This window comes from Microcebus murinus, chromosome 17 (genome assembly GCF_040939455.1).
Source record: "Microcebus murinus isolate Inina chromosome 17, M.murinus_Inina_mat1.0, whole genome shotgun sequence".
Taxonomy (NCBI): domain Eukaryota; kingdom Metazoa; phylum Chordata; class Mammalia; order Primates; family Cheirogaleidae; genus Microcebus; species Microcebus murinus.
This window is the reverse complement of record NC_134120.1, coordinates 8,546-151,974: the sequence shown is the minus strand read 5'-3', so window position 1 is coordinate 151,974 and position 143,429 is coordinate 8,546. Positions and strand designations below refer to the sequence as shown.

Sequence of the window (143,429 nt, the reverse complement as noted above, 5' to 3'; positions counted from 1 at the left end):
ATGGTTTTTTATAATGGTAACATTTGAGTCTTTTCCTTGTGTGTTTGTTCTACCAGGGGTTTTTATATTTTCATCCATTGTCATGAAATACTGCATGAAAACAGCAGATACTGTTCTTTTGTTTCTGGATGTAGGACTCCCTTAAGCGTTTTTTGTAGGGTCAGTCTAGTTGTGATGAATTCCTTCAGCTTGTGTGGGCTGGGAAATACTTTATTTCTCCTTCATTTATGAAGGATAATTGTGCTGGGTATAGTATTCTTAGCTGACAGGGTTTTTTTCTTTCAGCTTTTGAATACATCATCCCATTGTCTCCTAGCCTGTAAGATTTCTGCTTAGAAGTCTGCTGTTGTTCTGATGGAGTAACTAAATGCTTTTCTCTTGCTGTTTTTAGAATTCTGCCTTTGACTTTTGACAGTTTTGCTATAATGTGCTATGGAGAAGACCTTGAATAGTATCTGTTTGGGGATCTTTGAGCCTCCTGCATCTAGATGTCTAACTCTCTGGCTAGATTTGGGAAGTTTTCATTGATTATTTCATTAAATATATTTCCCACCGCTTTTATCTTTGCCTGTTGGGACTCTAAAAATTCAAAGATTACATTTGGTTGCTTTCTGGTATCCCATATGTCATGTCATGTAGGCTTTGCTCATTCTTTTTTATTCCTTTTTTTAATTTTTGTCTGGGATATTTCAAAAGGCCTGTTTTCAAGTTTTGAGACCCTTTCTTATGCATGATCTAGTCTACTGTTGAGGTTTTCAAATGTATTTTGTATTTCATTTAGTGAATTCTTCAGTTCTAGAATTTCTGTTTAGTTCTTTTTTATGATACTATCTCTTTGGTAAATTTCACATTCATATCCTGAATTGTTTTTCTCATTCTTTGTATTGTTTTTCAGTATTCTCTTGTATCTCACTAAGCTTCTTTAAAATATGTTGTTGTCCCAGCTACTCGAGAAGCTGAAGACGATGGATTGCTTTAGCCTAGGAATTTGAGGCCAGGCTGGACAATGTAGTAAGAACCATTTCTAAAAATATATATGTATATTTTTTCTCTAATTCTTTTTGTGGGATTTTGTAAATTTGTTTTTGATTGGGATCTATTGCTGGAGAATTACTATTTTCATTTGGAAGTATATTTCCTTTTTCATTTTTCCTGTATCCTTATGTTGATATCTGAGCATCTAATGTGACAGTTGCTTCTTCCTGTTTTTTGTAGGAGAGGGCTTTTTTCTGAAGATATATTTATGCCATTGGTTAGGGAGGGTACGTTGACTTTGATTTTGGGTGTGTGCTGTAGTTTAGTCTTGGTACAATTAATTAAGCTATAAAAAGTGTCAGTGGTATCTGTAATTTCCTTGGTGGCTTAGGGTATGGCTATTAATAGAGACTGTGGTAAAGTTTTGCTGGGGACTTAGGAGGCCAGGTGGGCCAGTCTTTGGGCCAGCAGTGGTGAGCTCAGCATGCTTGTCCTTTGGCCTCAGAACAGCATTCTCTGGCATTGGTGTCAGCAGGTCTAGGTAGGCTGATTATTGGGCCTCCATGTGGCTTGCTTAGATGTTGGTGGAGGCAGTGGTTGGCCAGATGGGTGGGCAGCCAGTGTGGCATGAGTGATGGCAGTGGAGAAATGACCCTCTGCATCCTAAGCAATGTGTGCTGGTGTTGGTAGTGGCTGCAATGGGCCAGGCAGGCCAGTCTCCAGGGCCATAAGTGGCATGTAGGTAGGTGCCAGCTTTAATGTTACTGGCAGTATGGGTAGGCTCAACCCCAGGCCCCAGGAGTGCTCAGGTGCCATTGGTGGACATTTGGGCTAGTCAATCCCCAGGCCCCTGGACCGTGTGCTCTGGCATGGGGGCAAAAGTCCAGCTGGGCAAGCTTGTCCTCAGACCCCCAATGGTGTGTGCAGGTGCCTGTCATGGTAGGCAAGGGCAGGGCAAGCCCTAGGCCCCTAGAACAGTGCTGGGGGGTGGGGCAGCAGTGGCTGAGTAGCAGACCTGCCACCAGAGAGGGTAAGGCTACCTTCAGTGGTGGCAGCCTAGGCTAGTAGGTGGGGGACATGTGCTCCACTTGTTCCTCAGCCCTGATGGCAGCATCCCATGCCTCGCTCGCACCTCTGACCAAGTGCTGCTGGGCCTCAGGGGAGTACACAGTCTGTTGTGGGCTGGGCTCTCAAAATAGCACCTTACCACAGCTATTTAGCACTTGGGAGGAGTGTGGAACAGTGCCGTTGTGTGGTCTCCAGGTAGTTCCCTGTGTTAGTTTCAGGGCTTGCAGGAGCTCTCCCATGGTGGGAATGGGGTTCACTGGAGGACTCTCACTCACCCTTTCCCTGCACTGGGGAGTCTCTTCTGGCTCCCAGCAGGTTGTCTTGCTTCTCTTTCCTTGCTTTAGGTGTTTCCTGTCACTTTTCTGTTGAATTCCAGTGTTCTCTCTTGGATGACCTATTCAAAGTGTGATTATCTACTCACTATTTTGGTGCTTCTTAGTAGAGGAAGTGAGTATGAGATGTCTCTAGTCTTTCTATTTTTAACAGAGACCTTCATTTTATTGTATGGCTTTAGATTTCCATCTAGGTTCCTTTCATTTCCCCCCAAACTCCCTTTAGGATTTCTTGTAGCTAAGATCTGCTAGTGATGAATTCCCTTAGCTTTGGTCTATCTGGGAATGTCTTAAGTTCTCCTTCAGTCGTTCTTTTTTTTTTTTTTTGGAGGCAGAGTCTCTCTCTCTCTCTGTTGCCCAGGCTAGAGTGCCATGCATCAGCCTAGCTCACAGCAACCTTAAACTCCTGGGCTTAAGCAATTCTTCTGCCTCAGCCTCCCGAGTAGCTGGGACTACAGGCATGCATCACCATGCCTGGCTAATTTTTTCTATACATTTTTAGTCGTCCGACTAATTTCTTTCTATTTTTAGTAGAGATGGGGTCTCACTCCTGCTCAGGCTGGTGTTGAACTCCTGACCTTGAGCAATCCTCCCACTTCGGCCTTCCAGAGTGCTAGGATTACAGGCATGAGCCAGCACACCTGGCCTCTCTTTCAGTCTTGAAGGATAATTTTGCCAGATATGAAATTTCTATTAATACTTGATAATTTTTTCTTTCACTAATTTAAATATATTGTCCCAATGCTTTCTAGCCTTCATTATTTCCGATTAGAAAATGGGTGTTAATCTTGTCAAGGATTACTTGTTACAAGTTGCTTCTCTCTTGCTGCTTTCAGGATTATCTTTGGCTTTTGATAGTTTGATTATAATATGTCTCACTGTAGATCTCTTTGAGTTTATCCTGCTTGGAGTTTATTGAGCCTGTTGAATGTATAGATTCATGTCTTTCATCAAACTTGGGAAATATTTGGTCATTATTTCTAATATTTTATGCCCCTTTTATCTCCCTTCTGCTGCTGCTGCAACTTCTTTAATGTGTATATTGGCACACTCGGTAGTGTTCTGTAGATTCTTTAGACTTTGTTCATTTTTATTCTTTTTTCTTACTGCTTCTTAGATTGGGTAACTTCAATTGCCCTGTATTCAAGTTTGCTGATCGTTTCTTCTGCTTGCTTAAATCTGCCGCTTGACCTCCCCATTGAATTTTTCATTTCAGCTATTGTACTTTTCGACTTTAGAATTTCTGTTTGGTTCTTTTTTATTATTTCTGTCTCTTTATTGATATTCCCTACATTTCATACAAAATTGTCCTGATTGCCATTAGTGCTTTGTCCATGGTTTCCTTTAGCATCTTGAGCACAGTGAGGACACCTGAATTTAAAGTCTTTGTCTAGTAAGTCCAATGTCTTGTTTTCACAGGGATGTTTATGGTTGATTGTTTTGCCCCTGTGAATGAGCCACACTTTTCACGTTTATAGGTTTTATAAATTTATGTTGAAAACTAGAAATTTTAAATATTACAATGTGGTAATTCTGAAAATCAGATTCTCTTCTTTTCTCAGTAATTGCTGATGTTTCTTGTTGAAGGGTACACTTGTCCATGTAGAGACTATTTCAAGGATAGACCATATGGTAAGCCATAAAACAATTTTCAATATATCTTAAAAAATTGAAATCATACAAAGTATTTCCTTCAACAGTAGAATGAAGCTAGAAATGAATAACATTTTTCCTGAAAAATTCACAAATATATGAAAGTTAAACAAACACTCCTAAACAACCAATGGGTCAAAGAGAACAGATCACTAAGTAAATTAGAGAATACTTTGGTATAAATGACAACAAAACCACAGCACACCAAAACTTATGGGATGCAGTAAAAGTAATGCTCAAAAGGAAATGTTTTGCTATAAATGGTACATTAAAAAAAGAAAGATCTCATATCAGCAACTTAATTTTATACCTTAGGCAGTAGAGACAGGAGCAAACTAAATGCAAAGTCAACATGAGAAAGTACTGAAGTTTAGAGCATAGATAAAGAGAATAAAGAAACAATAGAATCAACAAAACAAAAGTTGTTTTTTTGAGAAGATCAACAAAATTGACAAACTTTTAGCTTTTAGTGTGGCTCATTCACAGGGGCAAAACAATCAACTGTAAACATCCCTGTGAAAACAGGACATTGGATGTACTAGACAAAGATTTTAAATTAAGTGTCCTCACTGTGCTCAAGATGCTAAAGGAAACCATGGAAAAAGCACTAATGGCAAACAGGACAGTTTTGTATGAAATGTAGGGAATATCAATAAAGAGACAGAAATAATAAAAAGGAACCAAACAGAAATTCTAAAGTTGAAAAGTACAACTTTTCAAAAGTACAACTAAAGAGAGAAGGCATGACTAAATCAGAAATTAAAGAGAGGACATTAAAAGGATTAGAAGAGAATACTATGAACAATTATATGCCAACACATTAGATAATCTAGATGAAATTGACAGATTCAAAGTCAAGGTGTTGGCAGGGCTATGCTTCCTCAGAAGACTGCAGAGGAAACCTTCCTTACCTGTTCCTAGCTTCTGGTAGTTTACCAAAAATCTTTTGGTATTCTTTGGCTCACTCTGCATGACTCCAGTTTCTGACTTCATCTTCACATAATGGTCTCCCTGTGTGTCTCTGTCTCCATATGGCTATCCTCTTATCAGGACACTAGTTATATTGGATTAGGGGCTCACCCAACTATATTATGACCTCATCTTAATTATATCTGCAATGACTGTATTTCCAAATAAGGTCACATTCTCAAGTACCTGGGATTAGGGTTTCAACACCTTTTTTTGGAGGGACATGATTCACTTCATAACATATAGATTCGAAAATCCTCAACAAAATGGCTAGCAATCTAAATACATAAAAGCACATTAAAAGATTATACCCCATGACCAAGTGAGATTTATCTCAGTCATGTGAGAGTTGTTCATATAAGAAAATCAATGTAATACAGTATATTAATAAATTGAAGAGGATAAACCACACATGATTATCTCAACATATGCAGATATATTGCCAAAAAGCATTTGGCAAAATTCAATACCGTTTCATGATTAAAAAAAAAAATCTCACCAAACTAGAAATAGAAGATAACTTCCTTGACTTCATAAAGGACATTTATGAAAATCCCACACTTAATATCATACACAAAGGTGAAAGTCTGAAAGCTTTCCCCTAAGAATCAGAAATAAACCAAAGATACTGACTTTCACTACTGCTATTCAACATTGTACTGGAAGTTCTAGCCAGAGCACTCAGGCAGGAAAAACAAATAAAAAGTATCCAAATTGCAAAGAAAGAAATAAAACTATCTTTATACTTAAACTACAAAACATTGCTGAAGAATATGAAGAAGAGCTAAATAAATGGAAAGGTATCTCATGTTCATGGACTGGAATACAATGTTTTAAAGATGGTAATGCTCCCATCTCTATATTCAATACACTCTATCAACATTCCAGTGATCTTTTTTGCAGAAATGGAAAAGCGATACTTAAATTTATATAAAATTGCAAGGGGCTCCAAATATCCAAAACAATATTGAAAAGAAAACAAAATTGGAAGGCCCACTCTTCTCAATTTCAAAACTTACTACAAACTTCATAATCAAAACAATGTACTGGCATAAGGATAGACATATGGACCAATGGAATAGAATTGGGAGTCCAGAAATAAACCTATATATTTATGGCCAATTGATTTTTGACAGGAGTACCAAAACCATTCAATGTGAGAGCAATGTCTTCAACAAGTGGTACTGAGCTGCGTGTTGTGGCTCACACCTATAATCCTAGCACTTTGGGAAGCCAAGGCAGGAGGGTCGTTTGAGCCCAGGAATTTAATGTTACGGTGAGCTATGATGAGGTCACTGCACTCCAACCTGGATGACAGAGCAAGACTCTGTCACACACACCCCCACACACAGATGATGCTGGGACAACTGGATATCCACATGCAAAAGAATAAAGTTGGATCCCTATGTCACTCAATATATGGAAATTAACTCAAAATGGATCAATGACCTAAATATAAGACTAGAAGCAGACAACTCGTAGAAGTAAACATAGTGGTAAATCTCTATGACCTTGGATTTGGGAATAGATTTTTAGAGATCTGACACTAAAAGATGAGCAGCAAAGAACAAATAAATTGGGCTTCATTAAATTAGAAACTTTTGTGCATCAAAGACATTATCAAGAAAGTAAAAAGAAAACCAGCAGAATGGAAGAAATATTTGCAAATTATATGCTGATAAGCATTGAGAATCCTGAATATGTAAAGAACTCTTACAACTCAACAACAAAAAGAAAACCCAATTTAAAAACAGGCAAAGGATCTGAACAGACATTTCTCCAAAGATATATAAATGACCAATAAGTACATGAAAAGATGTTCAACATCCCTGGTCATTAAAGAAATGCAAATCAAAACCACAATGGGATACCACTTGACACCCATTAGGATGGTAATAATGATAATGAAAAATAGCAAGTATTGTCCAGGATGTGGGTAAATAGGCTCCCCAGCCTGCCCTGGAGTCTGCCAGATGCAGTGACGGTGGCCAGCTCCCTTGCCAGAGCCAGCTCTGCACAGACAGCCTCTGTCTGTCCTCGCTGGTGGGTCTCCACTCACATCTAGTGTCGTGACGCAGCCGGGCCCCTTCCAGAGCGGTGCTCGGGGTGCCTCGTGCCACCCCAGGTCTGAGTCTGAGCGCCTCTCCTCACGCCGATCGGTTCCCATTTGTTTGTCACCGCTGGTGGATCAGGTCATTTCTTTTCATCCCTTTTGCCATCCCCTGTGTTCCTCTTCTACAACCGCTAGTCATGGCAGGGAGACTCTCGAGGGGGAGGCGGGCGCAGCCCCAGGGGCTTGTTGCTGAGCAGCTCGCAGACCAGAGTCCCCGGGCCACCCGGCCAGCGTCCCCGTCGGTGGACCTCGCTGTGGACCAGCCAGGAAACTGGGTGAGGTTCCTTCCCGCTCTACTTCTTGTCCTGAGAGCTTTGCTCTTAGAGTGTTCTCTCCAACTTCCTGCCTGCCCGGCGGGGCGGGTCTGTGGCTGGAGGCGGCACCAGCTTGTTGCTCCTGTCACTGGCGCTCACAAGCATCCAAGCCTGCACCCTCCCCCTTCCAGAAGACACTCCTCACAAGTCCCCTCTACGGATGGCATGGGCCGTGGATGGGAGCTCTGGGAACGTCGGGCTTGAAAAAATTGTTCCTTTGAGGTTCTATAGAAAAGAAAATGAATAAGATTTCTCAGGCCCAAATAGGCAGCAGTTTTTAATTAGTATGCAGGGGCCCAAAGGAAATTCTGAATAAAAACATCATCTTACTAAGAGATTGTTGGACCAAAGCTAGTGAGCAAACCTGAGAACCTTGAGCAACTCCCAGCCTCCTCCTGCACATGGCACTTCTCCATGTCCCTTCCCACTTTCTCCTTCCTCTCCTCCATCTGCTTTGCCTTCCTCTTCCCTTCTACTATCCTACAACCCCAAAATGTATTGCCTGTAAATATATTTTTCTTCCATATGCCAGGTGTATACTGTAGGCAACTACAGAATGTCAACCTTGCACCTGAGCTGAATTAAGATCTATAATCAAGGATTTCCCTACACCCAAATCAGAGAAGCAGCTCTCCGTGGAAAAAGTTAGAATTCTTTTCTATCCATATGACCCAGTGTTACCTGACTTATATGGATTTGTGCCCACGTTGGTCCGAGCCTCAGATGCTACCTCCTGGATGCAGAAGCTGCCTGGCTGACCTGGAAAGGGACAGACTCGATCCTCCTTCCACAATAAGCCTGATGGTCAAAGAAGGCCAGAAACGCTGGCCAATATCTCCTAAAAGCCATGCCTAAAGCATTTCCAGTAACAATCAACTGGACTGTAATTCATCATGCAAACAATCAAAAAAGACAATATTCTACAGGAAACTTGGGGATAGACTAGGAAGTACTGAGTTCCGACAACACTCAGGAGTTGAAGAGGGTGCTGAGGTGGCAGCGGCCCTCTCATCTCATCTCCTTTCCTCAGTGCATGTGAGTCTGAAATTGGACGCTGGAGGAAATGCAAGTTTCCGACGGCACAAAGAGGAACGCTGCTGTGCGGGGTGGGAGGGCTCAAGTGCGGCCCCTCCCCGTCAGCGGGCCGCACTTATGGATCCGAAGGACCACATGTGGCCCCAAGGCCACCGCTTCCACACCCCTGGACCCAGCACAAGAGCTGTGTGGCACTTCCTTTTTGTTTTTTTGAGACAAAGTCTCGCACTGTCGCTCCCACTGGAGGGCAGTGGCTCACACTCTGCCTCGCTCACAGCAACCTCAAACTCCCGGGCCCAAAGGATCCTCCTGCCTCAGCCTCCTAAGTAGCTGGGACTACAGGCATGCACCACCATGCCCAGCTGATTTTTTCTATTTTTGGTAGAGATGGAGTCTCACTCTTCCTCAGGCTGGTCTCCAACTCTTGACCTCGAGCGATCCTCCCGCCTCAGCCTCCCAAAGTGCTAGGATTACAGGCGTGAGCCACCGTGCCTGGCCTGGAGGGTGGTTTTTCTAAGCTGTACTGTCCTGGAATTGTCCCCCAAAAGATGCCTACTTCACAAACAAATTAGAATGAGAAACGGCCCCTTTAGCTGGTAGAACATTTTGAAAGGACTTTACCTGAGACGGAACCCAATGTAAACTTGGGGCCACACAGCTGGGTGGCACACTCCCCACCTGCCCCTACTGACAAGGTAGGTATTAGAAGGACAGACGGAAATAAGTCAGCTCTGCTCCCACGCACCTAGCTAACAGGTGCCTGCGGAGCTCTGAACATCTCAAAGGAGCCCAGCAGACAAAAGGAAATACAATGTTTTTTGCAGTGCTAGACCTGTTAACTAAAACTGCCTTCGAGCATCTGTTTCTGCAGCCTGGAGTAGTTCCTGAGAAGCTCCTGGGGGACAGTGTGGGGACAGTCTCCAGCCGTGTCTTGAGGGCAAGGTCCCTCTATCCCTAAAGCGAAGGGGATGGACGCAGCATCTCCGCACAGCAGGCTCCATCACCTGCTTGCAGTTAAGAAGAAGAGGAGGAGCAGATGGGGCAATTCACAACAATTTACGACTTTTCTCTTCATCTCCATAAAAGCAGCGAGCGAGCGAGCCCTGTGGCCCAGCTGCCAGTGTCTCCCTTCTCTTTCCTTGGGAAGCCTCGCCATTGATACCTGCCCTCCCCTCTCTCGCCCTCTCCCCTAAGAAGACAAACTTTGTTTGCTTTTATATCTTAATTCCTGCGCTAGAAATCTTTCTCCACCCACGCCATGAGCACCTGCTAGGTTTCCCGCCCTAGCAGATACTGCCGACAGAGAAGCGTTCCATCGCTGTGAAGGCTGCAAGGGGGTTCGGTAGGTCCAGCTGCTTGTCACACAAAGAGCCAACTGTTGAGACGAAGATGATTGCTGAGGAAGAAAAGAATCTTTAAGATGGTGGACATCTTGTCTGAAGACGCCCCAGACCTGTCTCCAAGTGAGGTCCGGGGCTTTTAATGGAGGTTCTGGTGTAACTGACCAGCGGCTACTGTGATTCCTGGCACCAGGAATCTTGCTCAGGAATCTTCGAAATCTCAGCTCCTTTGTCTTACAGAAAATCCACCATTTCTGAGAAGCAAGTCAAAAGGTCAAGCAGTTATTTAAGGGAGAGGATTATATAGGGGTCATTGAAATTTGTTTAATGGGGTGCTGGTTATACCTAATCTTACCAAAGAAAAACCAAAACAAGGAAAAATCCCCCAATTTAGATCAGTGAGCATGCCGCAGGGAAGGACAAAGTGCCAATATCCTGCCAGACCCTGAAACACTCAAGGCAAATTAATTAACATCACTCAAGGTGAGCATCAATCTCACAGGTTCCAGGTGGAGACCCTCCCTGCCACCTTTGGTTCAACCTCATACCACACAGGTGGGAGGTATTCGAATAATCCACAGGTTTTCCCTGTCTCCAGCCCATATTTGTAACCCACCTTGCTTGTGGATTTGTAAAACAAAACGCACACCAGAGGGGCCTTCCCTGGTCCAGAGACGTCTGTAGGAGCTCTGGATGTGTATCTCCTTGACCCCAGACACAGATCTTGACACTGTGCCTGATACGTATGGGCTAAAATGCCACTGACACAGGAGGAGAACCTGTAAATGTTCAGGCAGCCTACCAATCCGTAACCTACGCTCGCCCGATATTCCTGGACGCCAGAAGCCACAGGCTCACACCCACAGTCGAAGGCCTCACCCTCACACTCCTCCTGTGCCCCCACTGGCCTTTGTCACACTCCCACCCTGCCAGCGAAGACACCAAATGGACGAGGATCTTGATTCGCTCAAGCTCACAGGGCCACCCGCAAAACTGCTGCCCTTCCCAGGGCACCCACCCCACAGCTGCCACCGCCCCCCCGAAGCCACCCGCAAAACTGCTGCCCTTCCCAGGGCACCCGCCCCACAGCTGCCACCGCCCCCCGAAGCCACCCGCAAAACTGCTGCCCCTCGCTTCCCAGGGCACCCGCCCCACAGCTGCCACCGCCCCCCGAAGCCACCCGCAAAACTGCTGCCCTTCGCTTCCCAGGGCACCCGCCCCACAGCTGCCACCGCCCCCCGAAGCCACCCGCAAAACTGCTGCCCCTCGCTTCCCAGGGCACCCGCCCCACAGCTGCCACCGCCCCCCGAAGCCACCCGCAAAACTGCTGCCCCTCTCTTCCCAGGGCACCCGCCCCACAGCTGCCACCGCCCCCCGAAGCCACCCGCAAAACTGCTGCCCTTCGCTTCCCAGGGCACCCGCCCCACAGCTGCCACCGCCCCCCGAAGCCACCCGCAAAACTGCTGCCCTTCGCTTCCCAGGGCACCCGCCCCACAGCTGCCACCGCCCCCCGAAGCCACCCGCAAAACTGCTGCCCTTCGCTTCCCAGGGCACCCGCCCCACAGCTGCCACCGCCCCCCGAAGCCACCCGCAAAACTGCTGCCCCTCGCTTCCCAGGGCACCCGCCCCACAGCTGCCACCGCCCCCCGAAGCCACCCGCAAAACTGCTGCCCTTCGCTTCCCAGGGCACCCGCCCCACAGCTGCCACCGCCCCCCGAAGCCACCTGCACTCACCGCAGTGATGCTGCCTGCCTGTGTCAGGACGCCTGGATTGACACACTCACCTGAGGAGCAACAGTTCACCCCGACAGGCATAGTGAACCCCTGTTTTTTCAGGTTCTTGGTTAAGACTAAACTTCCTTGTGATTCTGATGCGGGATGCAGAAGATCTCCCACTTTGCTCAGAGAACAAGCCCACAAAGAGGATTCCACTTGCCTTCTCTGAGCCTTGGCACAAGACAGACATGAAGTTTCAAAAGGTAGATTCCCAACTTGCCAACCTACAGTCCCTCATTTAGGGCAGGCCCTGTCTAAGGAGGAAATAGCAGACTCTCCAGGTTTATCCCAGACATCTTACAGGACTAAGTGGACAGGATTTCTAGGTTTAACTGCATGTTGCAGACAATGAATGCTAAATTTTTCTGAAATTGCAACACTTCTTTTTTTTTTTTTTTTTTGAGACAGCGTCTCACTTTGTTGCCCAGGCTAGAGTGAGTGCCATGGCGTCAGCCTAGCTCACAGCAACCTCAAACTCCTGGGCTCAAGCAATCCTGCTGCCTCAGCCTCCCAAGTAGCTGGGACTACAGGCATGTGCCACCATGCCCAGCTAATTTTTTACATATATATATCAGTTGGCCAATTAATTTCTTTCTATTTATAGTAGAGACGGGGTCTCGCTCTTGCTCAGGCTGGTTTTGAACTCCTGACCTTGAGCAATCCGCCCGCCTCGGCCTCCCAAGAGCTAGGATTACAGGCGTGAGCCACTGCGCCCGGCCTTGCAACACTTCTTTATGACCAAGTCCTCAGATAGAGAACCTTTGCTGTGAGAGTCCAAACCCAGCAGCCTCTGGAACCTGTAGGCTCTCACTGGGCCTCCCCAACCACAAGACTTGCGTTGTCTATTTTCAGGAGCAATCTGCACGTGCTCTCAGGGTCTACCTCAACCGTTGGACCGTAGCTCACCGTAGCCTCTGCTTCCATCCAGGTGCAAAGGTGCATCCTCCGGGCTTAGGACCATGGCCGACTCTGGAAACTCCCCATCCCTGCTGCAGCACAGACCTCGCTGCCCACTAGGATGACGTGGCTCCGTGGCCAGTCAGCCCCTGCAGGGCTCTGTCAGTCTCTCCCCCTCGAGTTCCTGCAGCACCTCCTCCTGCCACTCTCGGCGGGGCCTCCCGATTGTGCTACTGTGGTTAGGGAACTTTCTGGATCTTGCTTAAATTTATCAGAGACTCCTGCTGAGAACCCTGACCTACCGTGTTTCCTCGAAAATAAGTCCTGCCCATAAAATAACCCCTACCCCAAAAATAAGCCCTAGTCATGGGCGTGGCTGCGCAGCGCATCTGCACAACCCATGCATTTCATCGCAAAGCGGTAAAGAAGACGAGCAGCCCTTCTCACCTGCCCCATCGTGACAGTGACTATCCCAGAGGTGACCGGAAAGGTGCGGGCAGCCCCACCAAGGTTGGCTCCCCCTGTCAGGTCCCGGCCTTCCTGTGCGTGCTGCACGCTGAGGCTTTGAGGGGAAAATAACACATCCCTTGAAAATAAGCCCTAGGATGTCTTCTTGAGGAAAAATAAATATAAGACCCTGTCTGATTTTCGGGGAAACAGGGTAATACTATTTGTTGATGGATAATACCTCCAGACCAAAACTGGAAGCTTCAAGCAGAACATGCTGTCGCCTCAAAGTCCTGGGCTCCCGCGATCCTTCCACCTCAGCCCCTGGTAGCTGGACCACAGGCTGCCATGCCCACCTCCCCCCTGACGTTCTCCCTTAAGGCATAATCCTCTCGCTGAGGCAAACTCAGCCCAGATGGCAGAACCGACTGCACTGGGCAGAGCCTGGCAACCGGTCAAAGTCCAGAGGTCAACACACACAGGGGGCAGAGGGGCCTTTGGAGAGGCAGGTGACTTTGGGATGCTTTGGAAACAAAGGCAGTTTCTCACTCCACTGGGACCTCCATCCAAGATGGCCAAGCTCAGTGGCTGTCAGCCCACCCTACTTCCTAGCAGGGTGGCCGTTGTGAACACGGAAGCCTACGCAAGAAGAGAAAGTGGGGGAGCTGAAGGAAGCACTCTAGGAGGCCATCACTGCACAGGTCTTAACAGAGGCTGTGATCCTAACTTGCCCATAACGAATAAATCCCTGGAGGGATTCAAACCAAAGAGGCCATTGCAAGATATCCACCTTTGGCTCCTGATTTTGTTTTTGATTTTGTGTTTGTTTTTGGTTTTTTTGAGACAGGATCTTGCTCTGTCATCCAGGTTGGAGTGCAGTGGCATCATCACAGCTCACTGCTCACAGCTCACTGCCTCCAACTCCTGGGTTTGAGCCATCCTTCTGCCTCAGCCTCCCGAGTAGCTGGGACCACAGGTGTGTGCCACCACACTGGGCTGATTTTTAAATTCTTTTGTAGTTATGGGATCTGGCTATGTTGCCCAGGCTGGTTTTGAACTCCTGGACTCAAGGGTCCTCCCAACTTGGCCTCCCAAAGTGCTAGGATTCAGGCATGAGCCACCACGCCTGGCCAAACCCCTGATTTTGAATAAGAAGAATGGAAAAAGTCTAGTTGTACCTTTCACTCAGATGCTTTCTGGTACTTCCAACAAGGCTGCTTGGTTGCACCAGATGATTGCAAATGAATATTGGCTAAATATCCCAATGAAGCTACTAATCATGGTCTAGACAAATTGGCTACTATCAATACCTTAAATCAACATTGGTGAGAAAACTTTAAAAAGACAATTGTAGTTATTGTCAGGTCATGTGGCATGTCATGATCCGTCAACAGTATAATCATGGAAAAGTCTGCAAAGATGGAACATGGCCATGGAACCAAAGTCTCAAGGGCTCATTGACTATCTGCAACTGGATTTTCTCTGGCTTATGTCTTGCCTGGTATTCAGACATGTTTTAGTTATTGTATGTCTATTTTCAGGGTGGGTTAAAGCACTTCCTCATCAAAAAGCCACAGCCTTTACAGTTGCTAAAATGCTGCTTGTTTTTGTATTTCCAACCTGGGGCATCCCAATTTTTGCATCAAGTGATCAAGGCACACACTTTATGAAACCATGATAGAAGAACTCTTTAAAATGTTACATCTTGGCTGGGCGTGGTGGCTCACGCCTGTAATCCTAGCACTCTGGGAGGCCAAGGCGGGAGGATCGCTCGAGGTCAAGAGTTTGAGACCAGCCTGAGAAAGGGCGAGACCCCATCTCTACTAAAAATAGAAAGAAATTAGCTGGACAACTAAAAAATATATATATATATACATAAATTAGCTGGGCATGGTGGCACATGCCTGTAGTCTCAGCTACTCAGGAGACTGAGGCAGAAGGATCGCTTAAGCCCAGGAGTTTGAGGTTGCTGTGAGCTAGGCTAATGCCAAGGCACTCTAGCTGGAGTGACAGACTGTCTCAATAAAATAAAATAAAATAAAATAAAATAAAATAAAATAAAATGTTATATCATATAAAAAACCATACTACCTTTACCACCCACGATATTCTAAACAGGTTGAAAGAACCAATGACATCCTTAAATTAAAAGTAGGGAAATTATCAGCAAGCCTGGCACTCCTTTGGCGGAAGGCACTCTCACTAGCCCTTCTGCCATATGTTATCCTACAAACTGCTGCGATAGACTGAATGTTTATGCCTCACCAAAATGCATATGTCAAAATCCTAATGCCAATATGATTATGTATTAAGGAGTGGGGCTTTGGGGGATGATTAGGTGATGGGGGTGGAGCCTTCATAAATGGCTTTGGTGCCTTTATAAAAGATGTCCAATGGCCAGGTGCAGTGGTTCACGCCTGTAATCGCAGCATTTCAGGAGGCTGAGGCTAGAGGATCACTTGAGCCCAGGAGTTCAAGTTCAAGACAAGTCTGAGCAACATAGTAAGACCATCGCTACAAAAAAAAAGTATATATATATATATATATAGCCAGACATGGTGTTGCACACCTGTAGTCCCAGCTACTTAGGAGGCTGGGGTGGGAGGGGAGGCCCTTGAGCCCAGGAGTTTGAGGTCGCAGTGAGCTATGATGATGCCAGTGTATTCCAACCTGGGCAACACGTGAGGTACGAGAGACTCCCTTGCCTGTTTCACCGTGTAGGTTTACAATGAGAAGAAGACCACCTGTGAGGCAGTGGGATCCAGCAGACACTGAACCTGCCACACCTTGATCTTGGACTTCCTAGCCTCCTGAACTATAAGAAATAAGTTTCTGCTGTTTTCAAGCCACCCAGTCTATGGTATTTTGTTTTAGCAGCCTGAATGGACTAAGACAATTTGTAATGAATTTAAGGATTTCGCCTCTGATACTAGATTCTGCCCTGCTGCACACAGACACAGCAAAATACTGCAAAGGACTCGTGCATTATACCCGATCCTGTCACCAGAGGTGACTTCTGCTGTCCCACAACATCTTCCTAAAAGCTTCTGCATGATCTTCAATCTGGAGATTTTGTCTATTAGAAGAGACATCTGAGAAAACTGCTCCTTAAACTTTATTGGAAGGGACTTACCATCTACTGTTAACAACAAATACAGCAGTGAGACTCCAGAGAGTTACATTTTACAGCTGGGGTTTGTGATTTGCAACTACAGATGCGATCCAGAATCCCGCACGATGGGGAGAAGACTATTCCAACAGGGGACCTTGAACTTTGGAGAGTCCCTATAGGAGCAGCTGACTCGGACCAGGTGATTCCTTTTCTCCTGGTTTCCATGCACCCCTCCCGGTGCTACTTTCTTTGGGTCCAGGACATCTGGTGCTGTTTTTTCCCATGCTCTTTAGAAATAGTATTCTGAGACTTGTCTGCACACAGAGACTAATTCTGGAAATCATCAGGGCTGGAAATCCAGCTCTGACATGAGCTCCCAAATGAGGCACCCTTGATTATTTGGGCACTTTGCCTGGAGAAATTACTCACTCATCGTTTATGCAAACAACCTGAGCAATGTTCCCAGAGGTAGAAATGACATAAATAGAGAAGACTTTAAGAAAGCTACTACTGATTTTGGCGGACATTGTGAACACCACCACAGCTTTCTGTGTGGACTGGGAATCAGCCTCAACTCGCTGGCACGCCCAGTGACAGACAGTCACACGCTCCAGGTTTCTGGCTGGCAGTCAGGGCAGCCTGCGCCACTGTAACACCTCCTGCTGTACTTGGATGAGTGAAGCGGGCAAAGTAGAAGAGACTAAGCAATGCCTTAAGGGAAAAATTGTCTCTTTAAGGTTGGTCCTCATGGCCTGTGGGATTTGTTGACTTGGCCTTGGTTGGGCAACTAGGGTTCCGGGGTCTGCAGCATCCTACAAGGACGATTAATAGGTCTTGCTTTTGTCATGGTGGTCGTGAATCTGGTCTGTTGCATCTGTCCAGGGGCTGACATGCTGCTGTGCGGTTGCTGTCTCGTCAGATGATCTCTATGATGATACAGAAACAAAAAGAAAAAACTCTTATGCTGTGACTGACTATGGAGATGAGTGGAGCGTCCACAAGCTGTGAAGACCTGGGTCTCTAGCTTCCCTGAGTTGGTCGGCCACTCACAAGTGAGAGAATGACCAAAAAGGGAAGGGGACTGAGAGACTGAATATATTATACAAATAGAGAATGGTCAGACTATATATGACAGTCTCTGACCCATGGTCTCTGCAGCAATCAGCCCAGAATGGTCAGGACTTGGTCCATGACTGCCAGTTTCCATATTTTTTTGTTCCTACTTCCAACACAGAACCAACCAGAGAAAGCCAAATATATTCCCTATACTCAGATGCTCTGCAAACATAAGCTGCCCGGCTCTAGGTCACCTGCCCCCCAGTGTCCCCCTGCCAACAGCCTCAGGCCCACTTCACCTCCAACCCGCTCTCTAGGCTGGCCCTTCTCCCCATCTTTCCTGCTACTGCCCGAATCTCAGCTCCCAGCTCTCACCATCTTCCACCTGGACCACCCCAGTGGTCTCCTAGCACAGAAGCCCAAACCTGCCATTGCCCAGTGGCCTCCGTTCCTCCGCTGGACAGCCCCACCGTGCTTTCCAAGAGCAGAGCTGAATCTGCACACCACCCCTGAAAACCCTTCACTGACCTCTCACAGCCTGGCCCCCTGGCTCCCTGGCGACACTTCTCCCCTCGCGGTCTGGGCTGCGTGCTCTCCGGCTGGCTGTGCTGTGCTCCTCAGGCAGAGGCTCCGCAGGGGCTGTTCCCTGGGCCCAGGGAGCTCCCCCCCACTCTCACGGCTTTGGTCAGCCAATGTCAGCTTGTCCTTCTGATGGCAGGCGTTGCTGGTTTGCATCAAGTTTCTGGGTCGCGGACATGTATGGAGAGAGCTCTCCTCTCTCAGGACCATGACCGTGGTTTCTAACTGTACTTTCATCGTGCGGTCATTTCACGGCTGCCTGTCTCCCCCCTAGATGCTAAGCTCCAGGAGAGCAGAGATGGAGTCGCTGTATCCTGGCCGCCTGGTGGCCACACACAAGGCGTATGTAGAAAAGAGGAGAGAGGGAGTACATATAAGTTGTTTCCAAAGGTCTCCTTTTTTTGTAGAAATTTCACTGGTTTTTGGCTTAACTTTAGCAATTTAATTGTTGTGATGAGCATGTGCACAGCTGTCTGTGTGCACTCAACCACGGCTGCTGAGCAGTGTTGTGCCTCACATGTGCGAGGGGCGGCGCTGAGGGGAAGAGGGAGCCGAAATCAACCTCCCTCCTTCACACAGGCCTGTGCTCAGTGTGGGGCCAGGGGACAGTGTGGGGCAGGCAGTGTACACAGGCACTTTCACCTTGACACGCCAGGGCCCTGAGGGTGGCGCCTGCCCTGAAGGCCCCCACTTTTCTAATTTGCACGAAGGTGCCTGTGGCTGGCACTGCCAGGCTCTGCCACCGGGTTCAGACTCCTCTCAGTTCTGTGGCCAGACAGACGGCTCCCTTTCTTCTGGACAGTCGCCTTGCAAATGCTGGTGCTGGCCGTATGTGCCAGAGGAGAGCTGGGCAGCCTCGGCACAGAGCAGAGTCGGCTTTTCTGCCAACTGAACAACTGACACCAAACTGTCTGCCCACAGAACAAGCAGAATACACCATGTGTGGGGGGACTTGCCCAGCAATTAAATCCTTAAGTCTACCTTGTGTCTTTGGTTTGATGACTTCACTGTCATGCACTTTCCTAAGTCTTTGAAAATAATCTGGTCAAGCCCCCAGGTCAGGTTGCCGATTCCTTCTGTGGGGAGGGACAGTCTCCAGATCTCAAAGCTGCACACAGAGGGTTTACTTCACTAGCATCCGTGCTGAAGTGTTTAGGGACGATGTGTATCAATACCTGCAATTTTCCTTGCACAAAAAAAGATGGGTCAAGTGATGCCTATTTGAATAGATATGTGATAAAGCAAATAAAACAGAATGTTACTTGTGAGAGCTAGCTGAGATGTCCACTGAACAATGATTTCAACTTTTCAGTATGTTCAAAATTTTCATAGGATGCTGGGGAAAAACTTCATTCAACACTTATTAAAATTTTATTATATTTATATTTATGAGAATACTTATTTATGCTATATTTATTAAAGTAAGCTAGCTTTGGGGATACAATGCTGAATCAGACATGGTCCCTGTGGGTTTGGCACTGCCCGGAGAGATAGACTGTTAGCAGACGATGATAACACAATATGGTGAGGGCCGTGATAGCCACACAGAATGTTCTGGGAATGCCAAGAAGGACTACCACAGTTTGGCATGTTTATGTGTGTGTGGTCAGACTTGTTTGTGTGTGTGGTGGTCAGGCATGTGTGTGTGTGGTCATATGTGTGTGTGGTAGTCAGGCATGTGTGTGGTGGTCAGGCATGTGTGTGTGGTCAGTTGTGTGTGTGGTAGTCAGGCGTGTGTGTGTGGTCAGGCGTGTGTGTGTGTGGTCAGGCGTGTGTGTGTGTGGTTAGTTGTGTGTGTGGTCAGGTGTGTGTGTGGTCAGATGTGTGTGTGTGGTGGTCCGGTGTGTGTGTGTGGTCAGGTATGTGTGTGTGGTCAGGCGTGTGTGTGGTAGTCAAGCATGTGTGTGTGGTGGTCAGGCATGTGTGTGTGTGGTCAGTTGTGTGTGTCGTAGTCAGGCATGTGTGTGTGTGGTCATGTGTGTGTGTGGTCATGTGTGTGTGTGGTCATGTGTGTGTGTGGTCAGGTGTGTGTGTGGTCAGTTGTGTGTGTGGTAGCCAGGTGTGCGTGTGTGTGTGTGTGGTCAGGTGTGTGTGTGTGGTCAGGTGTGTGTGTGGTAGTCAGGCATGTGTGTATGGTGGTCAGGGACATGAGTGCAGCCTTGAATGGCGACAGCGATGAGCTAGCAATGAAGTTAGTTCAGGTAGCCGGGCAAGGATTCCATGAACGAACCCCATGTGGGGTGTGCAGGAGCCAGAGGTAGGGCCAGGAGCAGTCGCTCTGCGGAACGCCTGAGCCACGCTGGTCAGCAGGGCCGCTCCTGCGGGGCTGGCGCGTCACGGCAGGAGGGACAGCACGGGCGGTTTGCTCTGGGCTGGCGGGGATGCAGCTCCAGCTGGCTCTCCGGCAGGGGCGGCTGGGTGCGCACGAGGGCGCAGCCCTGAGGAATGTTTGCCGCGTGAGACTGGAGACCTGTGGGGAGACGAAGGACAGGGAAGCACGGTGCTCACCACAGGAGAGGCCGTGGCCTGTGGGACACGAGGTAGAGCTGCGCAGTTGGCAGCCAGAAACAAAAACTGAAATTTAGGACAGAGGTGGAGATGCGAGCTTGGGACGGCAATGGCCGGGTTTGAACCTGAGGAAGGGAAGGGGGTTGGAGAAGACCGGAGGATTGGAGAAGCTGAGCTGCCTGAGGACGGCAGGCCGGAGAGAGGAGGACCACGCGCCGCCCAGGCTTGGGCAGGCCCTGGGGAAGCCTGGCGGCCTAGTGCATACAGATCCGGAACCTCTTCCAAAGCTCCTACTCCGTGTTTTCACCCATTTTGAGAAGTATGCTATTCATTGCTACACAATTTTTTAAAAATCTGGGCAAAAGTGGACTTTTAGGTCATTAAGAGTTTATGCAAATATATGCTCTTAACTCTCTCCCCACTCGACATGGAGTAGATCTAACTTATAAATCAGAATTTTCAAGAAAAGGTGTAACAATTTTCTTCGGAAAAGAATTATGAAGTTAGGAGACCCAGTCCAAGAAGTGTTCACCAACATGTGTCAATCAAGGCCACCCTTGTCCCAGTTGTGATAGCCAAAGTTCTACCCTCCAATGGCAGCGCAGCATTCTCACAGCTGGCTTTCTATTGGCTCTGAGATGTGGGCGGGGCTTCCACTCCTGAAGCTGCCACTAGCTCCACCCCATTCCATGCAAATGAAGTCAAAGCTCTCGTGAGCCCACGTGACTGGTCACGTGGTTGATGGCACTCTTCCCACCCCTTTAGCGACGTCACCACCCACTCAAACTCTCACGAGAGTTTACCAGAGGGTAAGAGGCTGGATAGTTCTCTGTGCTAGGAGCCGGTTCAGGGGAGGGGGCTCCACAGGGGACCCCTCACTTCCATCCTTGAGCCTCGAACCCAACTTTGCCCAGGGGCCCAGAGGGCCTGTGGGGGGGGTGCCTAGGGGCCCCATGCACACTCCACTCCCATTGGCTGGCAGTGCCGGCATGCAAATGAGGCCCAACGTCACTTCCTGCGCCCACTCGAGCGCCATCTTCTCTTTCTGGCCGCGCGGGAGGAGGGACGGGTGGTGCCGGGGGGTGGGCTCGCGCTGAGGCGGGGTCCCGCCGCGCGGGGCGGAGGCGCGGGGGGCGCGGGCGGCCCCGCGGGACGCGGCAGCTCTCGGCGGAGGACGCGGCGGCGCTGCGAGAGGCGGCGGCGGGGACGCGGCGCTTCCCGGGCGCCGAGCGGTAGGTACGGCCCTGGCCCCGGCCCCCGCCCGGCCCCTCCCGGCCACGCCCACGCCCGCGCCCGCGCCCGCCCAGGCTCTGCCCGCGCCCGCCTCGGCAGTCCCGGGACGTTCTCAGGGCGCGGGGTTCGCGGCCCGAGCGGCGCCCGCGGTCCCTGACGCGCCGCGGCCCGCCCCTCCCCGCCGGTCACGTGGGAGCGGGGCTGTCCCGGGAGGGCGGGGAGAGAGGGAGGGGAAAAGGGCGACGGGGGAAAGAGTAGGGGGCAGGAAGGAGAGGGGAGGACGGCGGGGGGAGGGGAGGAAGGGGCAGGCCGAGGGAGGGGGCACAGGGGAAAGGGGCGCACGGGAGAGCGGGGAGGCTGTCTGACGGGGTAGAGAGGGGCACCGCGGTGGGTAGAGGGGTGCAGCAGGTAGGGGGAGCGGAGGAGGAGGGTTGCTGGAGATCCAGCCCCTGGAGGGAGCACCGAAGCACCCCAGGCCAGGCTCCCCTGGAGCTCTCTCGGCTGGCGTGTAGAAAGATGGCAAAGCAAATGTGGGACAGGGACCGACCGTCGCACCTAAATCTGCCTGGTTTTTTCCCACAGGGACGATAGGAAATCCCTGTTTCTTCACTGTTGAGCTTTTGATGAGAATATCGACAGTTGATACGCAGATGTTGACTTTAAAATTTTAGCTTTTCATTTGCCATTGCTGATTTCGACCAAATAGATTGTGTTTACAAAATTTCTACCAACATTTGGAGTATTGTAACTGCCCTTCTAAATGTATTGCAGTTGCAGAATGATTAAATATATGAAGTATTTTTCTTTGAATTTGAACAGAAGGCTTGTCTGAATGCTTAAAACTTACTATTTTTGAATAGAAGGGGTAATCATTTCTTCTTGAGATCTTGAGGAATCTACTGGCTGGTGGTGGGGAGAGGAAGCTGACTGGTGGGTGAACAGATATCTTACACTGCAGATTGGCAAATGCTATAACACTGAACTGCTGTGGGCATCACTGGAGCATTTTTGAAGGAACGCCCAGCTTTCATCAAATGAGGGACTTGGAGTCTGGGTAGCATTTGGCAGGTGAAGAGCGTTTGTGGGAGAGAGGACCAAGTGTAAGAACGTAGGAGTTGTGAAAAGTTCATGTTCATCTGTGGTTGAAAGTCAAGTAACTTATTCGGAGATGTTACTTATTTGGCCAGGTAGTGAGTGTGCTGGCACTGCACCCACAGCATTGGGCCAGTGGTCTTTAAGTATGGCAGTGACAGATCTGTGTTCAGAAAGCATGGACAGGAGTAAGGAGGAGACAAGAGGCTGTCCTTCCAGCGGTCTAGATGAGAGGGTAAGAATGTGTGGCCTGCAGTAGTGCATGTATGACAGGAGTTGATCCCTGGTTAAGGGGGATGATGACAGTGATGGCAAGATTTTTAGCCGAAGAAATTCTGGGATTTTTGGCAGCACCTTTTTGATTTGAATCCAAGTTTGCAATTGCCAGCACTGTGAGGAGGTAAATGAGGCCTGCTCTTCACTCTTTGCTTGTCACAGACCTGTTAGGGCAGCGTGTTACATGGGAGGAAACTGGGAGGTTGTTGAAGGCCACAAGGCTAGGAGGGGATCTGGTGATTCGAATCCAGACCTTCTGAATATATGGCATAAATATTCTGTGTTTTAAGTTGCTTTGTAAAGAAAGCCCTGTATTCCAATAGTTGGGACATTTCATTTAGGTTTTTTGCTTATGTGCCAAATGCCCTACACGTATTAACTCATGCGTCCTTGAAGCTGCTCTGTAAATGAGATTGCACTCTCCCGTTTTACAGATGAAGCAGCCAAGGCACAGAGAGATTAAGTGGCTTGCCCAGGATTACACAGCTAGTGGGTGGAGGAGTTGATTTAAACCCAGCACACAGCCCCAGAATCCTTGCTGGTGACCATTGTGCTGTGCTGCCTCAAGTGAAAATCTTTTTAGAATTTAGATTTCACAGGAACTAAAAAGAAAGTTCTGTGGATTAAGAAGAAATATTGTTTATTACCTGAATGACTTAATTTTTTATAGTTTACTTTTTTCATAATAAAATTTCCTTAAGTAATTATGATACTGAAAAACAGCAAAAATAACCCTTTAAATACCCCTTTAGGAAATAATATTTTCTTATGCACATCAGTGAAATTTTATAGTAGTTGCATGTCTACCACAAACGTTGAGAACTGAGATTCATTGTGAACTGAGGTTAATTAGTGCATGGATATGAAAACAGTCGGCTGCCCAGCCTGCCATTTTCTAATGGTGAAAATACAGATTTTACAGAGTACTAAGAATACATGGAGAACAGTATCTGTAGAAGATCTATAAATATGAAAATGTTGGACCATTTCTTTCCTAGTTGTTAATCCATTGGGCATTTTGTATGGACTTTTATCCTTAGAATGGATAAATTATGATAAAAAATGGATCTAAGAATGACTAAATTATGTTATCTTAGAATGAATAAATTATGAATAATAGCTTCCCTTTCCCAGAGTGATTGGCAACAATTATGAAACTTCTGTAATTTACCTATATCTTATTTTTTATCCTCAGTTGGTTTCCTTAAAGCAGTTAGCAAACTGCTAGAGAAATTGCTAGAGGAAGGAAACTTTTTCTCTCTTTTTTTAAAACAAGATCTGTGTGCTTGTTTTTTGTGAACCACAGTAACGATGAGGGAATGGGGCACTTACATTTGAGAATAAAAAGTTCCTATTCTTCAAATTCCGAAAGAAAAAAGATTGACAGTTTTTTGGCTCTAGTCCCAAGCCTTGAACAAGTAACTACAGAACCCTCCCTAGTTAATGACAGCCCCATTTCAATAACGCCCTCTGAGAGTGAGCCAGTCTGCAGTAGCCTCCAGTATCCATGCTTGTGCGAATCAGCCAGTCCCTAAACACCACTGACTGCTTCTGGGAGTCCACTGGTTCTTGTAGTCCATGCTTCTCAGAACCCCATCATGAGGCCAACTCTTGCTGTGTCAGCTGAGACTGTTCCTTGCAAGCAGTAAATTTAGCTTCCCTGTTTAAGATACATGTGGATGATGGACAGTACTTTAGACTGTCCTGTTTAACAGCTTTTGGAGAATGAAGAATCCCAGGGGATAGAGAGGATAGTGGAACCTTATGGAGGAAATGAAAGCAAGTCTGATAGAGCGAATGGAAAGCATCTAACAGAGTTTTCATTGAGCCTTGCTCTGGCCAGAGTGTCTGGGCTTGAAAGTGACTTTGTGCTTAGCATGTAGAAATGCATCCTGAACACTTGACAGCTTTTCTCTGAGAGTATAAGCTTTTGAAGGCAGCCCAGTTCAGTGCATTATATTTTTTAAAATTTTACTATTTCCTATGATTTTTATAGCCCCCAATTCTACAATGGTAATGGTCCTTAAATCTCTCCTTTTGCTGAGACCTACGTACACTTTTCATGTAGATAAGTTGTTTAAAAAGAAGCTTACCCACTCTCCAAAGCCTATCCCTCGTTTGAACATTCATAGCACTTTCTGCATCTTATGGTTCTTACCCTGCTTTGTTTTATGTCTTTTGTTCATTTAATGAACATTTGCTGTGTACTGTGCTTTGTGATGGGCCCCAAACAAGCAAATACAACATGATTCCTGCTCTGAAGAAGTTCAGTCCAGTGGGGGAAATAGATACATAGGCAGATAATTGCAGGATAGTGAGGTGAGTGCGATGGAAATGTATCAGCTGGTTACTGTGCTAAGTTCTAGGAGGGCTCACTGAACCTGTTCTTGGGTAGCAAGTAGAGGAGAGGGATATAGAGGTAGAATAGCTATCTTGGGAGATACTGCCAAATTGCCCTCTAATGTGTAGAAATTAGGATTTTTCCACTTAGTCTCACTACCACTGGATATTATCAATCTTAAAAGTTACTGCTTTGATAGTAAAAAATTGATATTTATTATTTTAAATGTCATTTAATTATTAATAAAGTTGAGTTACAAAAATGTTTGTCACTTGAATTTGGCTAATAGCTTTTTTAGCTTCTATAGCTTACACATTTAAAAAAATTTTTGAAATAGTTGCAGATTTATGGAAAAGTTACAAATACAGTACAAAAAACTTATTTTCCCAGAATTATTTTGAGAGTAAGTTGCTGAAAAAGGGGCCACATTACCACCAATATGATTTCCTACAAACAAGAACATTCTCATGCATGTCCAATAACAAAGCCATCAAAATCAGTACATTATTGCCGTCTAATTTCAGACCCCTTTGAGGTTTTTCAAGGTGTTCCAATAGCATCATTTGTATTAATAATAAAATAGTTTACAATTGTATAGTATCTTTAGTCTCCTTTAATCTGGGGTATTTCCTTAGTTTTTTTCTTCCATGATATGTTTTTTTAAGTGTATAATTCATTGGTTTTTTTTTTTTTAAGTAACTTCACAAAACAGTGCCACAATCTAATATTAGAACATTTCCAGCATCCCACCAGAAAGTGTGTCAATTTACTTACTTGTTCCCATTTCTAGCCAACTGCTAATCTACCTTCTGGCTCTATAGATTGTCTTCTCTGGGCATTTCATATAAATGGAAACAGATAATATGAGGACTTTTTTGCATCTGGATTCTTTGACTTAGGATAACGTGTAGTTTTGTTTTTGGGATAGTCTTGCTCTGTCATCTCAGCTAGAGTATAGTGGTATTATCTCAGCTCACTCCAGCGTCAGACTCCTGGGCTCAAGTGATCCTCCTGCCTCAGCCTCCTGAGTAGCTGGGATTACAGGTGTGCACCACTGCACCTGGCTAATTTTTCCATTTTTTGTAGAGATGGGGTCTTGCTGTTGGTCAGGCTGGCCTCAAACTCCTGACTTCAAGCCATCCTCTCACCATGCCATCCCAGAGTGCCAGAATTACAGGTGTGAGCTACCATGCCTGGCCTGTTTTTGAGATCCATGTTATAGCATGTATGAGTACCTAGTTTTTATTGCCAAATAGTATTCCACTGTGTGGATATGCTGCACTTTGTTTATCCATTCACCATTTGATGGACATTTGGATGATTGCCATGTTTTCACTTTTGGGCTATTACGAACAGTGCTACCTTTTATGATCTTGATACTTTTGAATATTACAGGCTATTTATTTTGCATGCTGTCTCTTAATTTGGGCTTGTTTGCCAGAGTTCTGTGAAATTATTCTTTCCCTTGGTTATTAATAAGTATTTTGTGGGGAGGTACTTAGAAATCATGTATATACCCCATTCTTCATCAGACTTTTGGTTTAAGTATATTAGTATGAACTTTAAGTTTACATTATAGTGGGCTATAGCCTATTACTGTATACCAAACTACCCCAAAACTTAGTTGAGTAACACATTTTATTTAAAAAGCTCGTTCTGAGCATCAGGAATTCTGACTGGGACGCGAGATGATGGCTGTTTCTGCTCCAGAGGGGCCTCATCTGGGAAGAATCAAAGGTGATGTGACTTGCCGACAACTGGGGTTGTCCCCTGAGGCATCTGTGCTCACTTGCTGGTGGCTGATGTGCAGTTCTGCTAAGGGTCAAGAGGAGTAGGTGTGCCAACTTTTGGGAGAGTGTCAGTTATATTGTAAGAGCATGTGGGAAGGGGGGGTATTGGTGGATCTTTGGAAACTTTAGTTGCTCCAGGTTACAATCAGTTACTTCATATATGCCCAAATTATCCCATGGGTTGAGCAAGCTGCTTCAAGCTGGTTTCTTTTCTGTACTTTTGATTTATCTGTCAAATCATTGAGCAAATGGTCTTGTTTTCTGGCACAAGGTGTCCTGGGCTCATCTTTACTGTGCTTCAGCCCTAGAATCAGCCATTTTTCCAAGGAGCCTGGTTCTTTTAATGGAAAGTGGTATTTAGAGATTAAAATTTGGGTCCCACTGCTGCTGGGGTAACTGCTTCCAGGTTCTCAGTGGACAGAGCTGTGGAGCTTGTGTATGAATGTATGCACACTCTCCGACAACATTTGTCTTTATCTTGAAAACAATGAGGTCATTTAAGTGCCCTGTAGTCTGGTCAAGTGCCACAGTGTTTATTTTAATTTTATGCCTTTTCAGATATTGTTTAAACAGCTTTATTGAGATATATAATTTACATGCTATACAATTCATCCATTAAACTGCACGGTTTAGTGACTGTGAGCACATTCACAGAGCTTGTGCGTGTCTCCACATTTGATCTCAGGTCATTTCAGTGCCCTGTAGTCTGGTCAAGTGCCACAGTGTTTATTTTAATTTTATGCCTTTTCAGATATTGTTTAAACAGCTTTATTGAGATATATAATTTACATGCTATACAATTCATCCATTAAACTGCACGGTTTAGTGACTGTGAGCACATTCACAGAGCTTGTGCGTGTCTCCACATTTGATCTCAGAACATTGTTGTTATTCCAAAAAGAAGTTCTGTTATCCTTAGCCATCAGCTCTTGGTTTTCTCAGCCCTGGCAACCACTGTTGTGCTTTCTGTCTGTGGATTTGTCTGTTCTGGACACTTGGTATAAATGGAGTCATACAATATGTGGTCATTGTGTCTAGCTTCTTTCATTTGGGTTTCCAGGGTTCATCTGCATTGTAGCATGTATCAGTTTCATTTCTTTTTATAGCCAAATGATATTCCATTGAATGGATATACCACATATTACTTATCCAGTCATCAGTTTTTAGACATTTGGGTTGATCGCACTTTTTGGTAATTGAATAATGCTGCTGTGAACATCCTTGTTTAAGTTTTTGTGTGGGCCGGGCACGGTGGCTCACGCCTGTAATCTCACCACTCTGGGAGGCCATGGCTGGAGGACCACCTGAGGTCAGGAGTTTGAGACCAGCCTGAGCAAGAGTGAGATCCCGTTTCTACTAAAAATAGAAAAATTAGCCGGGTGCAGTGGTGTATACCTGTAGTCTCAGCTACTCGGGAGGCTGAGGCAGGAGGATCATTAAGCCCAGGAGTTTGAGGTTGTTGTGAGCTAGGCTGGTGCCACGGCACTCTAGCCCGGGCAACAGAGTGAGACTGTCTCTAAAAAAAAGAAAAAGTGTTTCTGCGGATGTTATTTTTTCATTTGTCTTGGGTGCGATTGCTGGTTCATGTGGTATGTATAGTTTAATCTTTTGAGGGAATTCTAGACTTTTCCAAACTGGCTGCACTATTTTACATTACTATTAGCAACATATGAGAGTTTTAATTTCTCTACATCCTTACTAACACATGCGATTTTCCTTTTTTTTTTTTTAAAAAAATTACAGACTTCCTAGTAGATGTAATATCTTATTGTGGTTTTGATTTGCATTTCCCCAAATACCATAGCTAATGATGTTGAGCATCTTTTCATGTGCTTTTCTTAATGGCTATTTGTATATCTTCTTTGAAGAAGTGTCTATTTAGATCCTTTGCCCATTTTTAAATGGGGTTATTTCTCTTTTGATTATTGAATTATAAGAGTTCTTTATATAGTCTGGAATTATACTCTATTCCTAGTGTTTACCAACCTTGTTAAAAAATATTTTTTATGTATATACTTATTACAGTTTTGTTTTCTTTTTAAGGAAAATTTCAAAAATGTTTCAAATTCCCGTGGAAAATCTTGACAACATCAGAAAGGTGCGAAAAAAGGTGAAAGGCATTCTTGTGGATATTGGGCTTGACAGTTGCAAGGAGTTACTGAAGGTAAGAAGATATAAATCACAGATGGAAAGGAGACGATAATATTGGAGGTGCTAGGGTTGGCTTTATGGAGGTGAGATTTGAACTGGTAGTTTTTGAAGAGTGGGTAAGATTCCATAGAATGGAAATTGCTAATATTTTCGATGCCTGTATGAAAGCATCATTAGTCCTTATTTATGTCTTTCTGATTTAAAATGAGCTATTTAAGTTTTTGAGTCACTTTAAAGAGGGAGTTTTTATAGTCATTAGTTATTTTAAGTATTTGTTTTTGATGTTTGAGGGGAATCTGTTGAATTACCTCTTATTTTAGCAAAAGAAGACTCTAACTTAATTTCCCAGTATTATTAGAGTGATCAAAAAATAGGCATGCATACACGAAATGATAGTTTATTTTTTTCTTTTTTTGTCCTAATTCATGAATTTATCTATATGCAGTCCTAGAAAAGTTTAAAAATTAAGGTCATAGTCACATACTTTATTGATAGTTTTGTTTTCCTATAATTTTACTCATTCTTATAAATTGAGAACATGTAGCTATCATATATAATTTTTTTTTTTTTTTTTTTTGAGACAGAGTCTCGCTTATTGACCAGGCTAGAGTGAGTGCCGTGGCGTCAGCCTAGCTCACAGCAACCTCAAACTCCTGGGCTCAAGCAATCCTTCTGCCTCAGCCTCCCGAGTAGCTGGGACTACAGGCATGCGCCACCATGCCTGGCTAATTTTATATATATATTAGTTGGCCAATTAATTTCTTTCTATTTATAGTAGAGACGGGGTCTCGCTCTTGCTCAGGCTGGTTTCGAACTCCTGACCTCGAGCAATCCGCCCGCCTCAGCCTCCCAGAGTGCTAGGATTACAGGCGTGAGCCACCGCGCCCAGCTTATATATAATTTTTAAAAATGTTAAATAAGGGTTGCTGGCCAGGCGTGGTGGCTCACGCCTATAATCCTAGCACTCTGGGAGGCCGAGGTGGGCGGATTGCTTGAGGTCAGGAGTTTGAAACCAGCCTGAGCAAGAGCGAGACCCTGTCTCTACTAAAAATAGAAAGAAATTAATTGGCCAACTAATATATATAGAAAAAATTAGCTGGGCATGGTGGCGCATGCCTGTAGTCCCAGCTACTCAGGAGGCTGAGGCAAGAGGATTGTTTGAGCCCAGGAGTTTGAGGTTGCTGTGAGCTAGGCTGACACCATGGCACTCACTCTAGCCTGGGCAACAAAGCAAGACTGTCTCAAAAAAAAAATAAGGGTTGCTGTTTATCCTTAAATTGATAATTTCATGCATATTTTATTCATAACTGTAGAAATAGGGACAGTATATGCTTTAAATTTTTGAAACTTGTAAAGAGTTTGGTTTCTTTAACCACTTCAGAATGGCGCTCACCGGCCGCGAGACCTTGCCCACAATCGGCACTCATAGTTTGCACGGTATTTTGCGCTGTGTATTGACAACAAATCCGTTTTGCTCTTGTGTGATGAGGAAAGCTTTAAAGCACTGAAAGCTTGTTTTACTTTACAGGCAGCTTTAGGAAAATAACTATAATAACTCCTACTAAGGACTTGTTAAAAGGTCACAGATTTGTAGAAACTTAATAGCTGAATGTACACACCGCAACTGCAGAGATAAAAGCTATAAAAGTAAAAGCTTTTGGCTGTCGACGCTCGACTGTGTGCCTTCATATCACGGCTATCGGCTGAAGTCGATGCTCGGCTGTGTGTGTGTCATCTGTGGCCATCGACTATAGTCGATGCTTGTACCGAAGTGGTTAAAACTGGGTATAGTTTTAAAGACTCCACTCTGATAGAGAACTGGGAAAAGTTCAGTTTCTTAACTTTCAAATCTCAGACTTTCAACCAGATTTTTATTTATAAATACACAGTTAAATACTGGAAGAGTAATAATTACCAGGATTTGCATTAGTGGTCAGAATTTGTCTTTGCTCTCAAGTAGACAAATAGAGTTAATTCCTGAAGGACCCCAGGTAGGTCTCTGCTCACTCTTCACCTTGTCAGAGGTATCTTCGCCCTGCAGTGCTGCCCTTTCCCACTTCATTCTCTTACCCTGTTCTATTTTTCTTCAAAACTTACACTCCCTGACCTGTCTCCCTCATTGATTTGTTATCCACTATTCTAGCTGTAACCAGAACAGTATCTGGCACATAGATTCTTAACAAATATGTTTTAAATGAATGAATGAAAGTAAAGTTCAAATAGAGAAATACTTTAATAACAGATTGTGACTGAAAGTCCATTTGTAAGTATAAGGAGAGGAGAGTGGAAGCTCCTAGGTAGATCCTATTGCCCAGGAACAGTCTTAAAATCAGAAAACTTCAGACTTCTTGGCAGCTCTGCCTGTAAGTCCCATTTTACACATGAGGAAGAGAAGCAGGGTAATTATGTGCAGATAAGATTGAGAGTATTTGCTAAGTAGGTTGAACGTAGACACAGTAGATAACATATTGATAGTTCATTAATAATGTTGACATATGTGACTTTAAGTAGTATTTGCAGCCAATGTAAAAATGAGTAACTAACACATATGTTTATAATAAGAAAATTTCAAATGGTAATATATAAGAGTTCTTAGAATGGTGCTTGGCATGAGGGAGATGCTTCAAAAACAAACGCTGAAGGTATACTAGTATCTTTAGTAAACAGACTGAATATATTCTTTTGATCTTCAGATGGTTAAACAGAAGCTTTTGGTTTAATCCTGGCCATTAATTAATAGTATGACCTTGGGAAGTCAGTTGTTCTCTGGGCCTCAATATCCTCAACATTACAGTGAAGGAAGGTGAGAATTTAAGTCAATATACTTGCCCCTTTTAGGGAGTTGACAACAGAGCTGGAGCTGAAACATGTACTGGGAGCATTCACAGTGCAGAACAGGCAGGCTGGTGTGACCTATGTGTTAGTTAAGATTTGAACTGCTTTTGTGTAAAGTTTGTGTTTTTAAAGAATAGGTGGGATTCTCCAATGGAAAGAATTGGAGAAGGTGTTTCAGGAACATGAAATTTAGAACTATGTCCAGATTGACTAAGCCCCATCAAACCAGGCTGAGCAAATTCAGTTTTTAAAAGTCATATTTGGAAAAAATGATTCAATGCTATAGAAAAGTTACAACAATCAGGAGAGTACAAAGAACACTCATTATTTTTTACCCATATTTACCAATTAACATGTGGTCCTGTTGGTGTTAACATTTCCTCACTCTTGCTCACAGAGGGTCTCTGCATTACTGCAGGGTGGTTATCAGCGTGAGCATATGTAGCATTGGATGAGGATTTTGTCTGATCTAATCATTTGTAGCATTGTTTTCCCTTCAGTAATGGATCCAGTCTAGGAGCAGGTATTCATTTGGTCATCATGTCTCATTAGTTTCCTTGTAATGTGAATTCAGTTTTTAAAAGTGTAATTCTGTTATGAAATTGGTTTTATTTTTAGATAAAATGTCAGTAATAGCTGAAGGTTTTCATCCTTGAGTCCTTTGTTTTTCACTTGAGTAGAACTGCACATTCCTCATGAACTTCAGTCAACGTAAGAATGTTTACTCATCTGAATTTGTTCAAGACTGTTTATTTCCTTTTAAGACTTTACTGACACAGATACATAAATACTTCACAGGGGAAAATTAGGGAATTTGAATGGCTTAAAACTATTAAGTTAGTTTAGATTATCTGTTGGGTTAAATAGTACTAATTTTCTTGGGTATGAATTTTTATTTTTAGTAATTTGTAATTAGGCCTATATTTTATGAAATAGACACAGAAACATAAAGAAAATCAAGACTCCTTGTAAACTATTACCCTGAAATAGCCATTGTTAACATTGTTATATATCTTTATAGATTTTTTAAAAGTGGGATACATTCACATTTTTTTTCCTTACAAGGATATGGTCCAGCTGTATAAGACATTATACTAGCTTTGTTTCTTTTCACTGAACCTCATATTAAGAACCTTTTTCTGTGTCAAATGCATTTATTTTTAATCCACCATGGTAGTTAAGAGTTCTTTGGTTTCATAAAACAGAAATCAAACGGACCAACTTCTGCAAACGGAAATTTATTAGAAGGCTGTTGGGGGCTTATAGAATCCAAGCTGACTGGAGAATGGCACAGGAAAAAGAAGGGACCGAGGAAGCACCCATCTGGCCCTCATGGATGCCCTGTGCTGCATTTTAGACTTCACAATGGAGTATCACAAAGCACATGTGACTTTATTCTTCTAGCAAGAATAGGGCATCAGATAGGAGGCTGTGTGGTTGTCAGCTGCCTGGCCGAGAAGAGTGAGCCTTGGGGAAAATATACTCTTCTAAGAACCTTATCTTCTTTTTCTTTTCTTACTTTTCTTGAGGTAGAGTCTTGCTCTGTCCCCAGGCTAGAACACAGTGGCATCATCCTAGCTTGCTGCAACCTCAAACTCCTGGGCTTAATCAGTCCTCCTGACTTAGCTCCCCAGTAACTGGGACTATGGGCATGCGCCACCATACATAGCTAATTTTTCTATTTTTATAGAGCTGGGGGTCTCTCTTGCTAAGGCTGGTCTTGAACTCCTGGCCTCAAGCAATCCTCCTGCTTCCAAGAGTGCTAGGATTACAGGGGTGAGCCACTGTGTCTGGCCATGATTACATTCAGAGTTCCCTGTATAAAATCTGACAAGAATTTTCTTTTTAGAACTAGTGCCAGGAAAGTACCTGGCATATCTGAGCGTACTGGAACCACAGTGTGGATCAGTCCTGACCACCAATTCTGATGTTTAGCCCAGTTAAGCGGGTCCATCCCTTGAATAATGACTGTGTTTTAACTATTAAAATATAAAAGAAACCAGTATTTATTTGCTCAATAACCAAAACTCACAAATATCATAAACTTGAAAGTGAAAGATATGTGTTCTTTCTGTGTATGCCTGTGTACACTGCCCAAAATAGAGGTTTCTAATATATGCTGGGTACCACAGAGGAATTGTGATGTTATTTGGAAATTATAGTTTCTTTGGTAGGCTGAGAATTCATAAGTAAGTGAAGCATTATCTGAGGATTGAATGGGTACTCCACCCATTAAGTTACTGTTATATTTCATATGTTAGTACATATTGATGTGGTAAATATTAATAATATCCAGAGTTATTTAAAAGTATAACTGTTCCTGGAAGCTTTGGTGATTATGTGTGTTCGAAATTAAAAACTATTAGAGGTACAGATACTATCACAGTGGAGGCCAGGAAAAATCTTGATGTTGATGTTAAAAATTTAAAAGGTGGTAGGGGAGAATAAAAAGAGTTTTTTTAAAAAGGTCTCTGGTTAGAGTTTCAAGTACAGGCATACCTTGGAGATATTTCGGGTCTGTTTCCAGACTACCATATTAAAGCAAATATCACAATAAAGTGAGTCACGTGAATATTTTGGTTTCCTCTTACACATAAAAGTTATGTTTAGGCCAGGTACAGTGGCTGATACCTATAATCCTAGCACTTTGGGAGGCCTAGGCAGGAGGATCACTTGAGGCCAGGAGTTTGAGACCAGCCTGACCCAAGAGTGAGACCTCGTCTCTACAAAAAAACAAAACAAAACAGAAAAATTTGCTTGGTGCAGTGGTGTATGCCTGTAGTCCCAGCTATTGGGGAGGCTAAGGCAGGAGAATTGCTAGACCCAGGAATTTGAAGTTGCAGTGAGCTGTGATGATGCCACTGCACTCTACACAGGTGACAAAGTGAGACCCTGTCTCAAAAAAAAAGTTATGTTTACATTATATTGTAGTCTCTTAAGTGTGAAAGAGCATTATGTCTAAAACAGTGTACATGCCTTAGTTAAAAATACTTTATTGCTAAGTAATGCTAACGATTGTCTGAACTTTCAGTAGTCTTAATCATTTTGCTGGTGGAGGGTCTTCCTCTGTGTTGATGGTGCTGACTGATCACAGTGGTGGTTGCTGAAGGTGGGGGTGGCTGTGGCAATTTCTTAAAATAAGACAACAGTGAAGTTTGCTGCATTGATAGACTCTTCCTTTTATGAAAGCTTTCTCTGTAGCATGTGATGCTGTTTGAGAGCATTTTACCCACAGTAGCATTTCTTTCAAAATCGGAGTCAGTCCTCTCAAACCCTGCTGCTGCTTTACCAACTAAGTTTATGGAATATTCTAAATCCTTTGTTGTCATTTCAACAGTGTTCACAGCATCTTCACCAGGAATAGATTCCATCTCAAGAAACCACTTTGTTTGTTCATCCATAAGAAGCAACTCCTCATCCATTCAAGTTTTATCCGGAGATTGCAGCAATTCAGTCACATCTTCAGGCTCCACTCCTAATTTAAGTTCTTTTGCTATTTCTACCACATCTGCAGTTCTTACACTGAAGTCTTCTACCTCTAAAAGTCATCCATGAGGGTTGTAATCAACTTCTTCCAAACTCTTGTGAATGTTGATATTTTGACCTCTTCCCATGAATCACAAATGTTCTTAATGGGATCTAGAATGGTGCATCCTTTCCTGGTTTTCAGTTTACTTTTCTCAGATCCATCATAGTAGTTCTAACTTTATGAAATGTATTTCTGAAATAATTAAGACTTGAAAGTTGAAATTAGTCTTGATTCACGGGCTGTAGAATGGGTGCCAGCAGACATCAAAACAACATTAATCTCCTTGCACCGCTCCACAAGAGCTCTTGGGTGACCAGGTGCATTGTTAATGAGCAGTAATACTTTGAAAGGAATCTTTTTTTTCTGAGCAGTAGGTCTTAGCAGTGGGCTTAGAATATTCAGCAAACCATACTGTAACAGATTTGCTGTCTCTAGGCTTTGTTCTTCCATCTATAGAGCACAGGCAGAGTAGATTTAGCATAGTTCTTAAGGGCTCTAGGACTTTCAGAATGGTAAGTGAGCACTGGCTTCCACTTAAAGTCATAGCTGCATTAGCCCCTAACAATGGATTTAGCCTGTTCTCTAAAGCTTTAAAGCCAGTCATACTGACTTGTCTCTAGCTATGAAAGTCACAGATGGCATTTTCTTCTATTAGAAGGCTGTTTCATCTACATTGAAAATCTCTTGTTTAGTGTAACCACCTTCAGCGGTGATCTCAGCTAGATCTGGATAACTTGCTGCAGCTTCTCCATCAGTGCTTAGTGCTTCACCTTGCACTTTTATGTTATGGAGATGGCTTTTTTCCCATAAACCTCATGAACCAACCTCTGCAGCTTCTCACCTCTGTCAGCCTTCATAGAATTAAGTCGGGGCCTTGCTCTGGATTAGGCTTTGGCTTAAGGGAATGTTGTGACTGGTTTGATCTTCTGTCCAGACCAGTAAATGTTTCTTCATATCAGCAATACGACTGTTTCACTTTCTTACCATTCACGTACGTAGGTTATATGCAGATGCTACACTATTTTATGTCAGGGACTTGAGCATCTGTGGGTTTGGTATCTGCAGAGGGTCCTGGAACCCATCCCCCATGGATATGGGCGAACAACTATATTTTCATTTCTCTTTTCTCATGTAGGTTTCTTAGGTGCCACATACTTGCCAGGTTCTAATGAAATAATTCTTTATCTTCTGAATTTGCATAATGATGTCTTTTTTTTCTTCTTTTTGAAAAGGACCTTAAAGGCTTCGATCCAGGGGAGAAGTACTTTTATAACACATCGTGGGGAGATGTTTCTCTCTGGGAACCGTCTGGAAAGAAAGTGGTATGTATTTTCTGTATTTGGTTTTCACATTTCTTCAAAAGGGGTGAGTGTGAATTTAGTCTGAGGAACATCACATGTATTGGGGTTGCTGGTGGATGAGTGGGGAGGAGGCCCACTGAAGCCATTTAGGGAGATAGAAAACAAAGTTCATTGTTGGGCAAGGTTATGGATGCTTTGAGAGTCGTCTTTGAATGTAGTTGACACAGTGATGCAGGGAAACTATTTGTCCTTGATTATAAATGCCACTGGTGTAAAACAGACCTTTGATTTAATAACTGTTCTTAGTAAAACAAAATGCTTTGAATTAAGTGTATGCAATGAATGTAACAGCAATGTTGCTGTTGTCAGCTGCCCTCCTGAGTCCTTGTTTTAGTCTCTGACCCTCTATGGCCCAACATCCCCTCTCTAGCATCTGATGTGATCCTTGAATCCACCGTGACGTGGCTGTTCTGTAGCACAGCTCATGGCTGTCGAAATGAGCCTCATTTAGCAGATCTTGACTTCATGAACCTTAAGCTTCATTGATTTTTCTCGTCTGAATTCTTACAATATCCTATAATGTAGCTTGCAGTACATATAAAAATAACATTTTTCATTAAGCATTTTTGAAATTATGCCACAAGGCAGGTAACAGTTTTTGGTGCCCAGTCTAAAGAGGTAAAAGTTAAGGTTCTTTTCCTCAAGGAGTTTGTTTTTGTTGAGTGAGTAGGCGTAAACATAAAATGTTATTTAGGTTATTAAGTATGAAATGTCCGTTTTCCTTAAGTACTCAGTTTGACAGTTGATATCTCTGACATTTCACCTTTGACGTTTGTTATATTTTTATCATGAAGGTGCATCCTCAGTCTTTCAAACGCATGTTTTGCCTTGTAATTATCTTTCAAAGATTTTTAAGAGCAATTTTTGTGAAACCATGGGTAAGTAAAAAATTTGTTTTATTTTCAAATATGCTTTCTATTGTGGAACCAATGCAGCGCAGACAGCTTGAAATATCAAGTGTTTGGGGAAGGAAGTGGCTAATGAATATATAGTACGTCAGTGGTTTGAGAAGTTCTGTTTTGGTGAATTTCATTTTGAAAATCAGCCACATGGGCGACTTGAGCAAGGTGGATAATGATGAGCTGCTGAAAGCTGTAGTGGAAGTGAATCCATCTCAACCTGTACATGAACTAGCAGCAAGGTTTGATGTTACTATTCCAACAATATTGGACCATTTGTAACAAATGGGCAAGGTAAAGAAGCTGGATAGATGGTTCCGCGTGAATTAAACCGGCATCAGAAGAAAAATCATCTCGAAGCTTGTGCCTTTCTTTGCTGTCACAACATAAAGGTGACCATTTCTACAACCTATTGTTATGTGTGATGAAAAATGGATTCTTTTTGACAATTTCAAGCATTTGTTGGATAAAGATGAAGTGCTAAAACACAGTCCAAAACTGAATATTCATCAAGAAAAAGCTAATGGTGTCTTTTTGGTGGTCCAGCACTGGTATCCACTACAGCTTCATGAAATGAAACCTGGTCAGTCCATTACAGTAGATGTCTACTGCAACCAACTGGATGAAATGATGAGGATGCTTGTGATTAAGCAGCCGAGACTGGAATCCTCTTGCAAGACAATGCTTGACCACATGTCACACAAACAACGCTACTCAAACTACAGCAGCTGGACTTGGAAACTCTCTGTCATCTGCTGTATTCACCAGACTTTGCACCAAGTGACTACTACTTCTTCCAGGCTTTGGACCACTTCTTGCAAGGAAAAATATTCAATTCTCAACAAGCTGTGGAAAACATCTTTGGAAATTTCATTGCTCCTCGATCTTCAGGCTTCTTTCCTGCTGGCATAAACAAGCTACTGTTAAGATGGCAAAACTGTGTCAATAGTTTAGGCCCATACTTTGATTAATTGTACTGCTTCTTGTTTGAAGCAGTACACTTTTGATTCAAAATTTGGATGTTTCATATTTAATGACCTAATAATTTGAAATAATAGAGATTGAATGTTATTAGATACCATATTCAGATAAAAGTAAAATCACCATTGCCTGGAGTGAGAAAGACTGATGTCTGCTAATATCAGTGACTTTGTTCCTAAGGTGGTCTTCCTTCTCTAGTTTGTTCCTGGGAACACAGGATTTAGGGACAGTTTGGGGAGAACTAGAGGGTAAGTTGCATAATTGTGGTGGATTGTGTGGCTCGTGCCTCCAGGGCTGAGAGAAACACATGAGACTCTCTCAGGGCGAGGAGGACAGAGAGGCTTACTGAGGTGGTCTGAGGCGGTGGAGCTTGAGTCTTGGGGTCTTGAGGAAGCAAAGTTAAGGTGTGATGGGAAGATGGTGCCTGGTCTGGATTTGGTCCTTCTGGCAGCACACAGTGCCGCTCCTTCACTTCCGTCATTGTTTGTTCTTCCTCTGTTACCAGTGAGCTGATGTTCATACTCCAGTTTTTATGGTTGGTCACTGGCCTGGAACTTTTGCAGGTTTTTGTGTGAATATGTGCCTTCATTTCTCTCAGGTAAATGACTTGGAATGGGATCTGTGGGCTATATGGTATGTAAATACGTATTTGTCTTTATAAGAAACTGCCACACTGTTTTCAAATCGGTTGTACTAGTTGGCTTTCCCTCAGCAGTGTGAGCGTTCTAGCTCTTCTGCATCCTTGCCCGGTTTGATACTATATTGTATTTATTGGCTTAAATACTGATTTCCTATTTTAAGATGTGTAATGGTATCTCCTTTGATATTAATTTGCATTTCACTAGTGACTGATGATGTTGAGCATGTTTTCATGTGTTTATTTTACATCCAGATATCTTCTTTGGTAAAAGTGTTCAAATCTTTTGAGCATTTAAAAAAAATTGGATCATTTGTTTCCTTACTGAGATTGAATATGTCCACAACGTGTATTCTAGAGGAGAATTGTGCATTAGATAGGTGGTTTGCAAATATTGTCTCTTAGCCTATGACTTGTCTTTTCGTTTTTTAAACAGTGTCTTTAAAAGAGCAGAAGCTTTTTAATTCTCATGAAGTTCAATTTATCATTTTTTTCTTTTATAGATCATGTTTATGGTGTCATATTAAAGGAATATTTGCCTAACCCAAAGATTTATTCAACACTAACAGATATTAACAGGCATTTGTTAGTAAGTTCTATCAGTTCTTTCATTGAGTATAATTTTCTTTGAGTATACAGTTTCTCAATACTTTTTCATTGAGTATAATACACCATTTTTAATGAATCACTAATAAAACTAAAATGATATTTCACTTAAATTGTGTTGCAATATGAACTTTTGGTTGTGAGGTATATACAGATTTCAGAGAGTTAAAATATGAAAAAATATGTGTCTCTTAGAATTAGGGAAATAGGTTTTTATTTTAGTGTCTGGTCTGAGGTAGTGGCTTTGCCCTAGGTTTATTATAGATTCTACCAGAAATATTAGAACCTGAGATTTTTCCAACTGCTGAGAAGATAGTAACACAATGTTGAATGTGTATAGATAATTTTTCTGACCTGTGACCCAAGAGGAAAAACGACATGAATAGGAGAGAGATAAGATGACAAAGTCTTGAGGAAGGGAAATGTGTGTGTGTGTGTGTGTGTGTGTGTGTGTGTGTGTGTGAGAGAGAGAGAGAGAGAGAGAGAGAGAGAGAGAGAGAGAGAGAGAGAGAGAGAGAGAGAGAGAGAGAGAGATCGTGAGAACACAGATTAGGAGAAGAGTGGTAATTAACCCTTGGTCACTGTGATAATGCCACTGCCAACTCCAGGGCCTCGGACAAGATGTTCGATCTGTCCAGGCTCTGCTTACTGGCTTGTGGGACTAGGGGTAGGTGTTTTATGGTTCACCAGCTCTAGGGTCTTAAGAGTTACCATGAGACCAAAGACTTAAGTGTGCTCTTGGATCGTCACAAACCTGCAAGTTTTATTGATGTTGGAGCAGATTGCACTCCTCATTTGGCCAGCAGTTATATAAATGTCTGTTTTTAGACCCCGAGGTGGTTGATTCCCCCTAATGTGCCTTAAATAGAAAATCCATATGGTCAGTATTGTGTTCTGTTGCCTCAGGCTTCTTCATAGTGTGGGTTTAGGCACACTTGCTGTTTAGATTAGTTTATTGGGTGCCTACATGTGCGAAGCACTATCCATTCGACTCTTCGCTAGGAGTGGGGAGACTAAAAGGATAATGATGATGGTTTAGCAATCTGAAAGCTGGGTTAGTTGTAGATAAATTTCAGAGGTTTTAGAATTTGGAGTAAAAACAACACTGGAACTAAGAAAAATAGGATGAGGGGGAGAAAATAATTTTCTCTTGCAGAAAACTTAACCAAGTTTATTGTTAATTAATGCAGTTGAAGTACAGGACTAAGTGATGAGATTTGTGGTTTTAGTGGATAGCTCAGAGCAGGGGTCAGCAAACTTGCAAGCTGTGGGCAAATCCTGTAACTAGGGACTGCAGTCAGCTCCAACATCCAGCAAAACTTGCAGGTTTCTGATTTGACCATTTGCACAACCAATGAGCTAAGATTGATTGTTGGGTTTTTAAATATTTAAGAAGAAAAGACGACAAGAGTACATGTGAAAGTATATAAAATTTGAATTGGTGTTCATAAATATTTATTGGAACATAGCTGTGCCCATAAATTACATATTATTTGTGGGTACTTTTGCACTACAGTGGTGATGCTGAGTAGCTGCCACAGAGACTGTGTTGTATGGCCCACAAGCCTAAAATATTTACTATCTGGCTCTTTATGGAAAAAGCTTGCCAACCTTGGGTTAGAAAAAACTGTTCCTTGGGGAGGGACAGTGTGAATGTATGTAGCACATTATAAGGAGAGTCATGGATTCCTGGACTAGGGAAAGCAGAACATCTTCTGTATAGTTTATCTTAAAGTATGCCTGAAATTTTTTTCTTTTAACAGAGATACCGAACAAAGCCATACTGTTGTGGCCTCTGTAAATACTCTACAAAAGTGCTTTCATCATTCAAAAATCATTTACATCGTTACCATGAAGATGAGATTGACCAAGAGCTGGTGATTCCTTGCCCGAACTGTGTGTTTGCATCTCAACCCAAAGTCGTGGGGAGGCACTTCAGAATGTTCCATGCTCCTGTTCGGAAAGTCCAGAACTACACAGTGAATATTTTGGGCGAAACTAAATCGCCGAGGAGTGATGTGATAAGCTTTACCTGTTTAAAATGCAACTTTTCAAACACTTTGTACTATAGCATGAAGAAGCATGTGCTGGTAGCCCATTTTCACTACTTAATTAACTCCTACTTTGGCCTGCGAACTGAGGACGGTGAGCAGCTGAAAACTAATGAGACTCCTATGGAGAAGATCCCACCATCTGACAAATATTATTGTAAAAAATGCAGTGCCAATGCCAGTAGCCAGGATGCATTAATGTATCACATTTTGACATCGGATATACACAGGGATTTGGAAAATAAGCTTAGATCTGTGATTTCAGAACATATTAAGAGGACTGGACTTTTGAAGCAAATGCATATTGCCCCCAAACCAGCAGCACGTTTGGTCGTACCAACGAGCAGCAGTGCTCCGAGCATCCCGGCCCCGCCTCCACGTTTCCACCTGGCCTTGCCGCAGAGCAGTCCGAGCCCAGCCACAGTGCAACCAGTGACTGTGGCCCCGGGCGCTCCTGGGAGCCTCACCCATTCCCCACCGGCTGCTGCCCAGTCCCACGTGACTCTGGTCTCCAGCCCTCTGCCCGTGGGTCAGAACAGCCTCACCCTACAGTCCTCAGCACCTCAGCCCGTCTTTCTTTCTCATGGGGTTCCACTTCACCAGCCTGTAAACCCCCCCGTATTGCCCTTGAGTCAGCCCGTTGGACCCATAAATAAGTCTGTTGGAACTAGTGTCCTCCCCTTAAGTCCGCCTGTCCGCCCTGGGGTTTTACCCCTCACCCAGCCTGTGGGGCCCATAAGACCTGGTGTCCTTCCTGTTAATCCCTCTGTCACCCCCGGGGTTCTTCAGGCTGTCTCACCAGGGGTGATTTCTGTGAGCCGTGCTGTCCCAGCAGGGGTCCTTCCTGCAGGCCAGATGACCCCTGCTGGGGTTATCCCTGGACAGACGGCAACCTCTGGGGTTCTTCCCACTGGTCAGATGGTCCAGTCAGGGGTGCTCCCTGTTGGCCAGACGGCCCCGTCACGGGTTCTCCCTGCGGGCCAGGTGGTCCCATCCGGGCTGCTTTCCTCCAACCAGACGGTCTCCTCAGGTGGTGTCCCTGTGACCCAGGGTGTGAATTCTGGTGTTCTTCAGCTCAATCAGTCTGTCATGCCAGGAGTTCTCCCTGTGGGCCAGCCCGCGAGGCCTGGGGTTCTACAACTCAGCCAGCCAGTCAGCACCAACATTCTGCCTGTGAGTCAGCCGTTCAGACCCGGCACTTCACAGAACACCACCTTCCTCACCTCAGGCTCTATTCTTAGACAGCTCATCCCTACGGGGAAGCAAGTGAACGGGATTCCAACCTACACGCTGGCCCCAGTGTCTGTCACTTTGCCGGTTCCCCCTGGGGGCATGGCAACAGTGGCCCCACCACAGGTGCCCATCCAGCTGCTGCCATCGGGCACAGCAGCCCCGATGGCTGGCTCCCTGCCCGGCATTCCCTCGCCGTCAGTGCTGGTGAACACTTCCCAGAGCGTGTTCATTCAGGCCGCTTCTTCTGCGGCAGACACCAACCAGGCGCTCAAGCAGGCCAAACAGTGGAAAACCTGCCCTGTTTGCAATGAGCTCTTCCCCTCCAACGTCTACCAGGTCCACATGGAGGTGGCCCATAAGCACAGCGAATGCAGGGCTGGGGACAAGCTCGAGCCGGAGAAACTGGCGGCGTGTGCGCCATTTCTAAAGTGGATGAGAGAGAAGACGGTTCGCTGTCTCTCCTGTAAATGCCTGGTCTCCGAGGAGGAGCTCATACATCACTTACTGATGCATGGCCTGGGCTGCTTGTTCTGTCCACGTACGTTCCATGATATCCGAGGTCTTTCAGAGCACAGCAGGACCATGCACCTGGGGAAGAAGAAGTTACCTGTGGATTACAGTAACAAGGGCTTTCAGTTGGATATTGATGCTAATGGCAACCTGCTGTTCCCTCATCTTGACTTCATTACCGTATTGCCAAAGGAGGAGCTTGGGGAGCGGGAAGTCTACCTGGCCATACTTGCTGGGATACACTCCAAGTCCCTCGTGCCTGTGTATGTGAAGGTGCGGCCTCTGGCCGAGGGCACGTCTGGCAGCCCCAGCAAGCAGGTCTCTACCTGCCCCTTTTGCTTCGGCACCTTTGTGGCGCCGGAAGCATATGAGCTGCACCTGAAGGAGAGGCACCACATCATGCCCACAGTGCACACAATTCTGAAGTCTCCTGCCTTCAAGTGCATCCACTGCTGTGGGGTCTACACTGGGAACATGACACTGGCTGCCATTGCCGTCCACCTGCTGCGCTGCAGGAGTGCCCCCAAGGACAGCGGCTCAGACCTGCAGGGCCAGCCTGACGCCGCGGAGAACAGCGAGCTGCTCTTGGTCAACGGCGAGGTGGTCCATGATGCCCCCTTCTCTGTGAAGAGAAAGCTGCCTGATGCCCACGTGGGGGCAGAAGACCAGAGGGCTGGGGAGGAGCCGCCTCTCATCCTGAATGTGGATGCGGCCCCAGGTCCAGAGAAAGGGACGAGTGTTGTGCCTTGTAAAAGACAAAGGAATGAAACCAGGACAGAGGGGCCGGTCGTCAGCGAAGATGCTCTTCAGATTTTAGCATTAGATCCTAAAAAATATGAAGACCGGTCTTATGAAGAAAAAAAGCAATTTCTTAGAGATTATTTCCATAAGAGACCATATCCTAGTAAAAAGGAACTAGAACTTTTATCCTCACTCTTATGGGTGTGGAAAATTGATGTGGCTTCATTTTTTGGAAAAAGAAGATATATTTGCATGAAAGCAATAAAAAGTCATAAGCCTTCTGTACTTTTAGGCTTTGACATGTCTGAACTTAAAAATGTTAAACACAGATTGAACTTTGAGTGTGAACCACAAAACTTGTAAAAAAAAAAATTAGTAGAGCTAAGTACTAGGTAATAGTTTTTCAATTGAGACTTTTAAAAACGTTTTCACTGCGTTGAATTAATCCCAGTGGTCTTTATGCTGCTCTTTAGACATATTTCAGGTGCTCAGAAAGGCTTCTATGTAAGGAAGTGAATAGTTCTTTCAGATTTATTGTAACAATTATTTTCATTTTTTCCCTCTGTCCTGTAAATTAAATTTTTTGATATTTCATGCACGCCTTGTTTTCCCAGCAGTGTCAGTTGTCATATGATAAAAAACCTGAAATCTACAAATACTTGTTTTTTTCATTTAAGGAAGTTTCAGCCTGTTTCAGAATACTTGATTAACTGCAAGCTGGAGAATCGATCTCCCTCAGCTTTGCGGCAGCAGCCGGCGACGTAGGGACTGTTGAGACTGGGTGCCGGTCCAGTGGGCGCAGCTCCCTGAGGGCTGCCTGCATCAGCTCTTGCTGATTCCTTCTTTGAAGTTATTCACTTACTAGATTATAATTTTGATCTACATTTTTTCAGGTTTGTCCTAACAGCGTTTTTTTTTTTGTTTGTTTGTTTTTTGTTTTTTTTTTAAATCATAACTCAAGTGTTTTTGTTAAAAATATACTGGATCTGAGGTCTGGCAGGTAGCTCATAAATCAAGAGTTATTTTTACAAATAAAGTAATTCTGTAGGTGCAGAAATCAGTTTTCAGTGTAGACTTTCCCCCTTTTTTGATACGCTGATAAGTCATTTCTCCATTCAAAGGTAAGAAAATAAATCTATAGTGCCTTTAGAATAAACATTAAAAACACACCCAAAAACTCTTCTCTTAACCTAACTGCTGATAAACTAGTGAAAGGGAAGGACTGCAATGCTCAGGAATAAAGTCACTGCACCTGAGTGTGGACATGAACTTAAATCTCAACGCAGGTTTTCAGGGGACAGGGTGGAACCAGTGGACGGGTCTACGTCTCCGAGGTTGGTGTGTTCGGGCTCCGTAGTACGTCCTGGAGGCCAGGTCTAGGGGAGACCAGCTTTCCTCTGGCCCGGCTGTCTGGGTGGATGGGAGGTGTGTTGCTAAAGAGTCTCCTTTGTGTCCTTTGGATGTTAAATCTCCTTTTTTTCCATCTGATGCAAAGTAAAGCGCCAGAACCAGTGAGGGAGACCAGTTTGGGCCGTAAGTCACGTGCCGGCGATGCACAGCGGAGGGACCTGTCTGACATGCCTTTAGGTAGGAACGTTTGGAGGAGGTGGTAGCCTCTTATAATAATGTTACTATATGAATTTTAAAAGTACAATACTTGCATGTAATTGCTATAATGTGCATTTTTGAGGCAATTGTGAAACTGGTCTGTGATTGTTGGTGTACTCTGTTATAAATTCAAAAAGAGCTTGTTGAACCTATTATTTTTTTTTACCTATTGTTTTCAGAGTGTCTATTTTGAATTAAAATTTGTTACACCACTGCAAATAGAACTGTTTAATTCTTTTCACAGTTAAAACATTACTATGCATGTCTTTTAGGAATAATCTAAATGTGGAAGTAGATGCCACATTTGTTTTCTAAAGAACGTTACTTGTCAACGTGTGAAAATAAGCATAACTGGAAAAGGCTAATCACCAGGGTCACAAGATGGATTTGGCAGAGATTTGTGGTATTTCAATAGTGGTGGTCCCCACAGTGCCAGGGCAGGTTATAACAAGGTGTCAGCACTGTGGCATTTGCTGTTACCTGGCCATGCTTAGTGGTGCCAGTGGGGACGGGCAGTCTGCCACCAGCTGTGGCTTCATCCTGGCCTTTCTCCAGTCACGTGCACGAGGTTTCCCATCCTTGGCCCTGCCCGAATTTTGGGCCTGATGGTTCCTTGCTATGGGTGGCAGACCTGTGCACCGTAGGATGAGCAGTGTCCCTGGCTACCACCCACCAAATGCCCCCACACTGCCTTGCCCTCGCCCTAGTTGTGGCCACCAAAGCCGTCATTGCCAAGCGGTCCCTGCAGAGCAGAATCACCCCACGAAAGCCACTCTGATGAAGGTGCTCGAGGTCCAGGTGTGTTTTAGCTGCGGCACACCCTTTGGTGCTGGGCCTTTTATTGTGCTAGCTGCTGGCTATTCAATGTTTAGGCTTACAGGTCAAAATAGGATAGAAGATCCATTTCAAAACACTTCAGAAAGCACGTGGGAGTTCTTGCAAATGTAAAAAAATAATTTATTTGAAATTGAAAAAATGTAGATTATTAATAGTTTAGTGAAGATATTTTAAACTGTCATTAAAAAAATTCAGAAGGAAGGAGATAGTTTTTTATACAATGATTAAAAAGTTGTGCACTTTTAAAAATATTTTATCTGGTGTGGCAGCAGCAACTTTACAATGCTACATATTAGAAGTCTGTCGAGTGCAGGGTGCTATTTTAGTGTCTGGATTTTTTGCCCTTTTTAAACAGTGTGATGATTGTTGTGCAGTTATTTCTTAGAGTTCACTAAAGAAAGCAACCTTTAACCCTCACTAATTAAGAAAACTCAGCACCAAAACTCTAACCTCGTTTTTACATTAGTTTTTAAGGTCTTTTTTAGTAAATAATAAGCATTTATCAACTGCTTAGATTGATAGGAAATGGGCAGAATAGTTTGATAATAGTCATCGTTGGTGCTGCTTGTGTTCTCCACATTGTCGTCAGTGTGTGCTGCATTAAGCATTTCTACGAGTAAAACACCTACTCTCAAAGGGGCTTATGCTCCATCAGGAACACCAGCGAATCCGACTCCCACAAAAGATTGTTACTGCACAGACTCAGGTCAGTCGAGAGACATCTGTTTGCGTCATCTCTGCACAGTGTTGGCTGCACATGGGAAGCCCACTGCCATAGTCAGTATGGCTGGAAACCAAGGAGCCAGAGAAGGAAATCACCTGCTTTGGAGCTCTCGGAACCAGTTGAACAGAAATCTGTTGGCATCAGTGTCCTGTACCAAAAGATTTGGGAACAGAAATCCAAATTTTTGTTTCCTGCACATATGATGCTATGATCTTTGAGACAACCTGTGATGGCATTAAAAGCATCTGTAAGAGGATGACAGGATCAGAGTTTGAGGGAATGAAGCCCAAGAAAAATGACATCTGGGAAGACTGAGCAGTACCTCTGTTATTGCTGAATTCAATTCGGCAAACAATGCATATTATGTGAAATCGTTGTAAGGCCTGTTCTGTGCTCCTGAATATTCCTCCCCTTCATCTTCCTATGGTCCCGTATTAACTTGTTTTCATGGAGCAGTTATTCAGAATTGGCAGGTTCTATTTAATTGAACCAAACTGGGCCAGGCGAGGTGGTGGCTCACGCCTGTAATCCTAGTACTCTGGGAGGCCAAGGCGGGCGGATCACTCAAGGTCAGGAGTTCAAAACCAGCCTGAGCAAGAGCGAGATCCCCGTCTCTACTAAAAATAGAAAGAAATTAATTGGCCAACTATAAATATATAGAAAAAATTAGCCAGGCATGGTGGTGCATGCCTGTAGTCCAAGCTACTCGGGAGGCTGAGGCAGGAGGATTGCTTGAGCCCAGGAGTTTGAGGTTTCTGTGAGCTAGGCTGACACCACGGCACTCTAAGCTAGCCAGGGCAACAGAGTGAGACTCTGTCTTAAAAAAAAAAGGAAAAAAAATTTAACCAAACTGGCTTTTTTTTAGTGAAGGATTAGTTTTAAATACTGTGATACGGATATGGAGAACTGAGATAATATTTGTATATTTTTACCAGTGTATCCTTTGTGGTCAAGGTGCTGGATCTGAACGATTTTTGTGCCATCTGTCCTCTTGATGTTAAGGAGATTCTAAACTGAATATTCCATGGTTTGTGGCAGCATCCTTAAGTTTTCCCTGTAACTTTGTATTTTTTGTTATGTGAAGTATTGTGGCAGGGCCCAAATAGCATCGCTACAGTTTGGTTTATGTGGGCTCAAAATTCTAACCAAACTCCAGACTCCAGGAGTCATCTGGAAAAAGTGGTGTTTTACCCTAACAACGTTGATGAGAGGAAGGGGCCTGTGACAGCACAGCCGAAAGGCAGACGTGTCTTCTGCATCGCAGGCCTGGCTGCTCAGAGGACCAAGCGGTGGGGCAGCATTGGGGGGGCCTCCCTTTCTGGCTCACAGTGGCTCCAGGCCGTTGCTGTGCAGAACAAAGCCAGGCGCTGGGGCTGGGCTGGGGAATGGGTTTGTGCACAAGAGTTAAGGCATGGAGGGCAGGTAGCTGGCTGAGGGGCACAGGGCTGGGGCGCACCTGGTGGCCTGGCTTCATGCTCTCCATTGGCGTGTGCTGCCTGTCCCTGCAAACCTCGCACTAATCCCACCACATGGGTGTCACTGCGCTGTGCAGAGGGAGGAACCAAGGGACCAGCTGTCCCAGATTGCTCCGAACGTGAGGGTTTCTCTGGATTTTCAGTGCTGAAGCTGGGAACGTCCCAGCAGACGCCCAGTGTGTCTCCACTCAAATGCCAGCTGACTTGCATAGGGTGGGCTGTCACTCGAGAGCTGTGCGGAGCCCCTAGGACGCAGACGTGTCGGGCATCCTGATCATGGACACCCTTTCCCTGGTGATGACAGCACAGCCGGCTACGCAAGTACTTTCCGTGTGCTGGCTACCGTGGAGCGCTTTGTGCGGTAAACTCGATATGCTGTTGACAAAGAATGAAAGGAGGGAAGTCCTGGGTGAGCTTGTGAGAACAGCAATAAAAAAATGGACCAGATTTGCTATTTACACTCCCTGCTGAACTTTTTTTTGCTAAGGAATAAATTTCCATCTATGAAGTACTGCTAGAAGGTTTCTTTTAGCTTTCAAAACTTACACTGAATTTCATTATCTTATTGGTCACACTAAATAGTTCCCTCAAAATAATCTGTTTTCATGGGTGGTAAAAGTAAATAAGTGTTACACCTTTCTAATTATAAAGGTTCACTTTGTAACACACCTGGCAATTGGCTTCTGCAATTTAGGTTTTCTGTTATGCAGATATTAAATCAAAGCTTTAGAAGTCTAATTTTTGACAATTTGTCCTAATTATTACTTAGTCTTTAATATTAATACATTTAAAATCATGTTGGGAATGTAGCTATTCTCATATTCTGTGAATGTGCCCTTAGAACATATTACTTACAGCAGTCCCAGTTAATTTTTTTTCAGACTCTAAACTCTGGAGTTTCTTAATTTGTGATCCATGAGCCCCCTGAGTAAACAGTGTAAATGTGTGACTTAGAAGGTTGGAAAAACATTAAAATCTAAAGTTCCAGAGTTTTCATAATACACAGCTAAAATGAGATTTCACCGGTCAACCTCAAAGACCGTTACTGATTTGGGAACTCCTCTCTAGGAGGCCGCCTTACAAAACAGACTGACACGGAGCCAGAGCCTGTTGTATCTGAGAGGATCTCTGAGCCCGTGCTCTGCGTGTGTGGATAGCACATGTGTGCGATGCCCATCTTCTCTCCTTCCACCCAGTGCTAGGCTGCGTGGCAGTCGCTGGCAGAGGCAGGTCTAAGTGGGGGTTGCAGATTTTGTTCCTAGCATGTGCTACCTCATAATGAAGACAAGTCCTTTTTAAAAAATGTTTTGGCTGTGTGGTAACAGCCTCCGTGAGAAAGAAACGGGTGCCCTGGAGAGCTCCCTGGTGGTGCAGGCTGGAAAGAGAGTGGTAGGTAGGGGATGGCCGGAACAGGCAGGCGTGAGAACGCCATAGCTACTCTTAGCACAGGAGTAAAGCCGGTGGGCGGGCTACAGAAATTAGGCAGAGATTCAGCTTGTGTTTGGCTTCCCTGTTCTCTAAGATACTGTAGGAGAAAAAGTCAAAACAGTAAGGCGAGTAAGAAAGAAGTCACTTCGCAGTGGAGGCAACCTTGAAGCCCAGCTGAATCACCAAGCAGTGTGAAAGCTGTTGCAAGTGTGACTGCAGAAGCCCACCTGTAACCCTGGCCTCGAGTCTGAGGACTTCAGTTCTCAGGTGCACTGGCCTCAGCCACGCCTGCTTTCACACCTGTGTCACTTAAGAAGCACTCAGCGTTCAAAGCCATGGCAACATTAGCCCCTCCCCTCCCCCAGCCCCTCCCCCAGCCGTAGACAACCCGGCAGGGGGAGAGGAGCGGCCAGTGGCGGAGCAGGCAGGGAGCCCTCGTGGTGGCTGGTGCACCTTTCCTGAGATGCTAAGATAGGAGCTGACACTTCCGTTGTCCCTGTACCAGCTGGGTTTGTTTCTCTGCACCTCTAGAGCAGAAGTGGCACGTAGCATTGTTCTGTGCTTTTCCTTTGGGCAGAGAGTTTCGTGTCCCGTTAGAAAACACCACATTCAAGTTCTTGCTTGTCACCCAAACCTTACTGCCTTTACCTTTCCCGTTGGAACACTCCAGATCGTGTTTAAAGCCGTTGTTTTTGTTGTTTTCAACTAAGAACCAGCCTGATAGATTTGTCGAGAAATTACTGTACTCTGAGTGTGGTCAGCAGATCATGTGGTCTTTAAGGCCCATTCAAACAAGGACCCTCAGAACAATTTATGGTTCCGTGTGTTCTGGTCCTAAGGTGTTCTCAGACCACAGGTAAATGGCAGTGTGTATGGAAGGGGGCATTGGGCACAAGCAGCTCCAAAAGAGGACTTGCTCGAGGAACATGCTTGCTCTGACTGCTCTAGTGACCTGCTGTCCTCCACCCCTCCCCCTCCTCGGGCCTCCCTGTCCCATGAGACACAGCAGTATTGAAGTCAGGCCAGTAAATAACCCTACAGTGGCCTCTAACTGTCCAAGTGAGAGGAAGTCATACGTCCCTCACTTTAAATCAGAAGCTAGAAATGATTAAGCTCAGTGAGGAGGGAATATTGAAAACCAAGATAGGCTGAAAGCTAAACCTCTTGTGCCAAATAGCCAAGTTGTGAAGGCAAGGGAAAAGTTGCATGTTGTCAAAGTACCTCCCTAGGAAATACTTAATAATTACAAAGGGAAAAGAATACTTTTTGGTGGGGAAGCCACGCAGACACCGCCTTAACGTGGCCAAAGTGAACGTCATTATTAATGGGACGGACTGAAATGACACACCACCTGCTTGAATGCACGAGGAGCCAGAGGTGCGCTACCACGAGGCATTGTCAGGCAGAACCAGATTGAGAGACACACTACAAAATAACCGGCCTGTATTCTTTTTTTTTTTTTTTTTTTGAGACAGAGTCTCACTCTGTTGCCTCTCACTCTGTTGCCTGGGCATCAGCCCAGCTCACAGCAACCTCAAACTCCTGGGCTCAGGCAATCCTCCTGCCTCAGCCTCCCAAGTAGCTGGGACTACAGGCATGTGCCACCATGCCCGGCTAATTTTTTCCATATATTTTTAGTTGGCCAATTAATTTCTTTATATTTTTAGTAGACATGGGGTCTCACTCTTGATCAGGCTGGTCTCGAACTCCTTAGCGCAAATGATCCGCCTACCTCGGCCTCCCAGAGTGCTGGGATCACAGGCGTGAGCCGCCGCGCCGGCCTGGCCTATATTCTTTAAGTGCCGAGCTCATGGAAGTCCAGGGAGGACTGAGGAACTGTCTCAGATTGAAGGGGATTAGAAACGACCCATTACGACGAGGGACTCTGAGCAGGGCTGTGCTGTGTTCCTGAGGCAGCAGCGCCTCGCAGCTCGCCCCCAACGTGGTCGGGGAGCTTGCTCTTTAGCTCTTACTCTGTGCTTGCAACTTCTCTGTGAGACCACTTCTAACGGAAAAAAAATGAGAGCTTCAAAAAGGTTCACACCTTTGATCAAGTAATTGCACTTCTAAGAATCTATGCTTAAAGAAATATTGGCAAGCTAAGCATAGCTTCCCACCACTGCGTGCTTTGTGATATGAAAGCCGGAAATAACCCACTGTCAAGAGGAAAACAGTAAACTTAGGTATATGCATATATTGCAGCCACTGGAGAAACAGTTTTGGGAGTTTTCATTGCAGTGGGAAATTTTTATGTTACATGGGAAAGTAAGATGTGCAATTCTGTGTATAATAATATTCAATTATTTAGGATCAGGTTGTCTGATGACTTCTAAAGAAATATGGAAACATCGACAGCAGCAGCTGTCTTTAGATTTACTGTGGACTTTTTCTCTTTATACACTTGATAGTTTTCAGATTTTTTCAAAGTGACCATATAATATTTTTATAATCAGAGAAAACGTAACATTAAAAAAGCACCCAAGAAGCCCTGTTGTCTCCCAGGTTTCAAAGAAGCAAGGCCTCCTTGGTCTTGTGACCACACAGCAGGCACTGCAGCATACGGTGTGTCTCTATTACCTTCACTTTCCCCATTTCCTGCTTTTTTCTTGGATGGAAGAATCTACTGACAAAATTGATTGTGTGCATTTTTCTGGAAAATTCCAAGACGTAGGAAGGAAAAGTCCCCATTATTTCACCCCCCAGAGACAACCACTGCCTGGGCTCAGGTCCCCTTATGCTCTTCTGTAGGCGGGAGCTTTGAGCCACATCATGCCCAGCTGTCTGGACACCCACGGGGGTCCGATTCCCGTTTTCTGAAGCACTTCATGGTGGTTTGGGTTGGAACGTTTGAACACAATGGGGCAAGAAAAGTCTATGTGGGTAGAAATTTCAGTGTAGGATACGAAGATGCCCAATGTGAGCTCACATGCGTGGTTCAGATTTTTGTGGCACTTCGGGACTCCAGCCTGAACCCGGAAGAGCCCCCAGTGCTGGACTAGGGCAGGAATGTGAACCCTGGGGTCAGGAAACCGCGGCCTTGTCTCTGGCTGCCACGGGAGCTGAGTGGCCTTGACTCCTTCACGCTTTGAGTTTTCTCAGCCCTGAAACAAGGGCGATGTCTCCACACTTCTCAGAGTTGTTGGGAGGGTTAACCGAGACGTGTGAGTGTGTGAAAACTACCTTGTCGACATTATTTTATTCATAATAGTGAGTTATTACTATGAATAAAAAAGCAGCATGCACAGAGAGGAGAACACAGCTGCAGTTGGAAAGCAAAGGCTTCTAAATGGAGATTACAGACAATCCCCAGCCAGGTGCCTGGGATGGAGCGGCAGGCTGGTTTTTCTCTGCCTCCCCAGCCCGTGGGCGCCGTGGCCACTCTGTGGGCCTGGTGGACTGCGGGCCCCTGGGCAGCTGTTGGCTGCACCCCCACCCCATGCACGTTGACACGCCCCTCAGGGTCCAGGCAGGAAGACAGCGCACAGGTGTTTCAGATACTCAGTGCAGGGCGCAGGTACATTGGCTTTGGAATCCTGAGGCGGATGAAGACTGACAGCGGCTGCGCCAGGGCTGGTGGAGCACGGCAGAGGTGGCACCTGGTCAGAGCCTGAGCGGAGGGAGGCAGCCTGGCAGGGCAGGGAGGGCTGTGCCCAGGCCATGGGGTGCCAGGGCTGCTTGGGTACTGAAGGTTCTGGGGGTTCCGGGTGCTTGGGATACCGAGGGTGCCAGGGCAGTGACGGCTCCTATGAGGGTGGCAATGCTGAGGCACAGATGGAGCGAGAAAAGAGCACTCCCCTCCCCCCCTGCAGAGCCCAGAGGCAGCGGCGTCTGGGGTTCAGAGCCTGTGGCTGGCGCACTCCCCAGGCATGGCGCAGGGACACGGTGTTCTGACCCCCACGCGTGGCACTGCCACACACAGGCTCGGTCCGGCTCCGCTTGCCATCAAGGCCTGGTGGTGCAGCCGGAGCCCCCAGCCCAGGGAGCAGTGATTCCACACCTGGGGCTGGTCTACTCACCCCGGCTGTGGACTCCCCTGCCTGGCGACCTGGTTCTGGCCCATGAGATGAGGGATGAAGTCGGGCTGAGGGATCGGAGAGGTCGTGAAAATTTTTCTTTTTTGAGACAGAGTCTTGCTCTGTCGCCCGGGCTAGAGTGCTGTGGCGTCAGGCTCGCTCACAGCAACCTCAAACCTCCTGGGCTCAAGGGATCCTCCTGCCTCAGCCTCCTGAGTAGCTGGGACTACAGGCATATGCCACCGTGCCCGGCTAATTTTTTCTATATATTTTTAGTTGGCCAATTATTTTCTTTCTATTTTTAGTAGAGGCGGGATCTCACTCTTGCTCAGGCTGGTTTCAAACTCCTGACCTTGAGGGATCTGCCCACCTCAGTCTCCCAGAGTGCTGGGATTACAGGTGTGAGCCGCCGCACCCGGCCTCGTGAAAAGTTTTCAAGCCTGAGGTGACACCAGAAATGATGGGAGCCCCTCAGTGTGGATGTTGCTGGTCTTGGCGTGGTGCTTAGGGTGTCCTTCCCAGTCCCGGCCTCCCTCTGGTTGCCTGTGCAAGGTGACACCTACCTGGCCAGGTGCAGTCACTTTTCTTGCCAGCTCTTGCTCAGCCCTTAGGGATGCATGTTCTTCCCTCCACTGCGCAGATGCCCCTTGTTCCTCTGACTTAGCAGCCAGGGGTGCACAGGTGGCACTCCTGGGGGACGGGGACGGGTCGGGGGAGAAGCTGGCACGGGGGTGTGTGCAGCAGAGCCAGGCTGGGTCGAGGCAAGGTGGTCACCGGGGCTATGACTGTGGGTGCCATTCCTACTTGTCGATGGAAGAGCGAAGTCACTCACACCGATGACAGGGTCATCAGTGCTGTTGGCTAGAATGGACGGTCTGGGCTCACGCCAGGAGTCGGGTTGGGGGTGGGCAGCATTTTTCCTTGGCCTGAATTGTGGCTAAACTTGAGTTTCTGAAAGCAGGGAGATGAGACGTGCAGTGGAAGTCAGAACCTACGGGGGCGAATCGTGGCCCTGAGAATTATTTGTGTGACACTAGAAATATGAGTCTGCTTTCATCTCATCTGAAAAATGGTAAAAAATTATAATATCCTCCTCCTGTTTTTTCTTCTTATTAGTTATTGACAGATGAATTGCAATATATCCTGTCATTTGCTTATTTCTTGTTTCTAAAGTATAAGATCCTGGGCTGGGCGTGGTGGGTCACACGTGTAATCCCAGCACTCTACGAGGCTGAGGAGGACGGATTGTTTGAGCTCAGGAGTTGGAGACCAGTCTGAGCAAGAGCAAGACCCTGTCTTTACTAAAAAATTAGAAAGAAATAGGCCGGGTGTGGTGGCTCACGCCTGTAATCCTAGCACTCTAGGAGGCTGAGGTAGGCAGATTGCTCGAGATCAAGAGTTCCAAACCAGCCTGAGCGAGACCCCATCTCTACTAAAAATAGAAATTAATTGACCAACTAAAAATATATATATAAAAAATTAGCCAGGCATTGTGGCCCATGCCTGTAGTCCCAGCAACTTGGGAGGCTGAGGCAGGAGAATCGCTTGAGCCCAGGAGATTGAGGTTGCTGTGAGCTAGGCTGACGCCACGGCCCTCACTCTAGCCTGGGCAACAAAGTGAGACTCTGTCTCCAAAAAAAAAGAGAAAGAAATTAGCTGGACAAAAAGTATGTATATAAAAATCAGCCAGGCATGGTGGCGCATGCCTGTAGTCCCAGCTACTCGGGAGGCTGAGGCAGAAAAATCACTTGAGCCCAGGAGTTTGAGGTTGCTGTGAGCTAGGCTGACGCCACGGCACTCTAGCCCAGGCAACAGAGTGAGACTCTGTCTCAAAAAAGAAAGAGTATAAGATCCCTGGAAACATCTGTATACGCATACGCACGACATAAAATCATTAATACCTGAACGTCAGAGCAGGAGAGTGGCGCCTCCGAATAGAAAGCTTACTCGGCGTAGGAGACAACACATCAAGCCAGAAGGACAAGCGTAGGTCTGCATGTTCCCGGCGTGGCCTTTACCATCACTCCTGGTATCCCGTCGGCGTGTGGCGTCCTCTGCAACCTGGCTCTGTGCCAGTAGCAGTTACCTGACGTTAACGTGCCTGTGCCACCTCAGAGGAAGGTCCTACATGCTTGTTGGACGGGCCCTTGATCATCAAGTCCCAGCACACAGGCAAATCCTACTACTTTCCTGACAACCATTTTCAAGGGGTGAATTAGCCAATGGTCCTCAAAATGCAATTTCCGGGCCACCAGCAGTGGCAGCACCTGGGGACCTTGTTAGAAACGAAAATTCTCAAGCTCCACCCAAGATCTCCAGATCAGACACTCGGGCGGGCTGGGCACTGTCTCAACAAGTCCTTGAGCTCACAATGACCAGCTCACCTCTTCAGAAAGTCAGCTAAGTGGGTTCACGTTACAGTAGAAACAGTGCACATTAGACGTTTTCATGCATTTAGGGACTGACTGTTCAGCCACATGTCACTGTAGTAACTTAGACTGTTCACCGTGAGACTGATTGTGCTGCCATAAAAAGCCTCACAGTAGTTTATTCCTGGTATGGGGAGTTTTTTTGTTTTTTTGTTTTTTTTTTTAAGAAAACAATCTGTCATCCATTGTAATACCTATTATTTTCATGCAAGGATTAAAAGGGGACATTTTTATCACCCTGGGTTCATATTTGCATCCTTTTAAAACATTCGACAGAGGTGAAGGCGTGGCTTTCTGTCGGAACATTTCTCAGGTTCTGTAACAATCATGTGGCTGTCCGTGTGCCTTTGTGACTTGCCACAACTTAAGACTGCACACATTCCCTGTCTGATCATCTCGTGCAAAACCGTAAGACACTAAATAACCTCATCGATTCTCAGACAGAGTCTCACTATCGGCTGGAAGTCCGGCTCCTCCCAGCAGCTCCAGGCTCGGGGGGCTGGGACGTGGAAGGCCAGGTCAGGGAACCCTGCAGCCAGGTGTGTGGCCCGTGCTCACACACGAGCACGGCTGTGAAACCTGACAGTTTCCAAGGTGCCTGATTCCTCCCTGTCAGCTCCATCTCACCAGGCTCTGGGGGCAACTGTCCAGCTGTGTGAGTTCCTCAACTGCAGACTGAAAAAGGCCACACACAGGTCTGTCATGAGGATCCAGTGGGTGAGGAGAACTTGTTAAGCTACTGGTGCTCACTGCTAATCTCAGTATTTGTACTTTGTTGAGTAAGTGAATTGTTTTTTTTTTTTTTGGAGATAAAGTCTCACTCTGTCACCTGGGCTAATGTGCAGTGGCATCACCATAGCTCACAGCAACCTCAAACTCCTGGCCCCAATCGATCTTCCTGCCTCAGCCTCCCAAAGTGCTAGGATTACAGGCGTGCGCCACTGAGTGGATCTTGATGGCTGTGCGTTATACATTCAGTAATGTCAGCATGGTGCTGTTAATGAAAACTCGGCAAACTAGGGTATATTTAGAAAATATTCAGAAAAGCGTTTTCAACAGGACTTCAGAAGACGGTTCTGGACTGTCATCTTTCTATCTGAGCTTGGGCCCATTTTTTCGTCTATAAAATAACTCGCCTCGTGGAGAACCTGTGAGGATTAAGCACAACAGGCACTTGATAAACGTGCCATTTCCTTTTGAGTGGTTATCTGTTGTCAGCGCCGACCTCCTCCCCTCCTTAGAACACAACCAAAATATGTCATTAATGCATTTTAACTCAAAAGCCAAAAAAGTTTTTATTCTCTGATATATAAAACCAAGAAAACTTTAATACATAATACAACAGTTTGTTTTTTTTTTTTAAAGAAGACAATGGCACAAGTACAGACCTGGGTAGAAAAATACACTCAAGCAGCTGTTTCAAGCAATTTGTAATTCCTAAAATTATGAGTAACAGCATCCAAATCTCAGAGCCTTTCTTTCCTTTAAAAAATTATTCACATTTGCTTAACAACTTAAAACGTGGTAAGCAATATAACTTTCCTTCTTGGTAGCAGACGGTTACTTAACAGATATTCAATAACCAGCAATAACTTAGAAAAAGAATATTTCCTTTGTGAGAGTAACTTAGCCTTAGAATTTTGGTTTTATAACACTTGTGTGATATCCCGGCAGTGAGGAGTGTTTCCACTACGACAAGATGCTTGCGTAGTCCATCAGAGCCCGTAGCTGGGGAACTGGACCCTCACCCAAGACTCTGGGTGTCCCTGGCTTCCTCATGCTTAGGGACAAAGGGTCAGGAGCCATTGCATACAAATAAAAACTCAAACATAGCTGCAGAAAGACGCAAATACTTAGAAAAAGCTTTCTGTCCATTAATAGGTTTCAAAAGGAAAAGAATGTACTTTTCACTTAATATTCAGGAAAAATGAAAATGTTAAAATGCACCATTTTCCATCATGTCAGCTCAACATCATGAAGTCAGGACAGTTCTGCCGCCGACCAGCAGGTGGTGCTGGTCCGCAGGAGCCGCTCAGGCTTTGCCAACCCAGGAAAGGATTTACCTGTAGTTATGGGAAAGATTTATTTGGTCAAACTTTAGTTCCCAAAGCATAAACGTAACATTTCCTCCCCAACATTGTATTCAAACAGAAAACGTATTTAATATAAAATTTTATTGGATCAGACATGAATAAACCTTTAAAATTACTAGATATGTAAATGCTACTAGAGCAAAGTAAAGTGACGTGAGTTTGATACCTGTTGGATCGCTAAGTTCCAAGTGACTTGTGACAGTTACAACGCCAGAACACTGCCAGGCCATCTCTTCCAGAAACGAAAATGTGCATGTATTAATTGTGACTTATAAAAAGAAATGGCTGTTTTGGAAAAACAAGGATAACAGAACTCGTACATCCCTGCGATTGTGCTTCCAAAGTCCCGCCAGAGGTGTGCAGGGCTCACCCGTCCTCTCTGCTGGCTTTGGATCCAGGTGAGGGTGCTGCTGCCTCTGCTGGTCACCACGGCAGCCCAGGGATGTCTGGAAGCCCAACACCATCTGGCTTTTTGAAACATGACTATAAACAACGTGAATATTTGAAATTCATATTCTATCGCTGTACCCATTACAGGTTTGGGTGAATTTGTGCTTAAGAACCTGGCTCGTCATATGCGGGCCATTAGCACACCAGCCTCACCTGCGAGTCAGCAGAAAGCACGGTGAAAATACTGTGCTGAAGTCTCAGGGTATTTTTTGCATGGGTTAAGTTAAAAACATGATTTTGACTATTTAAAAATAATTTAAAGCTTTATATAAAAATTATTTCTAAAATTTAGAAATGAAGCATTTTTTGCACTTGGTCAGGTGTTTTCTATGACTCTAGAGAGGAGGGGGCACATGTGTGTTTTAAGTTTGGTTGAGAAATTCTATAAAAAGAGTATTTTCTATCCAGAAGGTGAAATAAAGAGCAGGGTTATGGGAGCAAAAGAGGGGATGAAGTATACAATTATTTTTCTTCCTTTGGAACCAGATACAGGTTAAGGAGCAGTCTCCCCATGCGGGGTTAGGGGGACCCGCGCGGCTAGAGCGTGAGCGCCGGCCCGTGCTCCTCCACCGTGCGCCCCGCGGGGTTAGGGGGGCCGTGCTCCTCCACCGTGCGCCCCGCGGGGTTAGGGGGACCCGCGCGGCTAGAGCGTGAGCGTGAGCGCCGGCCCGTGCTCCTCCACCGTGCGCCCCGCGGGGTTTGGGGGGGCCGTGCTCCTCCACCGTGCGCCCCGCGGGGTTAGGGGGGCCCGCGCGGCTAGAGCGTGAGCGCCGGCCCGTGCTCCTCCACGCCGCCACGCGGGAGCACCAGGCTGTGGCGCGGGTCGGGCTGCAGCGTGCTGAGCAGTCTGTGGATGCTGCCCTCGCGTCCCGAGCTGTCCAGGGGCGCGTCCCGCGGCCGGCGGGGCACCAGGCTGGTGCCGTTGGCGCGGGCGAGGCCGCCCGGGGGCGCGCCCCTGGTGGGGGCGGGAGGCGCCACGGCCCCCTCGATGACGATGTCTGCATCCTCGTCGCTCTCCGCCTCGTAGGGGTGGAAGTTCTGCAGGACGTGCGGGGCCGGCGGGCCTGCGCCCTCCGAGGACGGGCACGCGCTGCCGGGCGCGCGGCCGCCGCGCACCACGTTGTTCCTCTGGTTGGCGGGCTTGACGGTGACGATGAGGTTGTGGCTGTTGGCGATCATCATGTCCGTGACCTGGTCCAGCGTCTTCCCTGCCACCTCGATGCCGTTCACCTCCAGGACCTCGTCGTTCACGGCCAGCAGCCCGGTGCTCTCCGCCAGCCCGCCCGGCACCATGCGCGAGATGAAGATGCCCGGCACCTTCTCCAGCCCGTGCGGCGTCACCCGCATGCTGACGCCGTCGCGGATGTAGAAGCCCAGCGGCTTCTCGCAGCCGTGCCGGTACAGCCTCACGCGGCGGTGCGTCTCGGGCAGGATGTCCACGTCGATGACGGAGGACACCGGGCGGAAGTCGTGCGGCATGCTGATGTCCAGGTGCGCGCGCCGGCGCAGGCCCTCGTCCCGCAGCGCCACCAGCACCTTCTTCTTCCTCGACAGGGTGCCCGCCCCGAAGTTGTAGTGGTCGGCCTCTTCTGCAGTGGGGCAGAGAGGGAGGGGCGGTTAGGGCGCACGTCACAGCCCACAGAAGCAGAACTGAACAGGTACTGCCAGCAGCTGGGAAGCCGTGGCTGCCTGCCCGCCAGTCACCTGCAACAGCGTCTCTGATTTGTGTATGAGGCCTGGCAGAAACCTGGTGTATTAACTACTGCAATGGATTTTAATTTTTATTTTTGAGACAGAGTCTCTCTGTCACTCCAGCTAGAGTGCCGTGGCATCAGCCTAGCTCACAGCAACCTCAAACTCCTGGGCTCAAGCAATCCTTCTGCCTCAGCTTCCCGAGTAGCTGGGACTACAGGCATGCGCCACCATGCCCGGCTAATTTTTTCTATTTTTGGTAGAGACTGGTCTTGCTCAGGTAGGCCTTGAACTCCTGACCTCAAGTGATCCTCCCACTTTGGCTTCCCAGAGTGCTGGGATTATAGGCGTGAGCCACTGCGCCCAGCCTGCACTAAATTCTTTACAGTTGAGTATTCAATGGATTTGATACACACACTGGCGTCACCTACACATTGTTTCACCCAGCTCTTGCCACCCACAACCCCAGGCTCAGCTGGTCCAAACAGAGAGCACCAGGCAAACATTTGAGGCCAAGTCAATTGCAATCACCTCCCTTAAATCAATTCTGTCCTGCGTGAGGATGGAGGCCAGAGTGGGAGGGCCACTTGGTCTTCCTTGGTGGCCCCTTTCCCAGCCTCCCCAGAGTGGGCTCCTGCCCCTAACGCCGCACGTCTACTGCAAGCGTGGAGGGCGGTGCCATGGCGACTCGGGTTCAGACCGACAGTGTGGGCTTCCACGCGATCCATTTCTCTGATCTCTTTTTAAATATAAACGATTGCATATGGACTTTATTAGTCAGAAATTCCAAACCATCTTAAAATTTGTTCTAAAGAATGCCCCATTCCTAAAATACCAGACTTTGGTTCCTAAAATACCTTTTTACAGGAGCAAAATCGTCATTGCTTCTTTCTCAAGCAACATGTTAAATCTTATATTTTCCACAAAATAAGCAATTCAGGGAGATACATTTTTTAGGCAAATTTCTACCAACCTCCCCATATCCTGTTTTCAGGATACAATACTCAAATTGTATTTTCTTCTCCCATTTCTATTTCAAGACATCCTCAACAAGAGGGGAAATATAAGTCTGATCCTATGAAGCTCCAAGATTTTCTAAGTAATATTTTCTTACAAAACACCCCTTCTCATCGTGTATGTCCTGATGAGCATGAAAAGCGGCCCTGACTCCCCACGAGGAGGCCGGGACGCTGGTCAAACCACGTCTCCGGAAGGTCGGGGCCGCCCTCCCCCAGTGCCGTGGGACAGGCCAAGCCGGCTTCCCGCTCGGGCGGCTCTTGGCACAAAGGCCTTCCTCACTCTCCGTCAGCCACTCCAGAAGGGCCAGATGTACACCAGGCTCCGTTTCGCCTTCTTGCTCGTGCCGTGGCTACAGATGGGAGACCCGAGAGAAGCTGCTCACTGGTGCCATTTGTGACGGTCCGTGGCAGCCAGGGCAGCCCTGCGGCAGCTCGTCAGGCCCCGGGCGGCCCCTGCCCACGCGCCGCTGCCGAGGACCGTGCTGGCAGGCCCCCTCCCAGTGCAGTCACCTCAACCACCTCAGCCTCCGGCGCCTGGGGACCCTAAGCTGTGTCGTGCAGCGACACACCCAGGACAGTGAGGTCACACCGGACTCGCTGGGGCACCTGCTCCTTTGGGCAAGCCATTCCCGAGTGGCTGGGGCGGCTCCGGGCCAGGGCGCATCTCTGGGCACCGCCCCCACCTCAACACAGACGAGGTGCGCAGGGTCCTCCTCTGCTCCTATGCCCCACACCTGGCGAGCTTGCGTGAGTTAAATACAACTCACACGGCAGTTAATGTGTCAAACACATTAACGCAGCCAAACACAGGAGGCAGCAGCTGGCCAGCTGCTCGTTCCAGCACAGCCAGAGCCTCTGCCCCCAACTCAGGACCCAAAGTGCCTATGGCTAATCAGCTTCATGCTTGTCCAGATTCAAACCGGCCGACAGCCACCCGCCAGGAAGAAGTTTCACCAGAGTCGCCCAGGTGGAGAAAAGTCACATGCATGGAGAGGTCTAAGAATTCCCAATGAAAAGGTTGAAACATTTCAGTTTTAACTGGCAGAGAAACAGACCACTGTTCTTTTCGCAGTTCGCTGTCACGGGAACGTCATGACAGACAGAAAGTGCTCGCAGGCAGCGATCCAATCTGCCCACTGTCCTGCCAACAAAAGCACAACCTCCACCGTTTGCTCAGTTCTCCTGCAGATCAGGCAGCCCAGCCCTGCCACAGCGTCCCCTCAGGCCTCGGCCGGAAGCAGAAGTGGGGGGGTCGTCCTGGTCCTCGTCTGTGCCACTGGACACAGCAGCTGGTGAGGCCAGCGATGCAGACGGGAGGGACCCTGCCCATCTGGGGGCCCGGAGGGTTCTGGGGGCCAGAGAGCACTGGGAAGACAGAGCAGCTGGGATGGAGCTTGGGGCAGCTCCTCTGGGAGGCCTGTCCAGGTGTGGGGACGCGGAAGTCACAGCACCTCTGAGGTCAGGGCATGGGGCGGGGCAGGGCATGGGGGAGGGGAGCGTGAGAGGGTCTTGACCCTGCAGCAGTTTGCTGCGAATCACAAAATCTCCTGTTTCAGAGCGAAAATAATGTTTAAAGACACTGTGTTTTACGGGAATGGCCAAAAAGTCACCTCCTTTTCTGTGGGAAGATTTTCCCACCACGAGGAAGACTCTAGCTTACTCAGCCATAAAAAATTATTCAGTTTAAAAATGATGACAGACTTCAAATTAAACAGTGACCAAGAAAACTAACCTTGGGAAATACACAAAGTTACTTTATAAGTGAATTAAAATTATTTAAATTTGAAGTTTAGAATCTCGTGGAACATCCACGGTTATTTCCCACATGAATTTGTGGTTGTAGATATTCACCTTCATGGATACTACTTCTTGACAAATCACTGGAACCCTGATATTAAATTTAAAAGTTAAAAAACTCATTTAAAATGTTTTTACTTGAGAAAACTACTAAAAATGATTTAAAAACACTTGCAAAAATCTCAGACATCATAAAAATTATTAGCACCCCTCCCCTAAAACTCCATAATTATGAAGAATGGGGCAAAAAATGCCTGGAAGCATAAAAGAATAGAAGTCGTTACATGGTGCATGTACCAAATTCTTCCCTTAGTATGACCAACCGTTTTCTTTAAAAGTTAAGGAGGCATGAATGGTTAAAAAGTTGTGTAACCAGCTAGAAGAAATATTGCTTTTCAACTAATTGGAGTTTCCAGAACGTGTGGCTCTGAACCACCAGCCCTGTTGGCTTGGTCGCTGGGCCAGGCAGGTGTTCCAGGCATAGGTGCCCCAGGTGGGGTGTCGGGGAGCCAGGCACTCAGGCTTCCCAGGGCCTTGGTGGGCTGTGAGGCCTGACCCCAGGCTGATGAGACCATGGCTTGATGCGGAGGCCAGCGGCCGGGATGGTCAGGCCCTCAGGCACCACCTGCCCAGAGACGTGACCAGGACAGACAAACCCTGCTTCGTGGAGCCTGCAGTGGCAGGCAGGGTCTGGGGAGGCAGGTCTGAGGTGCCAGGAGCAGCCCCCGTGGGGGGTGACTGGGAAGGCAGCGCGGGGGGGGGGGGACATGGGAATGAGGCAGAGCTGCCCCGGACTCCCCTACAGCACAGGGCCGGCTTGTCTGTCCAGCTGTGCACGCACAGGTCACTGTAAACACGTCCTCATCAGCATCACCTGTTACGTTCCTTCGCATGGGCTTAGATGGTCATTGCACAGTTTGCAAGGATGGGAGTTGCTGGGGAGGTCAAGGAAAGTCTGGACTTTCAGAGTGGAGCCACCGCTCGCTGAGTTGGTGTGGAAAGGTCCAAAGCTGGCAGCTCACAACTGAGCCACTTGCCACGGGCCTGGCCACCCATCGGCTCGGCCCCGTATGTGTTTAGCATCTGTGCAGCTCGACACACGGGAAACTGGCGCCTGCTCTCAGGAGCGCACGGTCTGTCGGGGGAACAGGCCCCACCCAAGCAGACGCGTGCAGCTCCTGCCCCGCGGAGCCGGGCCCACAGACGACGGACCCCAGAGGGATCACGCCCGAGCACGGACTGGAAGAGAACAGCCAAGGGCCTGGCCCCTTGTTCTGGAACATGGACGTCTATGTCAAGGGAAGGACAGGGTAAAAGGACTGTGGTGCTCACAGGTCTGAACTCTGAGCCCTGACGCTTGTTCAAGATGACGCAGGGGCTGAAGGCAGAGCAGGGCCCAGCAGGGGCAGCCTCTTCTGGGGGCCTTGGGAGCAGGCGGCGGCTGGGGAAGCGCAACGACCTGCATGCCTGGGTCCGGCACGCCTGGGTCTGGTGAGTCACGCTTTGACGATCTCAGAAAATCTCCACTTCCTCGCGGAGGTCAGTCCCGGCGCCCAGGGGGACAGGGTCTCACTTCCTCCTCCCCGAGCTGGTCCCCACTCCTGCCGAGGTGCCGGGCCTCCTTTCCACAGAAGCCTGGTCCCCCGAGACTCCGGCCCCCACCCCCACCCCAGAGTGGCGAGGAGAGGCGCAGGCCTGCAGTCCTTCCAGGCGCCCTCATCCTGGGGACACCTCGGTCGAGCCACGTCCCAGCTCTGGGTCCCCCGCCACGGTCTCACCACATGGCTCCTGCGGGGAAGGGGGGCTCGCCGAGTTGGGGGAGCACCACCCGCACTGGCACTCTGTCTACACGGCGCGCTGCGGAATGCAGGGTCGGCCGTGTGAGCAGGGCGCTGAGGCTGGAGGAGGACGCTGCTCTGGGGCTCAGGCCCGCGGCAGGGTCTGCACGAGACCAGGCAGGTCTCTGGTCCTTCCCCCCACGTGGGGCCGGGGCAACCCCAAGGCAGCCGGAGGCTCCTCTGCCTGGGAGCGGGAGCACAGGCCTACGGGGCGAGGAGACGCCCGTGGGGCACACCCTGCAGGGCCCAGGGACAGGCGCTGACCAGCACCCCGCTTCCCACTTCCCACATATTTTCAAAGCCCACGGAATGGAACAGTCACAAGCGCCTACAAAGACCCCCCACCTCCCAGGCCGCTGCAAGCAGGGCCACAGCCAGGCCGGGGCGCTGTGGCCCCTGCCGCCTCCACAGGAAGGGCCTGCGGTTGGCTGCAGCTGTGTTTTTAACTAGGGGGAACGGTTTTTGCTCAGCAATGCCCTGGAGCTGGCTGAGGTCACCCAGGTGAGTCCTGTGACGCAAGCCTGGCACTCTGCCAGGCCGCGGGAGGGTGAGCTCACCCGGCAGGCGGACCCGCAGGCCGCGAGCTGCAGTGACATGCCCTCCGCCCACACCGTTCCCTCGCCGGGCGTGTCCTGCCCTCAGCCCGTCACTGGCCCAAACCTCGCAGACAGGCTGACGGGAGAGGGGAGCCCCACGCCATGCCGCTGCTGTAGAATCTCCCCTCCTCCGGGGCCGACCACACCCGCCGTTCCCTGCACAGACGAGTCCACAGGGACACGTGGCGAGACGCCACGAGCGCAGCTTCTGCGGTGGGTGTGGGCTCCTCGCTGTGGCCCAGGCGCCGTTCAGGGGCGTCACCTCCTCCTCGGTGAAGCGAGCACAGTGACAAATGTCCGGGCCATGGGCTACGGGTCAGGGTTGGGGTGGCCACCGCTTCCCACAAGCTACAGAGTGAGAAATTTGCCAGGACGCTTATTTATCAGAGCAAGCGGCTTGGGTAACGCAAAACCCAACGTGACCCTGAAGCTGCTCATGTTTTGGTCTAAGAACTGCTGACGCTGCACAAGGCTCAGCTCCCCGGGGCTGCGCGATGGCTCCAGCTCCCAGAGCTGCGCAGCAGCCTCTGTCTAGGGAAGCAGCCGCGCGGTGCCCCGGCAGTACCGAGAGCTCAGGGTGCCACAGGGTGAAGGGAGAGGAAAGGTGAGTGCCCGTGGGAAAGCCACGCAGGCGCCTGGCTGGGCACCCCGGGCCGGGATGGGATGGCCGTGGTGTCGGGGCTGTGGGCTCATCCCGGCAGCCCAGGGGGCTGAGGGGGCACGGACCGAAGCTCCTGCCAAGGGAGTTCCCGGCCGCAGGCCAGGCTGGGCGCACACCCAGGAGCGGCAGCACCCGGGGAAGCACCTCCCTCCTCCTGGGGGGTCTGGCCTCACGCAGGCTCCCAGGCTGCGGGAAGACCCTCCCATCTGTGGTCCGTGCTCCAGGCATTGTGGGGCCTCTGCAAACTGGTCTGCAGCCTCTGGGGCTCTTGCCCTCTGCTCGCTGGGCACGAAGCTGCCTTGGATGCTTCTAGAAGGACGATCTTACGTTCAAATGTATCTGTCTCTGTCACACCATGAAGCCACTGAGGTGTCACGGGGATCTCGCACTCTGCAGGTTGCAGGCCTGACCCCAGCTCCTGCCAGGGACTCTGCACACTCCCACCCAGCACTGAGCCCGCAGGGACACCCGAATCACCACGCGGTGGGTGGGCCGGACCCTCAGCTGCAGCCCCCCACCACACAGAGCCTGCCCGACACAGCAACGCTCAGACATACCCCCTGCCTCTCCCCAGGGACACGTGGTGAGATCCGGAGACATTGCAGTTGTCACACCGGAGGCGATGCTGCTGGCACCAGGAGGTGCAGGCCGGGGCACTGACCAACAGCAAGGAATGGCCCAGCCCAGATGTCAGCAGTGCTAGGGGCAAGAACCCGTCTCACTCGCAGGTCCAGCAGGCGGGAAGGTGGTCCCCGTGGAACCTGGCTATTCGGAGGCCTGCCTGATACCTCGTGCACAGTCTCTTCATGAAAACATGGGCTGTAACTTGATGGCCAGGCGTGGTGGCTCACGCCTGTAATCCCAGCTACTTGGGAGACCGAGGCGGGAGGACTGCTTGAGCTCAGGAGCTTTTTACCAGCCTGAGCAAGAGCAAGAGCAAGACCCCGTCTCTACTAAAAATAGAAAAATTAGCCAGGTATGGTGGCGCCTGTAGTCCCAGCTCCTGGGGAGACTGAGGCAGGAGGATCCCTTGAGCCCAGGAGTCCGAGGCTGCACTGAGCTGTGATGATGCCACGGCACTCTACCCAGGAACAGGGACCGACTCTGTCACAACACAGCACACAGGGTCTAACCTGGGGACCAGCCTGGGTGGGCGAAGGCACGTGGTCCGGAGGTTCCTCGTGAGGGACCATGATGCCTGAGGACCAGCCCTGGGTGCCCTGACCACAGACCCGAGTTTGTGCCAAGCACACCAGCGGTTCCAGTTAGACACCCCAGGGGATGGGAGAGGTGGCATCTGTCCCCAGCCCTTTGGCCGTGTCACCTAATGCCCCGGCTGGGATGACTGTGGAGGCCGTGGTCCTGACACCACGCTGGCTGGGGTGGGCGCCAGGTACCCAGTGTGCCAGGCGTGTGTGTTACACGCTCAGCCACCAGGCGAGCATGAGAGGCCGCTGCGGCACCAGGAGAGCCCCCCACAGAACGCTGCAGCCAGCTGGTGACACGGACCGGTCCCCGGGGAGGGAAGTGGAGATCCTCTGTCTCTGCCCCACAGACTCAGCAAGACCTGGACTGACTATCCTCCCTGGCATGGAGGTGTCCCCTCCTCACCTCTCGTCAGCAGGCTGTGCCCGCCTGCTGGCCCCACCAGGAGCCGGGACCTTCTCTTCCCTGGGGGGCCTGACTGCTCCCCTAGGTGTGGGGCAGGCACCGGGAGGGGCCCTCAGAGCTCCGCTGCCCAGGCTGGCCCGAGTGTGGGACACGCAGAATCAGCCCAGCCCCCCCAACAGAATCTGTGTTTTAGCAGGACCCCACACACGCTCCAGGTGGAGAAGCGGAGTCTCTTTTGTTAGAAGGGAAACTGAGGCAGAAAGCAGCGAAGCTGGGAAGGGCCCAAGCAGGGTCTCCCCCCAGCTCCTAGACCCTCCCACAACTGTGACATCATCTTTGACCTTGAACTTCTGTCCCTACTCCTGAAATGCCTGTGATTACCTGGGCTGCCTCTGATCCGAACTCTAACCCAGAGACACAGCACCCCCAGGCCAGCCCCACCCCGGACCCCCTTGCCCTGAGGGCAGCCCCAATCCAGGACCCCAAGGAGAGGCAGGCAAACACTCGGCAGCAGCCATGGCATGCCAGCTGGAAGAACAGGGTCCACCTGAGATGCTTGCGACTACCCTTGGAGAACTGTTAGCTTTTGCCAGTGAAAACATATGTACATTTATCTGTCTGCTTGTTGATGCTGAGGCAGCAATCTTCCCATATTGTGACACCTCGACTCTGAATTTATTTCCAATAATATCTGAAAATGCACACTAAAAAAAAATTTAAGGTGGTATTTTTAGCCCAATTGTTCTGAGAACAAATACAAAACTGCATAAAAATAGCTTTCATAGGGAAAAAAGGTGCCATTCCACACTCTTCAGTCACCTAGAAGCCACCTGGGAGGTGAAAACCTTAAACCCAAACCCCTGCACCACAGTTCTATGTGCAAGGTACACTGCAGGGCTTCTCAAGGTTCAGGTTTAGCGTTTAAAAAATTAAAACTTCTTACTTTGGGCAGAACAAATGTTTCTAGAAACCTTTTAAATCTGATGTTACAATTTTATTTATATATCTTCTAAGAAAGGGTCTCGCTCTGTTGCCCGGGCTGGAGTGCAGTGACAGCTCACTGCAACCTCCAACTCCTGGGCTCCAGCAATCCTCCTGCCTCAGGCACTCGCCACCACATCTGGTTAATTTTTCTGTTTTTGTAGAGACGAGGTCTCACTGTTGCTCAGACTGGCCTCAAGCGATCCTGCCGCCGCAGCCTCCGAAAGTGAGGAGGCATGAGCCACTACACCCAGCGCAGTTTGATTTTTCAGCTCTGGGTATGGGGCTGGGTGTTTGGCTGAAGCTACATGTGCCGAAAAGCAGCAGGCAACGCGTGTGCCGGCCAGAAGCCTCTCCGCCATCTCTCTCACGTGGCTCCTGGTCTCACAAGGGCCACGGCCCGTCCTCTACCACAGCCCCGCTGACTAACAAAGAGGACGCGAGCCCGGAAGCCGGAGTCCCAGTCTCAGCGCTCGGGGACAGTCAGGGCAGACCAGACGGGCAGCCTGGCAGCGTGAGAGCCAGCGGGAGACAAAGCCACAGAGAGGGTTTCTGCACACGAGCTGCAGACGAGACGGTGAGGAGCCACATGCAGTCGAACGGCCCGTGTCTTCCTGGGGGCTCCGAGCCACCACGGGGCCGCTGTCTTCCTGCGCAGCCGACGACCCCTTGGCTGAGCGGGCTTCAGGCAGAGCTGGCTTCCCGAGGCCGCGCACCAGCCGGAGCGGTGGCACCGGGCGTGGGCAGGGACGCCTGTTTTCTCTCCAATGCCATCTCGCCAGCAATCGCGCCAGCTCGTCTGGCCCGAGGCTGGAGCCGCCCTCCGGTCCCGCAGACATTCCTCTGGCCTCACACTCGCTTCGCCCAACCACAAAGGTACGGATTTAGCAGAAGCACCCGCAGGGATCTCTCCATCAAAACCAGCCTCAGCGATTTTCATGCAACTTTTGAATAAAAAAGAACCGAGAATACAATAAACACGCCCTCTGCATCAAGCTGTGCTATGAGGTTTAAATTCCCGAGTCAGGAGTCGGTTTGGACGTCCCAGTCTGGGCTGAGCACGAGGCGACGCCGAAACCACAGGGACAGACACAAACCAAAATGACAGCTCAGGGCACGCGGCGGGTGACGCGCTGCTGAAGAACTTTAACTCCTTTCCACAAACCTCCCTGGGTAGGGCTGGGCGGCCCTGCTTTCCCTGGTCCTTGTTTCCCAAACCAGCTGAAGTCAAGACCCAGTCCCAGATGCATCTGCCGAGGAGAAACAAACGCTAGGCTCCAGCCAGACACAGGGCAGCACGAAACGCCGCGGCCAAGGGGCACTCAGCGGCGTGAGGCAGGGCGGGACGCCTGCCGAGGTCATGCCGGGGTCACGCCAGCGGTGAGGCGCTGGACACCCCCAGGCCAGGGACAAGACGGAGGTGTCCGCTCTCCCCCCCACCCCAGGCGGTCGGAGAAGGGACAGTCGCCGGGCAGGGACCCTCCAGGAGGGGCACTGCCGGCCCTGTGGCGACCTCTGCGTGACCTCTCGAGGCCCTCCCGGACTGAACACCAGGGCCTGGCGTGAGCGTTCGCAGCAGCGCCGTCACGGGAGCCCGGAGCTGGGACAGCCCGTGTGCCCCGTGACGCTGGTGATGGGGCACACCTCGGTCCCGAGGAGGCTGACGCTCTGACACGCCACCGTGAGGACGGACCCTGGTGACGCCGCGCGGCGTGGAAGGCGCCAGGAGCTGAGACCGCGTGTCCTACGACTCCATCTGCGCACGCGACAAGAACTGGGAGATCGGTACCGAGAAGGCGAGTGAGGGGCTCCCTGGGCTGGAGATGAGGCAGCAGGGAGAGACCACTTGGCGCTGCAGAGATTTCTTTTTGGGGTGACAAGAATGTTCCAGAGCTGATGGCTGCACAACTCTGCTAACCTACTAACAACACGGGATTGGACACTTTCAATGGCCAGACACTGAATTACGTCTCAATAAAGCTTTTTTATCGGAGACAGGCTGAAGTGCAGTGGCATCATCACAGCTCACTGTGACCTCGAACTCCTGGACTCAAGTGATCCTCCTGCCTCAGCCTCCTGAGTGGCTGGGACTATAGGCATGCGCCACCATGCCCGGATAATCTTTTCTATATATTTTTAGTTGGCCAATTAAATTTCTTTCTATTTTTAGGAGAGACGGGGTCTCGCCCTTGCTTAGGCTGGTCTCGAGCTCCTGCTCCTGGACATCCACGCTGCCTGCCGACCGCACGACTCCTGCCCCTGCCCGCAGCGAGGTGGGCCGCAGGCCTCGCTGGGCCCGGGAGCCGTCAGAGCAGGCGTGGCCCCCAGCAGCTCAGGGGCGCGTCGAAGTCACCCGAGGGTCTGGCAGTGGAAAGAGGCTACAGCCACTGGGACCCCAAAAGCCAGAGAGTCAAGGCTAGACGACTCTGCTGGGTGCGTCCACTTTCTCAGGCTGCCTGCGCCTGGGGCTGCCAGCGGGCACCAGAGGGCAGCTCAGACCAACAGGACACCTGCCACCTGCACCCACCGCAGGGTCTGCCTCGGCCGTGTGCAGGCCAGCCGAGGACAGCTGCTCTTTCTGGAATAGCATCAGGGATCACACCGCCTGCAATTAACTAAACCCTCTCACAGCCTTCAGGCTCGGGCCTGAGCACCTTCTAGCCAGCGCCGGGCGGCCGCCCTCAAGGAACAGGAGCCTCCGGTACGGCACGCTTTGCTGAGGCGGGCGGGTGTCGCTGGGCCACAGGCACCACACGCACGGCGTCTCTCTCCCGAAAACTCATTCCGAGAGGCCAAACACATCCTCAGAGGGTGACCTGATTTTCAATGTATTAAGAGATGACTTTAAAGTTAATTTTAATGAAACTAATTCTCATTGTCCCTCCAGCCAAACTCTCAGCCAGTACTGCCCCTCCATTGCTTTAAAAGTAACACCAAATTTTTACTGTCAGTCCCTAAAATCTGCTTCTTGACCGTCTTCTCATCTTGCCTGGTCTTCAGAACCACCTAAGCAACCAAGGAAGAACCCGGAGAGAGCTGCTCTGCCTGACGGGCCCCACACCTGGGGCTTCCCCACTCCTGGATACGGGGCTGCCATCCTGCCCTGTCCGGCCCAGTGAGAACTGCACTTGGAACACGGCTTCACCGCTTTGAGCTCTGCTTCCGAGCGGGCAGCTGTGCCCACAGGCTGGGCCCCGAGGCGCGTGGCACGAGAAGGCCCTGCCCACTGCGCACTCACCTGTGCGAGGACACGCAGCCTCCTCAGCGCACCTCAGCCGGCTCAGCGCTACGGAGCGTGCATCCATGGGCCCTCTATGACTCAGCCACCGTGGGAGCCAAAGGCAACAGAGAGACCCCAGCCCCTTCCTCTGGCGCACAGGACCCCCCGTCCTGAAAGGGGATCCACCACTTCTGTGCCCATGCGTGCCCACACTTGCTTCCCCACGTTCCCCAGGCGACACATGAACACGGAGCAATGTCAGGTGTGAGCGGAGGCCTCACTGTGTCAAAGGCTGCGGTGCAGCATTAACCGACCTGGCCACCTGTCACCTCCTCGTTCCGCGCTGTCCACGTGTCGTTCCCGCCCCAGACCTGCCTCCATGGCCCGGCTGTGATACAGCCTGCATTTACATGAGACTACACTGGTTACCAGAGTGCAGAACTGTAATCGAAACAGCCAAAAATAACCGTTGGCAGAAAAGCCTGTGTTTAGAGCAGACCTCCTGGAGCAGCTCCCACGGCCGGCATTCAAACCCGGCCTCTGCCAACACACCAAACCAACCGCTGTCTTCTCTCCCTCAAAGGAGCTCACAGCAGCCCCACCAAGGAGCCCGGGGGACGCCAGCCAGGGCCCCCCTGGACTGGAGTCAGCCAGGGCCACTGCCCGCCCGCCCCCGCGTGGGACCGGATCTCTGCACGGCAACCGAGTCCAACGCAAACACGACGGGAGCCCTTCCTGACAGAGGACGCCGGCACGTGCTTCCGCAGCTCCCCGAGAGGCCGGCGTGGAATGCTGGTGGCGAAACACCCCTTTCCTCCCAGTCCGCGGGGACCATGACCCGCCGTCCTCACTTCCTCCGCTCGCACTCGTGGGCAGCCCACGGGGTCGGCCTCCCTGCCAGCTCTCAGGCCCCAGGAAACGGCTCTGTGGGTGCTCCCCGGGCACCCAGCACTCACGGGGCCCTCCTCTCCTCTCCCAGCAGGGGTGAAGCCCAGGAGGGTTAAGCTCAACCAGCTTACACGGCAACTGCTGTGGCGAGCGTATTGGGGTTGCCCCGGGGCCTCAGGGAGCAAAAGCTGCGCAAAGCCCTGCGGTTGGTTCCTGAAAATCTTACCTGTTGATGTTCGTACTGTTACAATTAATGCTGACAATTTAATTCTAAAAATGTGGATTCAACAAATAGAAGGCAATAAATTTCGCTTTTCTATGTGTTTACCTTTAAATGACACTTAAGCCTGACAAGAAACAAACTTTACCCTTGTGAACTATTTTCGAGTCTTCACATTACTTTTTACAGTACTAATTTTCAAGTTTTTATGTTACTTTTTAGTGAAAAAGCACAGAAAACAATATAAAGTAACACATTTTTCATTAGATAGGATTGTTTTGTTTTCAAATTTTTATTCTACTCTCATGACAAAACGCCGTGGCCCCAAGGAAAACTTTTGCCGGGTGCGGCAGCTGGTGTGTTACGTGGCTGCAGGGAGGCTCAAAGCCAACGAGACTGTTGGAAAGACTTTAAGCAGCTGGACTGAGATGTCACGGGGTACGTGGTTTATCTGCCACAGAGCTCACACATCTAGTGTGCTCACAGAGTCCTGCGACCATCACCACTGCCCAGTTCCAGAACATTTTCATTACCCCTTCGGATCTCCAAAACCACGACCAGCCACTCCCTTCCTCACGGCCCAGCCCAAGGCTGTGACTCCCGCTAGGTCCCTGGGCCACTCCAGAGTCTGTGCAACACAAGCTGATGTGAGGACAGACTTTTACTCTCTCCTGTCACTACGCGGTAATGTCACATGTGCCCATTCAGCACCGTGTTTTCCGCGTTCCGCCCTGGGAGCCTGGGTGTCATCTTCCTGCCACTGCTGAGGAGCTGCCAGGGTGCCGGTGAGGGTCCAGACTCGAGTGAGCGAGTCCACGGGAGGCCGGGAAGAGGCCGGGAAGGGGCCGGGTGGCAGAGGCTCCTCCGAGGGGCAAACGCTGGGCCGGAAGCTACTGTGTGTGTCTCCCACCAGATTCTGTCACTGGCAATCCAAGGACACTTCAGAAGTTTCCCTTTAGGCATCTACCTTGCACAAGTGCCCAGGACTTACCGACCTCTTGCAGAGCCTCGACACACACGTCCTCCTTTGTCTGCAACTCCAGCCGTGGGCAGAAGAGCAGCAGCAGGCCCTGGCACGCGTCCTAGTCTGTCCCCTGACAGCCGCGTGGCTCTGAAAAGTTACACAGCCTCTCTGGGACTCCGTTTTGTCCTTTGTAAAAGGGGCAGCCACTGCTACCTCTTAGAGCAGCTGTACGGGTAGGTGACTGGATTCGAGGAGGGCAGGTGGCTGGCTGCTGGTGGAGGATGTGCCTGGGAAGAGGCGCCGGTCCCCCGCGAGGCCCCGGTCCCCCGCGAGGCGCCGGTCCCCCGCGAGGCGCCGGTCCCCCGAGAGGCCCCGGTCCCCCGAGAGGCCCTGCGGCCCTTGGAACTCGGCCTTGGTCTCTGGGCAACACAACACCACCATCCACGAGCAGGAAACAAAGCTCATCACACCCACACCTGAAACAACAGACCCAGAAACTACACGCCTGATTCTCTGAAACGTGCAGGATTCCCGCCGCTGCCTCCACCTCCAGCCCTGGGAACGACCCACCAGGTGCCAGAGTGTCCTGGAGGCTTTTTCGTGCCTTTCCCCGGCCACGGGGACCCCACAGCAGCCTCAGGGCGGGAGAGACTAACTTGCTGCGCACACCAGGTAGCCGAGGGTTGCTGGTTAAAAGCAACAAAGGCAAAGATGACGCAATGTAATTTCAGAAATGCCTGGCAATAGGCAGGAAGGTCAGTGAAGGCTCATTTCGAGGCGTCGTCAGCAAACCCCCCGTGACTCTAGAGGATCCAGAACCAAATGCATCTCTTAACCTCCTCACGTCAAACCGCCCCTCCCTGACACTTGCAGAAGAAAATGCCGGGGAGTTAGGGCAAGGACACCTGGCCACGGCACAGGCCTGCTGGAGCTGCACAAGAGGATGCTTCCGGAACTATCTTCCTGTAACAGGGGTGTGCACGTGCACGGCCACAGTGACTCTGACAAACACGGGCAGAAAACCGCCTTCACAAAACCACTGGACTTGGATACAAGACGGTCGATCGCACGTCACAGCGCAGCCTGGGCGTCCCCTGAAGACTCTGCCACAAGCTTTAACCAGCTTCCTGCAGCTCGGTGGAGTTTTCTTCTTTCTTTCTCCTCCCCTCTACGTGGTTCCTGGGCTTTGCCAACCTGGAGGAAGACCCTGTTCAGATGGGGAGGATGAGGAAGGAGTCATGACTCAAACACACGAGTGCCGGTCACAGCCTCACGGCAGCCACGAACTCCACACATGCCTAAGCTCCGGGGGACAGACCCGACCTGGCGGCCACAGGGCGGCTCAGACACAGGAATCCTACTGGCTCTTCTCTGCTCTCAAGTGAGCTGCTTGAAAAACACTCGAGCCATTTAGGTTTTAGTCTGCAAGAAAAGCAAGTCTGCAGAGGCTTTAACAGTAAGAATATGTGGTCACAGGCCCAAGGGGAAGCCGCAGACTTAGCCTGGGTGGTTCTTCCTTCCCAGACTGCAGACACGAAAGCTGGCTGAGGTGGTCTTTGAGGTCCCTTCAGTTCAGGTCCCTACACTCTGACACAGCAGGAGACTCCCTGCTGTTAACTGAATACGGTCAGACATACACTCGATGCCAGGCGTAGCCAGAGAGTCATTTGTCAGAGAAACTGCTCAGGTGGGGAGACCTGCTCCCAGATGGAAACCCGTTTCCTGGCGCTGACAAACCAGCCTCCTAAAGCTCAAATCAAAGTTGGTCGAACTCCTCCCTGATGACTCTGAACATGGAAACTGCCCATTTTCACGTTTTCAGCGTGCAAGAAGGCCGGTGCTAGCTGCAGGAGTATTTCCATTCCATTAGACGTCCCGGGAGGTGTCAGGGCCCAGAGGCGGAGATGGCGTGTCCCGCAGGAGACTGGCTCATTCCCGAGAGGGGGCGCACCAACAACACGCTCTCCGCTGGTGGTCGTGGAGTCTGCCCCCCGAGTGGTGCGAGGCGTGGCGTGGCGTGGCAGGGGGCCGTTTGGCCTCAGCCTCCTGCCCGGTGGGGCCTTGTTCAACTGGCATTTGGGGGCAGGTCTGAATCCCCGGGTGAGGGGAGAGCAGATCCCAGAGTGGGGGCCAGAGCCCCCAAGTGCCCAGCCAGCTCTGGGTCCTGCGTGGGCTGTCGCGGCACACTGGAGGGGGCACCACGCTTCCTAAACCACGTGGTCTGGTCCACACTCCAAAGACAAGGTGGGAAGGAGGCAGGAAGGATGAGAAAAGCACACCTGGCCTGAGGAGAGGGGAGCCAGCCCCGTCTGCCAGTCCCCCGTTAACTCTCTGGCGCACCGCCCTCCCTGCGGGCGGGAGGCAGGTGTCTGCGGGCAGCGGTGCGGCGTTTTCCGGTGGCTGCGACACCAGAGCTGTCAGGGTGCTCCGGCCGCCGCGCCCCAGGGACGGGCAGCACCAGGACTGCAACCTCAGAGAATCGCTCCCGCCAGGATTCCAGCCCAGAGAGGCCCACTCGGGTGGAGGGCGGGTGGCTGCACCCTCTGGGCAGTGCTCCCCCGGGGTAGCTCAGACGCCCGCAGTGCACAGCCCTCCTCAGCGCCTGCATCCGCACCCGAAATTCCCATCAGAGCCACAGACACCCCCACTCCAGCGCCTTCTCCGCCTGGGTCCTGCCCCTGGTCCGGGGTGTGGGCAGCACACAGGAACCAGCAGCCACGGACACGGCCCAGCAGCTCCGCAGGGCTCGGTGACGCCACCAGCAGGCGGCAGTTATCTCTTACGTGATTTGCATTTTGGAAAAGTATAATTCTTCATCCTTTGATTGAAACTTCTAGCAAAACCACAGACATATTGGTTATAGACATGCCCCATGGGCGTTTTATAGGAATCTATATTTAAAGATATGGAGGTACGTTTTGAAGTTTGACTCCAATGTACCAAAAATACAAAATGCTTTAATGAGCACAGAGTTTCGGTTTGGGAAGATTAACAAGTTCTGAAGACGGATGATGGTGATGGCTGTACAATGTAATTAATGTACTCAATGCTACTAAATGATTAATATATACCTAAAAATCGTTACAGTGGTGAACTACGTTACATACGTTTTTTTTCCAGTATAAAAAATAAATAATTAGTCTTTATCATTGGCATCAACACTCTCCTTCACATCTGGATGCAGCCGGCACCTCCGCCCGGCCCAGCTCCCCGAGTGCTCCGTGCCCGGGAGTGCCCGGCAGGCCCAGGCGGGACACCGGGACCCCCCACGACCACACGGGAGCGACAGCCCCAAACCCAACTGCAAGTCCCCCAGCTCGTGTCCCGTGCCGCAGCACAGCTCCCAGCCCCAGCACAGCCCCGAGCGCGCCCCAGCACAGCCCCGCGCCTTGGGGCACAGGTGGGCCGTCCTGCGGGTGACAAGCTCCGTGACGGGTCATTTTCCAGCAGGAAAGGACGGAAAGTACAGAGACAAAGGCAAAAACAGGAAAAGAATTGCCGCGCAAGAGGAAATCCAAATCTTGCTTACGTATCTGGAAAATAAAAAAGTTCACAGTGGAAACTTTTCTGTCTCTGGACTGAAACCAGTGCAGGTAAAGCACTTCCACAGCGACCACTTTATACTAGTGCACCATGCGAGAAGGGTCCTCCCAGCCACGGAAAGACGACATGGCCCTGCTGTGACGCCGGGCCACGGGACCAGTTCTGGGCTCTGCGCGTGAGTAAAACACAGCTCCTCGCCAGAGAGCGGGCACCCCGGGTGCCGCTGCCTCCGCGCCCCACCTCAGGGCGGCGAGCAGGCCCAACTCCGGCACACCTTGGGTGAATCCCAAACTGGGCTGGAGAACCGAATCTACAGTGTGTGACTTTTCTTGAAGCTCAGTTTCCTCATGTGCAAAATGAGGATTATACGACTTAGTTGCTGTGAGGGTCACATGACAATTTAAAAAATCTTTGGTTAACTGTGAAATACTGAGCAACGTTTCTATGTGTTCTCAGGCTCACTGACCTCAGTGTGCACAGGTGGGAGGGGCTCAGCCCTGACCCCACCCCGGCGGCCCCAGCTCTGTGGTCTGGGTGAGCACTTGCACCCTATGCCACCACCCACCCCAAAATGCCTGGGGTGCAGGAGGCCCCCAGCCACGTGGGGATTATTTCTAAGGGTCCCTGCAGTAAAAATGGTATCAAAGGCGAATTTTAGGAAGCAGTGGATGTGAAAGGCAAAGAAATGGATATAACTGAGCAGGAGAACGAGACAAGCAGGGACAGAAAAACCAAAATGTGAGCTGCAGGCATCGGAGAGGCGGCGAGAGTGCGATTGGATGCCCTTCCCGGGCCACTGCAGGAGAGCCGAGGCACTGCTGTGGGGACCAGTGGCCGGCAGGAGAGAGACACAGCAGCAGCAGGAGGGGACAGGAGGCAGGAAACTGATTCAGCCCAGCAGGCCCCAGGGCTGCTCCGGGAGCGGCAGCACAGCAGGGCAGGCCGGCAAGACACGGAGAGCCGTAGACGGTGCTGGAAGACAGGCTGGTGTTTGGGAATTAAGAGAAAGAAAAGCGAAAAAGGGAGAAAGAAGCGCGCACCTTCAGAGCTGCAAGCCCCAGGGCAGGGACGGAGGTGGCCCCAGGGCCGCGGCAGCTGCCGTCTGACCTGCGTCTGCTCTGCTCTCAGGGCCTCCTGCGAGGCCCCGTCTCCTCGACTCCCAGTCTCCACACCTGCCCTCTGGGCAAAGGAGCCCTGACTCCGGAACTGTCAGCCCTTGAGCAGAGCGGACGCTGCAGACAGACGCGGGACTGTGTCTGGGGCAGCTCCCCTCCTTCGAGATTTCCTTCGAATGGAGCAGCATTTAATTGGATTCAAGATTATTAGAGATCTGGAATGTAGCGTCCTGAGCGTAGAAACCCTGAAGCTGCACTTCAGGTGCAGATTAAATGCGATGATGGCCTTTGGCTCAGAGGCCAGGACTTTATTGCCTTGTTGCTTTCTTCTAGCAAAGACGCCTCAGATGCAAAGTGCTTACTGGACACCATTTAAGACCAACAGCCATCGATTATCTCTTACCTGCACAGCGACGTTCGGCATCCACACATGCCAGAGTATCTCAGCTCCAGGTGATTCCAGCTCAGCCCTCCCACGGACGTGCACTGGTCCACCCTCCCAACCTGCTGGGAGCTGCTTCTGCGCTCCCCGCCCCGCAGGCCTCCTGGGGAGGATCCTGCGAGCACCTGCCGCCCCAACAGTGTCCTCCGGGGGCTTCTCAACTTATTCACCAGCTTCTCTGTGAACACCTGCTGTCTGCAGGCAAGGACACGACTGCCAGGCTCTCAGGGAGCCGCCAGCTCTGACCCTCACCCTGCTGTCCCTCACCTCTTCCCGGTGTACACCTCACGCTTGCGCCGCCCACCAAGGGCCCACCTGTGGTTTCCCTCTGAGACCCCACGCTCGCTTCTCGGACTGCCCTGAAGGCCCTCGGCCCCTTACAGCCTAGTCCCCACGCTTAGCCCTGGGACCACCTCCTCGCACAGCCCCGTGGACCCTCCATCCAAGCAGACGCTTTCTGCCCAGGCGCCACAGCACCTGCCACGTGTGATGGGGCTGCGTCTTCCCAGGAGATGCACACATGGGGTTGCAGGGCCCTGGAGGGAAGGAGCCATGACCTAGCCTTGTGTCCCCAGAGTACAGCCGAGTGCTGGGCACACAGCAGGTGCCTAATAAATGAGGCCGCCCAGTAAGTGGCAGCCTGAATGCTCCTCAGAGTTTGGGGTGTTGGCCAGAGGGGTCCCAGCACCACACACACACCGGGAGGAGCCTACGACAGACCACATGGGACGAGTGGACATGCTCCAGAGAAGTGGCAATTCTATGACGATCACCAACAATGACCTACAAGCTGAGTTTTTAGCACAGGCCTCTTATTCTCTGGTGCATAATTACGGCTGGCTGACCTAGGTAGGAACATCCAGGTCAAAGGGGAACAAGATGAAAACCTGCCTTCTGGGAGGTGCCAGAGGCCAGGTAACCCCTCCAAAATCTCTGGGCTGAACATAGGTGAGCCCAGCTGGCCCTGTGGCCACCTACCCCCAGCAAGGCCTGGGAAGCTCAAACATGACCCCTCCCCTCGGAGGCTGAGGCACTTCTCTTTCCCAGCCTTTGTCGACAAGCAGAAAAACACTACCAGGTCTTCACTGCATCCCCCCGACATGGACTGTGGCTTGACAGAGGTGGGCGAGGCGTGGCCCGGCCTCCCGGAGCATCACATGTGGCCGTGGCAGGCACAGGAAGGTGGGAGAGCCCTCGAATGTCTCGGTAACCTGCAGCTTCAGGCTCGAGGAAGCTCAGAGAATGCCCACCCGCCCAGCGACCTGGTGCACCTCTGCCGCCCATGGAGCCCGCCAGATCCTCCCACGGGCCCCTTGGACTGAGCGCGGCCCCTGGCGCCTGTGGGACTGGCCGCCCAGCCCTGCCCCCAGGCCCTGGGTCTGCGGCATCGCGGCAGGCTAGAACCTCCATCGCCCTTCCCGCCCCTGAAATCACGCTGTGCGTTTTCGTCTACTCAGCGGTGTGCTCCCCAGCGGGAAGCTGCACTCAGGCTGAGCGGCCTGTCTGTTTGCCCCAGCACCGGCGGGAGCCTCACACGCACCTGGCGAGCCCAGGACCCGTGCCCAGCCCGCAGGCCTGCAGGGCTGGGTGGGCTCCGGGGCTCTGCCGTGGTGCACACGTGCGGGGAGCAGGGCTTCCCTCCCTGTAACGTACACAGCAGCACACGACCCTCACCGGCCCTGGGAACACAGAAACCAGCCTGGTTATGCTACCTGAGGAGTGTGCTGTTTTTTGTTTAAAAAGATGCGTTTCAGAGACAAATCCTGCTAGCACACGCAGCCTGGAAACCAATCACTTTGGCGTGGGGTCGTCATCGGTTTAAATCTGAAAAGAGAACCCCAAACTGCGCCTCTAAGCCTGGCCTCATTTCCCATTGAACGCAGATATACAACTGTGTTAATCTCCACACAGCGAGACACAGGACGCAAACAACAAAACAACAATTTTAGCCACACGGCACTTTGGCTACGGTGACAGGTGCGATCTGCGCCCACGCAGCGCCGTCCACTTTGACTTTGCTGAACGTCGACTGGACAGACCCACAGCGCCTCGCCCACGGGCCAGCCCGGGAGGGGCGTCCACTCACGCAGAGCACCAGGTGCTCGGGGCAGCGGGAATCTGGCGGGTCCCTCCTGCCCCAAGGCTGTGTGTCCCAGCAGGAAGGCGGCCAGACTCTGCCGGCTTTCACTGCAGCATCCAAGTGGGAAAATTCAGAGACCGTGAGTTTCCACACCACACAGTAACAGTCTTCAAAGATGCATTTTCTTTCAAGTGACAAAGAACCAAGTCAAATGTTACTCTCATGCCCTAATAAGGAGAGGTCCACTGGCAATATATATTTGAGTTCAAAAGACACATATCTTTGCACTCAGCAAGACCATTTCTACTATTTTACCCAAGAGATACAACTTGGCAAGTACCTAAAAATGCTCAACAGTTTATAACAATGAGAAATTGGAACAATTTAAATAAATATCAACTCATAAAGGATTGATAACACTTTGTTAAACCCATATAACTGAAATGTCTGTCCTAAAAGGATAATGCCTATCTGCATACATCTACAAAAAGACAAAAAAATAATTCTGGGTTAAAATAACCTCAATGGCATGTACATCATGACGCTGTCTATGTAGAACCACATTCAACTAATCACATCACAGGGAGAGGCCTATAGTGGCTTCCCCAAAATGTCAATAGTCATTGCCTTTGGGTGGCAGGATTGTTTCTAGGTCCTCTGAATGTTTGTTTGTTTCACTACTATGTCATAAACAGAAAAGACTTCCTAAAAGCAAAAAAAGTTTTACAAAGAGTTTAGTGACAGGATGTGTTTATCATACATCAAGTTTTTTAAAAGGATCCAAATGATAAATAAGCTACGGGTTTGAATAATGTAAAAAAAAGACCAGAATCCAATTCAATCAGCACTAACTCTCACACTTATAGAGAAGGTGCTTTGCTGGGACTGCCAGAGAGCGCGTCGAGTCGTCTCTGCTTCCCTGTGCATGAGCACGGAGGGCGCTAGGCTGCAGGCAGAGCGCCGTGGAGCGGGCAGGACCGCCCCCGACCGTGAGCGCAGCCTCCGCGTGGGCACCGAGGACAGCCTGATTCCTCCGGACGGGGCCTGTGCTTCTTCCTCTGCCACGGCTGGTCAGCACATTCTCTCCCCTGCACGCCCACTCCAGGACCAGCATGGCTCTGGCACTGCGCTTTCTCCACGTTCCCACAACAGAGTGGTGGGAGACTTTCTGCTTTTTTAAATTAAAAACAAAAAACAAAAAAAACACAAAATTCTTCAAATACACAGACTCTCAGGAACCCATGGCAATTAAAGATACAGACTCGTCTCATGGCAAAGCTCCCACACTGGGGCGTAAATCCCATGTTCTATGTTCCTACAAGCACAGGGACCAATTGAGGCCAATTTCGCAAAAACACACCTCTCCCCTGCCCCCAGCACATATGGCCCCCAAACCCTAGACATCTGAGGAAAGAGAATAAAATGGGGAAGGGAGTACAGAAATTAAATTCTGACAGCTTGACTGAGTGCTTCCTGCTGAGCAGTGAACCCCCAATTCAAAAACCAAACACACCTCTAGGTACTTACATAAGAACCAAGAAAAGGCCTGTGATCCTAGCACTTTGGGAGGCCGAGGCCAGAGGATCGCTTGAGGTCAGGAGTTCAAGACTAAGCTGAGCACAAGCGAAACCCTGTCTCTACCAAAAATAGAAAAACTAGCCAGGTGTGGTGCCTGTAGTCCCAGCTACTCAGGAGGCTGAGGCAGGAGGTTCGCTTGAGCCCAGGAGTTTGAGGTTGCTGTGAGGTGAGACAATGCCACTGCACTCTACCCCAGGTGCTGAGCGAGACCCTGTCTCACACATACCAAAAAAGAACCAACAACAAAAAAACCAACTAGAAAATCAATTATAAGCAGCATAGATGCACTTGATACTCTAAGATCCTCCCAGAGTCCACAACCAAACTCGCAACCATTCTGAGTTTTACTTTGAAGAATGTCCCTTTTCTAGCAACTCACTGAGTGAATCACAGAAAACATACCCCTTTGTGCAACTTCTGATAAATCAAAAAGTTGACAAATGTGTTCTCCTCATCCTATTAATAGGAGCCCAAAGGATGTCCAGAATGCCAAGAACAGTTAACGGACACATGCAAATGTGCAATGTTTATGTTTACTTTAAAAGTACACAGTTCAGAATAGCCTAATTGTGCTGAAAGTCTTTCAGTGTGGTTAAGCCTTCACACTTCCCCATGGGAGGCCGCACGGGCCTTCCTCACGTTCCTGCCTGGCTGGAGGTAAGTAACAAGCCTACGGGTATGCTGGTATTTGAAGGATTTATTTGAGGGATAAGTGGTGAAAAATTCCTGTTTGCATTTCCTGTTTATTCTGCTAAAAATAAAAAGAGATACTCTGCGCATCTTTTGCTGGTCTTGGTTATTTGTTCTCTGGCTAGGGCTGGTTTCCCAAGGCATTCCTGCACCCCAGGAGGGCAGGGGACAGAGAAGTGAGTCCTTAACACTCTCGGGGTCTGCAACGTGAGTCCATGTTCTCCTGCTCTTCCCACCACTCAGTAAATGCAGGAAAGGGCCGAGCGATAAAATCACCAGAGTGAGGAGCACTGCCCCTGGGGGAAATGCAGGACTAGGTTCCTGCAAGCCCCTGGTCACAGCATTTCATCGACACAGAACCTCGAGCAATGGGAGTGACCACGGAATCACGGCACAGCGGGAGAGCTCCCGCGCCTGGCCTCTCGGCAGTGTTTCTGAGGCTCACCAGCGGCAGCACATATCGATCGGCATTTCTTTTCACGGCAAATCAAACCCCATCGTGAACGTGCGCTCCTCATCCCCGGCCAGCGGGAGGGCTCCTGGAGCTCCCCCCTCTGGCTGCTGTGAACGTGTGTGCACGTCTTCGCGTGGGTGCATTTTTCCACGTGCAGGTGTTTTCTGAGGGGCTTTACACCTACGTTCATCGGGAAAGCTGCCTGCAGTTTTGCTGCCACGTCCTTATGTGGTTTGGGGGAAGAGATTATTTCAAATGACAGATTAATTTTGTTAACACAGTCGTGGGTTTATTTCAACATGTATTAGAAGAATGCTGACTTTTCATTTGTGATGGCAATAGTTTCCTCTTAAAATATATTTAGCTATGCCAGTGCTCAGGAGTTACTAAGTGACAGAGTAGGTGTGGCTGCTATAGAATCACGGGAACGGCACGACAGTGACCCGCAGCTCCAAACCGCTGCTGCGGCAAGAAGGCCGTGGGACTGTGAGCGTCGACTCCAGGGTTGGGGCTCACTTCTACCTCCACAACGGACACCTGGCTAGGAGGGACCCTCACTTGTCACACAGATCAAGGTCTGTCCTAGACACTGGGCACCCGACTGTCCATGGCTACACAGCTGCCCCGACACTCCCAGCTCAGCTGTCACCACCCTAACAGGCAGAACCCACCGAGGACAGTGCATGCGTGACCAGCCGTCAGAATGTCTTCCCATGTAACCGTCACGACAGCCGCAGAGGCAGGTGCTGCTGTCCCGCTCTGCAGACCAGGACACTGGCGCTTAGCAGGGGAAGCAGGGGTGCCTGCTGGGGTCTCCCTGCTCCTCGCGGGGACGTGACAGAAAAAAAGTGGCGGCTGCTGGCAACACACTCATGCTGAAAACACAAAATTCAGAAAACCCAAACCAGCTAGTTAAATTCTAGGCCACTCCTCTGAGGAAGAGGAAGAAGGAAAAATGAATGATATGGACAGGATGCGGGGCCTCAGCTGTGAGGCAGAAAGACGGGGTCTGTCGGGGCTGCCGGGTGGGCAGTGCACTCCCGCGAGCAACACACGGACCCATGTTCCTGACTCAGCTCAGCCTCGGTGGTCAACGCTGGGACTGCCAAGCCCACCTGGGCCGGCATCCAGAGGGCAGAGTGCCTTCTGCCGGCCTTCACACCCAGCTCTATGGCCATCGGGAGAGCAAAGCTTGCTCCCTGCACGGTGGGTCACAAAGCTGTGTGCACATCTGCAATTTACACGCTGCTGCCCGCCCTGCACCTGTGGCGAGTGCCATGGCCACCGGCGAGAGCCGGTGCCATGACCCGGGTCGCCGAGCACGGCCAGGAGCGAGCACGGCTGGGAATGAGCCCCACTGTGCTCCTGGCTAGGTGGAGATGGACAGCAAACTAGCCCTGAGGACAGTGAATGAGACTCAGAGAAGGCAGACTGCAGGGACGGAGCACGGAGCAGCGGGAAACACCACGAGCTCGCCAGATGGAGCGTCTGAGACCAGGCCTTTCTGCCGAGCGGCTGTGGGCAGGTATAGGCACCTGAGTAGTGTGATGGGCACAGAGCTGCAGGCGGGGGCAGGGGGTGCAGGCCTCCATGCCAGGACCAGCCAGGCGGCAGGAGGAGAGAAGCAGGAGAACACAGAGGGTGGACACGCTGGAGGCCATGCAGAGCCGTGCCCTGATCCCCCAGCAGTCCAGGGGCTAGCAAAGAAGCTAAGCTCAGCCCGTTGCCTCAGGCCACTGCGAGGGAGTGATGCTGTGTTGGCTTCTTGGCACCGTCGGAAGGACACCCAGGGCCAGCAAGAACCACACGCAGACGTCTGATCTGTAGAAGGTCAGTCTGAGAGAGGCTGGCAGGTGCCCTGCCGTTCCCGTCCATCCTCACCGACAGAAAGCAGCAATGGCTGGTGTCTGCAGGGCACAGAGCGTAGCCGGCACTCGGGGCAACCTGACGGGCTGGTGCCGTCAGCGCCCCGTTGTGCAGGAGGCAGGGCACTGAGGTGGGGGCCCGGTCTGCGGATGGGAACTGGGCAGCTGGGCCCCACCTCTCGCCAGGGCTCGGCTGCTCCTTCCTCCAGCCTCTGCTCAGGCCTGCCTCCGCTCCCCGGAGACTCCTGTGCTGGCAGCACGTGCGCTGAGCAGCTGTGAGGCATGCAGCCTTCTGTGCCGCCGCCTGCCCCAGCTGAGGCAGTCAGTGCTCGCCAGCGCACAGTAGGTCCTCTCAAGGAAGGAGGGAATCGTCCGCAGATCAATTATGAAAATCATGACTATGATTTCCCAATATCAAGCCTCCCCTGCAGGTGGGTCTTTCCTTCAGCGTATTATTTTGAAACAACAAGGTTCTCCCGATTCTAGACATGGAGAAAGATCCCAAACACAGTTCTGAGACGTGAGTGGCGTGAGGTCCCACAGTGGGTCCGCAGCAGGGCACACCCACCCTTCTAGCCATTAAGCTGTGTCAGTGATTCATTCTGACATAAAACGATATTGCTATTACTTACTGCAAAGCGAGGCCTTCAAAGTTAAAAGTTAGCCAAAGTTATAATTTAAAGCTAACATTTTTTCCCAGCCCTAAAAAGACAGTGGAAGATATATACTAGTGACCCTGTGTTTCATTCCTAGGCCACTGACTGATGCCTCCATCGCTTAATTCACTTGCTTCCAGTTAAAATACCAAAAGTATCAATATTATTTTTTCCTCAGTATTTAAAAGTCAGAAGTCAACATTATTTAAGGTGGAAAATGCAGTCAGTTTAAATATTTTAAGTGTTTCTAATAAATAAATGTTGACCCAAACCATTTTATTTTCCTTAATCTCTCACTACAAGCTGGAAAACAGAATCACATGGTCCTGTGATTATATAACTATTTTAAAAATATTATAAATTAAATATTATTCATACTTTATATTACTAAATATAATATATACTCTAATATGATTAAATATAATATTGGCTATTATAAATATGATAACACAATTAAATTACATAATTATTTTTTTAAATAATCGCTAAACAAGAGTAGCAGGCCGGCCTGCCGGTACCTCTTTTCTGGATGAAGACCCTGAGCAGGGGGTTTGCACTGGAGACCGCCTTGCAGAAGTTGTCATCGTTGTTGATGGGCAGGAGGTCGCCGTGCACGTCTGCGTAGCCAATGGTCACGTCACTGCTGGAGATGCGGTGGGTGTGCACAACCAGCTTGTAGAAATCCTCAAACTTCCCAGGCTTGTGACGGTCCAAGGAGAACCTTCGGAATTCCGCCCCAAACTAGAGTGCAAGAGAGCAGAGTAAATAAAGACCAGAAAGAGAGAGCCAGAGGTAAGTGTGAGTTTACTTATAAACAAGTGTTTGCTGAGCTCCAGGAGGCCCTGCGGGTGTAGTGACAATGTCTCTGCTTTCACAGTGAGGGAACAAGGAATTTTCACTGAGGAAGAGGAACCTTAGAAATTAAAACTGTGGTGACCACGGTACAGCTCCTTCACCCACACTGACCCAGGACAGCTCCTTCACGCACGTCCAGAGGACAGGACAGGACAGGCATGGTGTGCAGGTCGCAGGAAAAGCAATGCCAAAGTTAATATAAATATGACCGGTAACATGAAACAGGAGTCCATGCTTAGGGGCTTAGAAAACTCAGAGGCAAGAGAGGGCCTGATGAAACCTCAGGACTTTTTCCTAAGGGCAAGGAAAGCCCTTAAGGGTTTTAATTTTAAGCTAGGAAGTGTCTTGATTTGATTTGTATTTTACTAGGATCAAATGGCTACATTTCAAGAGAATCAGAAACGGAAGTAAAACTCAAAGAATGAAGGACCCTGGTAAAACACTGTGCTTCACGAAGCCACAGGAGACAAGAGGGTAGGTTCTGGGACTTGCAAGATGACAGAGAGGGTCTCTCTTCAAAAGACAGCGTGGACACCCCGCTTTGGATCTGTAATTAGATGGCCCGACTTGGGAGATACTTAGGGACCAGCCTCCTTCCCAGCAGCACCTGGCCTTGCCCGATGCCCACAGAGCAGCTTCCTGGGCTCCAGGCCACCCTCCAGGAGAGGCCCCAGGGTTGGGGCTAAGGACCGCTGCTCCTTCACCTGGCACGAGGGACCTCTGTTCACCAGGTGGTGCAGACTCTGTGCTCTCCAAGGTAGCTGAAAACTAAGTATGTCGGATGGAATACGCAGGCAGTCCCTGGGTGACAGATGGGATACATTCCTGAGAACATCTGCAGGTCAGATTTGTATGTAGCTCAGATCCCTGGTGACCATATGTGGTATCAACAATAACAACAACAACACTGTCATGGCTCCTAAGTGGTAATCATAGTACAGTGCAATACTGTGACATCAATACTAACATCCCTGAACTGTGATAAGTTACAGAGACTATTGTGCTTTTTAATTCAAACAAACATAAAAACAAACTCATATATAATGTGTAGACAGGAGATAGGAGAAAATTAAAAAAAAAATTATTAGGTAATTAAGTATGAAGTGTCCGACGTCCTTAAGTACTAAGTTAGTTAGACAGTTGATTTCTCTGATATTTCACTTTGACACTTTCTGTTTTATTTTTATTGTGAAGGTACATCCTCAGTCTTTCAAACATATGGTTTGGCTTGTGATTATTCTTCTAATTATTTTAGAGCAATTTTTGTGAAAACATGGATAAGTCAAAAATTTGTGTTATTTTCGAATGAGTTTTGTTGCAGAACCAGAGCAGCACAGGCACCTCAAAATATCAGTGAAGTGTTTGGAAAGGATATGGCTACTGAACACACGGTACACTGATGGTTTGCAAAGTTTTGTTCTGGTGATTTTCATCTTGAAAATGAGCCATATGGGTGACCTGAGACCAAGGTGGACAATGCTGAGCTGAAAGCTGTGGTGGAAGCGAATCCATCTCAACCCACGCACGAATTAGCAGCAAAGTTTGACGTTGTTATTCCAACAATATTGGACCATTTGAAACAAAGGGGTAAGGTAGGGAAGCTGGATAGATGGTTCTGCGTGAATTAAACAAGAGTCAGAAGAGAAATAATCGTCTCGAAGCTTGTCTTTCTTTGTTGTCACAACATAAAGGTGAACAATTTCTACAACATATTGTTACATGTGATGAAAAATGGACTCTTTGACTATCGCAAGCACTCGGCATGATGGTTGGATAAAGATGAAGTGCTGGAACATAGTCCAAAACTGAATATTCATCAAGAAAAAGTTAATGGTGCTCTGTTGGTGGTCCAGCGTTGGTATTATCCACTACAGGTTCATGAAACCAGGTCAGCTGATCAGGTTTCTGGTAAAAGGAGATCAGGTCAGCTGATCAGGATCAGCTGATCCTGCAACCAACTGGATGAAATGATGAGGACGCTTGTGATTAAGCAGCTGAGACTGGTCAACAGAGACAGGCCAATCCTCTTGCCAGACAACGCTGGACCATGTGTCGCACAAACAAGGCTGCTCAAACTACAGAAGCTGTATCTGTCACCCACTGTATTCACCAGACTTTGCACCAACTGACTCCCACTTCTTCCAGACTTGGACCACTTCTTGCAAGGAAAAATATTCAATCCTCAACAAGCCGTGGAAAACACCTTTTGTGATTTCATCGCCACTCGCTCTCCAGGCTTCTTCGCTGCTGGCATGAACAAGCCACTGTTAACATAGGAAAACTGTCGATCGTTTAGGTGCATACTTTAACTGTATTGTTTCCTGTTTGAGATATAATAAACTGCACTTTTGATTCAAAATCAGACATTTCATATTTAATGACCTAATATTAAAGGTTAACCCTCACCTAACGTTCTATCAAGGCTAGGCTAATAGGAATGTTACACTTATTTTGATCTTCGAACGAAACCAATAATAAACTCTCCATTTCAGCAATTAATCCACTGTGCTGCTTAGTAAATGATTGATGCTTTCACTGGAGCACTGCCCTGCACACATTCCGTTATTCTCACTTTATCCTTTATAATTGTTCCGATACTGGAGCGACTGAAGCCTGATGTTTTTCCCCATGAATAGCGGCGTCTGGCCTTCTCCAATGCTTAATTATTTCTACTTTCGTTTCCACTGTAATCACCTTCCTCTCCACTTAAGGCTCACCTGGACTTGCTGTGGACTTCGCTTTGCAGGCCTGGTCACCAGGGTAAACAACAGACTCAAAAAATCAAATTTAAAAGTTAAGATCAAAGCGATGCTGTGCGTAAGCGACTGTGTAAGCAGAGACAGGCGCTGGTGCAGAGACGCTGGGCCAGTGAGCTGCTCACAACGTGTGGCGTGTTTACGTGCATGGAAGAAAGTAGTTCCCCAATCAGTAATTTAATTATTTAATTATAAATTATCCTATCGGGAGCCTCGGGAGACCGTTCATAAGTTCAGAAAGCCATTAAGTTGGGTCGTCAGTAATTGGGGACTGCCTGTATAGAAAAATTAAGTGTCTACTGTTTACACAAAACTAGTCACTGTATCATCAGGACACCACTGTCCATGAGTCAGGAGTAAATTCTCTAAAGTCATACATGTTTGCATCAGAATCCCCTGGAGGGTCACCGGAGTGCTGCTCTGGGGTGTGGCCCAAGAATCTGCATTTCTGACAAGCTCCCAGAAGCTGATGCCATTGCTCTGGTGACCACACACACAGAACCACTGGTTTTAAGGGAATCAGCTGCCAGACCTGACATTTGGCAGATTCTCTTAAGGAAACTGACTTGCCTGAGAATAAATCTCCTTTTACCAAAAGCAAAACAAATCTGTCACTCACCCTGCACAGCCTCCAGGAATAAAAAAACCTCCGGGGCACACAACAATGGGACAGTTCAGAATACTGGTCTGGGAAAAGCCACATTCAATGACTATCAACACTCCTCAAGCTGCTTTGCACTTATGCAGTGAAGAAGCCTGACCCCAGACCTGGTGTCTGGCCAAAATCACACCTGAGTGCAGCTGTGCCTAAAAGGGGCGGAGGGAGCAGCTCCCCTCCGCCCCTGCTGTTGTCAGAGGGTCTGCTGCAGACCTGACACCCTCCCCTGTTATTCTGTGAACTAAAATAAAATTTTAAGGCTCACCCCCTCACCAGCTGACTGAATGGACCCCCTCCTGGCCAAAGGAATATCCTAAAACTAAATTGCCTGCCTGGAGGAGGGAGGTCAGACATGCCTCATCATGTCCCCCTCCCTTCTTGGGGACATCCTTTGTAACCCATTAACAGGCCTAAGGGTATGCAAGACAGACCTGCAGGTTCTCATAGTGGATTACCTCTGATAAACAGCTTCTTATATTAAAACATTCCAAGCCTTTAAAGAAAGCTTCATGTCTTTAACCAATTATAAGTCAAAGAATCTTTAAACCCACCTATAACCTGTAAGCCCCCCCCCTTCAAGAAGGTCCACCTTTTTGGGCCAAACCAACGTATGCCTCCCATGAATTGATTTATGACTTTATCTGTAGACCCTGAAATGTATAAAACCAAACTGTAACCCAACCACAGCGAGTCCACTTGCTCAAGGCTTCTTGGGTGTGGCTCCGGGTCATGGTCCTCAAATTTGACTCAGAATAAATCTCTTTAAAATTATTTCACAGGTTTTGGCTTTTTTTCTATTAATAATTGGATGTGCTCCAAAGTTCTGACAAAAAAGAGATGTGAAATGCGATATGATAAAAACATCCTATTTAAAAATCATATTGGTAAGGAGTACTAAGTTAATATTTTTATTTCCCCATTGTATCAGATGAAACAAGGGGCCTCCAAATGAAAGAATTAGCAAGTGTAATTCATTGTCACATAACTCTTGACAAAGTTCTGTTTTAGTATACTTAACGGAAATTGAAAAAATGAATAGCTCTAATGACCAGGCAATATATCTTACAAGTCAAATAGTTTCCAATTCTTTGCTTTTTACAAAATTGAAAGTTGTCCTAATTGAATTGTCAGCTAATTATCAAAATAATTTAAATCATTGACCACTATGATTATTTATTTTGGGCACATGCCCTGGTGAGAGCTCAAAGATCTCCACCGGCCCAGACAGCCTTTCCGTCCCACCCAGCCATTTGCATCACATAAACAAAGTGCCACAGCACTGACATCACAGCGGTGAGAAGCAGCAAAAGAACTGATGCCCCTTGTCTCATTTGGCAATGAACACTTTTCATTAAAGGAAGTATTTTTAAATGGTTTACTTTGGATGTCCAATAATTATTTATCAAGTTTCACAACTATGTTCCAATCATAATTTGATGATAATTGTCATAACTCAATCTAGAAACTTTTTTACTGTAAAGATCTGTTTATTTATTTTATAATTGTGATATAGATAACATAAAATTTACTGTCTTAGCCATTTTTAAGTTTACAGTACAGGAGTGTTAATTACATTAACATTGCGGTGGACCCACTTTCTAGAACTCTTTTCATCTCACAAACTAAAACTCTACACCATTAAACAACAACTTAGAAATATTTTTAACAAATATAGCCTATGGCCACAAGAAAAAAAACTTTAACTTCAATTTATATAAACAATTTTGTTGCAGAGAAGACAGAGTAATTAAGCATAAGATTTTTAGGATAAAATATTAGGACAAAATCTCTTGGGGGAGTAATGGAAAGAGGAAATCAAAGAGAAAAAGGAACAATGTAGAATTTCTGATTATTAAAAAGAGCTACTAGCATATCTAGGGTTAAAAAAAGGAGCATTCATCCTATTTTAAAATGCATGATGGTAATATCAAATCATAGCATTTAGATTTCATCGGCTATATTTAAAAGATCATGTGCTAAAAGCTTTATTTTTAAGTGAAATATTTACAGCATGTTGGAAATTATATCCTTTGCAACTATTTATATTCATTACAAAAAATTTAGGTGCCAACTTTAAAAATATTATCCCCTTTATAGTGGTAGTTTTTCAAAATTCTTTTAGAGGGTCTGTGACTTTTGAAGATCACTGTATCAGAGCCCAGGGGTCGCCATGGCAATGCCTAAGCTACACTCAAGGTCAGCAAGAGATTCGGCAACCCCAACATCTTCACTGTCCCTGGTGTGGCGATTTTCCTACAGAGAGCTCACAGTAGGGCGGCTGCTTCAGCTTCAGCTGGGCTATATTCATTCGCATTCTCTTCACTCCAAACCAGTAATCGACTTCAATCAGAGATTAAGAAACAAGATCAAATTTGCTAAGAAGAGCTTGCACTGCTGTGACTGGCCTACTCGGCAAGTTAGCAGACAACCGCACCAAAAGGTCCACCTCTCCCACCAGCAACCTGCTTATGGGCTATATTGTTTCCCCTTAAAAGGACCCAGGGTTCCTAGGCAAATGGCTAATTGTAGGTATATGGCAAATTAACATGGTCTGTGAATCTCATCTTTCTTTTTAAAGAGTAAGAGCATTTGTCGTTGGGAAATTCACAGATGTGCAAGTCCTTATTCTGCAAAGCTTTCAACTAAATGAACTGCCATTCCATTATTATCTTGGTAATACATATTCTACTTTGCAGTTGACCCCAACTTTTATTACTACACCAGGATAGTACATGGTGTAGACACGGGGGGATTTCACCTTTTAAAGTAATTAAAAATGGTCTCAAATACAAAATGCCAAGATCAATAAACAAAAGCATATTGGCCTCTACATGAAAATCATTGTTATTCCCTTTAAAATGTATTCAACAATGTGATCATTGCACTATAATTAGAAAACGATATCCATCTATCACCTCCATCCGTCCGTCATGTCATGTCTATGACTCTGTCTCTATCACGTATCTATCTGTCCTCTTTCTAGTTTCTCACCATAGTTTTTGACTCTTTCCCTCCAGGAATATGGGGCAGCTCTGAGAAGTGTTTGTTCAGTGATCAACAACTACAGGTCAGTAGCTGCAAAAGCAGTGCACCCTTGAGTAAACTATGTTACCGATAGAGTTCGAGAACAAAAAGCTGGCAGAAACCCAAGACAGCTAAGAGTTTGGGAAGTGTGGCAGGAAATCACCAGGGTAAGAGTTAATCTCCAAGCACTTCCAGAACAGACGGTTAGGGACCTGGAACACTCTGCTCATCCCTGGCAAAAACTGTCAAAATCAACTTTTGGACAACTATGGATTGCAATTTTTTCTTGTTGTTTTGAGACAGTCTTATTCTGTCACTGCTGCTAGAGTGCAGTGGCGTAATCACAGTTCAATGCAACCTCAAACTCCTGGGCCTCAAGTGATCCTCCTGCCTCAGCCTCCGCCCCTCCCCAATAGCTGGGACTTCAGAAGGGGCCACCACACCCCGCTAATTCTCTATTTTTAGTAGAGATGGGGTCTCTCTCTTGCTAAGCTTAGTGTTGAACTCCCGAGCTCAAGCAATATTCCTGCCGCGGCCTCCCAGAGTGCTGGGATTACAGGCATGAGCCACCAATCCGGCCTAGAACTGTGGAAATTAAGCAACAGATTGTCACACTCCAAGGAGAGTTTACTCTAGAGCAGCGGCTGAATCTCAGTAACAACAGCAAGCTCTGTGATGCTTTAATTTCCCTATGCCCCCTTCTTCGGCTGAGAGAACTAGCAGCCTCACAGCCTGGGAGGAGGCAGAGCCAGTCTGGTGTCCCCAACCCCCACACTCACTCACGGGACTGTCACACACAGAGCAGTCTGGTGTCCCCAACCCCCACACTCACTCACAGGACTGTCACTGCCACACATGGAATCAGTCTGATGTCCCCAACCCCCAGACTCACTCACAGGACTGTCACTGCCACACATAGAATCAGTCTGATGTCCCCAACACCCTAGACTCACTCACAGGACTGTCACTGCCACACACAGAGCAGTGTGGTGTCCCCAACACCCCACACTCACTCACAGGACTGTCACTGCCACACATGGAATCAGTCTGGTGTCCCCAACCCCCACACTCACTCACAGGACTGTCACTGCCACACAAAGAATCAGTCTGATGTCCCCAACCCCCACACTCACTCACAGGACTGTCACTGCCACACACAGAGCAGTCTGGTGTCCCCAACACCCCATACTCACTCACAGGACTGTCACTGCCACACACAAAGAAGTCTGGTGTCCCCAACACCCCACACTCACTCACAGGACTGTCACTGCCACACACAGAGCAGTCTGGTGTCCCCAACACCCCACACTCACTCACGGGACTGTCACACACAGAGCCAGTCTGGTGTCTCCAACACCCCACACTCACTCACAGGACTGTCACTGCCACACATAGAGCAGTCTGGTGTCCCCAACACCCCATACTCACTCATAGGACTGTCACTGCCACACACAGAACAGTGTGGTGTCTCCAACACCCCACACTCACTCACAGGACTGTCACTGCCACACATGGAGCCGGTCTAGTGTCCCCAAAGTGTAATGTGCCTAAAACCACTGAAAGTGGGGATACTTTCAAGGCAGCTTCTTAGCTGATCTGATTAACCAGATCTCCCCACCCTCAGCCAACCTACAGGTGCTACCACTCATTCTTTTGAGTTAATGCCCTGATGGCCTCTGTTAAAATTAAATTATCTTCTAATAGACAAATGAAGCTATTAACATTTAGCTCAAATTAGTTGATTGGATTCCTTAACCACTTAGTAAGGTCCTTTGTGAAAGAAGCTCAGAAGCAGTTGAGATTTTTTAAAAGCTGTCTATATTTTTAAGTTTATTTTTAAATGAAATTTTCACAACATGCTGGAAATTATATCCTTTGCAACTATTTATATTTCTTATGAGGAAATTTAGACACCAATCTAAAAATACATCCTTCCCTTTATATTGTAGTTATGAGAACCCTTTAGGGGTATGTGATGCTTGGAGACTGCTGCACTAGGGCCTCGGCGCCCCTGCAGGGTGCCTGTGGCCTGGTCACCACTGGGGCAAACGAGCCAGACAAACACATTTACAGAAATGCTGGAGACTCGCTCCCATTAGCACAGCTCCTGTCAAAACAACAGAAAGTAACAAGTGTTGGTGAGGATGTGGGTATTGTGCACTGTTGGTGGGAATGCATAACCCAGCACCTGCTGTGAAGAACAGTATTGCAGTTCCTCAACAAATTAGAAACAGAATTACCATATGACCCAGCAATTCCATTCCTGGGTATATACCTAAAACAACTGAAAGCAGGATCTCAAAGAGATATTTGTCCACCCATGTTCACAGCATCCTCATTTACAATTGTTAAAATGTGGAAGCAACTCAAGTGTCCATCAATGGCTGAATGAATAAGCAAAATGTGCCACATACACACAAGGGAATGTTATTCAGCCTTAGAAAGGAAGGATGTTCTGACACATGCTACAACACGGATAGACCTTGAGGACACTATGTGGAATGAAACAAGCCAGTCACAGAAAGACAAACACTGTATGTTTCCACTCACATATGAAGACTCAAAGTCAGGGATGGAAGTGCACGGTGGGTGCCAGGGGCTGGGGGAGGAGAAATGGGCATTATTGTTGAATGGGCACAGAGTTTCAGCTTTGCCAGATGAAGAGTTCTGGAGATGGATGGTGGTAATGGTTGCACAACTATGTGAATACAGACCAGGTCCCTGAATAATGTTTTATTCAATGTCGTTTTGTTATAACATTGATAAGAAGGAAAAAAAAAAGATTTCTGGCCAGGGCCACTGTCTGTGTGGAGTTTTTGTGTGAATGTTCTCTGGGTACTGCAGTTTCCTCCCACAGATGTGCACGCTAGGCTAACTGGCACGTCTATGCTGTCCCAGGGTAAGTGAGCATGGGTAGTGTGAGTCTGCCCCACAGTGGGGGGCATTCTGCCCAGACTGGTTCCCACCTTGATCCCTGAGCTGCTGGGGTGTGCTCCGGCTACCCACCACCCTGAACTGGAATAAGTGGGTTGGGAAATGAATGAATGAATAAAAATTACTTTAAAATAAATTCTGTAAAGTATACGATAATCATACAAATGCACAAGAATAACGCCATACAAAAATGCTCCACAAGCTGTCATGCTTGCTACTGTGTTCGAACTGCACAGTGGGAGGAGGCACTCCTTACAATTTTTACTTTGCAAAGTTATTCCTTGATTCAACCACCACTACAACCGCTGTCACTTACTGATGCACCAAATACTGGGTAAGTGTTTTATTTGTGTTTGTTAGTCTTTCTTAAATGTATGTATAGCTCACATTTATTTCAGTGTTAAATATTAGAGGTATTTGGGGTCTTTATTTAGAAGTTTGGTGATGTTTTTGTGACCAGAAATGCACTGCACAAACTTAACTCTTGCTCATATCAGCGTATGGTAAAATTGCTTTCATAGTGGTTTCACTTAAAGTCACAATTTCCAAGAACCTATTGACCATGTTAAGTGAGGAATTACTGTACTTAATACTGAACTGTAATACTTAAAAATCATTAGGATGGTAAACTTTATATTATGTTTATTTTGCAAGATTACCAAATTTGAAAAAAACGAAATGCTGAGGAACGACATGCCCAAAGGAGGTTTTGAAAAGCTCCACTATATTGCTGGAGAACTAGACAGCCACACATGTGCACGGCTGTGTGCATGGCCATTAAAGACTGAGATGGCTGTAGTCTTTCACATCTCGCTGACTCTGAGGCTCTATGTAACCAGAAAGTGAAGGCTAAAGCAGACCTGGGAGGCCAGTGTGTTGAAGATGTGCCCCAACACACACAGAGCTCCTGAGCAAAGGCTGGAAGACTTATTGGTTCAAGGCATTTAAGGAAATTTATGTCCAATCATTAGCTGGTTGCTTAGCTCACTGAGCAGAGACCAACGGTCATGCCTGACTAAGAATACAGACTTTACAGAATCAGTCCAGAAGTCACTAAACAATCTAACAGCAACAAGAATAACACCTTGAAAGGAAGGGGTCCACAGTTACCTCATTATGTAAAATGTTCAGTTTTGAACAAAATTATGAGACACGCAAAGAAACAGAGGGAAAAGGCTTATGTAGAGGAAAACAAAGCAGTCAATGGAAACTGTCCATGAGGGGTCCCAGATGTTACACCTGCTAGACAAAGATTTTAGATTAGCAATTACAAATATGTTCAAAGAATGAAAGGAAACCACTTCTAAAGAACTAAAGGAATGTATGAGAATGAGGTCTCACCAAAGAGAGAATATCAATGAAGAGATTAACAAAAAAGAACCAAAGAGAAATTCTAGAGTTGAAAATTACAACAACTGAAATGACAAATTCACTAGAGAGGCACTCAACAGCAGAGTAGAGGTAGCAGAAGAAAGAATCAGCAAACTTGAAGATACGTAAATTGAGGCACAAAAATAAACAAGAAAAATGAACAGAGCCTCAGAGATGTGTGGGATACCATCCAACATATCTGGACATCCCAGAGAAGAGAAGAGAGAAAAAATAGGCAGAAGGGATGTTTGAAGAAATAATAGCCAAAATTTCCATTAAACTTTTTATTTGATTAAAAGTTTAATTTATATATTCAAAACTACAAGTGGGATAAACTCAAAGAAGTCCATATCTAGAAACATCATAGTTAAACTGCCAAAAAAAAAAAAGAGAGAGAGAGAGAGAGAATCCTGAAAGCAGCAAGAGAAAAACAATTCATTGTTTACAAGGAATCATCAATAAGATCAACAGTTAACTTCTTACCAGAAACCATGGAGACAAAAAGGCTGTGGAATGACATACTTCAAGTCTTTGGAGGGGTGGGGAGGTTAATGTCAACCAAGAATTCTATATCCAGAAAAACTATCCTTTAAAAAGGAGGATTACAATTAAAATTAAAAATTAAATGTTCTCAAATTTAAAACAAACAAAGAAAACACTAAGAAAGTTGTCATTAGCAGACCTGCCTTACAAGTACATATAATGTGTTCTTTCCAAAGACTACAGTATAAAAATAGGAAAGAAAGAACAACTCTGCAGTGGAGAAACCTAGCAAACATTCTTAGCCGGGTGATCAAAGTCAACATCAATGGTGGTAAGTCATGTTGACAGTGTGTACCCTTGATCTGATGTGATAAAAATGGTACTTTACCACTGTGGTCTTCCTCCCCCAAACCTATAATCCCATTCTAATAATGAGGAACACAACAGATAAATCCCAATTGAGAGATATTCTACAAAATGTCTTACCTTTTCTTTTCTTTTATTCTTTTGAGAAAAAGTCCTAGCATTATGTCTACAAAATATCTTAATAGTACTCTTCAAAACTATCAAAGTCACCTGAAACAAGGAAAGTCTAAGAAATTATCACAGCCACAAGGAATCTAAGGAGACAGACAACTAGATGCAAGGTGCTATCCTGCATAAGATCTGGGAACATAAGATTAAAAGGACATTGGGTAAAACTAAAGAAATCTGAATAAAGTATGATTTCAGTTAATATTAATGTTTCAGTATTGGTTCTTTCATGATAACAATGTGCCAGATTAAGATTAGATGTTAATAAAAGAGGAAACTGGGTGTGGTATATATGGGAAATCTCTGTACTATATTTGTAATTTTTCTGTAGAACTAAAACTGTTCTAAAACAAAATTTTATGGAAAAAGGAATTATAAAGGCATACTATGAATAACTGTATGCCAACAAACTGGATAACCTAGATGAGATGGACACATTTCTAGAAAGACATAAACTACCAAAACTGATTTAAAAAGAAACAGAAAATCAAAATAAACTTTTAACAAGAGATTGTATTAGTAATTTTCTAAATTCCCATACAAAAAAATTCCAGGACCAGATGACTGATGAGTTCTGCCAGACGTTTACAGAATTAATATCAATCCTTCACAAACTCTTCCAAAAGAAACAAGAGGAGGGAATACTTCCCAACTTACTCTATGAAGTAAGCTTTAACATGACACCAAACCAGAAAAAGATATCATAAATAAAAGTACAAACCACTATGAATAGAGAAACAAAGATCCTCAACAAAAATACTAGCAAACCACATCAAGCAACATATAAAATGGAGTATACACCGTGACCAGTGAGATTTATCACAGGAATGCAAGGTTGGTTCAACATCCAAAAATCAGTCAATATCCTCTGAAAGATAGGAAGTAAAGAAAAAAAAACAAAACAAAACAAAAAAAAACAAAAATCAGTCAATGTAATATATGATAGTAACACATTGACTGCCATACTAGAAAAAATATTTTTTTCCTTGGGTCCATGGTGTTTTATTATGAAAATAGAATCAAACCTTCAAAAACAAAATAATCGTTTATAATTTAATGAAAAATGTGTGTTTTTTTATTGTTTTCTGTGCGTGAATTATATCAAACTTGAAAACTAGTTCTCATGGTTCCCACTGTAGAGACATGTGAGTTACATATGCTTCATGAAGCTCCCGGTCCAAACTAGCATGAATTAAATACAACTGATGTGGCAGTTAATGTGTTAAAAGGACAAAAGCCATGTGATCATCTCAACAGGTGCAAAAAGCATTTGACAAAAATCTAATAACACCCTTTTATGATTAAAAATACTCAACAGCCGGGCGCGGTGGCTCACGCCTGTAATCCTAGCACTCTGGGAGGCTGAGGCGGGCGGATTGCTCAAGGTCAGGAGTTCAAAACCAGCCTGAGCGAGACCCCGTCTCTACCATAAAAATAGAAAGAAATTAATTGGCCAACTAATATATATAATATAAAAATCAGCCGGGCATGGTGGCTCGTGCCTGTAGTCCCAGCTACTCGGGAGGCTGAGGCAGGAGGATCACTTGAGCCCAGGAGTTTGAGGTTGCTGTGAGCTAGGCTGATGCCACGGCACTCACTCTAGCCTAGGCAAGAAAGCGAGACTCTGTCTCAAAAAAAAAAAAAAAAAAAATCCTCAACAAACTAGAATAGAAGGAAACTTCCTCATTCTAAGAAAGCATCTATGAAAACTCACAGCTAACATCATACTTAATGGTTAAGACAGAATGATTTCCCCCTGAGATCAAGAACAAAATAAGAATGTCCACTTTCACCATCTTCTATTTAACACTGCAAAAGAGGTTCTACCCGGGACAGTTAGGCAAGAAAATAAAAGGCATCAAATTGGTAAGGAAGGATTTAAAGTATCTCTTTAAATACTTCACAGGCATGCACTTATATGTAGAAAATCGTATGGAATTCACAGAAAATCCTTATTAGAGTTAATAAATGAGTTCAGCATGGTTACAGGATACAATACCAATATACAAAAATAAATTGCTTTTCTATATAGTAGCAAGAAACAAACTGAAAATTAATTTAAGAAAACAATTTCATTATCAATAGTATTATAAAGATAAAATATTTAGAAATAAATTTAACAAAAGTGAAAGACTAACCCTTTGGAAACTATAGAACATTGTTGAAAAAAAGATCTAAATGACTGGAAGGACATTCCATGTTCATGGATTGGAAGACAATATTGTTAAGATGGCAATACTCCCCAAATTGATCTCCAGATTCAATACAACTCCTATCAAAATCTTAGCTTCCTTTTGTGCACTAATTGGCAAGTTTATTCTAAATTTATATGGAAATGCAAAGGACTCATTATATCCAAAATAATCTTAACAAGGAAGAACAGAGCTGGAAAACTCACACTTCCCAATTTCATGGAGTATGTCTAGTGCTAACACAGAGATAGACACAAAGATAATCAAGAGAACAGAATTGAGAAACCAGGTAAAAAAAAATTCTTACATTTGTGATCAATTTATTTTTGACAAGAATGTCAAGGCAATTCAATGGGAGAAAGAAATAGTTTTTCAACAAATGGTGGGACAACTGTATATCCCTATGGAAAACAATGCACTCCTGTCTCATACAACACATAAAAATTAACAGAAGTTGGATCACAGACTAAATGTAAGAGCTAAAATTATACACAGGATTAAATTTTCATTACTGGGGTTGGGCAATGATTTCTTAAATACAATGGCAAAAGCATAAGCAACAAAAGAAAAACATAAATTGGAATTCATTAAAATTAAAAACTTTTGGCCGGGCACGGTAGCTCACACCTTTAATCTTAGCACTTGGGAGGGAAAGGCAGGTGGTTCGTTTGAGCTCAGGAGTTTGAGACCAGCCTGAGCAAGAGCAAGACCTGTCTCTACTATAAATAGAAAGAAATTAGCCAAACAACTAAAAATAGAAAAAATTAGCCAGGCCAGGTGGTGTGTGCCTGTAGTCCCAGCTACTCAGGAGGCTGAGGCAGGAGGATTGCTTGAGCCCAGGAGTTTGAGATTGCTGGGAGCTAGGCTGACGCCACAGCACTCTAGCCCAGGCAACAGAGTAAGACTCTGTCTCAAAAAAAAAAAAAAAAAATTAAAAACTTCTGTGTTTAAAAACCATCCAGAAAATGAAGTGATAATGTATAAAATGGGTGAAAATATGTGCAAATCAGATACCTGATAAGGAACTTGCACCAAAAATATATTTAAAAACTCAACAACAAAAAGACAAGCAATCTCATTTAAAAATGGGCAAAGAACTTGAATAGACTTTCTCCGAAGAAGATGTACAAATGGCCAATAAACACATAAAAAGATGCTCAGTATCATTACGGAAATGCAAATCAAAACCATAATTAAATACCATTTCAAACTCACTAGGATGGCTATAACAAAAAAGATAACAACATGTTGGTAAGAATGTAAAGGAATCTGAATCCTCATAAATTTCTAGTAGGAATGTGACATGGTGCAACTGATTTGGTAAATAAACTGATTTGGCAGTTCTTTAAAATGTTAAACATAGTTACATATAACCCAGCAATTTTATACGTCGAAGGAATATATGTCCACCCAAAAACTTGTACGTCAATGTTCATAGCAGCATTTTTCACAACAGCCAAAAAGGGGAAACAATCCAAATGTCCATCAACTGATGAGTGGAGAAACAAACGTGGCACATCCACACAACCGAATATTATTTGGCCATAGAAAGAAATGCAATACTGACCCATGCTACAACAAGGATCGACCTTGAAAATGTTATGCTAAGTGAAAGACACCAGACACAAAGGACCATATATGTGTGATTACAGTTATAAATAGTGGTTGCCGGAGGATAGAATTGAGAATGGCTGCTAATGGATGTGGGGTTTCTTTGGGGGGGGGGGTGAAGAAAAAGTTCTAAAGTTAGATAGCGGTAATGATTACACAATTTTCTAAATATACTAAAAACCAGTGAATTTTACACTTTAAAGATATACATTTTTATTTCATGATAACTATAGCTTACAGAACTGCTCTTTTTTTTAAAGGTCACCTCAAAAATTAATTTTTTTAAAACAATCAACTGAAGGCCGTTCAGAAGCCTGAAAACCCCGGGGTGGCGCTGGCAGGTGCCAGGTGGGGCCTCTGCTTTTACTCCAGGGACCAAGGGAGCCAGGTCTGCTGCTGCACACCACCCACCTAGAAGGTGAGGAGCTAAGACCCAGGGAAGCCCTGCCTCATCGCCACCAGTCGTCCAACAGAGGCACAGGATGCGAGACTCAGTCCAACCCACTGGCAGGGCAGGCTTTTCCAGTCTGAATGGGTCCAACAGGGCTGAATTGGTAAGGAGGACAGAGGGCAGGCACCCGAACAGGGTAGAACTTGCCTTCTCTCACACACCTGTCTCCACCCTGACCCCAAACTGCAGAGTCAGTCCTTCTCCAATTCAGAACTAAAGCTTTATGTGAATGATATTTCTGAAGTCACTGGGCTCTGGCAATACTAATCTATTTTCATTGTTCATCGTCTATCCTCAAGGATAATTCATTACCATGATTATATCTTATTTTCCAAGTTAAAAGACATTAAAACACATTACATTTTCCTTTCCTTGATATTTAAGAGGGCCTATCTAACTTACCATATGTTTAATGAAATCCATTCTGTGTAGAGCATGGATTAATCAGAGCATGAATGGCTCTAGAAGGTATAAAACACTTTCTGTCTAAAACAGAATTCCAAAATACTTATGGCCTAAGATCTTTATAGTCCTGATGCAGTAAGTGCTGGACAAACCTCCTCTTTGTATGTGGTTCTCTCCCTAGTGGCACCAACAGGGCTCACGTGTGGTAGATGGTGTCTTCATGCCCTGAATTAAATCGAAAGCCTCCCAATGGGAAGTAGCCTTCCAAGCTCCCATGTTGCTGGCTCAGGGAGGGTAAGAGACCTGCCCAAGTCCACAGCGAGACTTGATTCCAGGCTTGAAACTGTGGTCCAGCGCCGTCCGCAACGCCAGGCTGCCACCCTGCCAAGTCAGCCATGTGCACCTCCTCCTTACCACTGAAAACAGGGCTCCCAGGTTGCATCTTGAACTCACTCAGCTACTATTTATTAATATTTACTTAAAAATTTAAAAATGTCATGTTTTTGCTGAGTAAGGTGCACATATGGCTCAACAGCAGCCCCAGAGGAACCATGGCACCATTTCTCAGTCTGTGCATGACGCAGCTGCCACCCTCTGTCGCGCTAACGTCTGCACTGCCTTCGCAAAGATTCAAGGAAACGAGAATTGTAAACAGTGTTTTCTTCTCACCTAGGTCCTTTCACATCACTGTCTTTCTAACTTAGGGTTTGGGCCTGTGTGATGTCCTTCGATGACCCAAAAGGAGGGAAGGCCTGGCTGTTCCCATCACTGAGGCAAAGGCCCCTCGGGGGTGTGAGGTGCACAGACGCCACTTCCAGTCCCTTTGCAGAGGCAGCTGAGATTTCGAGGCCGAGTGTCCATCACAGCTACTCTGCTGACTTCGGCCAGTGCCTGACTCAACCCGTCCCCAGCTCACCTCCCCTTTAGGCTGGTTTTCACAAAAAAGCCAATTTAAATGTAAAAGGCAACAGTTTTTGACTCTGAATTTCTATCCTCGTCATTTCCTCAAAAATCTTCTGCTGGTCTTTTAAAAGCATCATGTCCTCTTCTGCACACAACTGAAGGCAGTGTTGCCTTTGATGGTCAGAGAAGCTGAGCACACGTGCTTGTAAACACGGCTACTCTGGGGAAACCAGCAGAAACTAGAAGACATCCCTGCAAAGGTGGAAAATCAAGGGCTGGTGCCTGGTATGATGCCCAAGGTGCTGTCTGGAGAGGAGAGATGCACACAGTGTAATCCCACGCTGGCCTGGGGCCAGCTCAGGAGAACTCCACAGTGACATCCACAACAACTTTTGAAAAAATTAGGATCACACACTGGTACATTTTTCTTTATGGTTTGAATAGGGATATATAACCACATAGCTCAAAATTCAAAAGGTATTCAGTGACTTTCCAGCCACCCAGCCTCCTCCCCACAGGCAACAAATGATTTCATTTTGGGTTTTTTTTCTGTAAACTTTACAGAGAAGCATGATTTTAGTCTTTAATGTACCCTTCCAATGATACTTTATACATATGAATGCAAACATAAATTGTACCTATCTTTCCATCTTTTCTAAATAATGGTAGCATACTCCTCACTCTGGTCTACTCCATGCTTCTTTCACTTAATTGATGTATTTTGCAAAGATCCTTTTGCTGGCTGCTCACAGTTCTATGGGGGAGGTACCCTGATTCACAGATGTTGCTGAACTTGAGAAAGATTAAGTCTCTTTGCCAACTGTTACAGGTTTCCTCCGAGACGCAACAAGCTCTCATCACACTGGCCAGCAAAGGTCTCCTGAATAATCAGGCATTAATGAAGTTTTTACCAGTCATAATCTGCTGAGGAACCAAGTAAAGTCCCAAACCCCAAACAGCCACAAGCTTAAAAATTTGAATTGCCATGTTACTAGTGTAGGAAACTGCCATAGCTTACCACTGACTATAAGCACACAGTAAGCACCTGAATTTCCACTGAATTAATGAATTAAACCTGTTGAACAGCTACAAGATAAAATCCTAGAACTTTATTAATTTGACATTGACTGACATTATAACAAAATAGGAAGACAGGACAAGATTCAGGCACAAGGTCATGAAATATGTTCCATCTAAATTTGACTGGCTTTAAAAAAAAAAAAAAAGAAAAAAAAAGAAATATGTTCCAGTCTCTTAAAGGGCAATGGGTCCCACCAAACTGGCCCTGAGTAGTCTACTTGCCATAACCTCCAGCCATCTGGAGCCAAACACCAGCCCACGTGTCAGTAGACAAGTGAAGATGCTTTCAAACAACAAAAACAAGGAGGCAATGTTTCAAAGAATACATGCAAATAGGTGAAAAGAAACAAGGCCATGTTTTCTTGAAAATAAGGCCATGTTTCCAAATTCCCCAAGGAGGATATAGAGCATCACTCTGACCACCCTACTTTCTGCTTCTGGCCATACCTGAATGGGGCCCTGGGTCTCTGTCATCATGTTCTCCACACCTTTTCTGCGGGCAGGTGGACTGTCCCCGAGTCTCTGAGGACTTCCCACCCACTCCCCGCCTTGTACCCTTCCCTTCAGCAGAATAAACCCTCGAAAGGGAAGTTCTGGAAACTCCACTCACACGAAGGCAACTGCATGAACCACCAAACCACCAGGGCTTATTTGGGTGGCATGCATCTCTTTACTTGAACTCACGCCTTCAAGCCGCCACGCAGGAATTGCTCCTTGAACCCACGCGCCTGCTGCCACAAAACTCATATCCCGGTGAGAAGACAGGCGACAAGCGTGTGACAGGCAGTGACAGCCATGGGGAAAGGAGAAGGCGCAGAGCTCGAGGAGGTCGGTCCATCGCGCCCTCCGCCCCCATCCTCTGAGCCCCACCCAGCCCCGCCCACCAGTGTCCCGCCCCCAGCCCCGGGCCGGCCCCCAGGCCCTGTAGGCTGTGCCTCCCCAGGCCCTGCCGCAGGCCCCGCCCCGCCCCGCCCCGCCGGGGCCCCGCCCCGCCCCCGGCTCCATAAGCTGTGCCTCTCCAGGCCCCGCCCTAGGCCCCGCCCCCCGGGCCCCGCCCCCGGCTCCATCAGCTGTGCCCCCCGAGGCCCCGCCCAGGCCCCGCCCCACCGGGGCCCCGCCCCCCGGCTCCATAAGCTGTGCCTCCCCAGGCCCCGCCCCACTTGGGCCCCGCCCCCCGGCTCCATAAGCTGTGCCTCCCCAGGCCCCGCCCCGCTTGGGCCCCGCCCCCCGGCTCCATAAGCTGCGCCCCCCGAGGCCCCTCCCCCAGCCGGAGGCGAGAACACATAGGTTTTCAGAAACGGGGACAGATTCGCACGGAATATGCTTGACAAAATATTTATGACTGTGACAAATGGAAACTGCAAGAGCACAAACACACAAAAGCACATTCCTGGACCAAAATATGATGAAGTGAAGTTTTAAAAAGGGTTTAAGGACTCAAGGAAGACTGTTGATGTTAAGTGAAAAAACAGAACGAACAGTGGCACGTGCACTGTGAGCCCGACCAGGCTGGAAATTACCTTGGCTCGGCACGCCTTGGCTCGACTCGGCACGCCTTGGCTCGACTCGGCACGACAGGGCTCGGCACGACACGGCTCGGCTCGGCACGACACGGCTCGGCACGACACGGCTCGGCACGACACGGCTCGGCTCGGCACGACACGGCTCGGCTCGGCACGACACGGCTCGGCACGACACGGCTCGGCACGACACGGCTCGGCACGACACGGCTCGGCACGACACGGCTCAGCACGACACGGCTCGGCTCGGCACGACACGGCTCGGCTCGGCACGGCTCGGCTCGGCACGACACGGCTCGGCACGACACGGCTCGGCACGACACGGCTCGGCTCGGCACGACACGGCTCGGCACGACACGGCTCGGCTCGGCACGACACGGCTCGGCACGACACGGCTCGGCTCGGCACGACACGGCTCGGCTCGGCACGACACGGCTCGGCACGACAGGGCTCGGCACGACTTGGCTCGGCACGACACGGCTCGGCTCGGCACGACACGGCTCGGCACGACACGGCTCGGCACGACACGGCTCGGCACGACACGGCTCGGCACGACACGGCTCGGCACGACACGGCTCGGCTCGGCACGACACAGCGGGGCACGCACCGCTTGGCTCGGCTGGGCACGACTCGGCACGCATGGCTCGGCTCCGCACGCACGGCAGGGCATAGCTCAGCACGCACGGCACGGCACGCGCCGCTCGGCACGCACGGCACGGCACGCACAGCATGGCACGGCACGCACGGCAGGGCACAGCTCAGCACGCACAGCTCCACACGGCATCACGCCGCGGGGCACGCACTGCTTGGCACGCACGGCACGCACCGCTCGGCTCAGCACGGCACGCATGGTTGGGCACGCACGGCACGGCTCAGCACGCACGGCTCCGCATGGCACCACGCCGCGCGGCATGCCAGGCGGGGAATCCTGTCTGAGCCAGCAGCCCCTCGGACGAAGGAGGTCAGGAAGTTCCAGATCCTGCTCCTCCTGGAACCATCAGCAGCACCCTCTGGAGCCAGCTGAAGATAGGACCTCGGCCCCAGACCACGGAATAGATTCCTCATTCTCACGAGGTTCAGGGCTCACGTGCACTTTAAGGGTGAAAAAGAGGGTGTTAACAGCCCACTAAGCATCTTGCTAGTCACAGCTATAGGCTTTTTTTCAGTATTCGTTCATTCCTCAAAATGCCAGCGACGCCCAGCCCTGAACTGGTATTGAGCACGTGGTGCTGAACAAATGCGTGGAAGTTAAACAGTAATCACACATGCAAATATGTAATTTCAAATACAAGAAATGCAAATGGGGAGACTAGAACACAGGCCCTAATTTAAACACGGTGTATAAGGGATGGAAATAATCAATGAAGAGTGAGGACAGAGGGTTCCATGCCATGGCACAAGTCAGGAGCTGGGGCTAGGAGGGCAGCCTGGGTGGCCAGACATGCAGAACCTGGCGTGTCCGATGCTCTGGGGAAACACTGGCATGGGGAGGCAGCTCCAGCACGTGGGTCCCTCAGGTGGCTGTAACATTCCCGCTGTGCATCAAGGTGGGCCCTGGGGTCACAAGGACACCACTCAGGAAGACGACCCTAGTGTCTCTTTGCCAGGGCGGGTCACATGCTCATCTCTAAACCAGTCACTAGCAGGGCATGAGACTCACCTGAGACTGTTAGAGCCCCCGGCTTAGAGCAGGGTCTGTCAGGAAGTAGTGATGGATGTTGGACCACCAGCTAAGCCCGACACATCCTGACTGTAAAAGATACCACATGAGTGAGTGTGCGTGGTAAACCCGAGCCGCCTCAGACTTGTGAGCTAGGGAGCATGTATGTGTGCACGCCCAGGCCCTGTAGAAAACTATGGAAAGAACACTACATGAGAAAAGATAACGCTACAGGTCTAAAAAGCAGCAGACTGTCATCCTAATGAGGTACCTGTCAGAGCATGGGACTCGGTGTAGCTTGCCATGGAATGACTTCCGGGGCTGACATGTTGGGACAGTTTAAAATCGGGCCACAGACCAGTGAGTCAGATGAGGTGGAGCCTGGTCCCTTCCTGTCCACCCACCAAGATCCAAAGTGATGACGGTGCAGCCATCGGCACCTGCAGAACTGCCTGGACAAGCACTGTGCCATGTACGAGACTGCCCAGGGCAAGTGCTGGGGCTGAGAGCCCACTGTGCCCCGTGGTCCCAGCTGTGAGCACACACACTCCCTGTGGAGGGCCTGCTGCTCTGGTTCACACGTGTGCTCTGTACCCACAAAGCCAACACTGCTAAATGTAGACTTGGGCAGAGGTGGGAAGGGAGGACACAGACCTACAAACATGAGCTCTGGGTGGAAGGGATTTATAGTACAGGAGAGATGTGCTTGGTGCCAAGCTTCATGTGCACTCTCTTTAACCCTGGCAGCATCCCTACTCAAGGAGGTGTCACTGCTCCCATTTCACAGACCAGGAGACTGAGACCTAGAGGGGTCAATAACCTGCCCACAATCATGGGCTATAAATGAAGGGGCTGCGGCTGAATTCCAGGGGGAAATTTAGGTGAGACCTAAAGAGTGCCCATGGTGGGGAAAGACTCATGGGAAAGGGTGCCTCTTGGAGGAAGGGTCCCCTCGTGGCAGGGAGTGTGGACAAGGAGGGCCTATCGGCGAGGGAGTGGCTGGCGCTGAGAGGTATGGGGCATGAGTGCGGGCTGCTCATCTGTCCCAGCCCCACGAGACTTCCCTGAAGGGTCAATCCACTTGGGTGGACGCCTGGAACCCTGCCTGTGGAGCAGAGTGGGGTCCCATTCCAATGTGAGCTCATGACACATGGTAGAGTTAGGGCTTTCCAGGGTCTGAGCTGCACTGCCTCTGGGAGGGCCAGGAGCAGCAGGCAGGGCGAGCATGTCCTAGGGATACAGCAGACACCAAGCAAAGCCACCGAGAGCCAGGCCACGGAGCTGACACGCCTGGGCTCCAATCTTGACTCCCCTCTACTGGTGTGCAACTCTGGATAATTTATTAAATTTCTCTGATAAAAATATATTCCCCCCGGGGTTGCTGAGAGAATCTAATGTGAATACATGTACTATGCTCAACACAGCCTGGCAAGACAGTGAGACCCCAGCCCCTGGGAGCAGGCACCCACCCAGCGTGCTCAGCGTCATTGGTTTGCACGCTCACCCGGAGACTGACACCTCACAGGCATTCACGGCCGAGCCCTTCCCAAAGGCCCAGAGTTGCAAGCGCGGTACAGGCAGGCCTTCTGTGCATGCCCGCTGGTCGTCCAGGTTGTGACAGCAGAACAGTAACTGTCCTGGCTCCCTCACCCTGTGGGGCCGAGCCACTGGCAGGTTTAGTCTCCTCCTCAGCTGAGCCACACGTCCTCATCTGTGAGTAGAAGCCATCGGTCCATTAGGCCTGTCCCTCCCACCACTGGCACTCTTTTTCAGGGCCCCTTTTCAAAATGAAATAAGCTTTATATAATTCCATAAGAGAAAAGCTGTGCTCATGAGCATGACTAGAGCCTGTAGCTCTGGGTGGAGAAGAAGAAAGAGTGGGCACTGCCCATCCCCAGCCATGCAATCCAACAGGCCTCTGCTAAGTGACATGTCTGTGCTAAGGGCCTGAGGCCACTGTAGTACTCTGGCCACCGCTGCAGAGTCTCCGAGGTGCTGCTGAGGGAAGTGGATGCGGTGGCCAGGCCTGCTCTGTGCTCCCCGCACCTGCCCCATCTCCACCAGACAGACCGGATGCGGTCCACATCGACACTCCCGGACAGCCCAAAGCTCAGGCTGCTGAGGAAAGAGGGTCTCACAAGATGCATGAGGGCACTCAGGGAGATGTTGAGGAGGGAAGGGGTGGGCCCATGACATGACCTCAGAGCAGACAGGTGCTGTTTTCCAGCGGTATAATCATGGGATAATGGAACTACATGGGATACAGGATGGTGTCACAACTGAGACTTTGGGACCCCAACACACATGGTTTGTGACTCAGCTCTGCCCAGAGCTTGCAGCCTCAGGGTCCTCATCTCCACAGCCAGAGACACTGTCCACTGCATGACGGGCGTCAGCACCAACAGAAACGTCTGTGCCGAGTGCCCAGCACAAAGCCTGACACTTGCCTAAGAAGGAAATATAACCCCGGACTTCATTCAAGCGGACTCTCCTCCAGGCGGTGTGCCCGGGTGATACTTCTCCAGTCCACCGTGACTGGGCTCCCAGGGCAGGGAGAGACCCGGCAGAGCTCACTCCAGGAAGAACTTCAGAGCAGCCCTGCTGTGACCAGAGTCTACACTACCCAGGGTGAGCGAGCACCACCAGCCCCGCCCAGCTTGTCCCTCCACCACCAACGAGCCACATCCCCGAGAACCTGCCCCAGCTCAGGTGCAGGAGGGCGAGTGTGGGCTCACAGTGAGACTCTCGAGGGACAGGCCTCCTCAGATGCAGGGACCCCAGGCAGCTTATCTCTGAGAAGTGGAGTGGGGCTTCCTCAGCACAACAGTGTCTCCAGACACACAGCGTCCCCTTCCAGGCAAACGATCCTACCTGCGGCAGAAGGAGCATGTCATGCACAGCTTTCAGACAGAACAAAGCCACCTGCAGGGACACAGGATTTAACTCACGGCCACAGCAGTGCCTGAGGGCCTCTCCCCATGCTGGGCCTGTGCTCCGTTCTTGTGCCAGCCCCAGTACAGGTGCTGACAGGCCCCAGGGGACCACAGGCTGGGGTGGGTGCCTCCGTTCCACCTCACGAGGGGCCATCCTGCAGGCAGAGAAGGTTGTCCTGTCCCTCTGCACCATGCCATTACCCTGCCAGACCAGTGAGGGAGTGAGGTCAGCACCTGGGTGGGAAGCCAGTGGCTCAGGCCCCTCCAGCCCTGGAAAACAGGATACTAACATTGACTTTGATTTGCAAATTCCACTGGAACAGTTGACTACCTAAAAACAATAGCTTTAATAGCCCCTACATTTCTCTTCCACAGCCCTTAATCAGGACCCCTGGGGGCCCTTCCACACCAGCTTATGTCCCCAGAAAGAGCCACTTGAGGACCTGTGCTTGTTAGTACCATCCATCCTGTCTCAAAGCAAAGGCACCAAGAGAGATCTGCCACCACGGAACCGACCCATCTATAATTCAGCTTTCGACAAGTGTATTGACATGATAAAATAAAAAATAAACATACCCACCCAGCAAGCAGGACTTTTAGGAGAAGCAAAGAAATTCCCACAGTGCTCCGAATGCCTGCGAGACACAGAGCCTCCGTCAGCGCTGGGCGTCCAACCTTTGCTGTGCAACGAGCCTGTGGCACAGAGACATCCGGGACCGGGGCAGCGCCACCTTGGCCCCGGCTTCTTCCACAGCGTCCAGCCCACCAGAGGGCCCCGAAAATGACCAGGAAAGCAGGAAATGCATGAAACAATCTTTCAGACCACAGAATTAGATAAAGGGCTACGAAAGCCCCTTCACACCTCAGCAATGGGGACCTTAAATTCTGCCAAATAAGGAATCTTTTCTGATTTATTTTGGTTAATCAACAAATACCTACTAAGATGTGGTTCAAGGCCTCCAAGACCTACAACTACTGCCTCACCCCAAATCCACGCAGCCCGGCGGACTGTGTGGACATCGGGCTGAACAGGAGGAAACGGGCTGCTGAGCGTGGTGATGCGGTGTTGTTCCACTCGAAACTGGTCTTTGGTGATGAGACCCGGTGGTGGTGATGTCGGCCAGGTGCCAACCAGACACCGGACAGTCCGTGTCCCAATCACCAAGGTGCACACGAAAGATGAGTGTGCTTTACTGTAGCACACAGGCACACTCACTGACCCCAGGGGCTGTCATCGGCTCGGGGGGTCTGGGACAGCTTCCTGAAGAGGCAGCAACTCGAGCCTTGAGGCACGGCTGAGCTTCCACAGGCAGCAGTAGGGAAGGACCAGCTTGCTGAGGGGTCATGGGGCGGGCAGACAGGCCACGTGGGAGGGCCTGGGCGCCCAGGCTGAAACCATCCTGAGTGGATTTCACACTCTTTAAGCGGTGAAAGCCTTTTTTTCTCCCCAAGTGAAATGTCACATGTGTACCTCAAGACACAGAGCAGAAATGCTTGGGCTGGGGACAAGCCATGTGGGACGGACAGATGGGGTGAAGGGAAGGTGCTGGGGCAGGGCTGGGCTGGGCTGGGGGTGGGGCTGGGCAGGAGAGCACAGCCCTGGGCCCCAGGAACACAGGAACGGCAGGGAGCAGGAGGAGTCCCAGGTAGCTGATGTCACACAGTGACAAGTGCTCTGGTCCTGCTGCCCCTGCTCCAAGAGGGTGGGCCCTCGGAGCACCCACAGAAGAGGTGTGAGGCTGGCCACAAGGAAAGAGGTGCGAGGGTGCCATCCCTGCAGACGCAGAGTGGCCACCAGCATGTCCCTCCCGGCCTGTCACTAGGTACCACAGGGATCAGGAGACGCCACGGAAACAGAAACAACAACATGGGTTCTTCGTGACCAAAGTTTCCCCTTCTCTCCCTCCTGGCCGTGGCACTAGCAATAGTTACCTTCACGGGAGGGAGAGAGAGACAACTGACCCCTCTCAGGGACGCCCTAGCAATAAGCTGACTGGCGAATCAGGTATTTGTCACCATCCTCAAAAGTATTTTTTAAAGTATCCCAACAGATCATTTCTGAACTAGCAGCTACCAGGAAAATCCAGTTTTTTCTCATCTGAATTCAACTCAAGGAACAGTTATTGGGCACCTACCATGTGCAAAATACTGTTCTTTACATTTTAGAAGCTGAATTTTTCCCTGGAGCATACTAAGGAGAAATGCAGTTAATACTCTGGCCTCTCAGCGTATGTAGGGAGGATTAACGAGCCCCGGATGAAGGACAGTGGGCAATGGAGCCCAGCTACTTCTAGGAACAACGGAGACCTGGCCTAGAGTCTCCAACCAACCCCCCTGATCCGGAGATGGAGGAGAGTGATTCCAGGGGGCCTCCCTGAGCACACTGACTGGCCTTGCTGGGTGTGGGACAGCCCGCCTGCACTGGGAACCTCGGATTTTAAGGAGATGTAAAGTTGTGGATTAGGTGGCACTTTGGCTATCAGAACAAAGGACTCCCCCACCCCCAAATCTACCCGTTTACCCGACTGAACCTTCATTGGACCAAGGATGCTGTCTGTCTTGGGTACCCTTTTACCCCAACATGGGCCTGTGCCTGCACATAGTAGTTACTCAGTAAATGAGCAAATAAAGAAATGAGTAGATAGATGGGACCAGAATTGTAAGACCAGCTACTGAATAGAGGACTTCCCTTGAGGCCATGTAGTAAGAACCTTTTATAATGATGCAAGCAAAACTGAACTTCTCCCCCCAAAGCACAAGACTTAGTCTCCTGGCTGTTTCTCACTAGCTCTAGATCCAGACAGGCGAGGGGCCTTTCACTCTATGCAGGGTGAGCTGAGACATCTACACCGGCATCCTGGACTGGGTTTCATGGCCTCCACCAGCGGCCACATAACTGGAGGTGCCAATCACGGACTCTGGAGCCAGGTTATCTGGGCTCCAGTCCCTACGTGAGCTTCATGACTTTGGACAGGCGAGGCTGCTTGTGACTCAGTGTCCTTGCTTTCTTGTATGATGGGGGTGATAAAAGAACCCATTTTATAGGGCTGTGATGGGGATCAGTGAACTGTGATTTGCAACTGCAATGTATTTAGAACTGCGTCTGGCTCATACACACACGTAGGGGAACATTACATAAATGTTAAGAAATACTTCAGAACGCGACTTCTGCACAGTGGCTGCATCCGGCCTGGGCCGTCCTGTATACCCAGTGTTGGGGCAGCCCCAGGGTAGGGCTGCAGGGCGCGTGCAGGGAGAAGCTGGGAGCCACCAGACAGGCGCAGCCCCTCCCTCAGGGCTCCCCAGGTTCACTGGCAGAAATCTGATGAGGGGAAGTGGATTTGCCCTGCAACGGCCAGCTGAACAAGTCTGACCACCCAGGATGCTCTCTGCTGTCACTCCAGGCTCCCTCCTGCTGCCTTTGCAGGCCCAGAGACCACCCTATGGGAAACAGGCAGGTCCTCTCCCCTCTGCACTGGTTCCGGATGTGACTCACAAACGTGAAAGCTTCTGAGACCTTGAGTGGCTGTGTCTCCCAAGCCCCAACACTCCTTCCCTTCCCTAAAAGTGGGCCAACTCGGGCTTTCTGACACGCCATGGGTCCTGGGGAAGGGCTTTACCCTGGCTGGTTGGGGCGCCCTCGGGAAGCCCACGGGGAGTTTGCTGCCCACAGCCCACAGATCCACCAAGGCTGGCAGCCTCCTAGGGCAGCCACACCATTGTGCCCACCAGACCAACTCCCCACTTGGATCCCTGATAAGCCTCTTCTGGACGTGACTTCCCAAATCAAGTCTCTAAACCTGTTTAAACACAGATGTGCACAAATACAACAAAACTGGAATCTTACAGGGCGTAGCTGACACACACCGGTGAGTCAAACCATGTCCAGGCAGTTCTCAACTGGCCCACGGCAGGCAAGCGCCCAGCCACCCAGTGGGGAGGCCCAGCCTGGGCTCCATCCTACCAGCCACCCCACCTTGCACGAGATGGAAAGGCATGTACCCCGCAGTGCCACGGCAGCCAACCACCTCAGCCAGCAGTGAGGTCTTGGGGGCCAGAGGACAAATGCTGACAGAAAACGCTGCATGCCCGGCTGTGCCCAGCAGAACCTGGCTGGCCAGCGCCTCGGCCAGCCTACCAGCATGCTCCCCACACACTCCCTCCCAGCGGGCCTAGGTTTAATGCCTGGGGGCAAGGCCACAGCACTCTCTAAACCAGTCACTCGCACCACCTGCACTGACTGGAAACCACCTGTGAACCAGTAGATCTCATAACACAATAACTCAATAAAAAGACCACTTATAGAGAAAGTATGAAGGACGGGCAGTTAAAAGTAGATACACAGGCCGGGTGCGGTGGCTCACGCCTGTAATCCTAGCACTCTGGGAGGCCGAGGTGGGCGGATTGCTCGAGGTCAGGAGTTCGAAACCAGCCTCAGCAAGAGCGAGACCCCATCTCTACTATAAATAGAAAGAAATTAATTGGCCAACTAATATATATACAAAAAATTAGCCGGGCATGGTGGCGCATGCCTGTAGTCCCAGCTACTTGGGAGGCTGAGGCAGCAGGATTGCTTGAGCCCAGGAGTTTGAGGTTGCTGTGAGCTAGGCTGACGCCACGGCACTCACTCTAGCCTGGGCAACAAAGCGAGACTCTGTCTCAAAAAAAAAAAAAAAAAAAAAAAGTAGATACACAAATAGCTAATAGCTAGTAGCTTAAAAAATACAAATTAGAAATACACTAGTAACTTAAGAAACACAAAGCAATGAGACACCATTTCACGTATCTAATTGGAAAAGAATGAGAAAATGCCCAGTGCTAAAAGAAGAGAAGAGATAGATGGATATAAAACAGCATATATTTATATATAGGTAAAAGAGACTTTCTGGAGGAAAATATAGCAGTACGTATTCAAAGCCTTAAACATGTGTATACCTTTCACCTAGTAAGTTCACTTCTAGGCATTTGTTCTAAAGAAACAATAAGAGTTCTGCACTGATTTAATAGAATCAATAATCTTTACATATTTCCTATGAGTATATTCTATATATAATCTTTATATAAAGACTCAAATATAAAGATGTTATTCACAGCATTGTTTACTATGGAAAAAGGAGAGTAATCCAAATAAGACAGTAGTTAAATTAATTATGGTTTACACATGAGATGGAATACTATGCAGGCATTCTTACAAAATGTTTTCTAAAAATATTAAGGACGTGAAAGAATACTTGCGAGACACCGTTAAGCTGGAGGAGAAGCAGGCTAGAGAGTAAGATACCTATATGACGCTAATCTGCAAAACAAAATGCACGCAGGCATACATGCATAGGAAAGATCCGATGGCCACAGGCCACATTCAACAGTGGTTCATCTTTGAACAGGAGAATTACCAATAGTGCTTACTCCTCTTCGTGCTTGGCTGTGGTTTCTAAATTTTGTACAGTGACAATGTATTTATTTAGAATCCAATAACTCCCTTGGCACGACTCAAACAAGGAAGCACAAACAGGATGAAAACCTTCAGTGGCGGCATTCTCCCCAGACACAGTGGCTGCCACAAGCCCCCGACCTGTGCTCTCACCAGCCACGGCACCAGCATCAGGACAAGCACCGCAAGATGACCAGAACGCCAGAACAGGCTCGGATGGAGGGAGTGTGGCCTGGTGCAGGCATTGGGAACAGCCACGGCACCAGCATCAGGACAAGCACCGCAAGATGACCAGAACGCCAGAACAGGCTCGGATGGAGGGAGTGTGGCCTGGTGCAGGCATTGGGAACAGCCACGGCACCAGCATCAGGACAAGCACCGCAAGATGACCAGAATGCCAGAACAGGCTCGGATGGAGGGAGTGTGGCCTGGTGCAGGCATTGGGAACAGCTCCCTGGGAGTGAGGCAGTCCTAGAGGGTCCTCAGAACAGGGCAGATTCTCAGGGGAAGCATTTCAGGTGGAGGAAGCCACAAAGCAGGGGCACCCCAGCCAATCAAAGTGTGGGTGGAGCGAGACCACAAGGAGCAGGTCATCTGTGCTCGAGTCTGAAGGAATCGAGATGATGCTGACTCATCTGACTCTGGGCCTCCTACCAGAGGGTCGTGGGCTCTGGTTGTGCACACTGCTGAGAAGGGGCAAACTGGGTTTATTTGGATTTCTCAAGAATATGCAGATGACAGAATTGACAAAATACGAACATAGTTAAAAGCACACTGCTGGGTTCACAACCGCACTGTGTTGCTCAAAGGAGGATTCATCTCCCGCGACTCTGCCTCTGCAGACCTGTCCCTAGCCCCACACGTGCCTTCCTACCACCCTCTAAGGCAGCCTGGGCGTTGGCTCTGGCTTCCCTTGGCCTGAAACACCCTACCCTAAACATCTGCACCACCCCGTGCAGGTCTCGTGGAAGGGCCGGCAAAAGTCAAAGCCTAGTGTGAAAAGGGGCAGCCCTATTACCAGAACTAGGTAATAAGAAGTGCACACTGCTGGTCTGGGGAGAAACAGATGAATCACTGGGATTAAAATAAAAATGTTTGGGGAAGTGTGAGGGGCTACATAATGGTGGAGAGCCACCTGCCCCAGGCACTGGGAACTGACCAGCTATGGCAGGTGGTTAATGACAAAAATTCTGAGAGGATCTGAGACAGTTTTTTTTGTATATTTTGAACTGCCAAAGGACCCTGACCCACAGTTCTTAACTCGAAATGCTCTTGTATTCATTGCCTTGTTTCATTTGGGAACTAAGCAGGACAAGTATAATGCCCATTTTACAGATGAGATAACTGAGACTTGGGAAAGTTAAATGACTGGCCTGAAAGCTCACAAAGGCAGTAGGTGGCAGAACCCAAGCTGGACCCAGTACTCTGGCTGCCATTTTCCCCACAAATAAACCCATGGGCATTATGGTGGTACATTTAGACTGAGGGAAGACATCACTGTCATAAAGTCTTGCCCCCTGCATTTTGACAACAGTGGTTCCCTGCAGAGAGGGACTCTGTGGTAACAAATATTCGCCATGAAGGGGTAAGTGGGAGGCTGTGCACAGAATGAAGAGCCACGTGGACCCTCCAGGCAAGCGGCCGGGGGTGGGGTGGTGCATGAGAGCGGGACCAGCAGGTCAGGATCCAGGTCGGTGTGGCCCTTCCAAGGACCCCCCAATTCAACCAGAAATCGCCTCTGCCCCACTCACCTGGAGGAGCACCTCTGCATCTGACCTTAGCCCAGGTTGGGGTGGCAGGCCACACCCTTTGCTGAGTGGAGCTGGAGGGGGGCAACAACCCCCAGGGGAGGCAAAGCAGATGCTTACCCCCCAGCCCCCTGCGAGGCCTGGCGAGGGCATTTCCCACAGATCCATCCCACAGCCTTGCTGGGGCCTCCAACCATCCCGAGTTGTGGGTCTGACACGGCAGTCACCTGCCGCACATGGGACTCAGCACCAGGGACAGACTGTTTAATACCAGTGTTAATCCATCTTTGTTAAATAGTCACTGTAAAAGTGCAGCAGAGAACCCCTCGGGCTGGAACTGTCCTGCACCTCGACTGTGCTGGTGGGCACTCAGCTGAACGACCTGAGTGCACACCGGGCGTGTTGCCCTGCTAGCCCCATAAGGTCAGTGTCTGGACATGATATTGTGCCACTCATACAAGACGCTACTGTGGGAGGAGGCTGGGCAAAGTGTACATGATCTCCATATTCACTCTCACAACTGCTCCTGAATCTACATGATTTCAAAATAAAAAGTTAAACGAGATTAAATGCCATATGCGCTTAGTGGCATTGTACGGGACGGTGCAGCTCTAGAAAGTGGCATTCCCACGGAGCTAAAGAACCCTCCTACTCACGTCTGTGGGTGCGTCCTCTCATATACCCACAGCTGGCACACCAGATTGGGGTGGGGGCATTCCTGTGCTCCCGAGGAGATGGGTGTGAGGTGGGGTCATCAGCGTCCAGGGGAAGGGCAGGATGCAACAGAAATGAGGGGTTCAGAAAAAGTCTGTGTACCCCAAGATGAGAAGAAAACCTTGCAACTCATTGTGGCACGTTCAGAGGCGGCCCTGCCCCTGCCACCCGTCCTTTGCGGACACCCTGCAGAGCTACACCAAGGTTGGGGCAGCCCCGGGAGGGGCCTGCGCCTGGGAGGGAACACCCGCCTCATGCTCTCGGTGTGCGCAGAGTTGGGGGTCAGGCTTCCCCGCGGCCCGGCCCCTTCCCCCCACCCGCAGCGCCGCCTTGCTTTACCGAGAACTGGGGTGCGCAGAGGGAAAGGGCGGGAGGGCCTCTCTGCTGCCAGACAGTAGCTAGCAAAAGGCCCGAGGGGCCGTCCCTCAGGACCCCGAACAACTAACTACAGCTCCTCCTCTGCCGGCGAGGCCCGCCACCGAGGCCCTCTCAGACAAAAGTGTCTGCAGCTGAGGAACTGCCCCCGCGAAGCGGGAGCGCCAGATTCTATCAACCGATTACCCAGACAGGCGCTGCGACCCGCAAGTTCGGGCACGCTCCTCCCGGGCGCGGGCAGCAGGAGGGGCCGGGCGCGCCAGGGGTGGGCGGGGAGTCTGGGTCGGGGCCGCGCCTGCAGGGGTCCGGCCGGGCGCGCCCGGGAGTCTCGGTCGGCGGTGGGGGCGCGACCGGTGCCCGGGGTCTGGCACAAAGCGCCCGACCCGGGGCTGGGGTCTGGGCCGGGGGGACGCTGCTTGGGAGCCGGCGGCCAGTCTCCGCGCCGGGAACAAGCCTCCTTCGCAACCCGGGAGGCGACGCAGCCAGGGCCATCCCCCGGGCCGGGCCCCAGAGGCCCCTCCACGGCCCAGAATCCCTGGTCCCCAGTTCGCCCCGGAAACGCCGCCCTCCCCTCCAACGTGTGGCGCGCCCCGGTCGCCTCCAGCCCGTGGAACAAAAGAACAGCTCCTGCAGAGCGGGTCCGGAGCTCGCACCGGCCGGCCGACGGCCCTCGGCCTCTGGGCGCCGCGACCCCACAGGACCCTCCGGGGCTGCCAGGCTTTGTGTCCGCGCGGGGGGCGGGAAGCACGGCCGGGGTCCCCGTGCGCATCCCACGGACCCCGCGCAGCGGCGCGCCGCGGAGCTCTAAAGTTGTCGCCGGCGCCTGTCGCCGCCCACACTGCCCCGTCCTCCTCCGCGGGGCGCCCCATTCATTTGCGGGGTGGGGGTGCGAAGCCGCTGGGCGGGCCCGGGGCTTACCTTGCTCTTGACTTCCACCGCGCTGCAATCGTAGAAGCGCAAGGTCTGAGACTTGTGAAAACTCCGGTTCATGATTTCGGCCCCGGTCAGCCTAGCTTTCGCCCTCTCTCCTCTGGGGCCGCGACTCCTGGGGGCGGCGCCCGCAGCCCCCGCCGTCCGCCCGGCCCCAGCCCGCCTGGCTCGGCGGCGGGCAGCTCCGTGTGCTGCGGGCCGGAGCTGGCCTGGCCGCGCGCCGCGGGGACTCCAGGGGCCGTGCGCGGGAGGAGCGCGGGGGACGGCGGCGCGCGCCGCCTGGCGCCCCACCTCCTCGGGCCTGCGCCCCGCCCCGCGCCCCGCCTCCCGGGCCAGCGCTCCACCTCCCCGGGCCCGCGTCGCGCCCCGCCCCGCGCCCCACCTCCTCGGGCCAGCGCTCCACCTCCCCGGGCCCGCGTCGCGCCCCGCCCCGCGCCCCACCTCCTCGGGCCAGCGCTCCACCTCCCCGGGCCCGCGCCGCGCCCCGCCCCGCGCCCCACCTCCCGGGCCAGCGCTCCACCTCCCCGGGCCCGCGCCGCGCCCCGCCCCGCGCCCTACCTCCTCGGGCCCGCGCCCCGCCCTGCGCCCCACCTCCCGGGCCAGCGCCCCGCCTCCCCGGGCCCGAGTCGCGCCCCGCCCCGCGCCCTACCTCCTCGGGCCCGAGCCCCGCCCCGCGCCCCACCTCTCCGGGCCCGAGCCCCGCCCCGCGCCCCACCTCTCCGGGCCCGAGCCCCGCCCCGCGCCCCACCTCCCGGGCCAGCGCCCCACCTCCCCGGGCCCGAGTCGCGCCCCGCCCAGCTCCCTACCTCCTCGGGCCCGAGCCCCGCCCCGCGCCCTACCTCCTCGGGCCCGAGCCCCGCCCCGCGCCCTACCTTCTCAGGCCCGCGCCCCGCCCCGCGCCCTACCTTCTCAGGTCCGCGCCCCGCCCCGCGCCCTACCTCCTCGGGCCCGAGCCCCGCCCCGCGCCCCACCTCCCGGGCCCGAGCCCCGCCCCGCGCCCTACCTTCTCAGGTCCGCGCCCCGCCCCGCGCCCCACCTCCCCGCCCCGCGCCCCACCTCCCGGGCCCGAGCCCCGCCTCCCCGGGCCAGCGCCTCACCTCCCCAGGCCCGCGCCGCGCCCCGCCCCGCGCCCCACCTCCCCGGGCCAGTGCCCGCCTCGCGCCCCACCTCCTGCGCCCGCCCCCGCGCCCTGGAGGACCCGCCTGCGCCCCGCCCCAGCTGCGACTCGGAGGCCCCAGCTGGTAGGAGTTCACCGGTTTCTCCTCAGTCCCTGGGCCTGGGGAAAGAAGCGTCACCATACCCTAACCCTAACACGTCTTGTTTTTGTTTGCCTCCAGTGGGCGGCCTAGGAAGGGTGCTGATTTTTGCCATAGTCTTGGGTAATTATTTGAGAGAAGAAAGCTAATGAGCGCTCCTGGGGACCCGGTTCCTTAGAGCATCGCTTGTCTGTACTGTCAGGTTCTTGGTGGTGTAGGGGTCTGGGGAGGCAGTCTCCTCAGGCACGGCACAGATGAAAGTAAAAGAGGTAAGGAGAGCATCAGATGCACCTCTAAGCCTATCTGATGAGAAGAGAGACTTTCTAAGACAGCTAGTCGGAAAAAGAAAACGTGTTAGAGAAAGAACGAGCAGCATCGTTGGGTACTTGTTAATCGAGAGGCCTCTGGTAGAGTGGCTTGCCCTTGAGGAATTTGTGATGACTTTCAGAAGACAAGACAGATTTTTAAAAATTATTATAAAGTATGCTATGAATTTTTGTAATTTACAAGTTATGTAATTATAAATTTACAATAAAATCATTGGCCGAAGAAATCTGCAGAATATGAAGGAATGAAAGAAAGCAAAACTTACCTGTAGTCATTCTGCTAAGAAATCAGCTCTATCAACCTTTCGGTGTATTTTATTTTCATTTATTGTTCTGCATATATATTTTACAAAATCTTGATCATGCTTTTTATCCAGTTTTTCAAGTTTCTTTTTCACTTTATGGTATATAATGAACACTTTTATTCATAGAAAACATGCTTTTTAAAAGCTGCGTATATGAATATAGGCATAATTTATAATCATTCCATTATTGGATATTTAAGATGTTTCCAAGGTTTAACTTTTATATAATACTGTGAATTCACTTATATCTGATTATTATTTTTAAAAATCAACTCCTAAAAGAATTACTAGGCCATAAAGTACGCATATCTCTAAAACTTTTAATACAGATTGCCAAATTCCATTCTGCAAAATTTCATTTTCATTTAGTCTTGCTAAATATTTACCCTGTTAGATGCCACGGACTTAGTGCCAGGGTTGTCATTACAAAAGTACAGAGTTGTAATCCCTGCCCTTGAGAGAAACACCAGAGTGGGCAGAGGACCAGACATATAGATAGTTCCAGAACAAGGCACACATGAAGTAAGCAAGCAAACAAGAAATGCCGAGAGCTGAACCTTTGTCAAACAGCCAGGACAGAGGTGCTGGCTTTCTTTCAAGGGGAACTTCCTAAGCTGAATGCAGATCTTTGGGGTTGAGAAAGTCACAGGCTTCTGCCCAGCTACAGTGGGCAGCATTGTCTTGTCGGTAGGAGGGCTCAGGAGCACCCTGAGGGATGAGCTCCAAATCCAAACCAGATGTTTTACGAGACTGTGGGGAGAAATGAACAGCAGTCATGTGGGGACCAACCAGCAAGCTCAGGGCTTTGGAGTGGGAGGAGACTTTTTGAAGGAAAGGCTGTAAGGCTACAGAATTTCAAGTTGTTCTAGATTTGGCTTCTGAAGCAGCTTGATGAAGCATGAGATAATTTCTTTAGTGCCGGTGGCTCAGAGTGTGGTCCAAGCCCCCAAATCTGCTCCACCTGGCACTTGTGAACAGTACCCCACCCCAGACCCACTGAATCAGAGTCTGCACTAGAACAAGATATCCGGCTGATTCCTGTCTCCAGCTGCAAACACGGAGGGCGCTGCTCCGGTGTCTTCACCACCTGCTGCCCCACACCAGAAGGAAAGGCTGGGGAAGCCTGAGCTTCCAGCCGAGACTTGAACAGGATTCTTTAGGACTTCAAGCACTCAGTTGACATGGGTATAGACAAAAACAACTGGCTGAGCCTTCAGCTCAAAAAGCTTTTGCACAGTCTGGCAGCAGGATTGAAAAGTGAGTTCCGCACAGGTCCTGGCCTGACCAGCTGTGTTTTCAGACAGCCATGGGCTTATGGGGGTCTCGTGGGTAGACTGGCTTCAGACAGAAAATGAGAAGAGGCCAGGCACAGTAGCTCATGCTTGTAGTCCTAGCACTTTGGGAGGCTGAGATGGGAGAATCACTTGAGGCCAGGAGTTTGAGACCAGCCTGAACAGGAGCCAGTCTCATTATCTACTAAAAATAGAAAAATTAGCTGGGCGTGGTGGCACACACTTGTAGTCCCAGCTACTTGGGAGGCTGAGGCAGAAGGATCATGCTTTGATCCCATGAGTTTGATTTTGCAGTGAGCTCTGATGATGTCACTGTACTCTAGCCCAGGGGTGACAGAGCAAGACTGTCTTTAAAAAAAGAAGAAAATAGGGATGGGTTGAGGCCTGATCTTGCTCAAACTGTGGCTTTCTAACCCTTGCTCGGCACTGGAAGTTGGTCCCATGGGTACTGGGCAGGCGGTTTCTATGGCTGCTGCCCCCCAAACTCGGCACTGCTTCTGCTAAGCAAGAGGGCTCTTTCCCAAACAAAAAGCCTTAAGTTCATGCTTCCTGGCTCTTTGTAGGCCCTCAGTGGCACTTGAGTGAACCTTCTGAAGAAGTCTGACATGCACTTTCTTTCTGGGACTGGCTTCCCACTCACCCAGTCCTGAACCTTTACCTCCTGTAAGAACCTCGGTTTGCAGATTTCTGTGGACATTTTGGAGTGTGCAGATCTGTGCTGCCTTTGTTCCTGGCTCTTGAATCTGCAGATAAAGGGTGGGAAAATGAAACCTGCTGTGAAAACCAACAATAATAAATATCAGGCTCAGCTGTGCCCTAGGGGTCTGCAGCACTTCAAAGAAATGTCCAACATTGCGCCTCCGTTTTATACACAATCCTCTTAAAGACACATTGATATGTATAAAATGAGATTGTACTGAAAGAAGTCTCGTTATTGAACTCTTGCTTTGAAGAGGACACTCTGGTGCAAAAGTCCCTAAAAAATGTGTTTTTCAAAGGAACAAAAGTGGGGTGAGAGTATAAATGCAAAGTCTCTGTTTCATGGATACAGTCCTTTTTTGCTGTCTCTGGAGGAAGTGTCCAGGCTGTGCAACTCGGAGTCCAGTGGCACCCCCATATCTGCCAAGGCTCCACCAGGTTGGAGCAGCTTGTGCTTCCTGGGGACCCTGGAGTGAAGGACCTGGGGCACCCTCGTTCTCTGGTCTTGGGTAAGGCTGTAGGGGATGAGGACACCAAGGTTAGGGGTTGTAGGTGAGGGAAGACCAAGTGTGACCCCTCACAGTTTTGCCTGAAGCTGGTCCCAGCGTCAGTAATATAGGGATGAACATAAGGCCAGAAGTGTGCCTGGATGAGCAGAAAGGTGCTGGCTGAGTCACCTGTTTGTGTCCCCTTATCCACCAGAGTCCCTCCCAGGGCATTCTGTGGTCCAGCGAAGGCCTGGCCACACCAACCACCTGTGGGCTCCCAGAAACAACTGAGTCCCTTCCTGAGCCTCTGCCCTGTCTGGAGTGTATTCTGCCCTCCACCCCTAGCCTGACAGAGCCTGGAAATCTTCCTGGAGCCTCCCTCAGTCCTCCTGTTGCTGTGCTGTTCCCTGACGTACTCCCATGACTCCGTGAGTGTCCCCTTCCATGACACTTGTCACATGTGCATGTCCTCCTGTTGCTCTGCTGTTCCCTGATATGTTCTGGGGCACTCTGAATGTCCCCTTCCATGACACTGTCACATGTGCATTTCCTCCTGTTGCTCTGCTGTTCCCTGATGTGTTCCAGGGCACCCTGAATGTCCCCTGCTGTGACACTTGTCACATGTGCATTTCCTCCTGTTGCTCTGCTGTTCCCTGATGTGTTCCAGGGCACCCTGAATGTCCCCTGCTGTGACACTTGTCACATGTGCATTTCCTCCTGTTGCTCTGCTGTTCCCTGATATATTCCAGAGCACCCTGAATGTCCCCTGTTGTGACACTTGTCACATGTGCATTTCCTCCTGTTGCTCTGCTGTTCCCTGATGTGTTCCAGGGCACCCTGAATGTCCCCTTCCATGACACTTGTCACATGTGCATTTCCTCCTGATGCTCTGCTATTCCCTGATGTGTTCCAGAGCACCCTGAATGTCCCCTGTTGTGACACTTGTCACATGTGCATTTCCTCCTGTTGCTCTGCTGTTCCCTGATGTGTTCCAGGGCACCCTGAATGTCCCCTGCTGTGACACTTGTCACATGTGCATTTCCTCCTGTTGCTCTGCTGTTCCCTGATATATTCCAGAGCACCCTGAATGTCCCCTGCTGTGACACTTGTCACATGTGCATTTCCTCCTGTTGCTCTGCTGTTCCCTGATGTGTTCCAGGGCACCCTGAATGTCCCCTGTTGTGACACTTGTCACATGTGCATTTCCTCCTGTTGCTCTGCTGTTCCCTGATGTGTTCCAGGGCACCCTGAATGTCCCCTGCTGTGACACTTGTCACATGTGCATTTCCTCCTGTTGCTCTGCTGTTCCCTGATATCTTCCAGAGCACCCTGAATATACCCTGCTGTGACACTTGTCACATGTGCATTTCCTCCTGTTGCTCTGCTGTTCCCTGATATCTTCCAGAGCACCCTGAATGTCCCCTGCTGTGACACTTGTCACATGTGCATTTCCTCCTGTTGCTCTGCTGTTCCCTGATGTGTTCCAGGGCACCCTGAATGTCCCCTGTTGTGACACTTGTCACATGTGCATTTCCTCCTGTTGCTCTGCTGTTCCCTGATGTGTTCCAGGGCACCCTGAATGTCCCCTGCTGTGACACTTGTCACATGTGCATTTCCTCCTGTTGCTCTGCTGTTCCCTGATGTGTTCCAGGGCACTCTGCATGTCCCCTGCTGTGACACTTGTCACATGTGCATTTCCTCCTGATGCTCTGCTGTTCCCTGATATGTTCCAGGGCACTCTGCATGTCCCCTGCTGTGACACTTGTCACATGTGCATTTCCTCCTGTTGCTCTGCTGTTCCCTGATATGTTCCAGGGCACCCTGAATGTCCCCTGTTGTGACACTTGTCACATGTGCATTTCCTCCTGTTGCTCTGCTGTTCCCTGATGTGTTCCAGGGCACCCTGAATGTCCCCTGTTGTGACACTTGTCACATGTGCATTTCCTCCTGTTGCTCTGCTGTTCCCTGATGTGTTCCAGAGCACCCTGAATGTCCCCTGCTGTGACACTTGTCACATGTGCATTTCCTCCTGTTGCTCTGCTGTTTCCTGATGTGTTCCAGGGCACCCTGAATGTCCCTTGCGGTGACACTTGTATGATCTTCACTTCCTGTCTGATATGCTGTACTTCCCACTGACCCTGTGTGTTTTTAGGGCTTCCTGGCTGACTGCCAGACAGATGGGTGTATTCTAGGTGTTGTCCTGCAACACTGGGCACCCTGTGAAACCCTGGAGGCAGGTCCTGTGTCTTTCTCTCCTGTGCCCCACGCCCCCAATGAAATGTGAGGCCTGAGACAGGGCTGCTCTAGAATTGGGAGTCATTCCTGTTGGAGGTTTTTCTACGAAAGTGGATACTGTTTCACTATCTAAGCATATAACATGGCAATTATTGTGTGATGGAGGCCTTGGCATTTAGTCTTGTGTAGTAATTGCTCGAAAATAGGACCACTCACAATATTTACATTCCCAAGGAACTACCAAAATGGCTAATTCCCAGCAAAGAATCATTCTTTGCTCTTTGGAAACTGGTTTTCATTTGGACTATGTATAAGGGCAACAAGTAGACACAGAGATCTCCCAAGAAAAGCAGCTCCAGACACGTATGATGACGGGTAAGTCGAGGGGATGTGGTGTCCAGATCTGAGCAGCTCCTTCTCACAATCCCACACTGCAGGGCCGTGACGAGAACTCTCAGAGAAGCCCTGGCCCTTGAGGATTGTGAGTGTGAATGCCCCTCGGCGGAGGGGCAGCTGAGGCCCAAGGCACTGGTCCTGCTCCAGCCCGCAGGGCGAGGTGCCCCCGGGAACAGCTCTCACCTCCCAGCCCCTGGGCTAGTGTCGAGGCTTGGGGTGAAGAAGAGACAGCTGCATTTCTGAAAACCATCTCTTGCTTCTGTCAAAGACATGTAGGCACTTACCCAAAGCCTCTTTGATCTCACCCAAAACATTTAAAGTATTATTTAAGTTGGTTGTATTTTCAGTGGCACAATTGTTTAAAAGAACCAGGTTTGCCAAAATGTATGCATGAAATAATTTGGTCACTGATATTTTAATCCATAGAGATGGGTTTTAAGCAAAAAAGAGGGGCTGTTGTATGGCTGAACATTAGTTACTGAGATATATTTCCTAAGAAGACATTCTCTAAGATGGTTTTGTTTGGATAATAGGAACCTGTGTGTTCTAGCAATTGCAGTGCTTTCTAATATATTGTCTGGATGGGGCAAGAGAAGAAACGATATCATCTCAGTTGAAACTAGCAAATGGCACAGTAAAGCATTTACGCCACGTCACCACATGAGTCTCATCTGATGGGCTCCCCTCTGTCCATCCTGTCCTCCTCACCTGTTCAAAGTGGGTCTTGGAACCTCAGCAGAAGCTTCATGACAGAGCAGCCTTGCCAGCAGCTCCTTCCCAGGCAGCACTGTGAGCCAGGAGGGGCGAATGCCCTGCATTCCAGAACCATGTGGAAAGTATTGTTTGCTGCTGTTCACTTCCTACAAAGTGGCTCTGCTTGAAGTCCCCGGATCAGTGCAAGGGCTTCCACCTCGACGGGGTTGCTCGCTGGGCCATGTGAGCTGCATGGACGTCCCAGGGGGAGGACAAAAGACAGGCAGATGTCACCCAGCTGTGTCTGGTTTTACGGTAAAACCTAAAACATTCAAAATACAAATAAAAGCACCTAGAACATAAAATATATTCTTTGTTCCTAGGATCACACTAAGCATGGATTAAAGTCTCACGATGTGTTTAAAAAAGAAAAGAGTCGATTCTTAAAGCTTTTTCACTGTTGTGGTGAAGACACCTGAACGTGGTTTTGTGGCAGAAGAACGTGCTTGGCTGTGAACGGTCCAGCTTGCATCCACTCATCTCCTTGTGCCCTACAAAGGTATTTCAGAGGTCCAAAGTAGTTGTGGGCCTTGATGGCCTCCCCATGAGAAGGAACTTTGAATGCTTATCCTGTTGTCTCTTTGGACATGGTTTCTTGGTAGGACAGTTTTATGATCAAGTCCAAGATAATGTCTCTGGTTCATCAAATTCTGCTGTGGTGCTGTGTGCTGGCCTGTACTTGGCCTTGGCAACCCAAACATTAAGGAAACATTCGTGTCCTCTGGCCTTGAGCTCTTAGCCAAAGCAATAATCACAAAGCCAGGCACGAAAGAGTTCATTCATTCTAGACTGAAATGTGTTGACACATTACTCCTATGTCTGTGGGAAAATTCTCCTAGAAGGTGCTGCTCAATCGCTCAGTTGTAAAACCAACAGTATCATGCAGAAGACAGTGAACAAGCAACTTCCTATTGGCCAAGGGAAGCAGGGTTAGGATTCAGGCAACACTTAGCTTGATACTCAGTCCTTTAACCAGAAGTCCCTCTGTCCTCAATATGCACCAAATTTGGTTGTTCTAGACCATCCCACCAAAAATCCCATATGATGCTACCCAGGCCAAGCACAAAGTAGAAAACCCCGTGGACTCCCTCAGACCATCCTGATCTGATCTCTCAGTCTCCTGGTGCACTGTCCAGTCTGCGTGCCTTTGCCTCCTCTCTGGTGTCGTTGAGTAACTGCCCAGGGTGTCACTCACTGCAAATCCTGATATCCAGGTGACCTCAGAGCAGCAAGAGAGTCCTGGCATTGCGGGTCCATTTCTCCTCTTTCCTTCCTATACACATGTCACTGTTTTTAAGTCACATCCTCAGTGATCTTTCTGTACTTTGGTCACTTGTGGCTCAACATGTGCACAGCTCAGCTTGTTCTTGTTCCTGCCCATGAGCCTCCCTCCCCAAAATGCTCCCAAAGCATCTGTTTCCACCTCAATAAGCATCAGTGCACAGTCACCTACTTTAGGAAGGTCATCTGGACTCTTCTTTGGGCTGCCTGTCCCCCACCCCAGCCAGCCCAGGGTTGCCCAGTGCCGTGTACAGACCCTGCTCTTGCAGGCTGCTCTGTGGCTACAAAGCCGGGTCCCACCTCCAGCCTGGTCCCCATACCCGATGACCTGTGGTCCTTTCTGTGTGTGGTGGTCTCAGGTGCCTGTCTTTGTGCAAGGCGGCTTCTTTGGGGAACCTCTGCCCAGCTCACTCCTGTAGGCCTGGAGCTTCTCTCGAGGACTGTTCCCCTATCATTGCATTTTCACGCTGGGGGGCATGGCTTTTCTGTCTCCCCCGCCAGATGGCAACTTGAGGACAGAGGGTTTGCATTTAATCTATATACCTGCACCCTGTTTTGTGTGATACGTGTTTGTAGAAGGGGGAAATGTGTGAACACTGTTATCTGATTGCTGGCTGACTATTTCATGCTTGCCTTGGATTGTCGAAAATGCAGAGACCGAGTATTTTACCCTGCTGTGATCCTTACCTCTACTAGCGCATTTTGCACCTGCAAGTATGTCAGAATCCTTATTGAGTAACTAATCTGAGAAGCACTTTGTGTATTGCTTCTTCCAAAAAGGCCGCCTTCATCTCACAGAGGTAAAAGGTATGAATCGAAGCCATTGGACAGGCAAGGTAGAGACTGACATCAAACGGATCCGAAGTCAACGGCATAGATCCCAGGCAAATTTCTGAGGTGCTCTTTGTGAGAAGAGGTTTTAGAAGATGCACACTTACTACAGACTTAACAGCAGTGATGAGTACCTGAGAAGTTGTACTCCATTTAACATAAACTTTTTATTTTATAAAAAATACATGCTTATTATTGAAAAATTAGAATATATTGTTATGGTTAGGGCTATGGCTAGGGTTAGCGTTAGGGTTGTGGGCAGGGTTAGGGGCAGGGTTAGGGTTAGGGTTAGGATTAAGATTTAGGGTCAGGGTTACAGTGAGGGTTAGGGCCTAGGAGAAAGGGTTAGGTGTTAGGGTTAGGGATTAGGCTTAGGGTTTAGGGTTTGGGTGCACTTTAGGGGTCTGGTTCTGATTTGGCTCTGGGTTAGGGGTTAGGGTTTGGGGTGCAGTGGTGTTAGGGTTCGGCTTATGGCTTAAGGTTAGGGTTTAGGGTTATGATTTAGGGTTAATGTTAGTGTTTAGGCTGTAAGGTTAGTGTTAGGTTTTCCCTTAGGCTCCAAAGGAGTCTTAGAGCTCTCTGTGGAGCTTGTCTTCATTCTTCTTTCTATTTTGCACTGTATTGATTAAAATCCTATTTCTGTTATGTCACTTTCTTTCTGCTTGTGTTTTGCCTTCCTGGTTGTCACACCAGACATCAGATTTTAAACAGGCAATAGTTCAGTGTGGCCGAGAAGGCCTCAGCAAGTGTAAATCCTGGGTTGTGACTCCAGCATCCAGGCTGGGTGCTTGGGCTCTTTTGTTAAGGTCTCAATCTTGTGGGGAGCCCCCTTGTCCGGACGTGTGGTCTAGTGGAGCAGGGCATGCCCAAAATCATGGCAAGGCATCCAGTGGAGTCAGTGGTGAGCGGGGCGAGGCCTCAGAGCCCTGCTGCGGCCCTGCACAGCCCTGTCGGCACCAACACACACACGTCCTCGCTTTCTTGGTACTTGAACAGCAAACGTTCAATGCAAACACAGTCAGATGCTCTCTGTCCTTCCCCCCAGACACTGTCAGCCCCAACAGGGACCACATCTGGAAAGTGTTCCTGCAGTTGGTCTTGGTTTTAATCACACCATTCACTTTTTGTCACTTCTATATACCTATTTAGAAAAAAGAGAAAACCATAAAAAATGGGCAGGAAACATCAGCATAAATCTAAAATTCACACCCGTAGAAAGATGTCAACCTCTCATTGTGTGTTTCTGTGACCTGTGTGAGGAGATGCTCCTGCATAGACTTTGTCCAGTCCCGGTGGCCCCGCAGCTGTGTTGTAGGAGAGACCAAATGAAGAAAGATGTTGTTGTGAATGGGAATCAATGTCCAGTCCCGGTGGCCCCGCAGCTGTGTTGTAGGAGAGACCAAATGAAGAAAGATGTTGTTGTGAATGGGAATCAACATTCATTGTGGGAGAAAGGAGATAAAAACATGGAACAGGGGAAGGTGAGAAAGAACCCCTATGAAGTTGAAAAGTATCAGTATACACTGATGTTAAAAAAAGAGGAAAACCTATACTGTCCACAGTAATGGCCTAATGAAAGTAAACACTACATGATACTCACTTCTTGATTTTTAAATACCATTCTCTACTAGAAGGTATCATTGTAGAAAATGGCTTATTCCAGGTCTGGGATTACAGGCCTGAGCCACCATGCCTGGCCTTTGTACACATTTTTGTCCCTATGTGCAGATATGTGCAAATAGAGATGTCTAGAATTGGAATTTCTATGTCAAAGTATATGTACATTTTACATTTTGAAAGAGAAATTGCCCTCTTAAAAGGCTGTATATAGCCCAGGCAAGAGAGTGAGACTCTGTGTCAAAAAAAAAAAAAAAAAAAGGCTGTATATTTCCATAGGTATGTATATGAGAACTCTTTTATCCAGTATAATCACCAATATTGCATTAAAAATTACAACTTTATTAAAATATAATTCACATACCATCAAATTCACCCATTTAAAGTGTAAAATTCCATAGTTTTATTAATAGTTTATTCACAAAGATGTGCAACCATTGTCAAACCCTAATTTTAGAACCCTTTCTTCACTCCAAAAGGAAACTTTGTACCCATCACCAGTCAGTCATGCCACCTTACCTGGAATTCCCAGTCTCCCAGCATTAGGCAGTCACCAATCTACTTTCTGTCTCTGTAGGTTTGCCTATTCTGCACATTTCACATAAGCAGAATCATACAGTATATGGGTCCTTTGTGCCTGGCTTCTTTCACTTAGCATACGTCTTCAAGGTTCATTTACGTTCTAGCTTGTATTAGTATTTCATTCCTTTTTATGGGTGAATAGTGTTCCATTAAATGGCTATATCACATTTTGTTTATCTATATATCTATTAATGGATGGATATTTGGGTTGTTTCCACTTTTTGGCTGTTATGAATAATGCTGCTATTGTATTTGTGGACAAGCATTTTGTGGACATATGTTTCTGTTTCTCTAGGAGTGGAATTGCTGGGTCACATGGTAACTCTGTTTAACTTTTTCAGAAACTGCCAAACTGTTTTCTGCAGTGGCTGCACCATTTTATCTTCCTATCAGAAAAGTATGAGGGTTTCCATTTCTCTATATCATCACCAACACTTGCCTGTCTCTTTGATACCAACCATCCCAGTGAGTGTGAGATGGTATCTCATTGTGATTTTGGTTTGCTTTTCCCTAATGACTGACGATGGGGAGCATCTTTTCATCATGTACAGATAGGCCATTTGCATGTCTTCTTTGGAGAAAGTCTAGGTTCTTCACCTACTTTTAAATTGGGTGTTCTTTTTACTATTGTGTAAGTTCTTTCTATATTCTTGTTACAAGTCCATTATCAGATATATGGTTTGCAAATATTTTCTCCCATTCTGTATGTGGTATTTTCACTCCCACTGCATTTTTGTCAATCTTTTCATTATTGTCAATTTGATAGGCAAAAAGGGCTTCTCATTGATGATTTGCATTCCGTTTCCCCAGGTCGAATAGATTTTTATATATTTAGAAGCTATTAATAGTGTTTCCAATGTGTGTTGCCTGGCTCTGTATTTTGCTGAGTTTTGTTTGATCCTTTCTTTAAAAAATCTAGCTAATGTTTGATTGAAACATTCTGTTCTAGACTCTTTCCTTGCCGATATACCTCAGCAAGGACCTGAAAGGCTAGGTTTGGCTTTTTCAGACTATGCGATTTCCTCTAGAATGGGGCACTACAGGGAAGGCTGGGCTCCCACCCAGCTCCAGGTCCCCACTTCTTTCCTTCTTTCCCAGTGGCAGCTCTGCCACTTTTTATAACCCACTAATAAGTTTGGAATGATGTTTTGTCAAATCCATATGAACTTGATCCTAGTCCTTGCATTTGTTCATTTCTGGTTGTAGTTGTAAACTGTTACATAAGCACAGTGAGTCTGAAGTTGGGAATTTTATTTATTTATTATTGTTTTGAGACAAGGTTTCACTCTATTGCTTGGGGTAGAGTGCAGTGGCATCATTATAGCTCACTGTAACCTCTAATACCTGGGCTCAAGTGATCCTCCTGCCTCAGCCTCCTGAGTAGCTGGGATTATAGGCACATACCACTATACCCAGGTAATTTTTGTATTTTTTGTAGAGATGGGATCTTGCTATGTTGCTTAGGCTGGTCCTGCACTCCTGGCCTTAAACGATCCTGCTACTTTGGCCTCCCAAACTGTTAGGATTACAGGTGTGAGCTACTACACCTGGCCAGGTATTTTATTTTTAAAAATATAAAATATCTTGATTTCTAGGGGCTTTCTGTGGAAATAAAAAATTTAGTCTGCAGTTTTCAAAACAAATTCATCATGATATTGAAGGTTGCAAATCTAAATGATGGTCAGTGTTAGCCCCATAGTGACCAAACAAAAACAAAACAAAAAACCTCAAAACAGCAACCAAAACAAAACCAAAGCAAAATAAATAAATAAATAAATAAACAAAGAAAAAATCCAATAACAAATAAACAAAGAAAAACCAGGCAGAAAGTAGATGGCTTGCTAAGACCAAGCTATAGGAATCCAAAAATCTTTGTGTAAGTGAAATAAATCCTGCACAAGGAGTTAGGGTACTTGGGCTTGGATTCTGACTCTCACTAGAAGACGGTCTGGGGCCTACCTACTTACCTCAAGGTCTTTGAGGTGTCTTGTACCGTGAGGTTCCCTGTCTTCCTCAGAGCATTGTGTAAGGAGCAATATAAGATGTTTATGTAAAAGCACTTCGAAAAGTATAAAGAACCAGTACCTATCTCATGGGTTTGTTGTGAAGATTAAATGAATTGACATTTACCTGATACCTGACATATAGGAATTGGTCAATTTATGTTAATTATTACGGTTATCCTGCATTTCACCTTTAAACCTGTAGTCATATTTTATACACCATCAAATGACATTTCACCTTGGAAAAATTAGAAGAGATATATATAGGAACATTAAATTCAACTTTACAAGTGGATAAATTAAAAACCATTTGACATTTGCAAGTCACTTTCCCTCTAAGTCATTTATATCTTATACTTTGGCATAAAGTAATGCTATACTCAGAAAGTATAAACATTTAGCATGGATTATTATTAAAAGATAAGCCTCTGGATTTTATTTGTACTTTGCTTGCTTCTATGACTCACAGTATTTTTATTAGCTGATTCTGGGTTCTCAGCAACATCTTCTCATGCACTTCTCAGCATATCCACAGGGGGGCAGAGCAACACCATTAAATTAACACTAGTCTGGCTGAGCTGTCGAGATGCCAAATCCGCCGGCCTTTGCCTTACTGGATTCTGCAGTCTAACGTGAAACCCTGTGAGTGATTTTTTGGAAGTTATGCTTATTAAATTTACAAGTCTTCTGAGCACTTTGTGTAGGTGTGTGTGTGTTTTTGACATAATCAGGACAACTTAATGTTCACCCTGCAAAACTGCCTTTCGTTTTGTCTGATGGATTGCTCTGAGGAAGGTGAGCGAACCCTAGCTTCATCCTTGAGACAGTCACTGGTCTTGCTGTTGTGACTCAGAGGAGTCCCTTGAGACAGTCAGTGGACCTGCTGTTGTGACTCAGAGGTGTCCCTTGAGACAGTCACTGGTCTTGCTGTTGTGACTCAGAGGCGTCCCTTGAGACAGTCACTGGACTTGCTGTTGTGACTCAGAGGCGTCCCTTGAGACAGTCACTGGTCTTGCTGTTGTGACTCAGAGGAGTCCCTTCAGACAGTCACTGGACTTGCTGTTGTGACTCAGAGGTGTCCCTTGAGACAGTCACTGGTCTTGCTGTTGTGATTCAGAGGAGTCCCTTCAGACAGTCACTGGTCTTGCTGATGTGACTCAGAAGAGTCCCTTGAGACAGTCACTGGACTTGCTGTTGTGACTCAGAGGTATCCCTTGAGACAGTCACTGGTCTTGCTGTTGTGACTCAGAGGAGTCCCTTGAGACAGTCACTGGACTTGCTGTTGTGACTCAGAGGAGTCCCTTCAGACAGTCACTGGACTTGCTGTTGTGACTCAGAGGAGTCCCTTGAGACAGTCACTGGTCTTGCTGTTGTGACTCAGAGGTGTCCCTTGAGACAGTCACTGGACTTGCTGTTGTGACTCAGAGGTGTCCCTTGAGACAGTCACTGGACTTGCTGTTGTGACTCAGAGGAGTCCCTTGAGAGTCACTGGTCTTGCTGTTGTGACTCAGAGGAGTCCCTTGAGACAGTCACTGGACTTGCTGTTGTGACTCAGAGGAGTCCCTTCAGATAGTCACTAGACTTGCTGTTGTGACTCAGAGGAGTCCCTTGAGACAGTCACTGGTCTTGCTGTTGTGACTCAGAGGAGTCCCTTGAGACAGTCACTGGACTTGCTGTTGTGACTCAGAGGAGTCCCTTGAGAGTCACTGGTCTTGCTGTTGTGACTCAGAGGAGTCCCTTGAGACAGTCACTGGACTTGCTGTTGTGACTCAGAGGTTTGTCCCTTGAGACAATCACTGGTCTTGCTGTTGTGACTCAGAGGAGTCCCTTGAGAGTCACTGGTCTTGCTGTTGTGACTCAGAGGAGTCCCTTGAGAGTCACTGGTCTTGCTGTTGTGACTCAGAGGTGTCCCTTGAGACAGTCACTGGTCTTGCTATTGTGACTCAGAGGAGTCCCTTGAGACAGTCACTGGACTTGCTGTTGTGACTCAGAGGAGTCCCTTGAGACAGTCACTGGACTTGCTGTTGTGACTCAGAGGAGTCCCTTGAGACAGTCACTAGACTTGCTGTTGTGACTCAGAGGTGTCCCCTGAGACAGTCACTGGTCTTGCTATTGTGACTCAGAGGAGTCCCTTGAGACAGTCACTGGACTTGCTGTTGTGACTCAGAGGTGTCCCTTGAGACAGTCACTGGTCTTGCTGTTGTGACTCAGAGGTGTCCCCTGAGACAGTCACTGGACTTGCTGTTGTGACTCAGAGGTGTCCCTTGAGACAGTCACTGGTCTTGCTGTTGTGACTCAGAGGAGTCCCTTGAGACAGTCACTGGACTTGCTGTTGTGACTCAGAGGAGTCCCTTCAGATAGTCACTGGACTTGCTGTTGTGACTCAGAGGAGTCCCTTGAGAGTCACTGGTCTTGCTGTTGTGACTCAGAGGAGTCCCTTGAGACAGTCACTGGACTTGCTGTTGTGACTCAGAGGTTTGTCCCTTGAGACAATCACTGGTCTTGCTGATGTGACTCAGAGGTGTCCCTTCAGACAGTCACTGGACTTGCTGTTGTGACTCTGAGGTGTCCCCTGAGACAGTCACTGGTCTTGCTGTTGTGACTCAGAGGAGTCCCTTGAGACAGTCACTGGACTTGCTGTTGTGACTCAGAGGTGTCCCTTGAGACAGTCACTGGTCTTGCTATTGTGACTCAGAGGAGTCCCTTGAGACAGTTACTGGACTTGCTGTTGTGACTCAGAGGTGTCCCTTGAGACAGTCACTGGTCTTGCTGTTGTGACTCAGAGGTGTCCCCTGAGACAGTCACTGGACTTGCTGTTGTGACTCAGAGGTGTCCCTTGAGACAGTCACTGGACTTGCTGTTGTGACTCAGAGGAGCCCCTTGAGACAGTCACTGGACTTGCTGTTGTGACTCAGAGGAGTCCCTTCAGATAGTCACTGGACTTGCTGTTGTGACTCAGAGGAGTCCCTTGAGACAGTTACTGGACTTGCTGTTGTGACTCAGAGGTGTCCCTTGAGACAGTCACTGGTCTTGCTGTTGTGACTCAGAGGTGTCCCCTGAGACAGTCACTGGACTTGCTGTTGTGACTCAGAGGTGTCCCTTGAGACAGTCACTGGACTTGCTGTTGTGACTCAGAGGTGTCCCCTGAGACAGTCACTGGACTTGCTGTTGTGACTCAGAGGTGTCCCTTGAGACAGTCACTGGTCTTGCTGTTGTGACTCAGAGGAGTCCCTTGAGACAGTCACTGGACTTGCTGTTGTGACTCAGAGGAGTCCCTTCAGATAGTCACTGGACTTGCTGTTGTGACTCAGAGGAGTCCCTTGAGAGTCACTGGTCTTGCTGTTGTGACTCAGAGGAGTCCCTTGAGACAGTCACTGGACTTGCTGTTGTGACTCAGAGGTTTGTCCCTTGAGACAATCACTGGTCTTGCTGATGTGACTCAGAGGTGTCCCTTCAGACAGTCACTGGACTTGCTGTTGTGACTCTGAGGTGTCCCCTGAGACAGTCACTGGTCTTGCTGTTGTGACTCAGAGGAGTCCCTTGAGACAGTCACTGGACTTGCTGTTGTGACTCAGAGGTGTCCCTTGAGACAGTCACTGGTCTTGCTATTGTGACTCAGAGGAGTCCCTTGAGACAGTTACTGGACTTGCTGTTGTGACTCAGAGGTGTCCCTTGAGACAGTCACTGGTCTTGCTGTTGTGACTCAGAGGTGTCCCCTGAGACAGTCACTGGACTTGCTGTTGTGACTCAGAGGTGTCCCTTGAGACAGTCACTGGTCTTGCTGTTGTGACTCAGAGGAGTCCCTTGAGACAGTCACTGGACTTGCTGTTGTGACTCAGAGGTGTCCCTTGAGACAGTCACTGGACTTGCTGTTGTGACTCAGAGGAGTCCCTTGAGACAGTCACTGGACTTGCTGTTGTGACTCAGAGGAGTCCCTTCAGATAGTCACTGGACTTGCTGTTGTGACTCAGAGGAGTCCCTTGAGAGTCACTGGTCTTGCTGTTGTGACTCAGAGGAGTCCCTTGAGACAGTCACTGGACTTGCTGTTGTGACTCAGAGGAGTCCCTTGAGACAGTCACTGGACTTGCTGTTGTGACTCAGAGGTTTGTCCCTTGAGACAATCACTGGTCTTGCTGTTGTGACTCAGAGGTGTCCCTTGAGACAATCACTGGTCTTGCTGTTGTGACTCAGAGGAGTCCCTTGAGAGTCACTGGTCTTGCTGTTGTGACTCAGAGGAGCCCCTTGAGACAGTCACTGGACTTGCTGTTGTGACTCAGAAGTTTGTCCCTTGAGACAATCACTGGTCTTGCTGTTGTGACTCAGAGGTGTCCCCTGAGACAGTCACTGGACTTGCTGTTGTGACTCAGAGGAGTCCCTTGAGACAGTCACTGGTCTTGCTGTTGTGACTCAGAGGTGTTCCTTGAGACAGTCACTGGTCTTGCTGTTGTGACTCAGAGGAGTCCCTTGAGACAATCACTGGTCTTGCTGTTGTGACTCTGAGGTGCCTCCTGAGACAGTCACTGGTCTTGCTGTTGTGACTCAGAGGAGTCCCTTGAGACAATCACTGGTCTTGCTGTTGTGACTCAGAGGTGTCCCTTGAGACAGTCACTGGTCTTGCTGTTGTGACTCAGAGGAGTCCCTTGAGACAGTCACTGGACTTGCTGTTGTGACTCAGAGGAGTCCCTTGAGACAATCACTGGTCTTGCTGTTGTGAGTCAGAGGAGTCCCTTCAGACAGTCACTGGTCTTGCTGTGTGACTCAGAGGTGTCCCTTGAGACAGTCACTGGACTTGCTGTTGTGACTCAGAGGTGTCCCTTGAGACAGTCACTGGACTTGCTGTTGTGACTCGGAGGTGTCCCCGAGACAGTCACTGGATTTGCTGTTGTGACTCAGAGGAGGCCCTTGAGACAGTCACTGGACTTGCTGTTGTGACTCAGAGGTGTCCCTTGAGACAGTCACTGGTCTTGCTGTTGTGACTCAGAGGTGTCCCTTGAGACAGTCACTGGACTTGCTGTTGTGACTCAGAGGAGTCCCTTGAGACAGTCACTGGTCTTGCTGTTGTGACTCAGAGGTGTCCCTTGAGACAGTCACTGGACTTGCTGTTGTGACTCAGAGGTGTCCCCTGAGAAACCAGCGACTCGATTCTGCTGCTGGTCTTTGCCCTGCGTAGGTACAGAAGTGAAATTACAAAAGGATGTATACAAGGCTTGACATTCTTGTCCGTTATGCAGGGATCTAGACATCTTGTCAAAGGTATCTCTGCAACCTGACTTCTAGACTAGTCTATAGATATGCGCTGGGAAACTAAAAAAGACCTAATTATATATATATAGTAAATGAGGATACAAGGCAAAATGCCCAAATTACTATTTAGTAGTAAACCTAATCACATACTACAAAGTTTTTTTGAAAGATAGCATTTACCTTGCTACCTTGTTCCATATAGCCTAGGACCTTCACTGACGCCAGTATTTTTTCTATGACTTGATTAATGCCGAAAAACCAAGAAAGGCTTTCTAACCCTAAGAGCGGCAAGACATAGTTTTTTGGGGGGTTGGGGGGTGTATGTTTAAGGTCTTGTTTGGCAGGCCTGCATACGAATCAACAAGTGTTTAATACTATGTTTTACTAACACGGAGTATTTCAAACTAGCGAGGAAGGTAGATTTTATAAATATACAGTTTGCTTGGGAGTTAAGATATAGGAGGTAAGACCTGTAGATATTGAAGCACTATTAGCACCCTAAATTTTTACCACTGCAAATGGACAGCACTAAGGTTTCTAAGTCTTAGAATTTTGATTCTATAATTGAGAGGTCACCTCGGAATCTGACAGGTTCCACAGCATGACCAGGAGGGGGCGCTCGCTGCGCCTGTGAGCGCTCAGGGCTGCTGTGCCGGCCAGCAGGGGAGGAGCGCCGCCGGCCGTCGGACGTGAGCCCTCCGAGACAGGAGGCGGCCCCCCGCCCTACGTAAGAGTGAGACAGGAGGCGGGGCTACCACGTCCTACATGAGACGTGAGACAGGAGGCGGGGCCGCCATCCCTACGTGAGACCTGAGACAGGAGGGGGGCCGCCCTCCCTGCGTGAGACGTGAGACAGGAGGGGGGCCGCCCTCCCTGCGTGAGACGTGAGACAGGAGGGGGGCCGCCCTCCCTGCGTGAGACGTGAGACAGGAGGGGGGCCGCCCTCCCTGCGTGAGACGTGGGACAGGAGGCAGGGCCGCCCTCCCTACGTGAGACAGGAAGGGAGCCGCCCTCCCTACGTGGGACAGGAGGGGGCCGCCCTCCCTGCGTGAGACGTGAGACAGGAGGGGGGCCGCCCTCCCCGCGTGAGACGTGAGACAGGAGGGGGCCGCCCTCCCTACGTGAGACGTGAGACAGGAGGGGGGCCGCCCTCCCCGCGTGAGACGTGAGACAGGGGGGGGCCGCCCTCCCTACGTGGGACAGGAGGGAGGGCCGACCTCCCTGCGTGAGACAGGAGGGGGGCCACCCTCCCTGCGTGAGACGTGAGACAGGAGGGGGCCGCCCTCCCTACGTGGGACAGGAGGCGGGGCCGCCCTCCCTGCGTGAGACGTGAGACAGGAGGGGGGCCGCCCTCCCCGCGTGAGACGTGAGACAGGAGGGGGCCGCCCTCCCTACGTGAGACGTGAGACAGGAGGGGGCCGCCCTCCCTGCGTGAGACGTGAGACAGGAGGGGGGCCGCCCTCCCCGCGTGAGACGTGAGACAGGAGGGGGGCCGCCCTCCCTACGTGAGACGTGAGACAGGAGGGGGCCGCCCTCCCTACGTGGGACAGGAGGGAGGGCCGACCTCCCTGCGTGAGACAGGAGGGGGGCCACCCTCCCTGCGTGAGACGTGAGACAGGAGGGGGCCGCCCTCCCTACGTGGGACAGGAGGCGGGGCCGCCCTCCCTGCGTGAGACGTGAGACGTGAGACAGGAGGGGGCCGCCCTCCCTACATGAGACAGGAGGGGGGCCACCCTCCCTATGTGGGACAGGAGGCGGGGCCGCCCTCCCTGCGTGAGACGTGAGACAGGAGGGGGCCGCCCTCCCTACGTGGGACAGGAGGCGGGGCCGCCCTCCCTGCGTGAGACGTGAGACAGGAGGGGGGCCGCCCTCCCCGCGTGAGACGTGAGACAGGAGGGGGCCGCCCTCCCTGCGTGAGACGTGAGACAGGAGGGGGGCCGCCCTCCCCGCGTGAGGCGTGAGACGTGAGACAGGAGGGGGCCGCCCTCCCTACGTGAGACAGGAGGGGGCCGCCCTCCCTACGTGAGACAGGAGGGGGCCGCCCTCCCTACGTGAGACAGGAGGGGGGCCACCCTCCCTATGTGGGACAGGAGGGGGGCCGCCCTCCCTGCATGAGACGTGAGACAGGAGGGGGCCGCCCTCCCTA

General features: G+C 48.9%; 2 protein-coding genes across 9 annotated transcripts; one reads left to right on the top strand and one right to left on the bottom strand.

The window, feature by feature from the left end:
* Nucleotides 1-21,215: 21,215 nt before the first annotated feature.
* ADNP2 (ADNP homeobox 2) lies at nt 21,216-46,272 on the top strand. Of its 8 annotated transcripts, none has more exons than XM_075993775.1 (5): nt 22,604-29,070; nt 35,230-36,743; nt 39,168-39,260; nt 39,803-39,888; nt 41,669-46,272. In XM_075993775.1, exon 5 carries the CDS (start codon nt 41,846-41,848, stop codon nt 44,801-44,803), a length of 2,958 nt encoding a protein of 985 aa, XP_075849890.1. In that variant the 5' UTR covers nt 22,604-29,070; nt 35,230-36,743; nt 39,168-39,260; nt 39,803-39,888; nt 41,669-41,845; the 3' UTR covers nt 44,804-46,272. The 8 variants fall into 8 exon arrangements, with proteins under 8 accessions (XP_012644383.1, XP_012644390.1, XP_012644384.1 ...); XM_075993774.1 differs by having other exon boundaries at nt 37,718-39,260; XM_012788929.3 differs by lacking the exons at nt 39,168-39,260; nt 39,803-39,888 and adding an exon at nt 21,216-21,406 and having other exon boundaries at nt 28,950-29,070; nt 36,654-36,743.
* A 13,855-nt stretch (nt 46,273-60,127) lies between these two features.
* On the bottom strand, nt 60,128-122,227 carry PARD6G (par-6 family cell polarity regulator gamma). Its single transcript, XM_012788937.2, has 3 exons — nt 121,964-122,227; nt 87,926-88,148; nt 60,128-61,086 (listed from the first exon to the last, which is right to left on the bottom strand). Exons 1-3 carry the CDS (start codon nt 122,033-122,035, stop codon nt 60,254-60,256), a joined length of 1,128 nt encoding a protein of 375 aa, XP_012644391.1. The 5' UTR covers nt 122,036-122,227; the 3' UTR covers nt 60,128-60,253.
* Between the last annotated feature and the right edge of the window lie 21,202 nt (nt 122,228-143,429).

Excerpts from the sequence above, each read along its gene's own strand:
- ADNP2 (XM_012788929.3), top strand. The coding sequence starts at position 28,963 with ATGTTTCAAATTCCCGTGGAAAATCTTGACAACATCAGAAAGGTGCGA. Across the intron at positions 29,071-36,653 it reads GTTGCAAGGAGTTACTGAAG|GACCTTAAAGGCTTCGATCC; the intron begins GTAAGAAGATAT and ends CTTTTTGAAAAG. Across the intron at positions 36,744-41,668 it reads AACCGTCTGGAAAGAAAGTG|AGATACCGAACAAAGCCATA; the intron begins GTATGTATTTTC and ends TTCTTTTAACAG.
- PARD6G (XM_012788937.2), bottom strand. The coding sequence starts at position 122,035 with ATGAACCGGAGTTTTCACAAGTCTCAGACCTTGCGCTTCTACGATTGC. Across the intron at positions 88,149-121,963 it reads CGGTGGAAGTCAAGAGCAAG|TTTGGGGCGGAATTCCGAAG; the intron begins GTAAGCCCCGGG and ends CTTGCACTCTAG. Across the intron at positions 61,087-87,925 it reads GGTCTTCATCCAGAAAAGAG|AAGAGGCCGACCACTACAAC; the intron begins GTACCGGCAGGC and ends GCCCCACTGCAG.